Here is a 128,523-nt window from a genome sequence, read left to right as displayed (position 1 = left end):
TTAATGTTAAGAATCAGATATTTGAAGTTTTCTATCTCACTTCTCAAGAAACAATAACTCGGATACAATTTGATTTTACTATCGTAGCGTTTTCTGACGCGTGGAAAAACACTCGAAATTAAAGTGCTTCTTAAGCATAAATTGATTAAAACATTGAGATATCTATTATTTTGTATTATGACAATAAGCTTTGTTTTGACTTGAAGTGTGTATTTTCACATTTTAAAGTTATACACTGCTGCTGCACTAGTCCACGGTCTGGTTTCACGAAAATGTTTAACTCCTTTATTCATTGAAGGTCGACCGAAAAAATAAAGATTTCAAACTTAAAAGAGGTTAAACTTTTTTTACGTGAAATAGGACTGTACAGTGTGAATGAGTCTCCCTGAGTGAGTGAGCTTAATATTGTATCTATTTTGTTTATTGGTTATGTTGTTATTTATGCTAGTATTTGATTGAGAATGTATCAATTTGATTGAGAATGTATCAATTTGATAATGTACTGGTATCAATTCAATTGAGTATGTAGCAATTTGAGTATATATTAATTTGATTGAGTACGGATTGGTATTAATTCAATTTACTATGTATTAATTGAATTGGGTATGTATTAATTGAATTGAGTATGCATTAATTAGATTGAGTATGTATTAATTTGATTTAGTATGTATCAATTGGATTGAGTATGTATTAATTTGATTGAGTATGTATCAATTTGATTGATTTTGATTTACTCAAGAAGTTTGTGCTAAAACCTGTAACATCAATGAATGTGCCATCTTCACTATATTCGATGATTCAATGATTTATGTTTACGAAAAAAAATGATTCTATTTATAATTAGAATGAATAAACGAGTTGCCAAGCAACGTAATTAATAATGTGATAAACTGAGGGTGCGCAGGGAGAAGAATATGTAAGTTTTGTGCTTTGTTGTTTTTGAAAAGAAAAGATTTCTTATTTCTGGTTTTTTTTTTTAGAGAGAGAGTTTGGTGACTTGTGCGAGTAAGCGATAAAACAATTTAACGAATCGTTAAAATTTGTATGAAAAACAACAAACGAAATCTTCAAATTCTCATCTTCATGTTGCGCTCATGTATTTGTTTTAACTGTACGATCTCGTAAAAATTTTACGGTGGATTTTTTTTTTTTTAAGAATGATATTATTGGTAGGAAGGAATGGTTTGCTTGCTGTTTTGAGTGATTGTGTCAGTAGCTGCCATCAATTCACAGATTATCTTTTAGTTCATTTGTTTATTGTAGATACTGTATGTACCGTAGACTCTGCCATACTCCGTTAACTCTAAAGTCTTTGGTAAATCTTACTCACATTTACCGGTATTTGGATAAATCTTTTTTCTGAAACTCAACGCGGCGAAATATTGACGACAGCAGTCCCGATACTACAGAGTTCCCTGATTCTCAACTCGGTGAAATATTTTTTACAGCAGTCCCGACGCTACCGAGATTTTTGAAATGTTTTACTGAAATCTAATCTGAAGTCTGAAGTTTGTCTCGTTCGGTTTCGTTTGGAAAATGAGTAGAAAATATTCTCATAAATTTTCTGAGCTACAATGATTGACATTATTCGGTTGAAACAAAACAAGCAAAATTTCCTCCCCACAGATAAAATATTTTGTAAATATAATTGATATATATATATATATATATATATATATATATATATATATATATATATATATATATATATATATATATATATATTATATATGTATATGAAAATTAAACATCTGTAAAGAAGAGGTGATGATTTTTATTCACATGAATAAAACTTAGAATTGACAAAAATCAGTGCTGTTTTTATTATTGAGGTAACTTGTATGGATGTAAGATCAACCTCTCGGAGAGTGGAGTCCTTCTTCACAGAACGTAACCTTCCCAGTTGTGATAGGAGTAAGGGAAGGTGGGCCTGATCCCGGTGAGAGGAGGGCAGGGCTGCCCTAGCGTTGGTATGACCCTGGAGAGCAAATGAGCGTCGGTGTGACCCAGGAGAGGAGGGGACTTCCTAGTAATGTGTTGGTGTGACCCACAGGCAAGGAGAGAAGGGACTCCTAGTGTGTAGGTGTGACCTAGACGAGGCGGGCAGGGCTGCCCTAGCGTTGGTATGACCCTGGAGAGCAAATGAGCGTCGGTGTGACCCAGGAGAGGAGGGGACTTCCTAGTAATGTGTTGGTGTGACCCACAGGCAAGGAGAGAGGGGACTCCTAGTGTGTAGGTGTGACCTAGACGAGGCGGGCAGGGCTGCCCTAGCGTTGGTATGACCCTGGAGAGCAAATGAGTGTCGGTGTGACCCAGGAGAGGAGGGGACTTCCTAGTAATGTGTTGGTGTGACCCACAGGCAAGGAGAGAGGGGACTCCTAGTGTGTAGGTGTGACCAAGACGAGGCGGGCAGGGCTGCCCTAGCGTTGGTATGACCCTGGAGAGCAAAGGAGTGTCGGTGTGACCCAGGAGAGGAGGGGACTTCCTAGTTACGTGTTGGTGTGACCCACAGGCAAGGAGAGAGGGGACTCCTAGTGTGTAGGTGTGACCTAGACGAGGAGGGCAGGGCTGCCCTAGCGTTGGTATGACCCTGGAGAGCAAAGGAGTGTCGGTGTGACCCAGGAGAGGAGGGGACTTCCTAGTTACGTGTTGGTGTGACCCACAGGCAAGGAGAGGGGACTCCTAGTGTGTAGGTGTGACCTAGACGAGGAGGGCAGGGCTGCCCTAGCGTTGGTGTGACCCTTGAGAACAAAGGAGTGTAGGTGTGACCCAATGAGAGGAGAGGGGACTTCCTAGTATGTTGGTGTGACCCAGGACGAGGGGACCTAATCTGACAATTCAGTTTTATTGATACACAAGCCATCTATTATATTTTATGTCTTAGAAATATTATCATATCTGATAAAAGAATCTAGAATTTTGTAATACAGCGCCCTCAACGGGATAGTCATACACTAATATTTATGATAAAAGTGTTGCCCCAACATACCGTAAGGTGCTGCCGCTATGCTCATCGTTAGCGGATTTTTCATACACTAATACGTGCCGTCTCTGGCAATCAACGTGCCTCTCATTCTACTCGATTGCCAGAGCAGGCTCATGTTAGTTCACGAAAATTCCGCTAACACTGAGCATAGCGGCAGCACCTAGTAGTATGATAATATTGCGTTAATCATTTTAAATTCATCGTCAGTCACTTTCTGGTTTTTTTTTTGGTATTTAATTGTGATTAAAGTAGAATCCATTTAATTCGGATCATTTGGGACTAACAAAATTCATCCGGTTTACGGGAAATTCGGATTGAAATGAACAAATGGACTGCAAATATTGTCCAGATTAGACCAAAATCTGGATTAAGCCGATCCGATTAAGCGGGTTTGGCTGCACTCCTCCTGTTTTCCCCATCCATATACGATGGCAACGGTTGTAGAATAGGAGATATTCGTATTCTCGGTGAGGTTAAGGTACGAGGTTATGATTGGTAAATCACGACTCGTCGGTCGGGGTCAGTGCATTGAAGAGCCTGACTCCCATGTCGAAAAGACAAAACAAAAACAAACATTCTCTACCAATCGATTAAACCTTTTATTTTATACAGATCTTTTTATACAGATTGATTAGTAAGAAATTTCACAAAAAAATGAACATATATTCATAATAAAAATCAAATTAATTAAAAATTAGGGTTAAGTATCATACAGGAAGTTATTAGTTTGCATACAATTATCTATACGAATTAAACGGATACAGCATTGAATAAATTAGGAGCCATGAAAGATAAAGCGTTAATAAATGGAACATGGAAAAAAGTGTCGGTAATTTCAAATTTGAGTTCAAACAACGGGCGACGATAGTTTCACCGCTAATTGCAGTGAATACATCCGGGTCTTCTTCTGCGATCACGTAATACGCTTTCATCTGTAATAGGAAAAAAAACAAATATCCAATTACCCTGAGTTACAGAAAAAAAATTAACTTTATGTACGGACAACGTGGTGGGTCAGGCCCGATAGTTTAAGGCAGGCTTAAATTACGGTCCTCAGAAATCGAGGGAGAAGTTTAATCACGGGGGTCCCTTTGATTTTGGCGAGGCTTGTAATACATTGTGCGCCCTCAAAAAAAAATCACGTACCTTCATCCATCAGTAAACTCAACAGTTCCTTAGCAACTGCGTCATCAGCTGAAAAATAGAATTGAATATTATATACATGTGCTTTAACGCAGTCTTAATAGACCAAAAATTCGGATATAGAATTCCTTATTGATGTCATTTTTCACTTTTGGGATCTAGTTTTTGAGTCTATAGTTGGAATTAGTTCATTTAGAGAACTGTAGAACTGGATGCGTGTGTGGAAATGTGGATATTGATGTGTTAGACTTTTCAGGACATACCAGGTTCTTCATCTTCTCTGGCCGCTTCAACTTCGGCTGCTTTGCGTTTCATCACTTTCTCAGCGGCGTCGTCGACCAGATTTTGTAGCAATTCGTTTTCTTCCTCACTGCCGCGTTTCTCGAGCGGGTCCGAGGCTCGTTTTTGTAATTCCCAAGCGGCGTCTAAAGCCATCTGTAACGATCTCAAACTCGGCTCTAAGCCGTCCTCTAATCTATCTGAAAATAGAACAACCACGGGACAAGATTCAAGGATCAGTTTCACAAAACAGATACTCGAAGAAGATCTCGTAGACTACCTAGACTATCGCCATGATATTCTGCCATCACCACGGATAGCGCGTATGTCGCGATCAATGCAACGGCTAAAAGTTTCCTGAAAAATGAAATATCAGAAACATAAATGAATTGTTTATAAGAAATATATGATACACATGAAACTCGATAGAAACATATTTTCAATGAAATAAAATCTATGGAGCAGGTTTGATTAGACTTTCGTATGATTTATGGCTACTCAACCTATTTAGGGCCCTTGTCGAAAAAACTTTTGCCAAAAAATAAATGTAGAAAACGTCCATTAGAAACAATGACAAATTTTCGTCGAATTTTTCGAGAAGAAAGAGCCTGATTTTTGCCCCTGGACCCAGTCCTGGGCGATCATAAAGCCTGCAACCAACACCCACAATGATTATGAACTGATCAACAAAAGAGAGGTTTCTACGCGATTCTATATAATATGAGCATTTTCATAAAGAAATTCAGAATAAAATTGAGTCGAAATGTCACTAAAACTTTTTGAGTTTTATTGCGTTATTGCGTTCTTTCTTCATTTGAATTGAATACATCCTACAGTTTATGGAAACTGAAATAATACACGAATCTTTTTTTCTCATTAAAACTAATTTTCACTTACATGTTTGCGATGGATGTTTTACTCTTGTCCTGTACGTCCAGTAAATAACGATCTTTTATTCGATGGTAACTGATTTATATAGGGAAACAAAATGCGTGCGCACGCACTTAACGACGACTTAAAGCAAGTCCGTGCGCGCACAGTTCAACTGGTCAATCGTCACAGACTGAAGGAAATATACAAAACTGAATTCACGTCTTATGACCGGGCGGAATTTCTTTTTCTTCTATGTCGGATTACTTCGCATTTATATATTGCAAAATGTATGAATGTTTTCTAGAGTTTAAATTAGTTCATTTTCAATTAGTTGAATTATATATTGCACAAAATGGATTTCGCTCATTTCAGACCCGCGTCAAAGAGCTTTATTAGAATACATAATGTTATTAGGTTACAGATTATAAAGCGTGACTAATGATTTTACATGTTGATATCTTGATAGAAAAAACAAAAAAGCAAAATCACTTTAGGTTGAAAGGTGAGACGTAACTACCGGATTTGCCGCGCCTCGAACCCGGGTCTACTGTTTGTCCACGCAACGCCCTACCGACCGATCACCGGTCACTCGCTGACACTAATAGTCATCTGTTAATGTTATATATTTCAATTTATCTAATATCAAGAGATGAGTCTATTACTCCTTAAACGGAATCTCGACTCTATCCTGCTAAAACTATGGGTCTGTTCTTGATCTTAAAATATGGAATTGTCTTTTATCAATTGGATTTCATGTTTAATGCTATTATTTTTCACATGTCCGGTCGCGTATCAACCGACCATAGATAGACTGACTCAGTTGGATTTCCTTTTTCGAAGATACGAAAATCTTATTCCTATTTACGACGAATTTCGTTTTAATAATTTATTACTAACACCCGTAGTCTTCATATCACAGCAGGCTGCTACGGAGCCACTCGCGATAATTCGTAGGCAACTTATTTTCGCAATCAGATACCGCGTAATAAAATATGAATTAATTTGATCTAAAAAAACTGAATCAGATTCTATAATTTATAGAAAATATTCACAGAATAATTGAATCACTCATAAAAATAACGCTTGAAAAGCGTTAAAATAAAATGCTAGTGAAAATTTTGAGTTAAGGGTTATTTGGATCTGGTGCTAGGTAACGAGGCGCTGGTAGTAAAGAGTGTATAGCTACACAAGAAATCTGTGTCTTTGTAAAGCGCGATAGCTTGCCTGCCCGGGCAAGTTTTATGCACTCTTGTATGTGGAATACAATATGGCGGAATAGTACACCTCGATTCAACGTCAGAATGCGGGTTTTAACTGTGATTTCGCTGCTATTTTGCGGCTGTTTTATCGGAATAACTAACTCTAAATACGTGAGCGGGCATTTAAAATCAGCTGAGGTAAATTTCAATGTTTCATTAACCGTAATTTCATCTATGAATCGATCGAAATGGCGAGATAACGAAGAAAAGAAGAAAAGTCCTTTCGCTTTCCTGCAAATCCAGACACTACTACAGACTACAGTACACATGGAAAGCGCCTGCCCTTGGTCCTACTCTGCAGAGATGGATGGGGCCTTTTTAGTGTGGGCAAGAGTTGTGTATGAATGATTTCAGGGGTAGGACTTAAACACACAGAGAACTCGCTTAATTCTGATTTTTCAATCCAGATTTTCACGTCATATAGATAGTACCAACAAAGTAGGGCCTAAATGCGGATGAAATATGGTCCATTCAACCTGGGACCATGTTGTACACTATTGTTCATAATTTGGATTTTACTCAATTTGGAGAGATCTGGGTGCAATCCCTAGTCATCAGAATTAAGTGAGTTCTATTAGGCCGGCTACTCACTGTACAGTTGCTACAATGATCCATGGATCCGTGTCTCTGTTGTTGCCCCCTCCACCTGCCAGCCCTCCTCCATCAGTCAGTATAGGCGCTTGATCCTGAATAAAACAATTCATCTCTATCTCACGCTAATTGTATTTTTTGTTATTTTTACAGAACTGGGTTTTCCTAACTAGATTTTGCTTCCTTTCTGAAATTGGTAAAATTCGTTTCAAGTTGTCCTATCCACAGGTAGGCCTAACTAAATATCTATTATTGAGACATCCTGGAGTTTGGTCTTAAAATTCCGTGACAAACATTTCAAATGCCAATTATAGTATGATTTCAGGTTTGAACTGAATGATATTAAAAAGAGTTAAAAACCTTTTTGTGAAACTAGTCGCTGGATCAGACTCAGTTATAACTTTAATTGTGTTGATTTTTAGACTTATGAAGTTCAGAATATACTGATGTATTTTGATTCACCTGGACAGTGGGAGGCCGTCTACAAAAATGATTCAAAGGTTCGTATTCTCAATTCATTTTATCCTTTAAACAACTTAAGATGGGTCGTATTGATAGGGACACATCAAGGGAATAGTTGAAAATATACAATATGTCTTGTTTTCTAAAAATATCATTTTCCAGACATTGAATCATCTTTCTAATTTGAGAAATTATTCTTAAACTCCTTGAAAGTCTTGGAAAATATTTTGAAAATTTCAATCAGTGACAATATACCCTATCAAAACTTCATAAAACACGGTTAGCGCCGCTGAGCTGAAAAACCTGGAAATTCAGGGAATCAGAAAAATCTTTAAAAAATCGGGAAAAACTTTAGGCAAATTTTGCAAAAAAACAGGATTTGGAAAAAACGGGCAAAACTCGGGGTAGGCCCCAATTTGTTAATTGGTAGAAAGTGACCACCTTGTAAAAGGGACCAGTGTGCTATAAAAGATCAAAGATTTACCACACTCCTCCCCCTCCCCCCCCCCCAAGATTCAACTGATGATATTTTCTAAATGTATAAATTTTACGTGCTGCGACGACACAGAACTGCTACCAAAAACTGAGCGTTTTAAACCCGGACGGTGATAACTATCAGATCATACAGTTAACACAACGCGGTAGCTGGTCGGCTGGCTGTATCAGATCTAACCAATCAGGAGTCCCGACACATCACTGCGAGGCCGAACGATCATTCATATCTCAAAGAGATCGATGGTGGTTTATTTGTATTAGTAACTGTGCGAGCACGAAGGTACCAGCAGCGCCCCCTAGTGCCACGATTCATCACCACGCTTGTTGTTATTATTTTATGGCAGCGTTCTGTGTTTTTCCTGCTTTTCGTGTAAAAACATCGTCAAATTTCGATATATTTTCGAAGATCTCAAATTTAAATCGGTTCTCGCAAATTCAGTTTGAAATTTCTAGCGAAATATCAAAATTGACGATGATTTTATGTTACGAATATCTCGGAGTAGAATTGTAGAGTATTGCTTTAAGATACACAAAAATCTGTCACATTTTTGCCCAGTCCAAAAATGGTTTTTAAACAGTTATTCATTTCTACAGCTACCGAAACTACTCGAATACTATCAAGATTCTCACAAAATCAGAATAACATATTTTGAGTTATTGTATTTTAAAGCGATATGTCGAATATTTTTTTATATCAGCATTATGCAGTAATATATAGAATTCCTGCACGCTAAGAATAAAAAGAGTCTGTAATGTCTCCTTGAGCTAGTGCAGTTTATTCAACGTTTCGACTTTATCCTAATAGTCATCTTCGGGAATACTGTATTCCTTGAGCTAGTGTAGTTTGATCAACGTTTCAACTATATCCAAATAGTCATCTTCAGGAATACTGTATTCCTTGAGCTAGGGAGGGTAGTTCATTCAACGTTAGCCATCTTCAGGTATTCATAATTTTGTTAGGCCTTTAACACCCAGGTGCAGATTCAGAAGCACATTTTGACCTGTTAAGTCCGAAAAGGGCATTTTGATATTCAAAAAAGGCAATATAAAGTATACTCCAAAAAGTGTTCTCTCAGCTCAAGGAGACTTTTTGGACTCATTTTATTCTTTAGTGTGGAGGGAGTTTATATAATTGTTAGAACACGAACTCGGAGAGCGTTTCATCGATGGTTTTATATTGTACCGTATTTTGCTTGTTTTTATTTTATTGTCGCTGTCGTCTGCTCAGTCCTGTTGGCAGAAATACACAACGTTAGGCGAATATGATTTAGACGTAACCGATCAAATTTATCGACTCGATAAATTCAATTTTCGCGGTTGTAATTTATACAACACTACGACCGATCAGCTGATACCGTCCGAGGTCGATACGTTACTGACGTCGACCGGCGCCGAGGTGAAATGTGAATTTCGTAGGTCGTTGACTAGTAACCGCGCCCGCTGGTGGTACGTTGTATTAGAGAATTGTCGCTCGTTGAAGGTACAAATGAACCTCGTTTATTGTGTGTTTATTTTTTCGTGCGGCACACTCTCTGTTAACTCATAATTATCATTAATTCCACACAGAATCTCCTTAACTTCTGAATTGTGATCGGTTTTTTATTTAACAAACGGTTTTTTTTTGAGGCAGGAATTTTGTTAATAATGTAAGACTTCATACAGATGTCAATTTCTACAGCCTTGAACCTCTCAGACATTCTTGTTAGTGGTTTCCAGACTGAGAGGGGTGTAAGGTCCAGGCTGAGAGGGGTTCAGGGTCCGGGCTGAGAGGGGTACAGGGTCCGGGCTGAGAGGGGTACAGGGTCTAGGCTGAGAGGGATACAGGGTCCGGGCTGAGAGGGGTACAGTGTCCAGGCTGAGAGGGGTACAGTGTCCAGGCTGAGAGGGGTACAGTGTCCAGGCTGAGAGGGGTACAGTGTCCAGGCTGAGAGGGGTACAGTGTCCAGGCTGAGAGGGGTACAGTGTCCAGGCTGAGAGGGGTACAGTGTCCAGGCTGAGAGGGGTACAGTGTCCAGGCTGAGAGGGGTACAGTGTCCAGGCTGAGAGGGGTACAGTGTCCAGGCTGAGAGTGGTACAGGCTTCTAATTGATATCTAAATTAAGAGTAAAGATGGTTGAAAGTGTAACGTTAACGTTTTAACCTTGTTTTTTTGTGTGAATTTTAATTGTATTTTGAATCCGGAAACAGTTTTTCTTCCTTTTTTTAATTTTGATAATTTATTTTCAAGTTTCAGTTTAACCTCCGACGACAAACTCTAACTGTCATTCTAAACCCTGTCCTGAAGTCACGATTGAGTTTTCAGTAATTTTTTTTCTAAACTTTTTAAATTTTTTTTATTTTCACCCGGCCCCGTGTACGACCTGTGTGTTTGTGTTGTATAGACGTGTGAACAAAAGCGCGCGGCACTCGGAGAGTTCGATGATGACGCCAGCGATCAGATCTACAGTTTAACCCAACGGTCGCATTTTACGAATTGCATCGCCAGTAATTTAACGATATACACGGCCGCAACGCAAAATATACAAATAACGAAAACTAGAAATGTCTGGTGTAACTTTAGTATGGCAGTGATCGGTAGGCGGCCGAGATGGTGGTATGTCGTTATAGAGAACTGTCAATCTATTAAGGTATCACTGCGCTAAAGGGGAACTATCCGAGGGACCAGTTGTACAGTCTAAACAGTGCTCTTAGAATGCATTTAAGCTGCTTGATAAGCTGAATAACCAAAATGAGCTTCGACTGGTCTTAACTTGTTAGATTGGTTATGGAACCACAATGAGTTTAGACTGGTCTTAAGTAGTGGTAGATTGGTTATAGAACCAAAATGAGCTTTGACTGGTCTTAAGTTGTTAGATTGGTTATAAAACTAAAATGAGTTTAGACTGGTCTAAAGTTGTTAGATTGACTATAGAACCAAAATGAGTTTAGACTGGTCTAAAGTTGTTAGATAGGTTATATAGAACCAAAATGAACTTAAACTGGTCTCAAGTTGCTTGATTGGCTGAATAACCAAAATGAGCTTCGACTGATCTGAAGTTGTAAGATTGGTTATAGAACTGAAATGTGCTTAGACTGGTCTTAATTTGGTAGATTAGCTATAAAACTAAAAGGAGAATAGACTGGTCTAAAGTTGTTAGATTAGGTTATATAGAACCAAAATGAGCTTAGACTGGTCTTAAGTTGTTAGATTGGTTATAGAACCAAAATGTGTTTAGACTGGTCTTAAGTTGTTAGATTGACTATAGAACCAAAGTGAGTTTAGACTGGTCCGAAGTTGTTAGATTGGCTGAATAACCAAATGAGCTTCGACTGGTCTTAACTTGTTAGATTGGTTATGGAATCAAAATGAGCTTAGACTGGTCTTAAGTTGTTAGATTGGTTATGGAATCAAAATGAGCTTAGACTGGTCTTAAGTTGTTAGATTGGTTATAGAACTGAAATGTACTTGGTCTTAAGAGTAAATGTCATCAATGAGCTTAAACTCATCTATAAGTTATGAGATTTGCTATAGAACCAAAATGAGTATAAACTGGTGAGTTGACTATACAACTGGCCCCAAGAGTTTATATCGCTCCTATTTTTTATCCATCATTCACTTCACAGCTGAGCTTGCTTAGATGATTGGGCGTCATTTTAGCTTTAATACGACAATATTCAACCGTTGCTTGCCTTCTGCCATTGCATGCCAATATTTCAAATATATATTTTCACTAGTCCTTTTAATAAATTAATTTGTGATATTTTCTAAGCTGTTTAGAATTATGAAAAAAGTCTTTGTTCCATGACTGGAACTAGATATAATTCTACGATAGGTTTTAACTGGTTAAACAGTTTAGGGCTGTTCTTAGAAATATTTGATGTTTGATCCCATTTGGGCTACTGGTTGCTGGATTCTATAATTCTAAATTCCAAGAGATTTACCCTAATCTTAAACTTGAGAAAATATGGTCTTGAAAAACTTGTTACTAAAATGGTATTAGATCAGTCTTAAATGTGCAACTGGCTCCTGTGGAACTGTCTATGAGAGTAGCTATGATCGTAATCAAACTAAGTAATCTAATTCACTACCTAACCGATATGTGCTATTTACTAACAGGACTGTCTATTTGTCTGACTGTCTATTTGTCTGACTGTCTATCTGTCTGTTGCTGTTTTTTGCATGTTCACTCTTTTGTTTTGCATGTTTTACTATTTTCATATTTTTTTTTTAATTGAAGATCTAAAAAGATGATTTCTTGATTAATATCTATAATAAGATCCCAATGTTTAAAATGCTGAAATTAATCTGCTTAATTCATAGAAAATAATTTATTCACGAAAATTGAAATATCTTTGGAATGATTAAATATTTTGTGTAGTTGAACTGTATGGAATATTTATACGATTCTGAAATATTTATGTACATTTTCTAGGGTTTAAATTTAAAATATGAAATATGGATGACAAACGGAGAACCGGGCGATCTGTTTTTCGAACATTTTTCAGCCGACGAATTCTGTAAGTTATTTAAAACTGACATCTATTAAAGTTTGAATCGAAATTTGTTTCCTTTTTAGGAATTTTTCAAATGATTATGTTTACCGGTATTTAAGGTTTCTCATACAGATCTTGGAAATGAGGGAATTCAGGGTATATTTTTCTCCAAGGAATTCGGACCATTTCCTTGAGAAAATCAACGAAATCGTGGAATTCTGACTCTTTTCTTTGAAAATCAGCATACTTTTAGTCAATTTGAATTCCCTGATTTACAAGTCTGATCTGTCTTGAAATCATGTACTGAATACCTTTTTTATTCTACCAAAATTAGTTTTCTTTCTAGGAATTTTTATTATTTCTATACTAAATTGTGAATACGGTATATTCATATTGTTTATCATTACAGATATTCTACAAGTTGATATGGCTTTCTTATTCGCGCATTTATTTCTATTGGGACTCTCTTTATATTTCTCGTGTAAGTATAAAAATGGACACGCATTCTCACCTTGTCACGCACCATCGTGCCGTCATATGCGTTATATACATGTTTGCGTACGTGCCCTTAACAAACTCCATGGAAACGATGAATTAATTTTGATAAATCTAAATATATTCGTTATTCATGAAGGTGTATTTTTGTTAAGCGAGTCATTAGACCGATGGGGGTCATAACAACTGTACAGTGTCCGGTCAACTGGGACAAAACACTGGTCACAAAACATTGTGCCGCATTAATTAAAACTATTGAAATAGTCTAAAACACGGTTCTAAGCCGTGTCGAGTCGTATGTTTATATATATATATATATATATATATATATATATATATATATATATATATAGAATAGAAGATTCATTTTCCTGAGGAAAAGTCTTCTTCAATACAAACCTTAATAATGCGTCGTTCAAATATTGTGCGCTTTATTTAAGAAAACTCATATATCATAATGTTAAATCAAACAAAGTCGTCTATTGTGTCTGGCATCAAATCTGAACTATTTCGAAATTCAGAACCTTTGAAATCGAAAAAAAAAAATCTCGACTTTTCATGATCCAGAACGGTAAATACCGGTCTGTGCAAGTTGGTTTTCTAGTTTTGATCTTGAAATATGTTTTTTTTTCAATCTTGAGATAAGGATTAACCCTCTTATTTATTAGATTGGTGAATTTGGTTTGACACATTATGGTTTTGATTTGTTGTCCCTTACAAATCCACCACACCTGCAGTGAGCAAGCAAAACAGGTGGTTTCATTTCGAAATCAGAAATCATAGTTCAGATTGAAGAATTATTTATTTAAATCGAAGTACATAATTGTGAATATCAGTTGCGATTGGTTTCAACAATCTTCTAACCAGTCTGAACCGGACAGCGTCTGACTATGTAAGCTGTAGAGTCACAAATCCTGTGTATATTTGTGATGAATGAGTGAACGCGATATCGTTCTGTATTCATCTCTATTCAGTTGTTGTCGTGGTTACATTCATTCATTGTCTCAAGCTCCGGGGCCTGCGTCATCGTCATCGTCTATGATTTAATGAATTTATTCGTAAACCAGAACAAAGAATTCCCCGCAGTTTATATAATATATTTATAAACGTATTGACTACTGAGATCACTGTTACTCACTACTCCATTGGTTCCCTTAAAGTGAAATTCAATAATTTCCACGGTAACCGTGTACCTACGACTCCTTGATTCCTTAGAACCTCCTTGAAAATCGAAAATGCTTTTAAATGTGCAGCTTGAAACTCCATTGCCCTTTCAGTGCGTCTACACCGCAGTGCGGTGTATAAATCGTTGATGGATTTTGCTAGTACACCGCGCTGCGGTTTATTGATTTAATTAGTTTTTATCTCTATTGAAAGATGGCAGCACCTGTCAAACATAGTGAGATATTAGTAACTAACGATACACCGCGGTGTAGACGCATTATAGTGCTATTCCCGTTATTCAACACACTAGGATGGAATTTTCCCAAATTTTCACATTTTCTCAAGCACTATAGGGTATTAATAAGTCAGCACGGAAAGGGTTAAACGTGAACAAAATGCCTAAAAACTTTCAATTTTGAGAAATAGGCAATTTTGAATTTACAGTACATTACGCCTAAATCGATACAGTTGGAACCAGGATTCTTTTTATCCAATTATGCGGTTACTGAATTAGGAACTGAGTTTTAGTAGTGTATCGGATAAAAAATCTTTAAAGGCAACATTAAGTGTATTCGAACGCAGTAACTCTCTGTTGACAAAATTAGTTTGGGCACTAAAAAGTCTTACCAGTCCTGCTGGATGCACCCCTGAAATTTATAAAGACTAAATGCATTTTTGATTTGATTGATGAACATGTATATATTGTCAAAGTAGATGATAATGAAAAATTCACACACAGGAACAGTAATCATAGTAATTGCTTAATGTAGTTCACAAGTTTCACATAAAAGATAAACTCAACTTTTTGGTTTTATTGCTATTGGCAACTTCAATGACGACAACAATTCAAACTAAACCGTTTTAAGTTTACACTTTTTCATGAAACTGAGCCCTGAACTGGATTTGAGCTTTTGAATCTGTAAACTGATTGTCTATTATCTGTATTTCCCTAATGAACATATATATACTTGTCCCTGGCAAGTGGACAAGTGTTTAGATCACACCCTGCTTGTACAAGAGTCACAAGTCCTCCTGGATCCAACTCTGAACTGAATTGGAGCTTTTAAATCTGTTTGTCCTGTCCAGTTAGCTCAGTTGGTTGAGTGGAGGACTGGGAACCGAGAGGTCCCTAGTTCGAAACCACCTCTGGGCTCAGTTCCATGGTCATGGCTTAGACTTAAGACCAATCTAAGACCATCTTAGTTCTATAACCAATCTAACAACTTAAGACCGGTCTTAAAATTTAAGACCATTTTTGGACTTAAGTCTCAACTGAGGAACCAGCCCCAGGTGTTGGCTGTCAAGGCACATACATGGACTAAGCTCTGCTAACTTAGTCCGGTTATGAGCCATATAAAAAGGCCCTGGCCGTCTCTTAAGACCCACTAGGGTTACACTGAAACTAATTGCAGTTGGGACGTAAAACACTTCTAAACTTGTAAACTGATTGTATATTTGTTTGTATTTATAGACGTTCTGGCTGACAGACAGTTATTCCACACAACGTATAAGATGTATCTGGCCGCGTTATCTTGTGAAGTGTTCAGTTTGATTATAATGTGTTGCGCTTACGGAGTTTACGCTCAATCAGGGGTCGAAAATAGAGCCGCAAAATATATCGGTAAATATTCATATCAACCCTTACCCGCGGTCCGTAGCTGCCCAGCAGAATAGAAAGGAACTGATTTCAAATCATTTCAAAGCTTAGCGGGTTGATGGAAAAAACCTGCTTGATAATGCCCTCAGTGGTGCTTAGAGGGTGAAGGGGAACCTGCTTATACCGCCCTAAGTGGAGTTCAGAGGGTTGAGGGTACCCTGTAGTAATACTGCCCTGAGTGGTGCTCGTTGGTTGAGGGGAACCTGCTGATACTGCCCTGAGTGGCGTTCAGCAGGTTGAGGGTACCCTGTAGTAATACTGCCCTGAGTGGTGCTCGTTGGTTGAGGGGAACCTGCTGATACTGCCTGAGTGGTGTTCAGCAGGTTGAGGGTACCCTGTAGTAATACTGCCCTGAGTGGCGTTCAGCAGGTTGAGGGTACCCTGTAGTAAATCTGCCCTGTTTGTGGAGAAACCTGTTAACCCGAAGTCTGGCGTTGATCAGAATGTGTTGTTTATTAGCTAGTTTAGACACTGTATCTCATTAACATCAGCTCTTTCACTCTATTAATCTTTCGTCCCTACGTGCGTGCATGCGTACTGCGGTCATTGTTAAACGGTGTTGCTAAGCTACTAAAGCGTCTGTCGTCTGCAGAGAGATCGGTTTAAAAAACTGGCGCAGTCGGACGTCGTTGCTCACTCCGTTCTTATCAGTATACACATTGCACATATTTACCTAGTGTATACCCTTGTGTATACCCTAATGATTACCCTTGTGTATACCCCTATGAAGACCTTTCTGTATATTTTTGTGTATGATATTGTGTATACCCTTGTGTATACCCCTATGAAGACCCTTGCGTATACCCTAATGAATACTTATAGTTTTGTGTATGATATTGTGTATACCCTTGTGTATACCCTAATGAATACTGTCGTGTATACTACGACGTGTATACCCTTGTGTATGATTTTGTGTATACCCTTGTGTATGATTTTGTGTATACCCTTGTGTATGATATTGTGTATACCCTTGTGTATGATATTGTGTATACCCTTGTGTATGATATTGTGTATACCCTTGTGTATACCCTTGTGTATGATATTGTGTATACCCTTGTGTATACCCTAATGAATACTGTCGTGTATACTACGACGTGTATACCCATGCAAACTGCGTTAAACGTATCGTCTGAGAGATTTACCTTACGTCAATAAATCGTGAAATGATGAAGCACGACTCGGCTGGTGATATGTGCAAATATCAATCTGAAGCGTTTTCGCTGAAGGTTTGTTATTTCACCTGAGAAATTTACGAATACGATATATATCATCATTCCTTGTATTACATAACGTGGAATTCCTCGTTATTGAAATGTGATAATTCGAAAATTGAAGTGATTATTAGCGCCGTAAATGTTTGCGTTGTTACCTAGCAGCCATCGCCGCCCGAGGCTCTTTGATTTTGGGGTTAAAAAGATGATGTATTGTTTCTCCTAATCGACCCGGTCTGTGTATGTAAGCTGCAATAAAATTTGTAATCAGTTTCATGTTTATTTTATCATTGTCAAAATATCATCTACGTTTTTGTCGACAAATAAATTATAATTTGTATTTAATTATTTTCAAGGTCGCGTGTTTGAATCCGGCGGCGTACTCACGTTCGAGTTGATGTTGATTCTTCTCGCGAAAGGTTACACCGTCACCAGGGGGCGTTTATCGCAGTCAGGAACAATCAAAGTTACCGTATTTATGACGGCCTATATCATCATCTACGTCGTTCTTTTCATCTACGAAGCATTCGTAAGTTGACAGTTAAAACCGTCATTTTGACGTTTATTCAAATTTTTGAAATATGAACCGATATAGAGGAAAATCTCCCAGTTTCACTAAAAAAAGTTAAAACTCTTAAAATTGTTTTAATTTCTTCATTAATTCGGTTTATCTTGAATCAATTTCATCCAAACAGTGAAATTGGGTCCTGAGCTACCGAATCTGTTAACGCTGCTTTGCAGCTATCTTTAATTTCGTAAATCTATTTCTACGAACAGTTTTCGATCCTTGTATCGTGTTCACAAAAACGTTTAACTCTTCAAATCAATTTAATTTCTTCGTTAATTCAGTTGATCTTAGCGGTAAAACTTGGGCTACAGAAAAAAACCTGTTATCACTGCTTTGCAGCTATATTTAATTGTATTAATATTTATTTCTATGAACAGTTCTTCGATCCTGGTTTAGTGTTATACACGTATGAAAGCGTTCCCGGCTACGGTTTAATCGTTCTACGAATTCTCGCCTGGATCTGGTTCACTGTATCAGTTTTCTTCACGTTGAAACATTACCAGGAAAAAGGAAAATTCTATTTCCCGTTTTACATATTTTATACAATCTGGTAAGTCGTCACTTTGCTCAAGTCTCAATTTGTATTTCTAGTTCAATTTACTAAGCGTAAGTCGTCACTTTACAGAAGTCTAGTCCGAGTCATAATTTCTTGTTTTTTTCCCCAGGTTTTGGGCTGGCCCGATTATTATATTGGTTGCTATGACACAGATGAAACCGTGGGTGCGTGAAAAGGTTGTCAACGGTGTTGAAAACTGCGTCATTTTCTGCGGTTATCTGTTTTTCATCGTAAGTGTCCGAAATTCTGTTATCCAATCACCGAGATAATTCAAAATACCGTCAGTTAATTATTTCCATGGTGACTTTGTTACAGATTTTAACCCGTCCGTCTGCTGCCAACAATAACTTTCCATTCCACGTACGGACAGCTCAGGTACGTCATTCGCCTTACTGGTATTCACACTGTTTTCTCTAGAAATTGATGGACAATGTGACCATTCAGCTGGAAATCAGGGAAAAGTCAGGGATTTTTCTTTTCTTTACAAAGTCAGGAAATATTTAGGTTATATCGTAAAAAAAAGCCAAAAATCAGAAAAAAGCCAGGGCAATATGTTGAGATTGCTAGATGTGTTAAATCAATCAGTTTCCATCTATGTCTTACATATTTGACTATGTTAATTGATCTGATTCTTAGCAGATCAGATCAGAGAAAACAACATGTCAGGGAATAGTCAGGGATAAAAGCAAATCGAATAAAAGTGGCCATCCTGCTTTTGTATAATCACTTAGATAAATCCTAGAATAGATCGACCCGGGCTGAAATAAATATAAAGCATGATTACTTTATTGGCTGGAAATGTCATCAAGGCGCTCTAGAACGATGCAGGCATGGGTTCTACTGTAGGAGAGTCTAACTATGTAACAAATAACATATTGATTTTGTTTTCTTGAATTGTTTTTATAGATAGCTATAGTGAACGATCAAGCGTTAGCAGATTTTCCGTCGAACCCTTATTCCGACGCTCCGTCGCGACCGAACTTCACTGATCTATTTGTGGTGTCTGATAACGGTGGAAACCCGATACCTCAACGGGTAAGAACTGTTTAACTCTTCATCTCTTTCTCTCTTGTCTCTTCGAACTTAACCGTAACTGTTTTATAGACTTGCGAACCTGGATCCAGTTTCGCAAAACCCGTTATTATAACAGTGTATGCTGGTATTTTTAAGGGGCTGACCTCATTGTTAAGTGTATCACATGGTGGTCGCTGAAATAGCAAGGCTTTCTTTCGATCTTCCAAAAAAAAAACAGAAACTTAAGCTTAATTTTGGTTTAATCTTCTTCTGGTAGGGTGGCTGATTTTCAGATCGAGGAATGGATATAAAAATGAAAGTGGTGGCCGCCCCCTAAAACCGGTTTATGGAGAACACTGATTAAGTCAATTCAAATTTCTATTTTTAGGCCTATCTTAAATCAGTTTTGGAATTAATCCTTTTCGTGAAACTGGGTGCGGTGTCACAAAAAATAGACTCAAATTGTTGGTTTTATCGCATTTGGCAACTTCATGTTTTCGATGAGGGCAAAACAAATCTTAAGCTTTTTCATGAAATCGAACCCTATGGGTATAGTTTAATGAACCAAAAAATTCTGAATAGATTAATAATTAGATACGGCTCGGGGGCCTCATAATTTCCCTCAACTTTGATACACGTATTTAGTGTAAACCTGTGATTGGCTCGTGGGTGAGTCATATAGAACTGGTTCAGAAGCTATTAACATTTCTACCAGGAATATATAACCATTAAATTCATACACCGCATACAACATAAACCATGTATTACACGTATATAACTATTGAATTAGTTTTAGTTATGTTTCACTGATTGTGACCTATCCATAAACGTTAAGACAGATAGTACTTTGAATATTGACTAGATTTATTTTGAGTACAAGCTTTCGCTACAAGTGCGCATTGTAGCAACATCACGTAAATGAGTACCAGTCAATGCTGAAACAACAGTATTTATAGGTAGTTTCAGATATTGTTTCTACATTGACTGGTACTCATTCACCTGATGAAGCTGCTATGTGCACTAGTAGTGAACGCTCGAACTTCACATAAATCTAGTTAACCTGCAAAGTACTATTTGTCTCTACATTTATTGAACTCTAGGTGTTTACGAAGAGTGTACTTTATTACAGTGTCTATGTCTATAGTGAAGTTTGTCACTCTCTGAGACACCTCACATGTTATATATTAACTATAGAATATAGATTAGATGAATAGTTTTATACGCAGGTGATTCAGATTCCTCATGTATTCTACTAACAGAGGGTAGGCCTATCACTTTCCTTCAGGAAAAAATCTGTCCATTTTAAAACTTCTTAAAAATATGTGGTTACGTTATTGAACATTGTAACAAAGTCTGTCCGTTGGTCTAAAATGTACTGACATGTGCATGTAGCGTGTAACGTGTACATGTAGCTGGTGACATGTGCATGTAGCGTGTAACATGTACATGTAGCTGGTGACATGTGCATGTAGCGTGTAACGTGTACATGTAGCTGGTGACATGTGCATGTAGCGTGTAACGTGTACATGTAGCTGGTGACATGTGCATGTAGCGTGTAACATGTACATGTAGCTGGTGACATGTGCATGTAGCGTGTAACGTGTACATGTAGCGTGTAACGAGTACATGTAGCTGGTGACATGTGCATGTAGCGTGTTACATGTACATGTAGCTGGTGACATGTGCATGTAGCGTGTAACGTGTACATGTAGCTGGTGACATGTGCATGTAGTGTGTAACATGTACATGTAGCTGGTGACATGTGCATGTAACGTGTACATGAAGCTGGTGACATGTGCATGTAGCGTGTAACATGTACATGTAGCTGGTGACATGTGCATGTACCCTGTGTAACATGCATATAATGTCACATGTATACAGTGTTTGTTAGTGATGATGACTGTGTATTTATATTGTATTGTTTATATATACGTCTCTAAGCGTCCCGAGGAAGACAGTGGGGGGAGTATGTGTTATCGTACCCTGTTAGAGGTAGATGATGATTAACTATAGAGAGATGAGGAGAAGGAGGAAGAGGAGGTAAGATGACAAACCTCTTCTATACGTCAATTATAATTCGTGTCAGGTTCTTTACGGTTTATATTGTTTCCATCATCCAATTACCCTGTGGATTAGTTCCTACTATAAACTCCTCCCTCTCCTTCCCTTCAGTGGCTCCGGCCTCAGTTCCTAAATACCACTCTGAGTACCACTCTGAGTACTACTCCGGTCTCACTCTTGAGTACCACTCTGAGTACTACTCCGGTCTCACTCTTGAGTACCACTCTGAGTACCACTCTGAGTACCACTCTGAGTACCACTCTGAGTACTACTCTGGTCTCACTCGTGAGTACCACTCTGAGTACAACTCTGAGTACCACCCTGAGTACAACTCTAAGTACCACTCTGAGTACTAAACTGCTCTCACTCTGAGTACTACTCTGGTCTCACAGCACCACCGATGCTGGGAAGAGTGGGGTTGAAATTGTACTGCCCTCAGAGACACTATCTGAGCGTTTGTGGTGATGTGAAATTTAATCTTCCATGTTTCATCTAAAAATAACTGGATCCTGGTAACAGCGGTAAGCTGTATAATTCACCCACGGTGATTGGATGATTGATGTTTTAATTTTGGATTTTGGATCAGTCCTCGCTTGCCAGGGTCTCTTTCTATCTAATTCTACATTGAACATGAAACTGGACCCTGGCATGCGAGGATTTTTTATAATAATTTTGGTGTTAGAATCAATATTTATCCGAATTTTAAGAAAATTAGTTCATACGGATTTTGGGTGATTTTTAACATCTTGGAAAAAAGGTCGTGTAGTCGATATTATAAAGACATAAATTTTACTAGAAAAATTTTTTAAAATTCATTCTCGATTAAAGAGAAAAATATTTGATAACCTTTTCTTCGTCTCATCACTTTCACTCTTTAGTTCCACCCAACTTTCTACCAGATATAAAATCTTAATAATCTCTTTAATTTCGCCCTTTGTATCTCCAGTAGTCTATCATAGAATTCTCTCTTCATCATCAAAACCACCTGCGGCATGCGCATTACTAAATGTTGTTGCTATAGAAATCTGTTTTTAGCGCTTAATAAGAACGCACGAAAAAGATACAATATTGAATAAATAGCCTAACGAACAATTTAATCGAAATATTGAGTTTAATTTAGAGTTTGAGTTTGTTAAGTGTTATTAATTTTTTTGCTCTACTAATACAGGGTATTGATAACTCATAAACCTTCCTACGTCTCATCGGACTGATTTCAACAGTCTCTCCCAACATCCTGTGAGTCGATTCGATATCGAAATATCGCAGGAATGATTTTTGTTTTACGCACTGCTTTAAATGTGCTTCCTCTCTCTCTCTCAATTCTCTCTCTCAGATATCTCAGTTTTAAGATGTATTTTCTATTTGCAGACGGCAGCCGTCAACATCGATGCATTCCCGCACGAGAAAGAAAGCGATATATTCGACCATTTTACAGTAGCGCCACCTGCCAGCTGAATATTAATTATATCGATTATTCACATATACTTGTACATAAGATTTCTCATGAATATTTTGAAGCACGTAATCGACAATCCTAAGTTGAGAGTTGAAATTAGTTTTCGAAATGAATCAAGAGTATGGTATGGGTATAGTACCGACAGATTATACTGCGGTAAACTTTGCCTAACACTGAAAAACTGGAACTGGCAAAAATTAACCAGAGGTAAATGGAGTCTGAGTTAAAGAAAGGAAAATAACGTTAGGAAGTCAGAAAAATGATTTTGCTTTTGTCCCAAGTTAGTAAAAGCTTTCAGTGCTGACTAGTTGATACCCCAAACAGCTGGAGATGGATTTGAAATAATTCCACCTCAGTTTGTTGAATAACAGACATACGGCTTTAGTGCGTCTACTCCGCACTGCGGTGTATTGTTGGTTCCTGATATTTCACTTAGTCCTCTACAGTCTGATTTGGGCGAGGTTTACTGTATTTATTTTTGAAAATTTCTGTTATTTGTCGACAACATTTCATTTGAAATATAAAAATCCACGCCCCCTAATTGTACATAGACTTTGAAATATCGGTATTTCAAAAATATCGCTCAAAATAAGTATTTAGTATGAATTTATTTTATATTACGTATTTATGTGTAAATTCTTTATAATACTCTTGAGTTAGTGTTTGAACGGTGCTGGGAATTGCATTGATACTAATAACCCTCCCCTCATCCCTGGAATACGGATGGGGATCCCTCCCCTCATCCCGGGGGTTACTGGAATACGGATGGGGGATCCCTCCCTCATCCCGGGGGTTACTGGAATATGGATGGGGATCCCTCCCCTTATCCCTGGGGGTCACAGGAATATGGAGGGGATAGCAATGTGTGTGGCACAACTAGTCCTTTAAATGATTGTGCTTTTTGTTGTAAAGTACCTCGAAGAATCTGAATAGTTTTTATCTCTTCCTCTGCTGCACCTCTCGCCTATAAGGGTTCAACTTGCACCTTTCACCGATTTTAATTTTTCGGGTTTATGATTGCGGGGACTTTGGTTTAAGAATATCATCCGACATCCTTGATGTGAATTGTATGTTTATAATAGTGGGGATCGTTTAAAAGTGGGTAAAGCTTCTCCCTGTATATGTACATAATGCTTTGTGTAAGTAAATATATCTGGCCTGCAACCCGTGTTTACTGTAAAACCGGTTTCTGAGATTATTTATATTTCCGTCCAATATTATAATATTAATATTAATGATAATATATTGATATTATTCTTCATTGACAATGCATTCATAATTTCATTTTTGCGCTCCGCGTTATTTGAACTTAATAATAGATCAATTAATTTTAATACTGAATTTTCAATAAGAAAACTCTCTTTTCTTCTATAAAGTTAAGTATCGTTGTTTTTTTTTCGATTTATTATTCTTTTTACGAAAAATGACCCAAATTTCTTCTGCGTTTTTATTACATTGTTATTTCAGTATTCTAATATTATATATTCATGTTTGTTGATGCTATGAGGCTGCGTGCCTGTGTTTTCTCCTTTTTTAAAACCTATAGAAAATGGTTTTTAATTCAGAATTTTCGTTCTCCACAAAAACATACTGTTCGACATTTCATTTTTTTCTACAAGGCAGGATATGACATTTGATTTAATATCGTATACATGTATTGAAAGGCTTCAAACGACTGATACCTTGTTTCTCTCATTTCTGATGTTATAGAAATGAGCTGATTACAAATTTTATTGCATCGTAAAAAAAGACCGGGCCGATCGGGAGAAACAAGGTATCATTTCCTTTTAGTCTAAAATGTGTTTCACCGATTGAAATAAACTTTATCATATTATATGAAGCACAAATAAAGTGAGGTTTCTTGAATTTATTTTTGTTCCATTAAGAACATTAGGACTCATGTTTTCAGCACCAGGGCCACCGACAATCAATAGCAATGATGGTGTGGACCGCACTGTATATATCCAGACCTAACTGATGATGACTGTACTGATAGTATAAGGAGGATGTACAGGGTTGTCCCAGGTTCGAACCCAGTAATTACTGATACTGATTCAGAGTAGTAGTCCTAATTCCGAGTAATTACTGATAGTGATGCAGAGTTGTCCTAATTCTGAATAGAGGATGTACAGTGGAGTCAAGGTTCGAACCCAGTAATTACTGATAGTGATGCAGAGTGCCGGTCCTCATGATGCTGATTAGAGGATGTACAGGGGCCACACTACACCGTCCAGTGCTGCAGCTATGCTCAACATTAGCGAATTTTTCACACACTAACGGGAATCGACTCTGGCAATCTAGGAGAGTCTCTGGCAATCTAGGAGAGTCTATTGCCAGAGTAAGTTCGTGTTAGTTTATGCAAAATCCGCAAATCTCGATCATAGCGGCAGCACCGTACAGCGTGACAATCTATGGTAAACTCTAGGACTTCTCCAAAACAATTACACCGTATACTCCGTGATCAGCATGTGCAAGAGACAGAATTTAGGCTAAATAATAACCCGTTATACATTAATTTTAGACAATTTTAGACAATATAAGAAGGATATTAAATTTGAAAACTATATAAATCGGTTTGATGACGATTTAGTGACCAGTTTATTCCAGTTCAGGATTGGGTCTTATCTCTTACCTGTAAATAAATTGTCAAATCTCCATCTACCGAGAACCGATAGATTATGTCCCACCTGTAACGTTTTAGGCGATGAGCTACATTTCATTTTGACTGTAAATTACTTACCGTATTCCGTGAAAGCTACCTAAATTCAAATACCTTTCGGAATCTTGATGTTTTAAAAAATCCAACTTTTAAACTTGCTAAATTTATCAAATTAGGTCTAGATGTATATAGATCCCTCCGGTAGTGTTTAAATAGTATGTTGTAAATAACGTTTGTTATGTTTCAAAGTGTTTTATCTACTGTTTTTGTAAATAATTGTAAATACTGTTTTTCCTCCATATATCATGGAAATGGTTGGAGTGTAATAAATATTCGTATTTACTGACACTAAATCAGTGGCCTGATGCTAAATGATAGTCGTGATTCAGAGTGGCCCTGACGCTCATTACAAGATGAACAGGGGTGTCCCGGGTTCGAACCCAGTAATTACTGATCAGATTCATAGTGGTCCTGATGCTGAATAGAGAGAGGATGTACAGGGGTGTCCCGAGTTCGAACCCAGTAATAACTGATACTTACTCAGAGTGGTCCTGATGCTGAATACAAGATGTACAGGGGTGTCCCGGGTTCGAACCTAGTAATCACTGATACTGATTCAAAGTGGTACTGATGCTGAATAGAGGATGTGGGGTGTCCCGGGTTCGAACCCAGTAATTACTGACACCGACTCGGAGTTGTCCTGATGCACTCAATATTCGGCTGCAGGTATAGCCTTGGGATACCCCTTATTTATAAAAGTGTGATAATTTCAAAAGTTTGGTCGGGTATGTTGAATCATCAACTGAAGCGCTTCCATGATGTATTGAAGAACAAAATGAATATGAAAAGTAGGAGTGTTTTTGTTTTTGATCATCGATCAAAGTTATAATTTATTAATTTTCATATATTACATGATGTGGAATCAGTAGTTTATCCACCGTGGAATCAGTTTATCCACTGTAATCGCGATTTCTGTATTTCTTATATCCTTCGGAATACCCGCGACGAGCGAGATCACGAGCGATTTCTTCTTCAGTAGAATCATCAACTGCAGCTTTAGCGTTCACCATCGACCACAAACAGATCACTAACAACATGATTGGAAGTAAACTTCTCAACATTTTCATCACCATTGACGCTAAAAATGAGATTAAAGTGAACGTTTCATTATCATCGATATAATTGCTTAATTCTAGAGCCGGAAAATTATTTGTACTTTTTAAACGTCACAAGATTGATTAATGTATAACGTGAAATTACAATCATAACTTACCGATCATTTTAACAGTTGTTTTTTTGACAAATCACAGATTTATACGAGCAATTTACGAACCTAAAATAAAGATAAATACATCGGTGATGTTTGGACTGATTTTCAGCAGTCGTCACAAATATCCACACACATCTCTAAACCAACATCTGGTTCTAGGTAAAATTAGCAGAATTAAACAGATACAATTTTCTACAATATTCGTCAGAAATTTGAAATAATTTCTCGTAGATTATATCTCCAGAAACAACAACTAAATCATCAGATCAATCTTGACTCAATGATTCATACAGCATCAAAATCAACTTACCTTCGAAACGATTCCGAGTCGATGAAATGTTGATGAAACTGGTCGGTTTATATTGAAACCCGGGTTCATTGTTGCGATTCAAACTCTGCTGGAAATTTCGAATGCGTGCGAAAAATTCACTCGACCAAAGATAGAAATAATAGATGGTTATTTACTACTAACTGTCCCCCGCGCCTCGCTCCGCGGACCCCGTGCGTCATAGTTAGATCTGTCTATTATTTCTGTCTCTGGTTCAGTTACCTTTTCGCGTGCGTTCGATGTTTATCGCATTTTTCCGACAATAAACCACAGATTCGACGAATATTGAATTCAGGTTTGTGAATTCACGCTTTGATAATTCGGGACAATGAATGACAGTGTGAGATAGAGACAGGTTGCATCGATACTCACTCGTGATCTCGCTCGAAGTTTTAGGAGTTAAGTGGGGTTAACTGCATTTTGACCCGACAAAATTGATTGTTTCATTTGTTGTAAGAAATTGAGCATTATTTTGTCGAATGGGGTATTTTTCCTTTTAATTTGTTGTAAACGATTTCGTAGGTCCTTCAGATCTTCACTGGACCAGCAGTAAACGATACTAATTATTACTTAAAAGTGATTTACATTATAAAACTGTCGAGATTTTCAAATTGAATCGATACCAATATTGCCATCTTCAGAAATACTCAAGCACCTGTTTCAGCATTCCTGGATATGACCAAGAGGATAAAGTTATAATTTTGAATGAAATACAATAGCTCAAAGGAAACATTTCAGACTCTTTTTATACTTAGTGTGCAGGGATTTTATATTAACTTTACAACACGGACTCAGAATGTTTTATCCATGGTTATAATGAGGACAACATTAGTATTCCTGAAGTTAAGGATAAAGTCTAAACGTTGAATAAACTACACTTCTTCAAGGAGATCATTTCAAACTATTTTTATTCTTGTGCATGGATTTTATATCATCTTAACAACTCAACACTGAGAAGAGTGTTTCATTATTGGATGTTCAGAATCTTTTTCTCAGACAAAATTAGCGGCAGCTCCGCACAGTTTACTGAAGCCAGTGATCCTGGTGCTGTCTGGAGAATGAACAGGAAATGTCTCGGGTTCGAACCCTGTTATTACTGACAGTATTCAGAGAATTTCTAATGCTGAATAGAGGATGCACAGGGATGTCCCGAGTTCGAACCCAGTAATTACTGATACTAATTCAGAGTGGTCCTGATACTGAATAGAGGATGCACAGGGGTGTCCCGAGTTCGAACCCAGTAATTACTGATACTAATTCAGAGTGGTCCTGATGCTGAATAGAGGATGTACAGGGGTGTCCCGAGTTCGAACCCAGTAATAACTGATACTTATTCAGAGTGGCCCTGATGCTGAATAGAGGATGTACAGGGGTGTCCCGAGTTCGAACCCAGTAATTACTGATACTGATTCAGAGTGGTCCTGATACTGAATAGAGGATGTACAGGGGTGTCCCGAGTTCGAACCCAGTAATTACTGATACTGATTCAGAGTGGTCCTGATACTGAGTAGAGGATGTACAGGGGTGTCCCGAGTTCGAACCCAGTAATTACTGACACTGCGGATTCAGAGGTGTCCTAATTCCGAATAGAGGATGTACAGGGGTGTCCCGAGTTCGAACAAAGTAATTACTGGCACTGATTCAGAGTGGTACTGATACTGAATAGAGGATGCACAGGGGTGTCCCGAGTTCGAACCCAGTAATTACTGATACTGATTCAGAGTGGTCCTGATGCTGAATAGAGGATGTACAGGGGTGTCCCGAGTTCGAAACCAGTAATTACTGATACTGATTCAGAGTGGTCCTGATACTGAATAGAGGATGCACAGGGGTGTCCCGAGTTCAAACCCAGTAATTACTAATACTGATTCAGAGTGGTCCTGATACTGAATAGAGGATGTACAGGGGTGCCCGAGTTCGAAACCAGTAATTACTGACACGCGTGAAATAGACGTGATGCCACACTACACCGTCTGGTGCTGCCGCTATGCTCAAAATAAGCGTATTTTTCATACACTAACGTGAATCGACTCTGGCAACCAAGGAGAGTCTACTGCCAGAGTCAGTTCGTATTAGTTCATGCAAAATCCGCTAATGTCGTTCATAGCGGCAGCACCGTACAGTACAGTTTACTATCAATTTTAGTCAGGAGAATAAAGTTATATTTACTAAATCAGTGTATTCGTAGACACTAAATCAATCGTCCTGGTGCTTTGTGGAGGATGAAGGATGTTCGAACCCAGTAATTACTGATACTGAGTCAGAGTGGTACTGAGATGTACAGAGGATGAGACTGAGGATGTACACAGCAGGTGTCCTGGGTTCGAACACTGATTCAGAGTGGTCCTGATGCTGCTGAATAGAGGATGTACAGGGGTGTCCCGGGTTTGAACCCAGTAATTACCCATTAGTTACATTTTGCAAAATGAATTCTCCAAATCTAGACCGGCCCAGCAAGAGTGACGAATACCTTTCTCAAAAAGTCAAAAAACAACATCTAAATGAAGAAAATATATACAATGTTTATTTTCATCATTGAAAACAGTTCAATTTCAACAAACATTTGGTAACATTTTATAAAATTACAATATATTTGCAAATCGAACTATTTCATTTTTATGCGGGAAGGGAAATGCTGAATAAAAACCCAGATGGTCCAGGTCAGTATCTGTAAGCCATCAGTCAGTGTCTACGTAAAACAATACAATTCACTGGTGGTTAACTCATTTCAACCGATACCTTGTTACAACAACTAAGAAAGATATAATCATTTATCATTTTTCTACGAAGCTAGAATTTCAACTCAAATACGAAGATTTCAATTGTTTCACACTGGATATAATGAACAGATTTTCTGAAAGTTCCACCGTAATATTTCTACGATTTCTAGACCAATTTTAGCACTTTTTACGTTATTTATCATTATTTTTACCAAATACAACACAATAGAAAAAACAGCACAAGGCACTCAGTGAATCTCACAGTACGTAACACTATTTAGAATGAAGGTATTTCCTCTTTTACGGACCATTCACCACTTAACATAAAACAATATATAAACACCACACTCCAAAATACATATTAATAGCAAGCAAAAAATGAAAATCAGCTTTAAAAGCACCGTTTAAATACAATCAGTAGGTTATCTATATACAAACAAACAAACAGTCTCTTCATACAGAACACTGACTGTTAACATCATTCAAGTGTTTCTATATACATGATAGTATATGCTGCCTTAATCCGTTATAAAATAGTAGTATCTCTCTTAATCCAGTTATCCACTAATAATACTGTTTGCATTAATTGGTTTCAGGCTAATTAATAACTTAATTAACAGGTTCATTCTCTCGAGGATGCTTTATATTCAAGGTCATTCACGGCCACTAAGATGGATGACCAATCTAGCCACAAATGGTGACTGACATTAAAACTCATACATTGCTGAAATGTCAACAAAATTTTATCGATTGGGCCACACATCATCGGTAAGAACGTCTGGCAAAGATTGGTAGATAAAAAGTCGTCAGAAATTGATCAAAACTTCTATAGAAATAGATTACAAACATTGATGAAAATATCAATATTTCAGGGATCAACCCAAAACCTACGAGATTACTGTCGTATCAACAATAGGAAACAGTGAAAGTATACGAAAAACGATTTTGAGATGTTCCCTGCTGTTATCTAACAGGTATAAGAAACCGAGAAAATTCAAAATGTTAAGAGCAAACAAAAGAATAAGAAAGAGATTCAAAAGTCTAAAAACGTAGTTAATATTCGCAGATCTAATCATTCAACCGATTCAGAATATATATACACACAATTTTAAGGTTATATCTAAACAACACTCTATAATAAAATACACCATACATTACCCTAAGGCCAAAAAAAATTGATACCTTGTTTCTCCGCTCTGCTGAGCTTAAATGTTTACCCGGCCGGCCGCCTATCTACCCTATACATTACTTTTTTTAAAATCGTGATCAATTTCACCATAACAGACCCGGCCGCTATAGAAATGAACTGTTCATAAATTTTATCATATTTTACAAAAATGACCCGGCCGCTGCGGAGAAACAAGGTATCATTTTTGTTTAGCCTAATTTACCCTTTGAAAAAAACAGTGACACGTGAACATATTTATAATATTCAGCTGCAGCAAAAACGTTATGTTACATTTACAGATCTTCCAGGTGTCGAGTACGAAGAGTTTCAACGAAATAAAGTATTAAAGTTTTCAGAATTGGTGAAAAACCGGAAACTAGTTTCCTTTTACAGATCTCGAAATATTTAGAAGACGAAAATATCGAAATATCGAAGGAATAGGCGACTAACTTTTACATTAGTTCGAATTGAGAAAATAACAATGTTAACCAAAGAAATTAGATCTAAATAGATGAAAGCGTAGTTAAACTAAGCTCTTAACTGGAAATAAAAATATATTTCGACTCAATATTTATATTCAAAATGTTCAACAAATTTGCTTCTACAACAATGGTTACCATAGCGACAGTTACTGTATTGATGGTTACTATAGCGACAGTTACAGTATTGATGGTTTCTATAGCGATGTGGGCGCCGATTCCTCGACGTCTGTCGTCGGAACGGCTCTAAATTCAGCGTGAATCAAACCTTTCACTTTCGAACCCCAGCACCTACGATACGTCACGATCAATAATCCAATCGTCGTGACGACCAGCAACAATACGATGAATATATAAAGCGGCGTGAAATCGATTTTGCCTCCGTGTTTGATGGCGAGTGAGGATTTATACGGACACGGGCGTGTTTTAACGTTCATAGACGTTAGATTCTGATTGGCTGACGGGGAATCAATCGTACCACGAATTTCTAACTGCCACTCATGGACAAGTCCTGAAATAATCACAAACATAAACAATATCAGATTGAAATCACAGGATCCTCAAAACTATCAATTCACATTTGACTCTTTAGTTAAATTCAGTTCATTTCTGGCGCAATCCGAGTCTTATTTTGATTGAGAACTGCACAACTGGCTCCAGAACTCTTAAGTTCCATAGTTGTGAGTTTACGACTTGAGTCACAATTTTAAATGAGAACTCAGTTTCCATTTCACTCAGAGTTCATTATTTGAATATTAATCAATTTACAGGATGGTTACTTTAATTAGACTTGATTTTTCCAAAAATTTTCCTTGACTATTTATTGTGCCTCTCATGCTTGTATCTGCTAAGAATTCAATCGATTTCCACAGTCAAAGACAAAAGCTGTTTGATTTTACGCAAAATCTAGCAATCTCTACATATTTCCCTGACTATTTTTAAAGATAAGAAACATCCCCGATTTCCAGGTACCGGGTAAGTGGCGCCACCCTGATATTTTAACTGTTTAAATCAAGAACCGCATGAGCCAGTTATTTACGGTGGGTTCATTTCTAACGAATAAAATATCACTGACCTTCGCAACCATTAGCAAATTCCAGTTTCCACGATCCGATCGGATTTTCAGCCCAGAATCCGACCGATAAAATGGATTCGTCGACAGTCGCTCTCGTCGCACCTTTAATTCCACCGCTGAACAGAGCAGATTTAGTTCCTGCGGGTGACACCAGGTGGAGATGTAAACTACCTTCGTCGCATCGCGTAAGAGTTGTTTTAATATGAACGAGAACGTGTTCGAGATAATGAATCTCTCCGTCTCCCGGACACGACGTCTCGTTTACGGAGATCGTTCTGAAAATATTAATTCTAAATTTCAAACCTTTTTCACGGAGTCTTAGCAGCAGAATTATCGTATTTTCATCGTAATCATGCACGGTACGAGATCAAAATTAAAATCAAATAAACAATTGCTGCGATTGGATTTCTATCAGATCATCGCGGAGTAGTCTCGGTATCTCAGTGAGATAAGGCTTGATGGTGTTGTATACACTATCAGTGCTGAGTGGGTTCGAGTCCTGCTGGCTGCTTACAGTGTGCCGGTCACTGGTTTCGTCAATCCAGGGTTTATGGGTTCAAACCCTGGCGGCGACAGAGTTTCTTGGTCTAAGGTTCTTCTCTGGTCTCTCCCCCATTGGGAAAAAGAAACATCAAACCTGCTTATGCCCTGTGTGGTGCTTAGCGGGTTGAGGGTGTTAAAGGAAAAAAGACTGTGGTCCCGTCGTGAGGTTAAATGATTAATCCAATAGTGTTGTTAGTCTTGGGAAACCAAGATCCAAGCGATGTAAAGCCAAACAAATAAACAGTCACGGATATTCTGAGTGTTCAGATGAAATACGTACTGTGTCCTTGATTTCAGCACGCAGACATTCGCAGTCGGAACAGGTTTCCAAACTTCAGCTAGTTTAACCATTTTACCCGCGTCCATTAAACCAAATCCATAGCTCGGACTCACTGGAATCAGATAAACCAACATTCAGCTCCCCTGTAGTCAATTATAGTTTGAGCCATAGATTCAAATTAATCAATTGTTATGATTTAAGTCTTCTTCAGTTGAATCTAAAGTAAGCATCGCTGAATTAAGCATTCTGACACCAGGATGAAAAATCATGAGCAAAACCAACAGTTGATGAAGTTTTGACCGAACTTCATTATCAAACTGTCAAAAATCAAACTGTCAGAATAAACTGTTATATTATCAACTATATGGGTTTTGCTCATTAACTCTGACACACTGAGATCATTATCAGTCTCTACCAGTCATAAACTCTGAAATATTGAGATGAATACCAGTCTCTAACAGTCATTAACTGATCGTTTTAATCACCAGCGCGCTTACCCGAAATTCCTTGTTGATTTTTGACGAAATCATTCGGGTTAAAACGAACATTTTTCGAAGTTGAAGTTTGTACGATCAAATGCTGTACGTCTCTCCACGATAGATCAGGACTAAAATATACAGAAATTATAAACCATGAGTTGAACAAACAAACAACACCACTAGAAACTGGGGCCGGTTGCATAGTGAGGGCTTAGACTTAAGACCAGTCTAAGACCAACTTAGGTCTAGAGCCAACTTAAGACCAGTGTCAAGACTTCAGACCACTTTTTGTCTTTAGTCTTGACTATGGAATTGGCCCCAGGGGCGAATTGGGCCTACTGCCACAACTGCTTAAACGGTACTTATGGACGAATAAAGCGTGGAAAATATATCTTGATGTCCTCACAAACGCATCAAGAGGCCGAATGAAACATCTAATCCGTGTACACTGTAGATAATCATCATTCCTCCTGATGATGGCTGTCAACAGCCGAAACGTTGTGGTTTCGTTTTAATAAATTATATCATATAAAATTTGAATTGTGCGACTTTTTCGCTTAGCATCAAAAGATGGTGAAATTATCCGGCCGAGAACCCCTCCATCTCCCCGCCCATGGTACTCCGTGATATCCTGTAGAAAACCACGTTGTTCGTTATAACATTCCCATCTTATCATAGACGATAAGATTATTCTCTGACAAAGAAACCAAATCTAATTTACATCTCTATGAATTTGTTTTACTGCCACGACGTATCCTCAGTCCCGGCCGAGGCGTGGACTCCGAGTGTAAATGATCAATGCTTACTTGGCTTCCAAAGCGAGTGCAATAATTCCAGCTGCGAATGATGCAGCAGGTGCCGAACCAGCTACGTCTTCGGTGCATCCTTCATTTCCTGTTACTGTAACCTTTGCACGAAACAAAATAATTTCATTATTCACAACCTACATTAGAATAAATACGTGTATTGGATTCAACCGATCCAAAACCTACAATTGGATCCGTATCTTGTTGATTTTTACTATAAGCCGTTGCCATGACGGCGGAGCAGTGATTGCCGTCCGTTAGTTTAAAGCCGTTACGTCTGATAGCGGAAACGGCGATCGATTCGGGACGATTTATAAATCCGTTAAACGAGCAACTAGTACCGAGATCGCCAACAGGGGTCACTAGTATCGTACCCTTACTCTTTCGACCCTAGAAATATACGGAATAGCATATATAATTAGAGGCAATGGCAAACAGAGTCAGGGTCACGTGATAATTAGAGGTAAACGGCTCGGCGACAAACACAGTCCGAGGCACGTCATCAGCTCCCTGGTAATCATGCAGTCCACTGAAACTCTGTCTTTGATAAAGATAATTGATGATACACTGAAGAGGATAATTGATTAATGTTTCGATACCTGTTTGATATCAGTTTCAATTGCCTGCATTGTTTTCTGCCCAATCGGTGAAATAGCCGTGTGTTCGAGTATATTCAATATAACATCTACTTTATTACTGTGCTCGGTTAATGCTTCAGCTAGTTTTACATCACTCGGTTTATCGTTCATCTGTTCGCCTAAAGAAATATAAAACATTTAACATCTCAATTCTTTTCATTTCATTAAACAACCATTAAATTCTCTTCATAGAAAATCAACTTTCAATTTCATGACTTTTTTCCTGTAAGGGCGAGATCCAAGAATGAAGATTTTATTCCGGGAGGCCACTTTTAATTGACTGGCTTTTCCCGTGACTATTCCCTGACAAGCACTTTGTTTTCCCTGACTTGATCTGCCAAGAATCCGATCAATTAACACGGTCAAATATGTAAAACACAGCCAGAAACTGTTTGATTTTATGCGCAATCTCGAAAAATTTCTCTGATTTTTAGCTTTCTATTACGAAATTCCCCGACACCCCGGGTTAAAGATAACACCAGTCTGTAAAACCAGCCCCAGGTGAGCTACCCTGATATCAAGTTTTCATACCGACAATTTTAGCATCAAAAGCTACTCCGACTCCGCAGAAGTGATTCGCTCCAGCTGCGATGATTCCAGCGCATTGCGTAGCCTTATCAGCTGGATTTATATTGAGTGATGAAGATCCTGTTTTATTGAACGGACCATAAGAAATTTTGGCTTCCTGAAAAACCATTCGAAACACGAATTATTACTCAATTATTACTCAATTCTTACTCAATTATTACTCAATTCTTCATTGTTCTATTTCATTGTTCGCAATCATTTTGTTTAATCTTAACTTACGTAATTATTATGAAGGTCAGGGTTATTTTGAATAATCGAATTAGCTACTATAGCCACGTTTACGCCTTTTCCCGTAACGCATTGTTCCCAGGCAACGCGCGCGTTTAAAGTTTGAAACGTGTGCGATTTGGTTTTTTCCTGGAAACGAACAAAAAGATTGAAAGAATGAGACCTACTTCACACTAGCTCCATCTAATGGATACTTGCCACACTAACACCACCTATAGTTTAGCACCAAAATTTTAAATAATCACATACAAGATGATAAGAAGCTACAAACATTGTCCCATAAGGTTACATTGCTCAATACCCAATAGCCCAAAATTTCCTAGACCTCGCACTAGCTCCACCTAGTGGCTATAATACGTACCAGGTACCACTGTTTCCCAGAAATCCATTCCGTATCGTTTAACTGAATCCCGATCGTTTCATCTTCCGTTTTATCGTTCGATTCATCGCCACCAGACGGCGCTCCTCCACCCGAGCGTTTTACTCGAACATGCTAAAATAGAAATCAACGTTTTTGAGATGATCGGATTCTATTTGAGGATTAGGTAATATACTGATATATATATATATATAATAAATATACCTCAGCTGCATCTAATTGACTAGTAGCAAAAACAACACTGAAAATAACAATAAACAACAATCATACAACATTCAACTAAACTGACATAAAACCTGGTCTTTTTGACGCCTACAATTTCAACTTTGCTTGATTTGAAAGGTGTGGGTGTGACCTAGCTCAGGGACTAAGGGAGGGGACTAAAAAATATTTGACTTTGCATCAGAACAACAATTACCGGTACTGGCAAATAATATCAGATATCAATTGTCTTAATCTAATCTTTCACTATCTATTTATCTATAACAGACAGTTCGTATTTAGGCTATGTAGTACATTCGGCGCCACTTTTCATCCGAGACCGACATGCTGTTAGAACTTATTAGTAATACTAGTATACTAGAACAATAACCACACTCAAATGTGATGTGGTGAACGGATAATAAGGTGTAAGTAACTTGACGATGATCTCTAGGATGAGATGGAAACGTCGTGTATTTTATATATTTTAGATTGTTCGAATTGATAAATTTCTTGTTTTTAAATTCTTTTTTTGTGGATAGTAGTAAGTAGTGGGTTTTTATCTTGGTACTCTATTGGTAGTCTTTTCAGCAGAACAAACATGGCTTGGACTTTGTTTGTTGGACTTTGGACTTGGTTGGAGATTGTGTTGTCGTGAGTGAACTACTACTACTATACGGGATGTGTGAGATCAAAGAAATGAAATAACGAAATACTTACGATAAAATTGCTACAAGTGAAACAAATGCGAGGAAATAAACACGAACGCTATTCATTATCTACTTCAATAATCCTCAATTCAATTCAATCGCATTATACTATTCAACATACTATATTGAATTGAATTCTGACATTCAACACTCACTTGCCACTATTCGCTTTCAAAGCGGGCATCGGAATCTATGTCCGGTGCGATGCCGTGTAGATTTTTCGGGATATAATTTTCATGGACATTTTTTGATCAATTCAAATTATATATATATATATATCCCAGAAATCCACATGTTTCCTATGTTCTAAAGGTGTACCGCAGAAGTTAAAGTTATTCCATGCATCAATAAAGTAATTTATTATTGTATTGGAAATGTAACCACCGCTATTCTCAAATTTGCGGTCGGTAACTTTCTAGTGGCGGTAATAAATAAAATAGTGCGTTTCGATATTGTGCATATTTGCGTGAAATAAGCGGCTTCTTCTGCAAGATATTCGATATTTCGGGTAAACAAAATAAAAACAAGTCTAAGATTTATTCTGGCGATTGAAATTTCCGCCGAAATCAATCTAAAAACATGAGAAATAAACAGAAAATCGCTTCAATCTAATACAAATCAAATGGATCCAATGACAATGTATTTTATTTGCAGATTAACTTGGTAAAAATGTCGTTATTAAAAGATAAATTGGAACAATACAAATGTGACTCAAACGATGCATTAGTTTTTAAATTGGGTAAGAGTCATCTGTTTCTAAAATGGCTAATTCTTTTCCTTCGGCTTCAGAAATTTTTTTGTTTCCAAATGTTTTTTTTTCTGATTTTACAGTTCGCGAACAAGCAGATTTAGAAAATGATGATATATCGTTTAGTCCAGTGATGAGTCATCAGGTATTCGGTGAAAAGTAAGTTAAATATCGAAACAGAAACATAATTTATATCAAGATATCAAAATTGATTAAGCATTAATCGATATTGGACTGCCTGCCTTATTCCTGAAGATGACTATTAGGATAAAGTCGAAACGTTGAATAAACTACACTTGCTTAAGGAATACAGTATTCCTGAAGATGACTATTAGGATATAGTCGAAACGTTGAATAAACTACACTAGCTCAAGTAATACAGTATTCCTGAAGATGACTATTAGGATATAGTCGAAACGTTGAATAAACTACACTAGCTCAAGGAATACATTATTCCTGAAGATGACTATTAGGATATAGTCGAAACGTTGAATAAACTACACTAGCTCAAGGAATACAGTATTCCTGAAGATGACTATTAGGGTATAGTCGAAACGCTGAATAAACAACACTAGCTCAAGGAATACAGTATTCCTGAAGATGACTATTAGGATATAGTCGAAACGTTGAATAAACTACACTAGCTCAAGGAATACAGTATTCCTGAAGATGACTATTAGGATATAGTCGAAACGTTGAATAAACTACACTAGCTCAAGGAATACAGTATTCCTGAAGATGACTATTAGGATATAGTCGAAACGTTGAATAAACTACACTAGCTCAAGGAATACAGTATTCCTGAAGATGACTATTAGGATATAGTCGAAACGTTGAACAAACTACACTAGCTCAAGGAATACAGTATTCCTGAAGATGACTATTAGGATAAAGTCGAAACGTTGAATAAACTACACTAGCTCAAGGAATACAGTATTCCTGAAGATGACTATTAGGATATAGTCGAAACGTTGAATAAACTACACTAGCTCAAGGAATACAGTATTCCTGAAGATGACTATTAGGATATAGTCGAAACGTTGAAATAAACTACTATCTCGAAGTTTCATTTTCGGACTTTTTCGTTATAATTGTGGGATTCCCCCTTACATCGAGTCAACACGGATATAGTGTTCTATCAATCGTAATATTGAACTGCATTCTATGTCGTCAGACTTTATGAGTCATGTTGATAAAACTTCATTTAATATCTTTTGTTTATTTGTGTTACAGTGAAAGTATATTCGGATATCGAGATTTACAGATAGAAATGTTTTGTACGGCGGGAAGTTTGAAAACTTTTCTAAATATCAAATATCTCGATAAAATATCGCCGAAAAAATTCGACGGAGTTCACGTAAGTAAATCAATAAAATTTTTATTCATATTGTTGACACGTTTTAACCAGAGTAGTGAATCAAGGGATTCCAAATTCGTTAAAAGAATCAACTCTGAAATCAACTGATCTGAATTAATGAAGAAATCAAATAGATTTGAACTCAAACTCAAATAGAGTTGAAATCTTTTCATGAAACTTTTGAATTGATTTGCGATAAACTGAATTAACGCGGAAATCATAAAAAAATGTACGATTTCATCAAACTGGATGAAAAGCTGGTATGATATCAAGAAACTGAATCTAAAGTCTGTAAAAGCTGGTAAAAGCTAATCTTAAGTCCTTGAAAGCTGGTTGAATTGACGATATTTTGAATGGTTTATATTTTGTTATAAAGGCTGATGATGTAATGCCGCTTTTGACAGAGAAGTTACCGCCGGGTTATCACACAAACATCGACGAGTTTGTGAAAGAATTCGAGAAAGAGAAAAAATTCCGACCATTCGGAGAATTGATACATTCTTATACAGTTAATGAAGGTTTGGAGGCTTAGGGCTTATTACATAGTCAATCAATACTTAAATAGACTGGTCTTATAGAACCAAAAAGTCCTGTGCAGTTAGCTACATCGAAACGATTTCTATATTTTTCAGATGAAATTGACACTCGTAAATTCGAGATTTATAAAACGGATGTGGATGAACGTGGATTCAGAGAGTTCCACAGTCATCTGGAACCCTTTATTCTGTTTTATATAGACGCAGCTTCATACATCGATACCGATGATCCTCGGTGGAATTATTATCTTGTGTAAGTTTAATTTGTATCGACAATTCAGGATCTAGTTCCACAGTTCTGAACCCTGTTCACAGTAGTTCAAGATCCAGTTCTACAGTTCTGGACTCAGTTCCACAGTTCTTTGACCAGTTCCACAGTTACTGGACTCAGTTCCACAGTTCAGGACTCAGTTCAGGACTCAGTTCCACAGTTCAGGACTCAGTTCCACAGTTCTTCAACCAGTTCCTCAGTTCTGGACACAGTTCAGGACTCAGTTCCACAGTTCTTCAACCAGTTCCTCAGTTCTGGACACAGTTCAGGACTCAGTTCCACAGTTCAGGACTCAGTTCCACAGTTCTTCAACCAGTTCCTCAGTTCTGGACACAGTTCAGGACTCAGTTCCACAGTTCTTCAACCAGTTCCTCAGTTCTGGACACAGTTCAGGACTCAGTTCCACAGTTCAGGACTCAGTTCCACAGTTCTGAACCCAGTTCCACAGTACTTTGACCAGTTCTACAGTTCTGGACACAGTTCCACAGTTCAGGACTCAGTTCCACAGTTCTTCAACCAGTTCCTCAGTTCTGGACACAGTTCAGGACTCAGTTCCACAGTTCAGGACTCAGTTCCACAGTTCTGAACCCAGTTCCACAGTACTTTGACCAGTTCTACAGTTCTGGACACAGTTCCACAGTTCAGGACTCAGTTCCACAGTTCTTCAACCGGTTCCTCAGTTCTGGACACAGTTCAGGACTCAGTTCCACAGTTCAGGACTCAGTTCCACAGTTCTGAACCCAGTTCCACAGTACTTTGACCAGTTCTACAGTTCTGGACACAGTTCCACAGTTCAGGACTCAGTTCCACAGTTCTTCAACCAGTTCCTCAGCTGTGAGTTTGATTAAGAGAAGATTCTAAGATGGTGCTTATTTTAACTTTAACCAATAGTCTGAAAGGGGAAGACCGTAGAACTGTTCCTATTGTTCTCATTTAGTCATCTGTGATTTTAAATAATGAACTGAGCTCAAATTTGATGGATTATAACTGTTGTAATTGTTGTTATTGTTGCTAGGTTTGAGAAGTATAAACGCGATGGTGAAACGATGTACGCAACAGTCGGATACATGACGACGTATCGTTACTACGCGTATCCGGAGAAATTCCGACCTCGAATCAGCCAAGTGTTGATCTTACCGCCGTTTCAAAAACAAGGTCACGGCTGCCAACTGCTGCAGACGTTTTATAACGAGATGAAAACTAGAGATGAAATACTGGATATTACTGGTAAGAACTACTACATTCCTTTCTCCTGCAAGGAAAATCAGGGCATTTTGTTCTTTTGTTGATCTGCGTAAAGTTCTGGGCTTGGTTTCATAGATGTGCAAGCAAAATAGTCCCTGGAAACCTCTTTGAAATTTGTCAGTTATAACCATGGTTTCTCATTGTTACTATGGTGGTTGTTAACCAGATTTAGGAGTTATCCCTAGGGATAACTTTGATACCAGTCTATGAAACCGGGCCCTGGGAATTTGAATTTTTTGGGTCTTGTTCTTGCTTGTGATGAGTGGCACAAGGAACCTCTTGATAAGAAGCAGCATCCACTGAGGATATCTTATAATTTTATTAGGGATTTTTCGGTCAAGGGTCAGGGAAATTTCCCTAATCTGTCAGAGCCCTGTGAATAATATTTCATATTCAGTTAATAAGTTTCATATTTCTATCGATAACTTAATTTCGCTGATCGTTATTTTCAGTTGAAGATCCGTCGGAAGATTTTCAGCGTTTACGAGATTTCGTCGACGCACGAAATTGTCGTAAACTGTCGAGTTTCCAGGAGAATCGTTTACACGAAGGGTTCACAGCGGAGATGGCGAAACAAGCTCAAACTGAATTAAAAATCAACAAGGTTAGGAGAAAACTCTATTTAATCGTTTCAGTGCTGACTTATCAATATATGAATTTGAACATTCTGCTTACTGATGCAATGTACTCGTCGCACTGCAGTGCAGACACACTGAAAGTGTTAAGATCAATTCAGATACTGCACTATGGTGTAGGTGTATTGCAATTTGAATCTGCACATCTGATGGAAATCAATCGAGTAAATTTTTTCTGGCATTTTATTTGTTTTAGAAACAAGCTCGAAGAGTTTATGAAATTTTGCGTCTGCAAGCGACCGACGAACACAATGAGAAGAAGTTTAAACTGTACAGATTAGACGTTAAAAAACGTATCAATCAACCATTTCAGGTGAGGATGATAAATATATACTCTTTCTGATCTGATGAGCTCCATGAATGTAGGAATTGTTGTGTAAAATTTACTCTGTGACCCAAGAGTTGTTACTCAGCAAATATTTTAAGCTTCCTGTAATCAGGTTTTGATGCAATAAAAGCGAACCTCGCATATTATTTGGTATTTGCAATGACTATCTTTTCTTCCTTTCACCCTCCCTCTTACCCTTCTCTCCCTTTTCTCCTTTGCTCGTTCTCCTCTCCCTCTTGCTGTCTTGTTCTCTTTCCCTTTCAACCTCCTCTCACTCCCTCTTTTTCCTTCGTCCCCCTCGCCCTCCTCTCACTCTCTCTGCCCTCTCCCTCACTCTCTCCCTTCGTCCCTCTCACCCTCCTCTCACTCTCTCCCTTCGTCCCTCTCGCCCTCCTCTCACTCTCTCCCCTCTCCCTCACTCTCTCCCTTCATCCCTCTCGCCCTCCTCTCACTCTCCCCTCTCCCTCACTCTCTCCCTTCGTCCCTCTCACCCTCCTCTCACTCTCTCCTCTCCCTCTTCTCCCTCACTCTCTCCCTTCCTTCGTCACTCTCACCCTCCTATCACTCTCCTCTCCCTCCTCTCACTCCCTCTCCCTCTTGCTCTCTCTCCACTGATCTCTCTCTTATATCTAATCTATGATATGTTTATTTCAGAAATCTCGTAATGATATGAGTAAATACAATAAGGTTTTACAAGAGAATGAACTGATGGCTGCGATGAATAATCTCACCACTGAACAACGTATGAATTATTTACAGAAAGAGTTCGAGGAATCAGTCGCTAACTATCAGAAAGTTATACAGCGATTATCGCGTGAATCTTGATCTTACTTCACAACGAGTGATTGTTTGTAAAAATCTGTGCTCTCACTTCACGGAGGAGGCTCTTTATAAAGTATTCTGCTGCAAGTGGTGTGGGTGGGTGGGAGTTTGTCTATATGTGGTGTGGGGGTGGGAGGTTGTTGGAGATGGTTAGAAATTTTTCCACCATTTCTGTGCTTAGAAATACTTTATAAAATGCTCTCTCTCTCTTTTCACACTATCATCACCTCAATGGTCTGGACTTATTTGCTCTGTTTTTTTCTGTTAATGATATTTGTAAAATGCGTATTTTTGTAACTGATTTTGAAGCTCTACCAGAATATGGTGGTAACGTTTGTTAATTGTATTAAATCCAGTAGAGTCGTCATCACCTGAGGTGATGCTGAATCATGAGCACCATGAAAACCGATATTCTTTCTGTGCTTCCATCGACTACATGTAGTTTGACTCATCAAATGAGTATCTTATATTATCTTCCTCTTCGCTGGGCAGGGGTGGATTGGTGGATTTAGGGGGTGTTCTCGGGAAGGTCCCATTGTGATGGCCCTTTTCGTCAAGACTGATATTGTTAACCTGTAAATTTGATGCTCATCCTCTCGGCGATTGCAACGTTTCAGATGTATTTCTCCAAAAATATCCAATACCGCGGGTGGAACCAAGAGGAATACCCAATAGAGGTTTTTGACTTCGTTACTTTATCCGAGAAATACCTTCCAAATATCCTAGATCTGCCCTTGCTGGGGCACAATCGTTTTAGTGCTTCGTTAAATTGCTTGAAGTAAAATACAGTCAACTGACTCCTCTTAACTTGAACTCTTTCTGCAACAGAATGAGATCTAAATTCCATTATCTATAAGACGTATCACGCCCAACTACTCGAGAACAAACATTAATACGTCCTCATTGTTTCGAATTAAGAGGAGTCTTTAATGGTCATTCAACCTCAGATAAGGCAAAACAAAATTGATGCCTTGTTTCTCCGCTCTGCTGAGCTTAAATGTTGACCCGGCCGGCCGCCTATCTACCCTATACATTACTTTTTTTAAAATCGTGATAAATTTTACCATTACAGACCTGGCCGCTATAGAAATGAACTGTTTATAAATTTTATCATATTTTACAAAAATGACCCGGCCGCTGCGGAGAAACAAGGTATCATTTTTGTTTAGCCTAACTCATTATTTTGGGGACTGCTGTGGAAAAAGTGATGATTTATCGCACACTTGGCAAATTGATTTGGATATATAAGTTGGTACCCAAAGATAGAGATGACTTCAGTAATTTGACGATTTATCTGACGATGATTTAACTTGAGTTAGTAATTAAGTGAAACTGTAATTACGGTACCGTCATGTGTTCAATATTTCACTCATTATTACTGTGCGTGATGATGCCTTGTTTTTCTACGTTTAATGTCATCGTATATTAAAAAAAATTCTTTTCGTGAATTTTTGTCGAATTCAAAGCGTGAAATAAAGATATGTTTGATAAAGAATGAATAAAAAAGTTGAGTATGAATTCAATATTTGAAATTTTGGTTTTTCATGATGTGGATTTCGTCAGTTTAACTTATTTCATTCTATACTAGAGAGGGTTGTGGATAAAGGACCTCCCTTGAAGACAGCTCATCTTTATCAGAGTCCTTTGAGGATTGTGGATACGCTTCGTTGTCAAATATTCAGGGTTTGAATCAATATCTGTAGAAATCGCTGGTCGCCGCTTGCTGGTCGGAGGTCAAGAGTTCGAATCCATTGTCCTAAAACTCTTCTAGAAAAAGTTAAAAATACGCACGAAAAAATCCGTAAAGTAATAAATTTTATTTTGTAACCAGATTTAAAATTTTGTACAAAGTATTTCGCGTGTCATGACAATGCACTGAAATAACATTTATATCTCTACAAAAAACAAATAAATCTTAATAAACGAGAGGCTCTACACTCTAAACTATCGTTAAAACAGCACAGTACTAATTAATTATACCTAACTTTTATTTATTACATATTTTCTTTTTAAGTAATTCATTAGTAAAGAGCTCTCTAATATACGTAGTAGATATAATAATTTATAATCTTATTTTCCACTAAAACAACGCGACCCAGTTCCACAGTAGTTGTAACTTAAGTCCAATCTTAAGATAGGTCTCTAAAGTTTTTCATGAATCATCGTTGGTAAGCTCTTATATTCGGATTGTGAAAATATCCGATTGTGAGGCTAAATGACGGACAGGTTACTGACTGACTTTAAAGTTGTTAAATGGGATACCGGCAACGCTACTGAGGGAAGCGAAGATTCAGCAAAAATCCACCAGGTGGCACTGGGTTACCGCGCTTCAATCACCTAAATTTTCATTAAATTTGAGACAAAATACACTATTCGGAAATTTTGTCTCAAATGAGATAATCCAGGACCCAGTAAGGCTCTGGGTCTCATGAGGGTTTTTTAGAGGAGATCCTAAATTCACAGCTGCTTGCAATTAATTCTTTTTGGCACAAACACGTGAACTCCCAGTTCAGAGAGAGTGAGAGAGAGAGCAGAGAGTTCCCATTGAGAGAACTCTTTAATAAATTACCCGCTGTATTATCTACACACACAAAACAATATCTATTCACTCTTTGCGTAGAATATTCTGTGATGATGTTACAAGTTTTTATGATTGAGTCGATTAAAAAGAAAAATCATCAATAGAAATTTCAAATATTTCATTTACAAATTTTCTACGGTATCTTTACTTATTCAAATATTGCGTAGCAAAATAATTCTTTAACAGTAGACTGCGCCGGTGCCATGGATCTCGCGGTACCAGTCAGGCAAGTGAACTGCGGGGCAGTTGGAGCGACGATGGGTCATTATCGCATGAATTGGGGTAGGGTAGTTGTAAAGATTTTTGTCAGGACGCATGATAGTCCAAGGCAATTGACTCCAAGGCAAGCTGAGTCCAGGGCACCTGACAATCCTAGAAACACGCAGTCTGCTGTAGTTAGATACAGCAATCAAACTTGCTTACCGGTAATCCAAATCATGTGTAAAATAAGTTTGTTCAAGTTGAAATCCAGTTTAAGCTCGTTTGAAAGATCGTCTCTACTTTTACACGTTAAGCTAGGAAGGTTACAAGAGAAAATAATATGGAGTGGAACTCGAGAAATTCAGAAAATCTTCCTAAACTTATTATCAAATTACCGTAATCCCCTAAACTCTGATACATTTTATCGTGTTATATTATTACTACTGTAATATTCTAATTTTGTATGCGAACAATCCCCTGTCCCCTAATCAAGCTCAATCCATTCAATTCTAACTAAACAATCATTTCTACTCGAAGAATTCTTTATAAATAAATGTAACAAATCTAAGCAGGGAATAGGATCACACAGATGGTAAAGAAGGGCGGGGGTTCTATACCGAATATATCTACCTGATTCTTGAGTCAGGTCTTCTCCGAGTCTGACTCTTAAGTCAGGTAAGAGACTCTGGTCATAGAGTCTTCTCCAAGTTTGACTTGTGAATCAGGACACAGAGTCCAACTCTGAGTCTGACTCTTAAGTCAGGTAAGAGCCTCTGGTCACAGAGTCTTCTCCAAGTTTGACTTGTGAATCAGGACACAGAGTCTAACTCTGAGTCTGACTCTTAAGTCAGGTAAGAGACTCTGGTCATAGAGTCTTCTCCAAGTCTGACTTGTGAATCAGGACACAGAGTCTAACTCTGAGTCTGACTGTTAAGTCAGGTAAGAGACTCTGGTCACAGAGTCTTCTCCAAGTCTGACTTGTGAATCAGGACACAGAGTCTAACTCTGAGTCTGACTCTTAAGTCAGGTAAGAGACTCTGGTCACAGAGTCTTCTCCAAGTTTGACTTGTGAATCAGGACACAGAGTCTAACCCTGAGTCTGACTCTTAAGTCAGGTAAGAGACTCTGGTCACAGAGTCTTCTCCAAGTTTGACTTGTGAATCAGGACACAGAGTCTAACTCTGAGTCTGACTGTTAAGTCAGATAAGAGACTCTGGTCACAGAGTCTTCTCCAAGTCTGACTTGTGAATCAGGACACAGAGTCTAACTCTGAGTCTGACTGTTAAGTCAGATAAGAGACTCTGGTCACAGAGTCTTCTCCAAGTCTGACTTGTGAATCAGGACACAGAGTCTAACTCTGAGTCTCTATATTATCATTGTAAAGTTGTCTTATATCATACTGTACATAATTCTAGTGAATATCTACATCATATTAAATATCTCTAATAGAATGCATTGAATGTTTGCCTACAGTAGTTACACTGTTCACACCATACAGTGTGAGGGAGGGAGGGGGAGAGGGAGGAGAGAGGGAGGGGAGAGGGAGGGGGAGTGATTGATAATCCGGGGAGGAGAATTCAGCCGCCTCGCTCTTTCATTCATACTAAACATCGTTGAACAGATCTTCATTGTGTTTCACACCGCTGACAACAATGACAACCGTTATCGTCGGGCGCAACGCGTTGCTACTGAGATGACACGAACAGTTGTTACTGATGTAGCTGGATGGATGACAATACGCGGTATAGTTCCTCCGGATACACTGGTAACCACGGTAACTACAATAATCACAGTCGGTAAGCTCTCTACGTGAAGCGGTCGGGCGCGGGCGGGCAGGCGGGCCGGGTGAGATCTACTACTCACAATGTTTTTATTAATAATAGTCATTGTCGTCGCGGTGACGAATTCAAGAAGCGTTCTCGGCGGGAGATGCGAATTTCGGGAGACAGACGCCGAACTTGGATTCGATACCGTTGAACGTAGCGACAGCGAGTTTATATCCTCCGATGTGATCGGGATGTTTCGGTAATTGTTCCTCTAACGGTTTCACTTGAGAACCAGTCGGACGTCTACAAATACATTATATACAATATAAGTCTCTTTTGATCTGTTTTCGTCAAACCAGAAAAACGTCGAATGGCATTATCTGAATTCCCGTATAGAACATTTGAATAACTGAATAACTGGTATGTGTGAAAAACTTAATTAACCCTTCAGTGCATCTACACCGCAGTGCAGCGTCATAAATCGGTTTGCGATGACTAGGACACACTGCATCAGTGTATTGATGTAATTAGTATTTATCTCTATTGAAAGATGGCAAAATAGTTTTTTTCTAGTCAAAGAAATTGTCAGAATAAACTGTTAAATCATCAACCATGGGTTTTGCTCCTTAAAGTTAACCCTTTCAGTGCGTCTACACCGCAGTGCGGTGTATAAATCAGTGATAGATTTTGCTAGTACACCGCACTGCGGTTTATTGATGTAATTAGTAGGCCTATTTATCTCTATTGAAAGATGGCAATACTTGTCAAACAAAGTGAGATATTAGAAACTAACAATACACCGCGCTGCGTATTCCCGTTATTCAATACACTAGGGTGGAATTCTTAAAAATTTCCAAATTATCTCCAGCATTTTCGGGTATCAATTAGAAACTAAAAACTGAAAGTATTTTGATAATACTGGTTTGAGAACTTACCTTCCTCCGAAATCGATATTAATAAATCGTTGTAACAACTCGTACGTCAGTAACGTAACACCGAACTGTGGAGATGATCGAAATACACGAGCTACAAAAACAAAATCAATTACGTGAAAAGTTAAATCGGAAAAACGTGACATGAAATTCCAGGATGGCGCCACCTTCCGCTCATTTACAAATTCCCGGAGTTATCGATAAGATCACACAAAATTCCACGAATGAATCTGAGGAATTTCTCGGTTTAAAATGTTACAATTCATTCATTTTTCATTGACTCATTTAGAAACATGTGGTCTAAATAACAATCGTAATTCCCTGAGTTTTCCAGGTTTTTTTTTGGAAAAATTTGTCAAATACCCGAGTTTTCCCCGACTTTTTTCTTGATTTTTCTGATTCCGGAAATTCCCCAAATTTCCAGGTCAGTGGCTCCACCCTGAATATAGTTTGCGTCTAATACAAACCGACGGATCCTTTCCAGAACGCTTTCTGTCCTTCTTCGCGTAGGATTTTACGAGCGCAATCTAGGACGCCGCTGTACGTCGTTTGTCCAGCTCGTGCTGACACCTGTAGTCGAGTTTTAATAACGTCCGCAGGTGTCGACAGAGACGCGGCAGGAACACCTACGAATATATAACATCGACATTGACACTGTGTGTGAAAATATTGACACCGTCATCATATAGTAAACCTCACCCAGACTAGAATACCTGAGATATTTCTATAATTATACAAGTTTCCACAAAAAATATGAGTAATTTGACATCGTCAAAATAGTGGTTTACTCGAAAATAAACTAGAAATTATTCTATTTTGAAAATATTTCGATATTTCTGGGAGATTTTCAGTAGAAACTACCCTCAAATAGTAGTTGTAGTAAGGTCTGCCTTAAACCCTATCTCAGATACGGCCAACTCTGTGAGGCAATGTTTATACTGTATTAGAAATCTCACATTCGCACTGATAAGAAAAGAACATCGAATCTGAAGGGCAGCATTTTAGTGGAGGAAATAAATTGTCGGAACTTACCAGCCATAGCACCAGCCACGAGTAGAGATAGAGGACTGTTGTTACCATTATCATCAGCTAGTAGTTTTTTACTGTGAGCGTAAGCCGGGAAATATATAGCAGAAAACGGGATATCTCTCAGAAAACACGCTCTAGCACCCTGAAAATATCATACATTCATCGCTGTTTATTCCACTGATTCATCCGTTTCATCTCTCGCCGGTGTGACTGGTCGGGTTGTAACGGACACCACGAAATAAGAGGGACGATCATCCTTATTTCAAGCTCAGAAATATTTTCTCAACTATAAATTTCTCAACTTGTAAATATTCGAACTGGATAAGAATTTGAGTTCACCAACAGATCATTACAGCCCTGGGGCCGATTGAATAGTCATGGCTTAGACTAAAGATCAGTCTAAGACCAACTTAGTTCTATAGCCTATCTGACAACTTAAGACCAGTCTTAAGATTTAAGACCACTTTTGGATTTAAGTCACGACGGTACAACTGGCCCCAGGGCTTAGTTTTATAGACTTGGTCTAAGAAACTCTGCCCAAACAAAATTGGATAAAATCTAAAATTTCAATGTTTACCTTGTACAATCCAAAAAATCCTAGATCTTTGACGACTTGTATAGCGCTGACCCTCGGCGCGTTAGCTATCTCACCAGCCACTTGTAAACGTATCTTAACTATTTCTAGAGGATTGGTGAACATCACCTGAGAACCACCAGCCTGAAAAATAAATATATCATTTTAACTCTCTTCCATTCTTTAAACAACATGAACCACCATTAAAATTCAACTCAAAACATTGACACTGTGAAACCAGGGCCCAGTTTCACAAAAAGGATTAAGGCCTAAATCGATTTAAGATAAACTGAATTAATGAAGAAATTAAATCGATTTAAGAGTTAAACCTTTTTCTGAAGCCGGGCCCAGGTCCGGTCGATGTAAAGAGTTTTATGAGCAAACTTACACATCCTCCAGACAGGCATTCAGCCCACAGAGGTATCGTACCGTCCTTGTTGGAGAGGTGATCCCTCAAAAAGTCATTCACCTAGAAAACATGAAACATCTCGACTGTTGGAGAGACTGAGGTTAATCTCAATATTTCAGAGTTAATCATCAAAACCTATAGTTGATAATTTAACAGTTTATTTTGACGGTTCATTTTCTTTTCTTTGAGGATGTAGTTTTACACTCAAAACTGTCGGAATAAACTGTTAAATCATCAACAGTGAGTTTTGCTCGTTAATTATGAAACATCTAAATAAAATCGATTAGAGCCTGGGGCCAGTTGCACAGTCGTGACTTAAGTCCAAAAGTGGTCTTAAATCTTAAGACCAATCTTAAATTGTTAGATTTGCTATAGAACTAAGTTGGTTTTAGACTGGTCTTAAATCTAAGCCTTGACTATGCAACCGGCCCCTGGATTAGAGACTCTGGATGAGATCGAAGAACTTACAGTCAGTTTAATAGCTTTCTCCGGAGCGACTCCGACGAGCTGCGGAGGTAAACCGCGATATAATCCGAACACGCCCTCGTAACGTATGACCTTCTTAAAACAATCGAAACTGTTTTTATACATTAATTCACCGACGAACGAACGAGACGTTCTTTGATTCTGCATTCGCGTTTTAACAAGATCGATCGGATAAACAGCGGTAGCACCGGTGGCTGAAATAATAGAAAGATACATCATTAGTCTATTGACTCTGGGTGGTTCTCTTTTGGTCCCCTGGGCCGAGTTCCACAGCTGTGAGTTAAGATTTGACTCTAAGTTAACTCTAATTCACAACTGTGGAACTGGATCCTGAAGTTTGTTTTAACAAGGTTCCACTGTATATAGAACTATCGGTTATAATGAAAAGATCTTCTGGTGCCCTGAAGTTTGTTGTAATGAGGTTCCACTGTATATAGAACTATCGGTTATAACGAACAGATTTTCTGTTCTCCTGAAGTTCGTTGTAACGAGGTTCCACTGTATATAGAACTATCAGTTATAACAAACAGATTTTCTGTTCTCCTGAAGTTTGTTGTAACTAAGTTCCGCTGTATATAGAACTATCAGTTATAACTAACAGATTTTCTGGTGCCCTGAAGTTCGTTGTAACGAGGTTCCACTGTATATAGAACTATCAGTTATAACGAACAGATTTTCTGTTCTCCTGAAGTTCGTTGTAACGAGGTTCCACTGTATATAGAACTATCAGTTATAACGAACAGATTTTCTGTTCTCCTGAAGTTTGTTGTAACGAGGTTCCACTGTATATAGAACTATCGGTTATAATGAAAAGATCTTCTGGTGCCCTGAAGTTTGTTGTAATGAGGTTCCACTGTATATAGAACTATCGGTTATAATGAAAAGATCTTCTGGTGCCCTGAAGTTTGTTGTAATGAGGTTCCACTGTATATAGAACTATCGGTTATAACGAACAGATTTTCTGGTGCCCTGAAGTTCGTTGTAACGAGGTTCCACTGTATATAGAACTATCAGTTATAACGAACAGATTTTCTGTTCTCCTGAAGTTCGTTGTAACGAGGTTCCACTGTATATAGAACTATCAGTTATAACAAACAGATTTTCTGTTCTCCTGAAGTTTGTTGTAACGAAGTTCCGCTGTATATAGAACTATCAGTTATAACTAACAGATTTTCTGGTGCCCTGAAGTTCGTTGTAACGAGGTTCCACTGTATATAGAACTATCAGTTATAACGAACAGATTTTCTGTTCTCCTGAAGTTCGTTGTAACGAGGTTCCACTGTATATAGAACTATCAGTTATAACGAACAGATTTTCTGTTCTCCTGAAGTTTGTTGTAACCAGGTTCCACTGTATATAGAACAATCAGTTATAACGAACAGATTTTCTGTTCTCCTGAAGTTTGTTGTAACGAAGTTCCGCTGTATATAGAACTATCGGTTATAACGAACAGATTTTCTGGTTTCCTGAAGTTCGTTGTAATGAGGTTCCACTGTATATAGAACTATCGGTTATAATGAAAAGATCTTCTGGTGCCCTGAAGTTTGTTGTAATGAGGTTCCACTGTATATAGAACTATCGGTTATAACGAACAGATTTTCTGGTTTCCTGAAGTTCGTTGTAACGAGGTTCCGCTGTATATAGAACTATCGGTTATAACGAGCAGATTTTCTGGTTTCCTGAAGTTCGTTGTAACGAGGTTCCACTGTATATAGAACTATCGGTTATAATGAAAAGATCTTCTGGTGCCCTGAAGTTTGTTGTAATGAGGTTCCACTGTATATAGAACTATCGGTTATAATGAAAAGATCTTCTGGTGCCCTGAAGTTTGTTGTAATGAGGTTCCACTGTATATAGAACTATCGGTTATAATGAAAAGATCTTCTGGTGCCCTGAAGTTCGTTGTAACGAGGTTCCACTGTATATAGAACTATCAGTTATAACGAACAGATTTTCTGTTCTCCTGAAGTTCGTTGTAACGAGGTTCCACTGTATATAGAACTATCAGTTATAACGAACAGATTTTCTGTTCTCCTGAAGTTTGTTGTAACGAAGTTCCGCTGTATATAGAACTATCAGTTATAACTAACAGATTTTCTGGTGCCCTGAAGTTCGTTGTAACGAGGTTCCACTGTATATAGAACTATCAGTTATAACGAACAGATTTTCTGTTCTCCTGAAGTTCGTTGTAACGAGGTTCCACTGTATATAGAACTATCAGTTATAACGAACAGATTTTCTGTTCTCCTGAAGTTTGTTGTAACGAGGTTCCACTGTATATAGAACAATCAGTTATAACGAACAGATTTTCTGTTCTCCTGAAGTTTGTTGTAACGAAGTTCCGCTGTATATAGAACTATCGGTTATAACGAACAGATTTTCTGGTTTCCTGAAGTTCGTTGTAACGAGGTTCCACTGTATATAGAACTATCGGTTATAACGAACAGATTTTCTGGTTTCCTGAAGTTCGTTGTAACGAGGTTCCGCTGTATATAGAACTATCGGTTATAACGAGCAGATTTTTTGGTCCCGTGAAGTTCGTTGTAACGAGGTTCTGCTGTATATAGAACTATCGGTTATAACGAACAGATTTTCTGTTCTCCTGAAGTTCGTTGTAACGAAGTTCCGCTGTATATAGAACTATCGGTTATAACGAACAGATTTTCTGTTCTCCTGAAGTTCGTTGTAACGAGGTTCCGCTGTATATAGAACTATCGGTTATAACGAACAGATTTTCTGTTCTCCTGAAGTTCGTTGTAACGAGGTTCCACTGTATATAGAACTATCAGTTATAACAAACAGATTTTCTGGTGCCCTGAAGTTCGTTGTAACGAGGTTCCACTGTATATAGAACTATGGGTTATAACGAACAGATCTTCTGGTGTCCTGATGTTCGCTGTAACGAGGTTCCACTGTATATAACACTATGGGTTATAATGAACAGATCTTCTGGTCTTTTGAACATCGTTGTAACGAGGTTCCGCTGCATATAGAACTATTGATTATAACGAACAGACTTTCTGAAGATTTTGTAGTAAAGAGACTCACCTCCGGCCAAAGCACCGAGTGCAAATCTGTATGCGCTTTCAAGTGTAGCCATAAAAGCACTTCTACCCTGTCCTGCGTGAACATCTTCTAAAGCATCCTTTATAACAAAATATTAGCGACAAAATTAGTAACCTTTATACGTTCATGAATTCAAGCCCTTTTTGATTGCTCTCTTCGGAAGACAGAATATTCCTAGATTTCTGCAGAAACTTTTATAAACAGCGATTGCAAGATAATTACAGATGGAACATTCTTCTTAGTACGAGATTTCTGCCGTCACAGGGACGGAGAAAACTTTCAAACATGGCAATCGATAAAATAGGTAATTACTCTTGCGGAGAAGCACAATCGCAAAGGGCTCGCGACGCTGAGCTCTATTTTATACCTGTATAGCTTTAGCCTGAAGTCTATATGGCATCTGTACCTCCTCTAACGGTGAAATGATCTCTAAATCACCATAAGTTACTCTCCTGTTGAAATAAAACGAAATAATAATTGAGACAATAATCAACATTTATGAATATCTTACTCCACAACAGAAATAAGTCATCAGCTGATAAGTCGTCCCTTTACTGAAGTCATCTCTTTATTTTTGAGTCCTAATTTGTATTTCCAATTCGATTTACTAAGTGTAAGTCATCAATATTAATCATTGTCCGAACTACGATGACTTTATAACTCGACTTAACTTAAACAAGCGACTTATCTCTGAATGTTAATAAAATCTATCTACGAGAATAGTGCAAGTTGTATTCAATCATGTATAAATATAGGACACCAGATAAGAGGATAGAGAGGGAGATATGTAGGATTAGAAAGGGTTTTAAACCTTTCGCTGCGAACATGGTTGAATTGAGGTGTTTAGGGGTCCCCACGTCAAAAAATCAAAGCCACTGATAAAACTATCTATTTTAGATCGGGCCTTATTTATCGGGATGTTATCTGATGTTTCCTTGAGGAAATAGCTAGAAATATCATTAAATCATTAAACAAATTCCCGACCACCTTCAAAATGGACAGCATAGCACATGCAATGAGCCAATCACGTGGTGCTGCCAGCCACCCGATTCATTCGGCAAAAGTTTCGCCATCTTTGAGGAAAAATCAGAACTATTAAGTTGTCTGGTATGCGTACATGGAGTTATAATGATGTGTGTTAACTACTGCACTATATTGACAAGTTGAACTACGCACATCAAATATCAATTTATGACAAACCCAGCCCATCATACGCAGCAAAAGGGTTAAGGAATTGGGGGGGGGGGGGTTGTGATTTAAATATCTGTTCCGTCGTAATGAGTGTTAGCCTTGTCTAATTCTACACTGCTTACTTTAATCATTTCTCACTCGAAATAAAGAACTCAGTTTATTTACTTGAACCCAATTCATCACGAGGCAGAATAAAGCAGAGTTAAGCATAATATATATGACACTGAGCAATAGGGATAGTAAGTAGGAATTGAGCCCAGTGATGATGTATCTATCTTAACGAATCCGTTAGACATTAATTTGGTACTAAAGCAATAAATCAATCGTAATCAAATCACTATTTATAATAAATACATAATTCAATCAAATTCATACAAATCCATTAGAAAGTGGTACAGTAATTATACATGGTTTTTTAGACTGGCTAACATAGTTATCCCTAGGGGTAAATCCTAAATCTGAGCCCAGTTTTATAAACTGGGTATCAAAGTTATCCCTAGGGGTAAATCTTAAAACTGGACCAGGTTTTATAGACTGGGTATCAAAATTATCCCTAGGGGTAAATCTTAAATCTGAGCCCAGTTTTATAGAGTGGGTATCAAAGTTATCCCTAGGGGTAGATATAACGTCAGGTCCAATCATTACAGCTAATAATCTCTATCAAAGATCAATCAATCAATCAAATCTCTATACAAACTAATCAATCGATCAATATATCAATCAATTAAATCTCTATACGAACTAATTGATCCATGCAGTGATAGTTATACACAGTTACCCGAAGGATGATGGAAGCACAGTGAAAGATTTACCACTGATTCTGAAAGTTAGTTTTAGATAGTATTTAACTCTATGTGTGTGTATGGTGTGTTTATACGTCTTACCGTCGAGCGGAATTATCTCTCTCTCTGAAAATGTCAGCATTCATTTCAAACACATTTAAAAAAACTATTTCTACTTCATATTTTGAAATATTGAGGTAGCTGAATAACCATAAAAGTGCTGACACAATAAATCTCATTTTCAAATTCAAGTAAATGAATTCAGGAACATTCCCCCTCATCAGGTACATAGTTTACATCTTACTACATGTTGCTGTACTTTGTGTTATTGTACTTGTCAAGTACAATAATTCATTTACTGATTTGAAAATGAGATTTATCGCGTTAATGCTTTTGCGGTTATTCAACTACCTCAATTCTCTAGGCAGTTCATTATATTAACAGAGGAATGTGTTTTGTTAACAGTGTTTATGAGTATACATATCAATACATACCCAGTTTGATGGATGACGTCTGCTAAATGGAAGAGTATATCAATCTCTAATGGTGTAATTTGAGTGAATTTCTGCGCTTCGTGTAAAAATTCCTCTACAAAATACAAATCATTGAGTGAGATATCAATATCAATTACTATAGATAGTTAATTACATATTTGAGATATCAATAAATGAGATATCAATATCAAATACTCAGAATTTTGCTGCATATTTAAAATATCAACTGCTTCAATATGCATTTGAGATACCGGGTACTGGTATCAATTATGAACTATGTTCTGAGATATCAACTCAAAATATCTTGATATTTCACTGTGTTATTTGAGATATCGAGGACGTACGTACCTTTAGTCAGTTCAGCCGAAGTGCTGCCTTTCGTGATACTTTTGAATATTTTCTTGATTAATTCCATGTTGTTTAATAAAGTGATGAACGCGACAAAAAATGAGTAACTGACATTTCTTGCTTTCTCACCTCCAGCGACCTGTTTTAAAACGACAACAGTAACCGATATTCAACATCAATAACTGAATCTCAATCTACCGAATCTGATTCAGAGTCACTTCTTCCTGAGTATAAGCAGTTTTCAAGGGGGTTTAAAGGAAAAAATTTCAAGGAAGCAGAAGAAATGAGGTGGTTTTATAAGTCGATATCTATCCTTGACAACTCACTACTAAACTCATTTTCTAATTTGATAACTGCCTAATAGGGTAACATAAACATCCTGCTTCCAAATCTACCAATTTAGGCGTAGTCTAAATGTACAACTTCTGAAATATCTATTCACCTATTTCTAATTACGAATGGAGTTTTTAAGGAATTTTGCTTAGATTAAAGGAGTTTCAAGCAACTTCAATCCATTTAGAAGGAGTTAAGGCCTAGAGTTAAGAATCAAGGCCTAGATCCAGTTGGCTGTTGGATTGCAAACTTTCAAATAATTCCATGGTGTTTGAATCCAGTCTGAAAAGGAGTAGTTATTATTTCTATAATACATAAAACATACGAGAACTAGGTTATCTTTGACGAACGGCGTTAACAAGTGGCTTTTGCATAGAATCATAATCTTCTCGAAGTCCATAGCCGCGATGTAACCGCTTTTATTGCGATCAAACTTCTTAAACGCTTGCAACGCGTGCTCCTCGTGAAAATCCTACAATTAAATAATAATTATGTGTACGAACATTCATAGAGAGACACTAGTTATTCACTGGGTTTCAATCAATGATAGTTATTTGAGCTTCGCAGCTAGCAATTTGCTGCCTGAACCAGGTACCCCCTAAGATATTAGAATACAACCTTCACATGTGTTCAGGATTTCACCCGAGACGTTTTTGATTAAAAATAAACAAACAAAACAAACCAGACATTCAAGAAATTTTTTTCAGCACACTTTCAAAAGCTGATTATCCACACTTCACGTGTGTTCAGTTCTTCACCCGAGACATTTTCAATATAAAATGAACTACAGACACCAGATATTAGACATTTTATCAGCTCATTTTAAAAAACTGATCGTCCACACTTCACATGTGTTCAGTGCTTCATCATTTCTAATTGAAAATGAACTACAATGAACTCCTGGGTGAAGGGGGAGGGGTCTCCTGGCTGAAGGGGGAGGGGTCTCCTGGGTGAAGAGGGAGGGGTCTCCTGGCTGAAGGGGGAGGGGTCTCCTGGCTGAAGGGGGAGGGGTCTCCTGGCTGAAGGGGGAGGGGTCTCCTGGGTGAAGGGGGAGGGGTCTCCTGGGTGAAGAGGGAGAGCTTGAATAGGACGATACTTACGTGTAATATTTGCGTAAATTCAGCGTATCCAATCGAGCGGTCTTTCTTCGATCCAAAATGAAGTTTAATAAAATCGCTGTTATAATCAAACGGTACGTGCATGTGTAAATTAGTGTGGCTTAAAATCTTCGCAAATTCATCTGAAACGCAACGAGAAAAAAAAAAACCACGCAAATGAATCCGAATTGCTATTGTATTAATCACTGACATTACACAGTTCAGTTGTAAGTAAAACAGTTATATTGACACACACGCCATCTGGTGGACCACGACGATCAGATTTCCCTCACTTACCGCAGCTGACGTAGCCATTGCCGTTGTAATCGAACATTTGAAACGCCGTACTATAGATGGCGTCGGGGGAGCAGAGAATCGCTTCGAATGCCTGAAACTCTTGAAACGAGATCATCCTAAAAATTCAAAAATAACCGACAAAATCAGCAATCATCAGACGTCAGATGCTACTGTGGCAATAGAGGATTCCTCTTGTGGCAAGTGAGGATCTACCAGGTATCAATCCGTGATCAATTCATTCTATATTACAGATAAATCAAATGAACTTCTATTTCAATAAAACCGATACCAACCACTGAGTAGAAAACTAATTTAATGTATGTTTGGCCGGTTATATGAATTAAGAGGGGGACGTAAATATTCAGTTCAAAGTTGATAGAAAATGAACTGATTTTGACAATGTAAGACGTTTAACGCCCTCTGGTGGGAAACCGATATCACCGTTCTCAATCCTGCGCGCGTAGTTATTGTTATCGACAGACTCTTACCCATCTTTCGACGTGTCGATGACATTTCCGAGAATAACGATAGTTTTCTCGTTGTAATCGTGATCGGGGATTAAACCGAGGAATTGTCGAACGAAATCATCGTAACTCATGTAATGTTGACCATCTTCGAATATGCTAGCATACTACAAATAATAATAACATCATTAAACAGTGACTGATTCATACCGTTACAGGATTCTAACAGATCAGGGGCTCGTTGCATAGTCATGGCTTAGACTTAAGATCAGTCTAAGACCAAGTTAGTTCTATAGCCAATCTAACAACTTAAGACCAACTTAGTTCTGTAGCTAATCTAACAACTTAAGACCAGTCTTAAGATTTAAGACCACTTTTGGACTTAAGTCTCAACTATGGAACCGGCCCCAGGGAAGCCAGAATTTCCTGATTATAACATATCCTCTGACAGTGAGGGCTGTTTCTTTCTCAAAGGGTTTCTTGCGCCACTCGTCACCAGCAAAAACAACAAGTCACTGAAATATCCAAATTCTCCAAACTTATTCCTGATTTTCAAGGAGTTCTCTGATTTTCATGCAGGGAAAAATAAATGCAGAATTCCCGTGAATTACCCCCTGACCTGTTAGAACTCTTGATACAGGAATAGAGCGGAATAAGTTCATTGTTTGATCAATGATGAAATTTTACCTTATTGAAAATCTCGCGTAGTTTATCAGTATCAGCTCGTTTGATAAATGAGACATTTTTCTAAAAGATAAAAAACATTAAATTAAACACACAATTTAAATAATTTCATACTCGATATAGCGAAACTTTCACTCATTTGATATCGATTGAACTATCAGTCCCTTGATATTTATTGTAACGAGATTCCCCTGAATATAGAACTATTGGTTATAGATTTTCAGGTCTCCTGAAGTTCGTCGTAAGAAGGCTCCACTGTAGATTATCTTGATATTAAGATACCACGGTTAGGAAAACTTTTTAAATCAACTTATTCAAAATATTTCTAACTGGATTAAATTAATTTACCTAAAATATAGAATATAGGACCCAGTTCAACAGTTGTCAGTTAATGGTTTTACTTAAAGCAAATGAAAACATTTAACCGAAGAAATGGAACTGAGCCCAGGCTGCTTATATACATTTATCTATTGTGAGTAGTAAAATCATCTAAGGAAAATGAATCACGATTTAAGTTAAACAGTTTTCATTACAGAGTCAGGATCCAGTTTCATTTCAATTATCGGTATATACATATTTATCCTAAGGTTCTTACGGGTTGGCCAATTTCGTTTTCCATACCTTGACCATACCCCATTACGAACCTTCCATCCTTAAGTTACAAGTCAACTCAGAACGGGCTATAGGCCTACAGGCTGTTCCAAAGTAAATAAACGCCTATTTACAATACCATTGACAATTTTTTCATAATTATATTCATAAAGATATCTAGATTTAGTGGCTATGAATATGTATTATCTGGTAAGTGACAACTGTCTTAATGTTATCAAAATTCTCAGTAAGACAATTCCTATAGTCTAAAGTTCAGATGGAAAATTTCATCTGATTTTCCATACCTTTGCCGGACCCTCAAAAAATTCCCCTTTTTCAAAACTGGTAAGAACCCTGTTTTTTTTTTACCAAAAAAAATAATGAAATTGATTTTGAGAATTAACATTTTTCTTGAGAAACTGGACCCCGAACCGAAGAGGATAGCGAAGATTCTATAATATCGATCATTGAAACTATATTGGAAAATTAGTTTCAGTTTCTCCGAGAACAGTGTCGCCAAACATACATACATACATACATACCACAGGGCTATAACAGTCACTCATATAATTACTCTATCAATGACAAAAAAAACTAGATCATCTACACACAATATTTGATTCACACCTGTACAATAAAATATTGAATAGACCGATAGATATAAAGGTTCCTGGAGCAGTATACAGAAATACTATTACTTCAAATACAACTAAACATTCTTTCGATTTAACGCACAATTAAACCAACAGTTTCAAACACCCTTAAACAGTTCTTATCTTAATGAATTTAAAATATCAATTATAATCTAATCTTATTTGAGAATACTTGACAAATCAGTCACACATGTGCAGTCTATATATTAAGTGTACATAAATGTTTAGACAAATCTTCAGACCCGTTTTAAGGTGAAGTATTTATTTGTAAGTGTTTTTTTAACATTAAGAAAAAAAAATAAAGAAAACTTTACTGTTAAAATTAGGTCGTGTGACCATAAAGGTCTTTGAGGACCAAAGTTCCCTTTTTTGTTAAATAATGTTAAATATATCTTAACCCTTTCAGTGCTGGCTAATTAATACCCTATAGTGCTGAAGATAATTTGAAAATTCTGGAAAATTCCACCCTAGTGTGTTGAATAACGGGAATACCACTATAGTGCATCTACACCGCGGCGCGGTGTATCGTTAGTTATTAATATTTCACTATGTTTGACAGGTGCTGCCATCTTTCAAGAGAGATAATAAGTAATTACTTATTAAGTCAATACACCGCAATGCGGTGTACTAGCAAAATCCATCACTGATTTATACACTGCACTGCGGTGTAGACGCACTGAAAGGATTAATCAATGTGAAACATGCAATAGACACTAAACTCCGTTCCATAAAAAGCTACAAATGCCAAGCGAATCAAGCCTCGATCCGAAATTCCCGGTTATTGAAGATAATTCTTTAAATAATTTCTTTTACCATAAAATAACCGTTTCAAAAACATGTATATTTTCTACTAGAAATAACGCATAATTTCTCTCTAAAAACGGTTAAAAAAATCTTTAGAAGACTAAACGAATTTAACAATGGACTCTTGAGATAGCTACGTAGCACAGAAATAAAAGCTCCTTAAAAACGCAGTAGCTCTTGTAGCAAGCAGCAAAACATCCTTGAAAACACGTGAAGCTTAAAACAACTACAGACAATTATAAAAACGTGATTGACATTAAAAAAACAGCAACAGCAACACACCGAAAAATTCATACATTCAGCATTTTCAATTAAAAAAAAACTAAAGCGCTCCTCAATTTCTAGTGTGCTAGTGAAACTTGGGAGGAAATTACTAAATTTCAATTCTAGGCAAAATTGTGCAGAGAATGTCAATAAAACAGAACAAATCATCTAAAAGCATGCTCTTCAGGCGATCAATACATACTCCAGTATAAAAAAAACACCGTTTATTAATTCTAAAGCATGTACAACAATAACGACATTGCCACGGCGACCACAACGACACTGTTTATTGGCAGAAAATTTTGAAATTCTAAATCTACGACGATAAGAAAAAGAAGAGGGATGGGGCGACATTCCAAAAACACGCTCGCAAAAATAATAATTATAATAACATATATATATTAATAATTTTAAATATATATATATATATATATATAATATTATGAATACTCACAGGATCTTCTGCCTACAAAATGTTATGTATTGTTGATGGAGCCAATAAAAATAAAATTCAATAGATAAATATATTTTGAAAAATCATTTTTGCTGTAAACGCTATTGATTCAATCATGCACTGTTGTTATTAGCTAGATCTAGACCGGTTCATAAAGTAAAGTACACAAGATATTATACCTGAAATACTTCCCTGTACAGGTCTACAAAGCGATATCTTACAAAGACTTCTGTTAAGACCCTCCAAATTTAAGTTGTCGATTTCATTATCTAAAGGGCAGTTTTTTTTTCGACAAAAAAAGTCAAATAAGGACAAAATTGTGCAATCTTCGTACAAAAAGGTACAATTTTGTCCTGGGATATTCAGTTACCAGAATGCATTTTTCTTGTATCCAGATTCACATTGATTTTCAACATTAAATTTTGGCCGATTTCGAACTCTCTCGATCAATGTGTACGTACTTTAAGAATGACCTTTCATAATACTAAGTCTGCAAGTCCCAAAACAAATCAACTTGAGATTATCACCAGCCGGCAGTGTCTAAGTGTAAGGCTGCAAGCTTCAATCAATCAATTAATCTATAACATAGGCCTCTTCTAATCTAAATTCAGCTACTCGAGACTAACTGGGCCTGGTTAGCCTAGCCTGGTCTAAAGATTTTTTTTTTAAATTTTTTAGGCCGAAAAAGATACTCAAAAATTATCAAAATTATTGCAATCACAATTTGATAACTGAAAAAGTACCCATTGTTATCATAAACGATGATCTACAACTATCAGACTAAAGTCACAACAAAGTTTCGCTACAAAAAACATGCAAAATCAACAAAATGTCAATTCAATGTCAAACTCAATTTACACTGCTTACCGAAACAGATTCGCATTGAGCGCTCGATATTGGCCATAATTTGGAAACGATCCCCAATTCTTTACCCTAGAATGAAATTAATGATAACTGAAGTTAAATTCCAGCGAACGCGGGCAACGAAAAAGTAGTTTTTCTCACAGAAATCAAGCAAAAAGCAGTTAAAAAATTGAAAATCGTACATCATCCCTGGAGGCTGCCATCTTGAATTACGGTGTTCATGAGAGAATCGAGCGCTGATTGGCTAATAGTTTGAATGTTCACGTGCAATCTGTGACCTCAGCTGGGGTCATAGCAGACAGGCGCCCAGGTCATAGTAAACATTAGATAGGTCGCAGTCGTATAATCTCATTTGCTCGTTCGTTCGGGTTTTTCGTTTTTATCTTTTTTTTTAAGCTCGCTCCGTTAATCGGGATTCGAACCACGATTTCAGCGCGCGCTTCACTTGACAGATCGGGTTCGAATCCCTAACCCTAGCTACTCACTTCCCTGTGCTTACTACATACTAATACAATTCAATTCAATACAATTCAATTTGATACCTTCGATATCTTCCAAAACCGTACGAATTTCCTTTTAACGCAGAATTAGGTATTGTGAAACAACAAACCAGCATAAAAGGGTTATTATACATTTATTTGACTTTAACCAATATAATATACCACTACCCGACATTCCAGTGACTCTTAGCAATCGATTTTCACTTTTAAAGGATTACACGTGGCATGACGAGTCCCGGGAAGGTGTCGATGGCAGGCGCCAGGTCCTGTGACGCCCAGTGAAGAACGTCGTCTTATCAGTGATTTATCAGTGGATTCAGTGGATTCTTATTTCATCATCATCAGTTTGATTGACAGTTGAGATTTAAACAAACCGACCCGGTCCGGTAGAGATCATCCCCCGGTATCTGTATGGTGTGACGACTGAGTGAGGCGAGAGTGAGTCAGTCAGTGATAACTGATAGCCCCATCACTATAAACTATGGCAACTGCTGCCGGTAAGTTTCATCCATTGAATTCCAGATTTCACTTTGATTTTTCAACTTCAACTAACCACAGCTTTATTGATGAAACTGACATTTGACACTAAAAATAGCAAGCTTTTTTCACTCTTCTTTGACTTAAGTTTCATTCTTTCTTCAGCATCCTCTTCTTGTCTTTTAAATTGGCTAAACTTTAAACTTTGAAACCAGGCAAACCGAAGTCATTTTGAGTTTTGCGGGTATACATTCCTCCATTTATTTGCCTCTTTTCACACACACAGCCACCACAGTGTCTACCCTTTTCTTCAGAGGAGTTTGAACCAGAATTTTTAATAACCCAAGTAGCTGGTTATTGAATTATAAACCAAAAGTGTAAAGATAAGTCTGCTTGCAAAACCACCAGATTACTGCTTTACCAAGATAATCAGTACTGATTGGGAGGAGTCTACAGTAATATGAAAATGATGCAGACACTTTCTTTAAAACACCTTGATAACTCCTTATATCCAGGAATGATTGATCTGTAGGTATGGTATCCTGCGGGATGACTAGGTAACCCCTAATCCCTCTCATCCATACAGGGAGGAATACCTTAACCGCCTACCTTATCCTTATACTATCAAACATCTTAAGTATAAGAGTCTACATTATAAAGGCTACACTGGAAACAATTGATCACAAAACATTGCGTTCAAGGATCCACTGCAGTTTTACGGGGTGGTTTTTAATCCCTGAACCCACTCCAATGATTAAATTATCAGTCGGGTTTTTAAACGCATTATTTTATTATCGAGTTGAAGTTTGGGTTTTTATGATGTGTGTTCAGTGTTATTCACTGATTGGCCGTCACAATTCTATTGATGTCATTACGTTCTACTTTTGATAAGATTATACTGCGTTTCGTTAATATAAATACTATTGAACAGATGCCGACGACGAAATTTAGTCGAAAATGTCCGTCGTTAGTTCAGATACTACAGCAGCGCCACCTGCCTTGCCTCCTCGAGGCTGGTACAGTCGTAACTCGAAACGACTCTCCGCACCTCCGGGTTGTTTCGACAGCTCGCGATCGCAACAACGGAAAAGAAGCTCCGTACCGGATTTTAATCCGGCGCGTCGATCCGGTTTTTACCCGCGAAGTCACTCTGCGCCTGAAAATCATTACGATCTGGAGAAAGCAGTGGCGCCCCCTAGTGGCAGGGAATATGACTACGCGACGAGAGGATGTCACACAGCTGTATGGAACCGACCACAGAATTTGACAGAACCTGTTTATTTTGAAGTTACCGAAACTGGACCGGTTTGCGCTGACGAGGATGAACTGTACGATCATGTGTACGAGGAAAGCGAAAAGGAATATTTAGAACTGATCGAAAATGATGATGATGATGATGAAAATGATACGTATGTCGATCCAGCACCCTCTGGTGGCGGCGTTGGTCAACACTACAGCGTACACAAATCATGGAGTTTTCCACGAATGACATCTGAGAAAATTGAAAAACTGAAACCATCGAAATCATGGCCAAAATCGGCACAGAATTCACCACAGTCTGAGGTAGATTCACGTCCTCGTAGACCGCAGTCTGAGGTAGATTCCCAAGCTTGCAGACCGGAATCTGAGGTAGATCCCCGCGCTCGCAGGTCGCAGTCTGAGGTAGATTCCCGCGCTCGCAGGCCGCAGTCTGAGGTAGATTCCCGCGCTCGCAGGCCGCAGTCTGAGGTAGATTCCTGTCCTCGTAGACCGGAACCTGAGGTAGAGTCCCGCGCTCGCAGGCCGCAGTCTGAGGTAGATTCCTGTCCTCGTAGACCGGAACCTGAGGTAGAGTCCCGTCCTCGTAGACCTGAACCACAATGCAAGTTCGATTGTACATGTTGCTATGGAGATATGTTAGATTGTTACGGAAATACGAAACAATTAAAGAAGACTGATGAAGTTGGTTGTGATTCGAGCGATCAATTAGATTTATACGAACAATTCAAAACATTCTCCATCGAAAATATGCAATATCAGGGTGAGTATTCCAGAAAACGTTGTTCATATTAGGGCTGGGCAAGGGCCAGGTGGTGGCAGGCTGCTGGGCGCCCGATGTTTGCAGGTTGGGCTCCGTGGGTTGCAGATTTGGCCTGTGAGCGCATTCTCAATCTAAACGCAAGCCAAGCTGTAAACCACTCTGCCCAATTAACATCAGAAGCAATTGGGCCCATCAGTAATGGTGGATTGGAGCTGATAGTTGCAGGCCGGGCCCGGGTTGCAGTGAGCCTGCTTTGACAGGTTCGACCTGTTCTATTATAGATTGACCTCAGCGGGTCTATTGTCATTCGGGTTCCGTAGATTTATCTCTCATATGAATAACGACAACCTATATAGATAATTAATCTGTACTAGAATTTAAGATAACGACACGTCTTATTTTAGTTTAAAGTGGAAATCATTTCATGACTGCGTTTTATCAATGATTCAGTATTTCTCGAATGTAGAATTCAACAAAATACGGATTTCGAATTTGACGTCATGGATTTAGATCAAATCATGAATATTTGACGTTTATCTTCACGAAGCTACGTCACTACGTGGTGATATAGTTCATCGATTCTCGGAGCTGGTTTTTATAAGTTAATTATAAACTGATTGTTAGATAATGACGAACAGATTGTAAACTGAACTGACTCTGTGTCTCACAGGAGGAAGAGAGAGAGAAGAAGAGAGAAGAAGAGAGGAAGTCTGTGCTGCATAACTTTATCTAATTATTCAATTATACTACAATGTATTCAGTTCACATTAAACAATAGAACTGTCCGGACTCTTATAAACAGCAGTACTGTCTGTACACTGTCTGTCAAATAGGACAGTCTGTCGGTGATGGACAGCAGTAGAAGTGATAGTAAAAATAGACAGCAGTAGAAGTGAATTGACAGCAGAAGGACAGTCTGTCAGTGATGGACAGCAGTAGAAGTGACAGTAAGAATAGACAGCAGTAGGACAGTCTGTCAGTGATGGACAGCAGTAGAAGTGAATAGACAGCAGTAGGACAGTCTGTCAGTGATGGACAGCAGTAGAAGTGAATAGAGAGCAGTAGGACAGTCTGTCAGTGATGGACAGCAGTAGAAGTGAATTGACAGCAGAAGGACAGTCTGTCAGTGATAGTAAGAATGGATTCACCGGTAATATCGAGGAGACGTATTAAACTACATCGTCGATCGTCTGATCACGGAGGTGAGAGATTAAATAGAAATAGTGCCGCACGTATTCCTGTACGTTACAAACGTAGGGCATCATGCGATAGTATCCTAGCAACAACAACAGATTCACGTACCATAGCAACTACAATAGAATCATCAACAACCATGGTTAATGCTACCATAGAAACTGCAATATTGTCACCATCGGTTACAGGAAGATCGTCTCCAGTAGCAACAAGGAGATCACCCGTAACATACGGGAGATCATCACCTGTAGCGACAGGGAGATCATCACTCATGGCAACAGGGAGATCATCACCCGTAGGAACAGGGAGATCATCACCCATGGCAACAGGGAGATCATCACCTGTAGCAACAGGCAGAACATCACCCGTGGCAACAGGGAGATCATCACCCGTAGCAACAGGGAGATTATCACCTTTGGTAACAGGAAGATTATCGCCGTTAGTTACACGTGCCAAAGCAACTGGTAGATCGTCACCTATAATGGGTGTAAAATCATTAGTTACACATCACGGTGAAACTAGTGGTTCACATCTGTCTACATTACCTACTACAAAATCACCGATATTAAACCTTCGAATACGAGACACAACACATCACATCGGTTATAATCGTAGTCATAGCGATAACGAAATACTCACTTCAATTGTTGAGGACGAATCGAATCCGGTTTACGATAAATGTTGGAGCGCGGACATCGAAAAAACGTGGGAGCAAAAAATGGAACGATTACCGGGAAATATCATCAGAATGATGCGTCAACATTCACAGCGCCTTCTACAGTGTATCTGCAAAGTTAAAGATTGTCCGGTACATCGTTGTCGTGACGATCATTATCGTCGGTTATCCTCTTACTCCGATTGTCCTCTTCATTCTCCTCTATCAACATCATCATCTTCATCTTCAGTTTTCACATCTGAGACAAGTCTCGATCAACTAGGTAAAAATCTCAGTCGTTAAAGTAGGTTGTGTTGAGGCTTAAGTCGAGGCAGGTTGAGGTTGAGGCTGGGTCAGGTTAAGGTTGAGGCTGGGTTTAGTTTAGTTTGAGGCTGGGTCAGGTTGAGGTTGAGTCTGGCTCAGGTTAAGGTTGAGGCTGGGTCAGGTTAGGTTGAGGCTGGGTTTAGTTTAGTTTCAGGCTGGGTTAGGTTAAGTTGAGGCTTGGTCACATATTCACAATGTAGTCAGGTAAATGAACATTGTTTAAATATACACATTGTTTATATTTTACAGGGATGGATGATGACTGTGTTATGCCGATATGGAAGTCTTATCGTAAGTAAAAAGTCGTCACATTACTGATATCATCTTTATTAGTATCTCAATTCATATATTTCATATTCAATTTACTAAGTGTAAGTCATCATTTGGATAAGTCGTCACATTACTGAAGTCATCTCTATTTTTGAGTCTCAATTTGTATTTCTAATTCAATTTACTAAGTGTAAGTCATCATTTGGATAAGTCGTTACATTACTGAAGTCATCTCTATTTTTGAGTCTCAATTTGTATTTCTAATTCAATTTACTCAGTGTCATCATTTGGATAAGTCGTCACATTACTGAAGTCATCTCTATTTTTGAGTCTCAATTTGTATTTCTAATTAGTTTAAGTCATTATTTGGATAATTCCTCAACATAATATTCATCACAACTTGATTCATTCAAATCAAAAATGCAGTTATTAATTATGTCAATCATGTCAGTTAATATAGAATCGTAATGAAATGAATTTGAACTGATGAATGCTTTGTATAATGTTTTTTGCAGTGTACCATTTACAGATGCAGGCTCCCAAACCGAAAAGAGTCGTTTGCAGAAGAGATGTAAGTTAATTTTTAAAATCAGATATCATCATCATCATCATCAGCACACGTCTGTCGTTCTTATTTCGCTCGTCCTAATTCAACGCGAGGTCAAATAAACATAGAATCAGATACAAAACAATGAACGCGAACAATTAGAATTCTTAACATGACTGAATAGAAAAAAAATACCATCAAACGCGAAACTAATTAGCAGTCGATTTTAAAAAGTATTAGCGGAGTCCATTGATAAATACCGGTATAAAATTACTTACGTTCATATTCCACTCGCCTTATTTACGCTGTTTTAATTTGCTTTGTTTTATGGAAAGAAGTGAACAATTATTCGACCTCGCTTGGATGTGTACGTACCTAATATATGGCCCCTGAACGCAAGATATATTATGGTTAAAAACCTGGACCCAGTTCCATAGTCGTGAGTTAGAGTTAACTCTGAGTTAAAACTAGTTCATTTTCAATGAGTTAAATCTGAGTCAAATCTTAACTCAGAACTGTGGAACTGGACCCTGGGACTGATATCACCTTTAACCCGGGGGCTAACTCAATTCATTATCGATTAAGTTAGCCCCCGGGTTAAAGGTAATACCAGTCTATAAAACCGGGCCCTGCAATACAAAAAGAAAAATGAATCCAAAATTTATTGTTCAATGTTAATAGTATTCCTGAAGATGACTGTTAGGATATAGTCGAAACATTGATATCTACCAGCTACAAGTAAACCTTTCACACACTTTTCTGTATTGTGGAACTTGTTTTATCATTTCAACACAGACTCAACTGGAGATTATATCTACCTCGATGAGATCTCTTGCCGTAACGTGTGAACTATTTTTTCCTTATAAATGAAGAATTATTTTTATATCTGTAATATTTTCAGCTCGGTTCAAGAGTTCCATTTCAATACGGCAGAGAGTAAGTATTCATTTCACTATTCATGATGAAGTTTCACTGCCTCAATTTCCTCAATTTGATCGGGGTTGATTAGTAGATATAGAAGTGAGTGATATTTTCAGATTTCATGGTGCTATTTCTCGTGAAGAAACCGATAGTTTATTAAGTGAATGCGATGGGTGTTATCTAGTCAGGGAGAGTCAACGCGCGCCCGGTACTTATACACTTGCTATCAGGTACGTAAATATCCCTACATAGATATTTCTAAAGAGGATGGCCACTGACCTGGAAAACGTGGAACACTCGGGGAATTTGGATAATCCTATTTACCGCATGTTTCTTACGTAATTTGAAAAACGCTAATTTCTATTTTTTTGAATGAATTAACGAACGATTTATTTTCAAAAATAGTTTAAAGCATAACGTACAAAAGCATAATACAAAATACAGTAAATTAGACTTGGAGGGGTCTGTAGAAACTAAGAAATAGTTTATATAAAACAGGTTCCTCAAAGAAGAAAAGTGAAGAAAAGAAAAAAGGGAAATGTAATAAAAAAAACAACCTCACAGTCAACTCTCAACGCACAAAAATACACACATAATAAACTATGATAGCAGTTTGATTAAGAAATATGTAATCATTTTTGTTTTCTGTAATACTTCAATGATCAAATGCATACTTTTAATATAACTATAATTTCATTATTACATTTACAGCTGTGAGTCATGAAGGAGACTCATTTCCGATCTCGACGATTCTTGTCAAACGATAACGAGTTAATATAATATTCTCATCGTACGGTTGTTTGTTTCATTTCGTAGGTTCGAAGCGATAACAAAGAATTTCAAACTGTTCTACGACGGTCAACATTACGTCGGCGAAAAACGATTCGATACGATTCACGACCTCGTAGCAGACGGATTGATCACGTTCTATTTAGAATCGAAAGCGTCCGATTACATCGAAGCGTTGTCGAAAGAATCGAATTACGAGGAATCGCCGTATTATCGAAATAAATATCGCAAACAACGAGAATTGTTGATTCGTTCGCCGCAGATTTACGAAGGAATCGGCGTGAAAGGAAGTTATGAACGAGACGCGGCCGTTCTCAGGGTAACGACAATAATCACATTATTATTCTTTATTTAGCGAAAAAACCAGAATTATATTTAAACCAGGAACATACGTAATTATTAAACATCTTTATTAGCAGGGTGAACCTGTTTAGAAGTTTTCACTTGTAGCAACAAGTACCCAAATACACATTTCACTCTCACCCTCACATTCATACATTCTCCTCACACTCACTTTTCTACTGCTGCAGTTCATATAAAAGTTTGGGCATAAAAAAAAATACTATAAATTTATAACCGCATTTTAACTCGAGCGTTTAGATATTGAATATCAGGAGCTGATGTAAGGGATGGTTTTAGGGATCAGGCCCCCTACATTCCTTTTAACGTTGCCCCCTTTATGTCAAGACAGAGATCTTTAAAAACTGCGAATTCGCCGGGCTCTGGGGCCCCGCTTTAGGTTTTGCAGCTTTATTTGAGAAGATATCCATCAAATTTCCTGTCAGTCCCTCGATCTGGCATCTATTCGATTTGTCCCTGAATTTATCTGTTTATTATGTACGTACAGGGCGACACAACTGACAGTTCTCCTAAAGAGGATAAAATGCCGATAGATGTAACGAAATATAAAAAACCTCACAATTTCAAGGTAAAAATTCTACGAAATCTCTGATATAACATTCTATCACTCGGTATTTCAGTTGATCCAGCTAAATCCTAACTCACGATAGTGGAACTGGGTCGTGAAACTCTTGACCATTTATTCTGTTTGTCTGTTTTTAGGTACACACGTTTAAGGGACCACATTGGTGTGAATTCTGTGCTAATTTCATGTGGGGTTTAATAGCTCAAGGAGTCAAGTGCCAAGGTAAACAAAAACGCAGGACCAGTTTCCATCTTCATGTCTTACATATTTTAGTGTGTTAATTGATTTAATTCTTTGTCTGGGATGTGTGTCAAGCAATGCTCCGGGAATTTTCAGGGTAAATGACACACATGTCCGGCAATAGTCAGCACATCAAATAAAAGTGGTCACCTTGCTGAACCGGAGCCTCAAGCTATATCTAACAGAGAGTTGTATATATTTACAGATTGTGGATTCAACGCTCATAAGAAATGTTCGGAGAAAGTACCGAATGATTGTATCCCGGCGATGAAATACGTTAAACGTGTTTTCTGCGTCGATTTGACGACGTTAGTGAAAGCGGAGAATTCACCGATTCCGGTCGTCGTGGAGAAATGCGTTAAAGAGATCGAAGCTCGCGGAGTCGAAGCCGAGGGATTGTATCGCGTCGCCGGCTTCCATGACGACGTCGAAACGCTGAAACTTGCATTTGATAAAGGTACGGAAATATCACAATTCAATAATTTACTACTCTGCAGTTTCTCATGGTTCCCACAGAACAGGGAAATTGGGAAAAACTTGGGTATTTTGAGATAATAATTCCCGCTTTGGAAATATTTGGGAATTTGAAAAATTGTCCCCAAATCAGGGAAATATTTGGGAAATTCATTACATTTCACATATTGCATTTGCCAAGGGCAACTTTCTTCAGCGATTTCCCTTGAAAATCACATTTATCAAACAGTCACCGCTAAAATGTTGACTGTAGCATGACGATATGACATGTTCATTTGCATTTGGGAAAATTGTAAAAATCACCCATGAAATACTTGGGAAAAACTTGGGAATTTTGAATTCATTAAACTGTGGGAACCATGGTTTCTTACTAGTCAAATTTATCGTCAATTATCATCAATTGACCAATGAGCATTGAGAATGAAGCGGGTTCCTAACTGTTTCATATTCCTATTTGCTCTCCATATGCCCTGAAAAATAGAAGAAATGATCGAATGAACCCTGAATATAGAATCGGTGTTAGAGTAGTCTTATTTGGAGAAGGGGAAGTTCAGTTAATAGGTTTCAGCGACACCGGTGTGTAATAATCTGACTTTACACATTTTGCCTGAAGACTCGCTGGACGACGAATCCGTATTGTAGCTGGATGGGCCCTCACCTTTCCCTGCTGGTGTTGATTCTTACGATTCGATTCTTTTGGCAAATTTATTATCGTCCGCGATGAAGTCATTTCCTCCCAATACTCTACAGTGGAGGAGTATACAGAGGAGTTTATATCTCACGAGGGAAATGAATATTTTCTGCAGTATGTTGAATGAAACGATGTTATTTAATTCAGATGGTGAGAATGCTGATATAAGTGAGTCGAAATACGAGGATATTAATACAATAACTAGTCTACTTAAATCATTCTTCCGTGAACTTCCAATTCCGTTAATCACATTCGATGCATATCCGTATTTTATGGAAGCAGTTCGTAAGTATTATTTCAGCATCTCGCACAATTCTATTCTATTTTAACCACTTTGAATTTGTTTAGGTTTCAAAATGTGGTTTTGAATCATATGACTTGTCTTAGAATGTTGGATTGATTATGGAATGAACTAAAATGACCTTAGACTGGTCTTAAGTTGTTAGATTGATTATGGAATGAACAAAATTGAGCTGAGACTGGTCTCAGGTGGTTAGATTGTTTATAGAATGAACTAGAATGAGCTTAGACTGGTCTCAGGTGGTTAGATTGGTTATAGAATCAAAATGAGTTTAGACTGGTCTCAAGTTGTTAGATTAGTTATAGAACCAAAATGAGTTTAGACTGGTCTTAAGTTATTAGATTAGTTATAGAACTAGAATGACCTTAGACTGGTCTTAAGTTGTTAGATTGATTATGGAATCAAAATGAGCTGAGACTGGCCTTAAGTTGTTAGATTAGTTATAGAACCAAAATGAGTTTAGACTGGTCTTAAGTTGTTAGATTGGTTATAGAACCAAAATGAGCTTAGACTGGTCTTAAGTTGTTAGATTGGTTATAGAACTAAAATGAGCTTAGACTGGTCTTAAGTTGTTAGATTGGTTATAGAACTAAAATGAGTTTAGACTGGTCTTAAGTTGTTAGATTAGTTATAGAACTAGAATGAGCTTAGACTGGTCTTAAGTTGTTAGATTAGTTATAGAACTAGAATGACCTTAGACTGGTCTCAAGTTGTTAGATTGGTTATAGAACCAAAATGTGTTTAGACTGGTCTTAAGTTGTTAGATTAGTTATAGAACTAGAATGACCTTAGACTGGTCTCAAGTTGTTAGATTGGTTATAGAACTGCATAAGATGTCTTTGTGCTAATAACTATAAAACAGGGCCTTGAATTGTAAATGAATTGTCGAATATTGTAGAGAAAGATTATATGGATCAGGATGAAAGATTACAGAAGATCTATCACGCTATGAGTTTACTGCCACCAGCTCATCTAAATACATTACGTTATTTCCTTTCACATTTACAACGGTTAGTAACAAATATTCATTTCAAATCATCCACTGTCCACTTTCATGTCGGTTTAATTTGACTCCATCTATTTCAACAGTTGTGTGGGTCTAATTTGACCCAGTTCCACAGTTGTGTGGGTTTAAGTTTGACTCTGGATCCAGTTCCACAGTTGTTTGGGTTTAAGTTTGACTCTGAATCCAGTTCCACAGTTGTTTGGGTTTAAGTTTGACTCTGAATCCAGTTCCACAGTTGTTTGGGTTTAAGTTTGACTCTGGATCCAGTTCTACAGTTGTGTGGTTTAAGTTTGACTGTGGATCCAATTCCACGGTTGTGTGGTTTAAGTTTGACTCTGGATCCAGTTCCACAGTTGTGTGGGTTTTATTACGACTCTGGATCCAGTTTGTTCCACAGTTGTGTGGTTTAAGTTTGACTCTGGATCCAGTTCAACAGTTGTGTGGATTTAATGCGACTCTGGATCCAGTTCCACAGTTGTGTGGGTTTTAATACGACTCTGGATCCAGTTCAACAGTTCTGTGTATTTGATGCAACTCTGGATCCAGTTCCACAGTTGTGTGGGTTTTAATACGACTCTGGATCCAGTTCAACAGTTCTGTGTATTTGATGCAACTCTGGATCCAGTTCTACAGTTGTGTGGGTGTAAGTTGTTGTTTAAGTTGAGTAATTTATCTATTCTTTTGTTTGATTGTATTTCCAGAGTTGCTGCTAAACATCGAATCAACATGATGAGTTTTGAGAATTTAGCTATTGTATTTGCGCCGACTCTACTGCGTTCCCCGTCGACCGACCCGCTCGCCGGTTTAACTTACGCAAAATTCGAACGCAGTTTAATCGAATTAATGATAGCTCATCAGGACATTCTGTTTCAATAAAACGTGTAATTACAAACGACAAAAATCATTTGCTGAATTTTGGGAAAAAAAAGACAAGAAACTGCTTGAACCGGTTACCTCTTGTAGCAGCAGCTACTCCACATCAGACTGGAGGCTTCAGTCGGTCTCTAGTTATCTCTCCAGCAGTGACTCGGACGAACAGAACTCTGGAGTCAGGGGATTGGTGATATATCGCGCTCCAGTTATAAACTTGGATTATCAGAATTGTGGAATATCGGAGAACTCCGAAGTCAGGGGACTGGTGATATATCACGCTCCAGTTATAAACGTGGATTATCAGAATTGTGGAATATCGGAGAACTCCGAAGTCAGGGGACTGGTGATATATACTGATGCTCCAGTTGAACTGCATTCACTGCTTCAGCAGTCCGTTGGATATGATAATGAAATTGGAGGACGTGACATAAACTGAGATAAATGTGTTACTCTGAAGTTGGAGTATTTCTCCAAGGATTAACTAACAACTAATGTGCTCCAGTTGTGCTCTCTGACCAGTACTGCCCCCTAGTGTTTATATAACTAGTCAAGTCGACTGTTTGAATTCAATTTCTGCTGCTTCTCTATTATACGTATGTACAACTTATATAACAATGAATGTCTTTTCCATCCATGGTGAGACCAGTGCAGTGACCAATCACAGCACTGCTGACAGTGCAGCGACCAATCACAGCACTGCTGACAGTGCAGCGACCAATCACAGCACTGCTGACAGTGCAGTGACCAATCACAGCAGTGCTACCAGTGCAGTGACCAATCACAGCACTGCTGACAGTGCAGCAACCAATCACAGCACTGCTGACAATGCAGTGACCAATCACAGCAGTGCTACCAGTGCAGCGACCAATCACCACTGCTACCAGTGCAGTGACCAATCACAGCAGTGCTACCTGCCCAGTGCAGTGACCAATCACAGCAATATTACCAGTGCAGTGACCAATCACAGCCATGCTACCTGCCCAGTGCAGTGACCAATCACAGCACTGCTGACAGTGCAGTGCCCAATCACAGCACTGCTACCAGTGCAGTGACCAATCACAGAAGTGCTACCAGTGCAGTGACCAATCACAGCCATGCTACCTGCTCAGTGCAGTGACCACTGACAGCACTGCTGACAGTGCATTGACCAATCACAGCAGTGCTACCTGCCCATTGCAGTGACCAATCATAGCACTGCTACCTTTCTAGTGCAGTGACCAATCACAGCAGTGCTACCAGTGCAGTGACCAATCACAGCAGTGCTACCATGTTCTACTACTTACTATTATTCAGTTTTTTTTTATAAGTAGATGATAATTCTATTATGCAATGAATGACGATGATTAAATGATAATACTCTTATGATGTAAATTGTATGCAAATTATAGATAAGATTGCTTGTAGCGCTCTGCAGAAAAAGCTTCGCCCTTCTTCCCATCTCTCCCCCTCTCTACCTATCTCTGTCTCATGTTGAATTTTCATTGATTATTTTGATTTATATTGAGATTCTCGAATGATATGTAACTAGAACTATGTACACGAGTGTGTACGCCTAGTAACAACGCTAGCAGCCTCTATCGCGCGATCAGTCTTTTAAATGAGGCAAGTCAACCTCATAATAACGTGTACATATTTAGTCACTATTTCAGGATTTATGACATTTTAATGAAGACAAGATTTGAAGCATAAAGATGACAATAAATTCAGAATTTATAGGATTCTATAAGATGGGGAGGGATACATTTGAGAAGGGTTAATGCGGTTGGGCTGTTTGTAAGATGGCTGGTTCCAAATCGGGGGTAGTTTAAATGAATATAAGACATAATAAACATGTATGAAATGAGGGCTTAAAAACTGTATGTTTTAATCAATGATTGCTCAAGGATTAGTAGGAACCAGCCGTGGGGGGGGGGGGAGCCGGGGGGGGGGGTGATATAGAGGTGTAGGGAGGCAGGGGAAATTGTCAATCTTGCTCAAATATATAAACTATGATAACTGGTTTATTATAGAAATCAATAATGATCTCTCATTGAATATCATGCTGTCAGTAGCCTGTCGCTGTCAGCCTGTAGTCTACAGGCAGTCAGCATGTCTGTCTGTAATTACAGGCAGGTCAGCATGTCAGCCTGTAATAACAGGCAGTCAAGCATGTCAGCCTGTAATAACAGGCAGGTCAGCATGTCAGCCTGTAATAACAGGCAGGTCAGCATGTCAGCCTGTAATAACAGGCAGGTCAGCATGTCAGCCTGTAATAACAGGCAGGTCAGCATGTCAGCCTGTAATAACAGGCAGGTCAGCATGTCATCTGTAATTACAGGGCAGGTTTAGTCTGGATATTTTAGACTCTGGTGAATTTGATTCTGTCTCTCAAGTTTCTATTGATCATGTCTTTTTGTAAGTTAAACAAACACAAGCGATTTATGGCTTTACTTAGTTATATTTAAAATCAAAAAACGAAGAATTGAGTAAAAATCAAAAACTGTTTAATTTCTTTTCATTTCATTCAAGGAATGAAAGATCAATGATTATTATTATTATGGTGTATAGATTTTTGTTACAAAATATTGTTCTCTTTCTCTCATTTTTGTTACGATGTAATCGTATGACCCCATCCTCTCCCTCGCGCAACCCCCCCTCCAAGTGCGACATTATTCATGTCATTCTGAATTGTTTTTTTCATATTTTACTTGGATGAAATTATGAAATATTGAATAAAGAAATATAAATATCTACCAATGAAATAAATCTTGATTTGGATGTTTATAAGTTATTTCTTAGGAGAGTTTTCTATTTGAGGAGATGGAATTCTGTATCAAAGGAAAAGAAACTCATGGTCCTTGGACTGAATGCATCTAAGGCGGTTATGCGCAGGTCAGCTTTGCGATGCGAAGCGATTCTTTACAACTGCCAGAATCAAGCGATTCGAGCAACCCGAAACTTAACGAGCTAAGGATCGATGTATTGTATCACTATACCGTACGGTGCTGCCGCTATGCGCAACGTTAGCGGAGTTTCCATACACTAACGCAAGTCTACTCTGGCAATCGACGAGCTGTCCTACACTCTAGATTGCCAGAGTCGACTTGCGTTAGTGTATGAAAATCCCGGTAACGTTTAGCATAGCGGCAGCACCGCACGGTCTAGGGAGACCACTCTAATTAGTGTCTGCCTTCGGCATTGACCGTTACTCATTCACTTGGAACGGGTGGCCCTGATGATGGGTAATTACACAAAATCAAAGATATCATCGGACGCAAAACAGATGCTGCAACTTCAAAGGGGGCCAACATTTCCTGTGAATATTTCATATTTTTAGGCCCTCCAGCACTGCCGGGGCGGCCGGGTACAATGCAGTCAATAAGTTATTTTCACTAGCGAAAACTCGTGCGTCTAATAGATTAGTTCAACCTATTAATTACTACTCATCTCGTTATTTAGTGAGACAGTTATTTTTTCCATTCCAAAAGAAGATAAGATTAGATAACTTTATTTCACGCAGGAAATGTTTGCCTTGAACCGGCATTGGCCACCCTCATCAGTTAATTACGTTTTTTATACCTCAACTGATCATACCAGGGTTGGTCATCGAAACTGGTTTTATTCATTCACTCTAAATTGTGAAAAGTCTCTGTGCTTGATACAAATCACGCAAAATAGAAAACAGAATGTAGATAAAAATAAACTTTATTACTTTTATTGAAACAATCGTGTAACAGAGTTTGAGCAGCTGTAAGTTAGGATCAGTAACAGTTCAATCAGTTGTTTATATCAGTTATTTCAGTTATTTCATATTCTAAACTGGATCCGAAAATATTTCTTAATTCTAGTTCTATGTATGAATATTATCAGGAATTGTTTTCCTCGATAGTTTTTCTACGCGGGATCGGTAAAACCATGAAATCATCTGCAGCGATAACTTCTTCGCCATTAAACGCGAGTTGAGCTTCATCGACCAGTGTTTGTACGCTATCATCGCCATCCTGAAACACAGTGCGGACAACATATAACAAATCATTACAATATAAATACAGATGAATTCTTCAATTCTGATTTCTATGACTCGGGCTCGGGTTTTAAGGTTCTATAGCCAATCTATGAATTTAAGACCATTTTGGTTCTATAACCAATCTATGAATTTAAGACCATTTTGGTTCTATAGCCAATCTATGAATTTAAGACCATTTTGGTTCTATAGCCAATCTAGAAACGTAAGACCAGTCTTAAGATTTAACACCACTCCGTATTTATGATAACAAATTGTGTGAAATGAAACCTAGGATTTAAGCGTATAAAAAACGTACTCGAATTATTTCAGAGATTGATCTGTAACGTTGACTGAAATGTGTGAGTACCAACTTTCGAGCGCCAATCGCATTCGCAAATTCAGCGGCCATCCCTGAGAAAATACCAAAAAAAAAAACAAACAACAGTTTTAACAATAGCTCGGGGTGAAGAAGTCTCCCAGTTTGTTTAATACAGTTATGAATCCAAATTTGTCCTGGTGGATAAATCATTAGAAATGAATTAATTTCACTTTAGAGTTTCAGCGTGTCTCCTGTTACTGTTCTTTTGGTAATTGGACACTTCTCGGTTAGGGCCCAATATCACAAAGATTATTATCCCCCGAATCGATTTAAGCTGTCCGGACTCGACTGGATCCTTCTGAATCGGGATCCTGAGTTCTAAGAAAGCTGAAGTCATCTCTATTCTTGAGTCACAATGTGAATTTCTAATTCGCCATCATTTGGATATTAAGTCATCAACATAACATATCCTCACAACTACGACAACTACGACAATTCAAGCAACGATTTTTGACTTTAGTTTTCGATTTATCACCTGGTGTTGAATGTCCTTTCTCCATTGCGTCTGATAATTTATCATTTTCTAACGTGGCTTCGTGAATTAAAACATCGACATCTTTGGTAAACGTAACCAGACGATTGGAATCACAGGTATCACCGAGTATCAGGATCTTCCTGCCGGGTTTATCTGCACCTATCACATCACTAGGGTTTATCTATTCAACACGGAACGGGAGTGAAGGAATTGAACAGGTCGAATTTAACCGCTACATTTTTCTTGTATGTGAAAACTAAAGAAAATGTGTCAAATATAATCTCACTTTGACCAAAAATTTTCGAATAAAAATTTTTAAACCAGATGGTTATGTCACTTAGAATTCAGCTAAAATGGGTAGATACATATTAATGCTAACCAGTGTATCCGACACCTCAACGGGACTTGAACCATGGACCTTCGGCATGCCAGTCGAGCATGCTTACCACTAGACCATACACCAGGAGTGACTGTCGAAGTTTGTAAGTTTGTCAGGTCAGTGCGGGTGACCAGGTCAATGTGGAGACCAGTCAGGTGTGGTAAAATCTCTATTCATTAAACAGTACAGTGCCCGCAGTACCTGGCTATCATTTTCCGATTAATGTATAAGGGTAGTTTCTTGGCTAAGGGGTTCGTCCAAAAGAATTAAAACCTTGGCAAGGGGCAAATCCCAATCGGAACATTCTTTTTGATTTATTAAGGATACAATAGAACCATCAGTTGGACTGATAATTGATTGGCCACTCTTGACTTTAGAATAAAGCGGACCAGGTGGAATTCCTAGTGCTTTTAGTTTCACAGCGTTTAGACTTCCGGGTTGAGTTGATTCAGTAATCAGATAACCGAACGTAGGAACTCTGTGCTGTAGATACCCTGCCTTTACTGACATCATCGAATCTGAAAATCTGAAAGAAAAATCAAAATATACCGGAGAAAATATGAACTCGCGCTAGAACAGAAAGAGTCCGAAAAGTTTCCTTGAGCTAACGATTGTTCAGCTATGTTTCAGCTATATTACAATAATCATCTTTAGAAATACTAGTGTTCTTATAGTAGGATTTTGTATTATTGTTACAACACGGATTCAGAATGTTTCATCAATGGTTATAATGAGGACAACATCAGTTTTCCTGACGATGACTATTAGGATATAGTGGAAAAGGTGAAATAAACTATCCCATATTGCGATTCAAGGACTTAAATTGTTCCATTAACGGTTAAGACGTAACAAGAAAATAAAACATTTATAAAGATTCAACGACGACTCTTATTTTCATTCTTACATGTTCCAAGCTCCGTTTTCATCAGGTTTAAAAGTTTCCCCTTCAATTTCGTTCGGATGAAGAGCATCATTAGTCGTATGGTCGACGGAAATATCCTAGAAATGATGGTACGTAATAAGAAAGATAATCAAAAATCTAAATGCTCATGATAAAATACTTCATTATTACTACGATAAGGCTTCATCAAACCTCCATTATTCAAATCAACCATCCATAAATCGGTATTCCTAAAGATCACTTTTTCATTTTAGTGTGCAGGGATTTCACATTATCTTTACAACACGGACTCAGGATGTTTCATCGACGGAAATTTTGATTCGACATACCTCCAAATTCATTTCAACACCGGTATAATCGAGCTCGTGAACTTTGTAATTAAATCCTAGTTGTGATCTGGATAAAGTCAACGCGACTCGAATGAACTTTCTCAAACCGAGAGGTCCATAAATCTCAACTGCGTCGTCTCTGAGGTTATTCTGACTGATCGTACACAGCAATCCCGGTAAACCAAATAACTAAAAAAACATCCGGTCAAAATTATAATAAAACATGCAGAGTAGATTGCACATGACAAAAACCCTTTGCTAAAATATTTGCTTGTCACGCGTAAGCACGATTATATGAACAATAATCGAGAAAGCCTTGCTCATCAGATCAGCTGTAAGACTTGATATTATGGATACCTTGTTTCTAATTTATGGAGAGCTTACAAGTTGAATTTGCCGCTGCCTTAGCCTGTTGCTGAGAAGGGATCGTTTAAGATACTGTTTCGAGGATAAGTCGAAAAGATATCGTGGGATTGTTTATTGCATTTTCGCATATCTATGAAATCGTTTTAAAAGACCTCTGCTTGTGACTGAAGAGAGTCTTTCCGAAGCTGAAGATAGTGAAGATATTCCCCTGTATTTACTAACATGGTCACCGTGAAGATGTGTGATGAAGATCTTGCTTATTTTTCCTGGTTTTAGTTGACTTCGTTGAATTTGAATCCGGGATCCTTCACCACAGTCAAACAACCAAATCTGTCCATCTTCTACACAAACAAAATAGTTTGAAATAAGTATTTTAATCTGCTACAAAATTAGTTTGAACTCATGATATTTTAGTACACGAAATTGTGGTAGAATATATAAATTTGCGAAGATGGGTGATTCTTAAATATTACCAGGGGTGGATCCAGGGGATAATTTTCATGAATTTGTCATTTCCAAAATGGTATTTTGATGCATAAATGCACTGAACTGCGTCATCCGATTTTTGTTTGTTGACAAAATGAAAAATGGCGCTCAAAAATTAGGAGGACTTGTACAAGTCACCCTAGATCCGTCTCTCAATTACCAACTCAAAAAATACTTACCTTGTTTTAAAGCTGTACAAGATACACCGCGTTTAGGGCTGGGATAAGCAGAACCAGTTCCAAGAAATGTGATTTCCATCTTTCAAATACAATTGACTATAAATAAAAGTTTGAAGCATTAAGGAATTGGCTTTGAATTCAACTAATTTTACTTCAGATACAATTGGCATCAATTGCTACGAATTTAAACATTTTACGTAATTACCGGCGTCGGCGGCCCGAATCAAATAATAATATATCGGTACCTTTCGATACTTAGTATGACCAATTCTATCCAGCGAAGCGACACTTGGAGGAATTTTTCAGGAACTATTGAGACTTTCGATCTGAAACTTCACTGATCGATAGAAAATATCCGTAAAAATCCTCTACAAGAAAAACAAGACAAACATCCAACTAGGAATAGTTTAATTGTTGGTTAATTAATAAAATATTGGTATTTTCATATTGTAGAGGGCGCTAAACAGACTCCACATTTACTCCATTTAATCGCGCGCCTTGGATAACGACTTGATTTAACTTTAACCAAACAGTGAACAGCCTGCAATCTGTGTTTTGTTTATTTAATATTATTTTGCGCAAATATTTGATTTCTAATTTTTTGAAACTGGTTGTATCAGTTTTACTACTAAATAATGTCTCATTTCACTGAAATGTATTGAATTTAATTGCTCACACTAGGTGGCAGCACGTTAGAATTCATTTAAATTCAATATATATTCATCGATGACAACAGGATGACAATTTTCAGCGTATTTGTAGTGAATCGTGCCGGAGGTTTAATCTATGATTATGACAGTAATAACGGTCGCCGTGTTGAAACAGAGAAAACGTTCAGTTTCCCGTTGGAACCGCTATTGAAAATATTCGACGAGAGAGTGGTGGTTTCATTCGGGCAAAGAGACGGAGTCAAGGGTAAGAAGGGTTCATTCTTTCTCTGCTGTGACAGTTCTGTATTTGAATCACAGATATTATCTGTATATGGTACGTTGCTGCATGTACGTGGCATATATGCAATGGGAGAGAAAGATGAATGACCAAGGCTAGGAAAACAGCCTCCTCAAACACTAACAGCCTCCTCCTCCCCTTGGCCTAGTTAGTTACCTAATCGTTGGTAGTAAGCTTTTTATAATCGGATGGGCTTATACCAACGTTAGGGATGACAAGGACCAAAACACGGTTGAAAAAAGTAACACTTCAAAAATATACTTTCTATTCACTTCAGTCCACAATTAATGGCTTTATTCACAAACTAACACAGGTACCTTTCGAAATAATCCAATTTTATGTACGTTTCGAGTGATTAATCAGCATTATTTTGAGAAATTAATTAATTTCTCCACAAATTTCGCCATTGGCCGCCATTTCTCTGTATTGCACATGTGGCATGATAAGACAAGGGGACCTACAAGGATTTATATAAAACTTTCAAGACGAAACGACAATTTTTATTTTTGATGGTTTTCCAACTTGTATTTCAAATCTTCGTGTTTTCCATAACAAATAATGAAACAATAAATTTCTGGTAAAAGAAAAATATGAATAAGTGTTGATTTCTTAATTTTTTTTTAATTTCGTCGTTTCGCTTTGTTAGTTTGTGCTGTTGTCCTGGCCTCAGTCCACAGGTGCCAGCACCTCCAGTAATTTTCAAAATGGCAGCTGTTGACTGGACGGAAATTTACTCTCACTTTACGGCCGATTTGCACATGGATTAAGAACGTCAGGTGAGGTGTTATAGGTATCAGACAAACTACGAATCTGTTGTGTGTCGATTAGAACAAAAATTAGACGGATATCATAAGAGACAATGAAATGCCAGGCAAATTACTCGTCAGTCAAATTGGCTGACGAAGATTTCATACAAAAATGACCTTCCCATTCCTGACTGTGGTTTGTGATAATATCCGATCGTGAAACTAAACCACAGACAGGTTACTGACTACCCTTGGCTTTGCTCCTGTCTCCGTCTGTCTATAAATAAACTCTAAGATTGATGTTTCTGTAATTGTTGTATTTGTAGTTGGACACACGGTGCTAGGTATAAACGGAGTTCCCGCTGCCGGGCGACAGTTAGAAGATGGTCGTGAAATCCTGGAAGTGATCGCTAATGAAGAGAATTATCCGATAGCGATAAAATTTGGACGGCCGCGACTTTCAACAAACGAGAAAATTGTATTAGCGAGTATGTTTCATTCGTAAGTATCAAACCCTAAAATCAGGAGTAGCAGTACCCGGACTTTGGTTATGATCTGGGGCCAGCACCAGGGGCCAGTTCCATAGACAAGACTTTTAAGACCAAAAGTCGTCTTAAATCTAATGACTTGTCTAAGTTGTTAGATTGGCAATAGAACTAAGTTGGTCTTCGAGCAGTCTTTAAGTCTAAGCCCTGACTATGCAACCAGCCCCAAGTCATAAATGACCTTTAGACAGGCGTTTCTAAACAATACAGAATCGGTAGTTTGTAATCAAGAATTGATATTCCTTAATAAAAAATACGTAGAGATTTTGAAATGAACTACTAACTCAAGGAACCATTTTCTGACTCTATTTATTGTTATTGTGGGGTTTTATATTAGCATGTTCTGGTTGCGTGAGCACATCTCACATTATGATATCCTCAATTCAAATATGATTAATGTTATTATTATCGATGGTTTTTCAGATTATTCGCGATCGGTTCTCAATTATCTCCCGAACACAAATCATCTGGAATCGAAGTTTTAGAAACGGATGTGTTTAAATTGTGCTGTTCACAAACATTAACAGGTCAGTGTTATAAACCCCCTGCTGTATTAACCCTCTCACCTCCTCTATTCACCCCCTTATGATGTTACATTTTGTTATTGTCTAGGTGTAATGTACTTGTAGTTCATGTACTTGACAGTTTCATTAGAGCAGTCAATCGATCATAGATTCCAGTCAGTCCTTATGCAACATGGAGCTCTCTTTAATCAACAAACCTCACTCTCCTCTTTACTGATTTCCAATGTAACCTTCCTCTCCCCTCTCTCTCTCTCCTTCCCTCTCCCCTCTCTCTCTCTCCCCTCTCCCTCTCTCTCCCTCTCCCCTCTCTCTCTCTCTCCCCTCTCTATCTCTCCCTCTCCTCTCTCTCTCTCTCTTCTTCACTCTCCCCTCTTCTGCCACACTCTCCACTCATCTCTCTACTCATATCCAGTGTTTGGTTATTGAAGTTGTTTCTCGGTTTCTGTCTTGTTTCTAGGAGTGAAGTTTATTGTTTTAGCCGACCCTAAACAATCCGGTATTGATTTATTACTGCGAAAATTGTATGAAATTTACGGTGATTTCGCTCTGAAGAATCCATTCTACTCAATAGATATGCCTATCAGGTAAGACTACCCTGGAAGCTACCCTGAAATCACTTCACCTATGCTATAACTCCTGTTTTACTCATTTACCCGATAAAGCTACTCCATACACTAGTAGCGAAAATTACCCGGTATGATGCTAATAGTATTTAGCTGAACTGATTATTAATAATTTTTTGTGGGATTTCTCTCGTTGGAAAACTTAATTTATTTCTGATAAAATCAGTTAACCCTACACCACCTGTGACCACCTGTTTACTCATTTACCCGATAAAGCTACTCCATACACTAGTAACGAAAGATCGTACTTCAAATAAAACTAGTTCACCGACACAGTAGTCTATCCTGTTTTCATGTTTATTGATTTCACACACGGTTCCTCTAGGGTCCGATCTAAGCACTTGTCCGATTGCCTGGGACAAGTATATTATTTTTAGGGCAAAGTTAGTAGGTTATTGTTATCACTTGTCTGCCAGGCTATTGCATTTTTACGTGTCAAAGCTCTTTCCCAATTGATACAACAGTATGGCTAGCAGATTTCTGCGCCCGGGCACGTGGCTTTTATTCTTTAGATTAGTCAGTCCCTGCTCCTCTATAACTCGACATTCTTTCTATTTTCAGATGTGAATTATTTGATAGTAATCTACAATTGGCTATTGAACAGGTGGATAAACTAGGATTCGCAGGAATGTAGAACATTACGTCACATCAACGCGTCACTAGTCAATTATTAATGTATATTATATCATATTATATCAATGTTTGTAAATAAAATCGTTTTTCAAGAAAGTATTGAATAGTTTATGATATTAATGGAAAATCGAAATAGAAAAGTCTTTTAACCATCAGAGGATGACGGTAGCTTTTGATCAACAATCAGAGGTGACTTAGGGATCATTCATTTATTACGTACGCATAAAATTTGAATTTTTCACCCCCCTCCCCCTCTGTACACAAAATCGGCCATTTTTTCATATACATAAAGCATTACAGTACACCTCCCGTCTCCCTTGATGTGTACGTAATAAATGAATGACCCCTTACCGGTACTATCAGTTGACCGACCATCTAAGGACAGAGAAGTGACTTCTTTTGTAATGTTGGCAATCCTTATCAATGTCTAAAAGGGTGGTTCATCAATGTAGGGGTACAGGGTCCAGTCTGATAGAGGAGCAGGGTCCAGGCTGCTGACTGTCTGAAGGGGTGCAGGGTCCAGGCTGCTGACTGTCTGAAGGGGTGCAGGTTACAGGCTACAGATAAAATTGTGTTGTTGAGTAAGATCAATGCGCCAGGTTCGTTCCAGACTCACCAACAAAATACAATCTATAGATGACGATTTCAGATAGATTTTATTTTATGGAGTTTGACAAGAGACCGCAACAACACTAACTAACAACATATAATATATCAACAACATTCACCTGCCGCAGACTCCTTCTCGATCTACTTTAGAAGCAACTATCACTAGGAGGCGGAGTAATGATTACATGATTGACACACTGGTTTACTATGGCACTGAAGGCAAATGTTCGTGCCTATCATTTATATAATACAAGTATATTACAGTGAAACGTTATGTTACAACGAACTCAGAAACAAAACAATTGCGTATAAAAACATGAGACAAATTAATTTGACACTGGAAACTACCATACTAGATGTAACGAACAATCAGTTATAATGAACAGATTTTCTGGTCTCCTGGGCCCAGTTTCACATAAAGGATTAAGGCCTAAATCGATTTAAGATAAACTGAATTAATGAAGAAACTAAATCAATTTAAGAGTTAAAGCTTTTTGCCCGAATTTTGTTGTAACGAGGTTCCACTGTATCAGTTATAACAAACAGATTTAAAGGTCCCCTGGGCGCGGTTTCATAGACTGGGTATCAAAGTTATCCCAAGGGGTAAATCCTCAATTTGGGTAACAACCACCATAGTAACAATGAGAAACCATGGTTATAACTGACGAATTTCAAAATGTTCCCAGTAACTATTTTTCTTCCACATCTATGAAACCCAGCCCTGATGTTCGTTATAACAAGGTTTCACCGTATAATCAAAACCAAGTCGAATTTTACGTTAAGCGTAAATTAAAGAAAATCTTCTTAAATTGACCGCGCCTAAATGAATATTTCATGAACATGGAAACCATGATGGATTCTAAATATAACAAACGGAAGACATGGAAAATACAGGAAGAATCTTGAGCGTAAATCACATCTAAAAGCAAAATCATCACATCTATTTTCACTCATTCAAGGATTTTACGATTAAAGGAATCCTGCCTTATTTATACTTAAATAATCTTAAAACACGAGGAATGTTTGGCAAAAGCCGTTAGCGTTATTAACAGAGCAAAGCGCTTTATAAAAACAAAACAGAACATTCAAAATCATTAGATTACAGCAATCTAAACAATCTAAGCACCAAGTTTCACAGTTGGTGAGTTAGTTAACTGACAACACTGGAAATGACTGGAGGCTTGGAGTACTCCAAGCTGGAGGTAAGCACATTATAGCACAATGAATAAATCAATGATTCTTACAGGTCAAGGATTCAAAATACACTGACATTCTGAGTGAGGGCAGTTTCGAGAAGCTATTCATGCCACTCATCACCAGCAAGAACATCACAAACTAAAATTTCCTGACTTTTTTCAAGAAAAGGCTCAGGACCCAGTTCCACAGTTCTGCGTTAAGATTTGACTCATTGAAAATGAACTAATTTTAACTCAGAGTTAACTCTAACTCACAACTGTGGGACTGGATCATGTAGAGAACTTTACTTTCATTAATTTCACTTAAATAAATCCGTAATTCCTGATTTTCACTGATCTGTTATAACCTTCGACCCGGTTCCACGGTTGCGAGTTTAGAATTTCCTGGGAATGAACTCATCGAAACTCGTTTCAAAACTTACAACTGGGGAACTGGCTCCAGTTACGCTGTTGTGAGTAAACATCAGGGCTACAGTCGCTAGAAAGCTAGTTAGAATAAACCAGGGGATAAATGCCATAGTGACAATTAAAAGTCCATTGATACATCAGTATTTATCTGCCATTTATCGGTAAGCAGCGACTGCAACCCCGGATTCATGGATAATGAACTGCTTTTATCTCACAGCATTATAAAACTGAGTCCAGTTTCACAAAAAAGTTAAAGCTTAAAACGGATGAGTTTGTATTGATGCCTTCAATAAACACATAAGTAACCAATATAGCGATTCAAACCAAACATTTGAGTTAAACTTTCTCATGAAACTGGGACTGTGGGTTATTAACAGGTGGTAAAACAGATCGATCAGACATGTGATACTTGCGAAACTTGTTGATTAACGTGTGACGTTTGATGTTGTAAAGCTAACATATATTCATGAACTAATTGAGCCTCGGGACGTTCCCATTGAGTCGATAGTCCGCTCACCGGACCCGACGGCGCCATCTGTACCGACGACGACGAACTACTCGATTGAACCGACGATACCGGCGCAGACGTCGATGTAGAGGGCGCTTTATGCATTTTAACGTGAGCTTTTAACGAATTCGAATGTCTGAATTTCTTATCGCAGATCGTGCAGGGGTAGGGGAACGCGTTCTCGTGGATCAGACGATGTCGTCGCAAATTGCGATGATCGGTGAATTTCGCGTCGCACTCGGGACACTGGTGAGGCTTCTCGCCGGTGTGAATGTAACGATGCGATTTCAAACTGCCTAAAAAGTTGAATTTCGCGCCGCAAAAATCGCACAAATATTGACGTTTCTCGTAGCAACTACGTTGATGACTTCGTAAGCCGTTTATCTGCGCGAAATCGCGACCGCACTTCTCGCAGCGGTATTGTTTCTGATCGCTATGGATCTCGCTGTGTTTCTCGACCTGCGACGGAGTTTGAGCGCGGAATGTGCAGCCCGCAATGTGACAGATGAACGGTCGACGTTCGGCGTGGTATTTCGCCATGTGATCGCGGAACGGTCTCTGTTGTCTGAACGTTGAATGGCAGACGTCGCAGCAGTATAACTCACCGGAATGAACGCGTAGATGTCTCGTTAAATGTTCCTGTCTCTCGTATTTCCCGCCGCACACGTGACACCCGTATAGTAGTTTAGTATCGTGTAACAATAGGTGGCGCTGATACGTATCGTTACGCTCAAACTTCCGGTTACATTTCTCGCATATTTTTGTACCTCTAACGGAACGACGTTTACCCTTACGTTTCCCTCCGCCACCTGTCGCCGACGACGACGATTTATTGTTTTTGGTCGCCATAGCGACTTCTTCAGCCTCTATTTCATCCTCGTCATCATCGTCGTCGTCATCGGTTACGTGAATTTGTTCGATGTTTTGAATCGAACGTTTCGGACGTCCTCGTTTACGTCTGTTTATTCTCTCCTCTCTTTCATCCTCGTCGTCGACCTCGTCTATAATTGCCGATAGATTACGTTTTTTTCTCGGAGGAAGGAACCTCGTCGGTTTACCGGCGCTCGCCGATATCACGCATTCCGTCGTCGTCGCGGCAACCGGAGACGAACTCGTCGTAACCGCGGTAACCGGTTGTAACGTTTCTAATTCGGACTCAGATTTATCCGATTGTAGCTCTCGCTCTATTTTAACGATAACGACCGACGATTCCGCAGCGGTGTCGCCACCTACAGCCGCGGTAGTATCCTCCGACTCGTCTGCGGAACTATCGCCCGATCCAGCGGAACTATCTCTGTGATCCGATAACGGAGTAGTTATAATACCGGAACTAGTTCCGTGTGGTTGGTTTAAAAACGCTCTCGCGTACATATTATTGAACGTCTGCGCTACACGACTCGGGGTCAAATTATCCGTGTTCGATTCATTTCTCGTTTCACCACCAGGGGGCGATGTACCGACGATCTGGGGTACGTAATAACCCGAACTACTAACTCCCCCTGGTGGCGCGTTGTTGTAGTTTTGTCCGCCGCCGCTACCTTGGAACGATTCGATGACCTTGAAATAATCCTCGAGATATTTAGCGGAATCGTAAGAGCAGGCGGTTGTAGGTGGCGCTGCGGTCGAGGGGAGGTGATGAGATACGGAGGGAGGTAAACAGATTTGCGGAGGAGGTTGTGAGGATTCTAACGAGGGGTAAACGGACGTCACTGCCGGGTCTATCGGTAATGGAGGATAGTAAACCCCGGTAGTATCCGACGATGAAGATGGATTATTGCCGGTATCCGGTGTAGGGAAGTAGATCGACGCTGGATTATCAGGCACGGAGCCAGCAACAGTCGTCTGATGTCTGTTCGTTTCTAATGACAACGCTTCCACTTGACCACCGCTCGGACCTGCAGCAGACCGCGTCGTCCCGTTGTGACGATTCATCATTCTCGAATCTCTTCCTCCTTTTACTATTTTCTCCGCTCTCTATTTATTCTGAAATTAAAGTGAAGATCGTCACATTGAGATTATAATTTCAAATCAAGATTCACAAAAAAGAAAATCAGTATTCAGGCCCTAAATTCTTTTTTTTATCAAAATAAGCTGAAGAAAAGCCAAATGCACTACAAGTAATGCATGTTATCAGGTTATTTCTTAAATTTAAATGCTCAGGAATTTTTTTGATTTTAAAACTAAAAGCAAACATAACATACATAGTGCAGTTAATTACTTTTCTCGTTTATGGGTTTTTTTTAGTTGGACTTTTTTTGGAGCCTGACTCAGTTAGTTGAACCGGCGCCACAAGTTTTGCCGTGCGTCAGTTGAACCTACCCGATCCAGTGGTAAAGGGTGCATAGATTGCTTCAGAGTGGTAAAGGGTGTATGGTTCAGTATTTTCACCCTTCCTCATCCATTCCCTGTAGCTGCAGCAGCAGCAGCACCAGCACCAGGTTCTGATTGGATGGAAACGTCACTTAATGTAGACAATATCCGCACGATGGCAGCACCGCTAGATATTTTCTTACTTTCGAATAGAAAAAAGATTACGTCATGATTAAGATTATAATAATCGTTGATTTTTATTAGTATCGAATTGATTAATTACAATTAACAGTTAATCAATTGCTTCAAACAAGTGTTTGTTGTAGAGAAAATCTTCACGATGGTCACACCTGTAAATATTTCCTAAAACAAAACATTTCTCAATTTTCATAGATCTTCTGATTCACTTTTCAGAAATATTCTCAAATTGTTTTAGTTAAATGGATTAATTACGTTAACTCAATACATCATCGGTTCATATGCGAGTTTGTGTTTTATCATCTATCCAGTGACGTCACGTGTAGAGCCTCTTTTTCACAGTAATTGAACTCGCAGCATGGTAGGTCGAAATTAACACGTTCATTAGTGCTTTATTCCTAAAATAACTGTTTAATTATCGCTAAATGAAGTTTAGACAATACTTCTGTATATATTCTATTAACTATCCGTGATGTAAACCCGATACAGCCCTGATTTCCTGGTGAATTTAAGGGTTTAATCGAGGTGTTTTTCGACTGAGACGGTGGCGCCACCTGCTATCGCTTTATTGAACTTTTAGTTATTTCTCGTGTCTGTTTTTTAGCCACCGAAAGGCAAGGACCCGAAAGGGGGTAAGACCTCGAAAGTACCGGCCAAGAAGAAGGAAGGGTCCGGCGGAAAGGCTAAGAAGAAGGTTAGTTCGATCATTGCAACTGATAAGGTTTTTGCCTTGTTCTAACTATAGCTTGTTCCTAAAACATTGTCTCCCTTTTTGATTTTGTAGAAGTGGTCTAAGGGAAAAGTTCGCGATAAGTTGAACAACTTGGTTCTCTTCGATAAGGGTACCTACGATAAACTGTACAAGGAAGTTCCCAGTTATAAATTGATAACTCCGTCTGTCGTCTCTGAAAGATTGAAGATTCGCGGATCATTAGCGAGAGCTGCTCTGAAAGAACTACAATCTAAAGGTTATTATAAGTATATCAAGTCGTACTTGCTCCCAGCCTCAAAAAACTTGTGAATCCTTAGATTGCTTCCGGTCTCATCTCAAAATCCTGTATACTAATCTTTGAGAATTGTTGAGAATTTTCTGGAAGAAATTGCGAATTTTGAGCCCCTCTTCAGTTCTAGTTCTAGTTCTACCTATTACTGGCCAACTTCAACATGCTGAAGATTTTTGCCAGGTACGGACTTGTTGTTAAATCAGTGAGTCGACAAGTACTGATATGTGTCCTGCCTGAATGCATGGTTTCACTAGGATTCGAACCCTCAACCTCTCAGTTGTGAGTCAAACACCTTATCCGCCATGCCACAGCTAGTTTCCCTAGAGGCTAGTTTCCCTAGGATCAGCGTGGACTTACCATAACTGGGATCAACTGGCACCAGTGATGATCCTAAAAATAGTCGCTCATTATCAAAGACAAATAAGTGAAAATGAATTAAGGGGAAATTTTGGGCTACGAGTGTATAGCGAATGGGTATTGAGGACGATTAGTTAGGTCTGAAATATTTCCTTCAACTTGTTATGATGATGCATTTAGTACTTATTTTCTTTCTTATGCAGATTTCATTTTACCAAATGAATCAAAAGCAGTTGTTTGAAAATTAAATATTTCTCGCTGTTTCACCCAGATTGTTTGTGTTTTTGTAGGTTTAATCCGATTGGTCGATAAACACCGAGCTCAGATCATCTACACAAGAACGACTAAAACTGAAGCTACATAAAAAATGTGTTACATTCTATTTCTATGTACAAAATAAAATAATAAGAAAAACACAAGTGTAAAAAAACTATTTTATTATTTTTGTCGTTATTTAAATTCTTTGAGTGACAGTTTTGCTGTAGTCGGTCTCCAGTCTCAATGCGAGGATCAAGATGACCCTAGACTAATGTTTGACGCTTGGAGAGCGCAATCTTTCTCTTTGCAAGAGGAATTCTTTTGATATGTAACTTGAAGAGTGATGGTTATTCTGGTGATGAGGATATTGTGTTTTTGGTGTCTTGGAAATATCTATTTTTTGTGAAGGTATCAATTTTTGCAAGGAGACTGTTGCTTGAGAAGTGATTAGCGCATGAACTATAATGTTTAAGTGTATAATTTTCACTGTAGGTGGTGCCCCGGTAGATTACTATGGTCAATATATAGGTTCATGTATTATAGCTTGAACTATGTCTAAAGCAATCGTTCTCGGCGGTGGAATCGCTGGACTTTCAGCCGCTCATTATCTCAGCAAGTTTTCTGGCTCACTATTTAGTCAGGTCAGTGCCTCAGATATTTATAAATTAACATTTTATTCACGTTTTCATTTTGCCGATTAAAAAAGTCGCATGCCACTGGCTGTGCGCAGATAGCAGCACCTGACGTGGTCGTGCGTGCATGCCGCAGGTTGCGTGTAGGTGGCAGCACGTATCGGTGTCCGAAGCTTGCGGCTACTAATTAACCCGGCGTTCTTATCTATTTCAGATAGTATTAATAGAAGGTAGTGATCGTCTAGGAGGTTGGATGGAGTCAGTTAAAACTGATAATGGAGCGATATTTGAACGAGGGCCAAGAAGTCTTCGGGCTTACGGAAAACCAGGGGTCAACACTATAGAACTGGTGACTAATTCAACCAGTCATTAATTATACCCCTCAATTATTGATCATTTTCCAACTCTAATTGTTCTTTTTTGTTTCAGGCTGATGAATTGGGTTTAGAATCGTCAATTCTCGCCATATCTAACAGACATGAAGCTGCTCAAAACAGATATGTTTACGCCAAGGGTCAAATTAATAAAATGCCCAATGGTACGTGCCACAAATCCATTCCTAGTGTCATTCTGATGAAAATATGAAATCCGACAATTGTTGAAAGACTATAATGTTTATTTAAAATACTAGAGTTAGAAACATTTCAGTCTGGATGAATAGATGATACAATTATTACTATTATTTAAAAGATTGAAAACAACATTGATATATGTATGGATTTCATTTTCTAGGATTCTTTAATCTATTCCGAACGAATGCACCGTTCAGTCAGGCTTTAATCTGGAATATACTGAAGGAACGAAACATCCCAGCTCCTGATCCACCATTGAGCGATGATTCTGTGTATAATTTCATTTCTCGTAGAGTTGGTTCTGAGGTGAGAAACAAAGAAAATCGTTTCACTTGAATCTGGTCAGTAACCGGACTTTTTCACAATTTACCACCAATGATTAGGATGCAGGAACCAGTTGCACATTCCAAAAGGGTGTCAAAAATCATTAGACTTGTTCTCAAGCAACTGAACCAAGATGATGTTAGGGTAGTCCCAATGTGACTGAGTTAGAAGTGGCCTTAATTCCTGAGTCTAAAGTTGTTACGTACGCTTTGGAACTAAGATGGTCTTAGAAAGGGACATAGCCATTATGTAGTCAAATCCGTGCTATCTGTTGGACTGGTCTTAAAGTCTTGACAGTGTAATTCATTGCGGAGCCCACAGTTTTGAGTTACTGGGTCCAGAGTAATTAACTAAACCTGAATCCATTACCAGAGTTCATCGCAGGTTTGTTATTTCTATTTATTTCAGTTGGCTGAGTTTGCGGCTGATGCAGTGTTTAGAGGAATTTATGCCGGTGATATTCGTAATTTAAGTATTAAATCTGTAGCTCCGACTCTATTTGAACACGAGCAACTTCACGGTTCCGTGTTCAGAGGGATGATCAAATCGAGAAAAGCAGGTGACAATTTGAGTGAAAAGGTTTCATACATCTCTACACAATTCATTATCAATTGAGAGTTAGCTCCGCGTTAAGGGCAATACCAGTCTATAAAACCGGCCCCAGGATCCAGTTCCACAGTTGTGAGTTAACATTTAACTCTGAGTTAACTAATTCTAACTCAGAGTTAACTATAACTCAGAACTGTGGAACTTAACTCTGAGTTAACTAATTTTAACTCAGAGTTAACTATAACTCACAACTGTGGAACTGAGTCCATATGATTAGAATTCAGTAGTAAATGGTTCTAGGGGACCAATAGTCTAGTACCTAGCCGTTGTTCCCAAACCCGTGTCTGGTATGAGATATGTGATGAATTATGATGAAATCTACTACTTCTTTAAATAAATCCAACAATTCCAATTAAATTATACGAAAGAATTTATCATTTTGAAACCACAAAATCTACAACTTCTGTTTGTAGGTCCGCAATGTTCCAGTCGTAGTGAATTGGTGATTCGATCCAGGAAGGAAATGTGGTCCGTTTGGTCATTAAAGAATGGAATTCAACAATTAAGCGAAACGATCGCGGAAAGTTTACGCGATTCTAACGTTGAGATTGTTACTGAAGCTCCGTGTAGAAATATCACCTTCAACGACGACACTAAAACTGTCAAAGTAAGATCGATTGAAAACTTATCTTTCGAAGTGATCAGAGTTCGTTAAGATCACCGTAAATCAGGGAATTCTAGATTTATTCCCAGTTTTGACTCTTCTTAATAAAAACCAGGGGAAAAGTCAGGGAACTTGGATTTTTCATAGAACTCTAATCAAATTTGATTGAGTTCTATCTATTTTTGATGACTTGTTGTTCTTGCTGGTGATGAGTGACACAAGGAACCTCTGGACTCAGTTCCACAGTTCTGAGTTACAGTTAACTCTGAGTTAGAATTAGTTCATTTTCAATGAGTAAACTCAGAGTTAAATCTTAACTCACAACTGTGGAACTGGATCCTGGACAAGAAAAAACCCTCGCTGAGGATATCTTATAATTTAATCAGGGAATTTGACTGTTTTGGTGTCTTGTTGTTCTTGCTGGTGACGAGTGGCACAAGGAACCTCTTGATCAGAAGCAGCCCTCACTGAGGATATCTTATAATTCAATCAGGGAATTTGAATTTTTGGTGTCTTGTTGTTCTTGTTGGTGATTAGTGGCACAAGGAATTCAATCAAAGAAATTTTCCTCATGTGAAAATCCGAGGGATATATCAGGGAATGCTTGATTTAATGATCTCTTAAAACCCTGGGGGCCGGTTGCATAGTCATGGCTTAGACTTAAGACCAGTCTAAGACCAACTTAGTTCTATAGCCAATCCAATAATTTAAGAGAAGTCTTAAGATTTAAGACCACTTTTGGACTTAAGTCACGACTGTGCAACTGGCCCCTGGAGAAAAACATTTGTTGTAAATTTGTGGAATTGAATTGTATTTTTAGTTGATGACGTCGAAAGGTGAATTCGAAGGCGCGCATCTATTTTCAACAGTCCCTTCGAATATATTGTCGAAGATTTTACCGGAAAGTGATTTGAGTCGAACTCTGAGTAAAATACCGTTCGTTACCGTGGCGACATTGAATATCGAATATGATGGAGAGGTTTTACCGTTCAAGGTATTGTTTTACCGATGTTTCATACTTTCCCCAGTTCAATAAGAAACATCACATAATCTTTTTTGATTATTACATGCCCTGGACTGTGCTTGACATGGAAGAGCTGATTGCCTATGGTTATTACATGCCCTGGACTGTGCTTGACATGGAAGAGCTGATTGCCTATGGTTATTACATGCCCTGGACTGTGCTTGACATGGAAGAGCTGATTGCCTATGGTTATTACATGCCCTGGACTGTGCTTGACATGGAAGAGCTGATTGCCTATGGTTATTACATGCCCTGGACTGTGCTTGCCATGGAAGAGCTGATTGCCTATGGTTATTACATGCCCTGGACTGTGCTTGACATGGAAGAGCTGATTGCCTATGGTTATTACATGCCCTGGACTGTGCTTGCCATGGAAGAGCTGATTGCCTATGGTTATTACATGTCCTGGACTGTGCTTGACATGGAGGATTGCCACTCATTATCACATAAAAATATCTAAAGATTTTCCTACTCAAACTTATTCATATAATGACCTATTGTGGCTCGGACTGCACTGGAATTCTCTAGAGATAATTTATTGATCCTGTGAGATGGCAAACAAGTGGGCACTCTCCCTCTCCCGTCATTACTATTCAGTTGAGTTATGTTTAACGCTGAATGTGTGTTTGATGTATTTCAGGGTTTTGGACATCTCGTTCCCTCGATTGAACCTTCAAATATTCTAGGTGTTATCTATGATTCTTGTTTGTTTCCTGAACACGATCGAACTGACCGTCCGTCAACAAGGCTTACTGTAAGTATCCACAGTAACAGATAGACTGTGGGCTGCGCTGCCACTTATTTGGACCAGGTCCGTAAGATAAGATTAGTAAAACCGGCGGGGAACACGTCTTTACTGAATCAACATCATAAGACAACTGACTTTATTTTCCCATAATATAAACTACGTTATGTATAGTCAAGTAATTACATAGATCCATCATCTTGACAGCTGCGGGTTCAAAGACTACTTCGACTGTTGCCGACATAGACGTATCGAGGGTGGCCCTTGGAAAATTGGAATGCCAAGGTTCAGAAGAAGAAAGAAAATACATTTCTCAGATATAAATCCCACCGTCGGTGTTAAGATATTTTTTAGGAAATCCACCGTAAAAGATGCAAATTCCGCGTGGATCAGATTCAATGGTTTTAACTATATCTGTCTTGACAAAAAGAAGGGCAACCTCAGTGGGAAGGTCCCTAGATCCACTTTGATCATATTCACTACTAAATTGTGTCCTCGATCAAACTTGAGACTTGTTTTAATTTTCAGGTAATGATGGGAGGTTCGTGGTTTGAAGAATTTTTCGGCGATCCCGATCAAGTTTCTAGTCAACATTTAGAACAATTAGCTCTACAGGAATTGAATAATCAACTGGGAATTGATAAAGATCCACTCAATGTTCAAGTCACCATCAACAAGGTATAAATTCATCAAAACCATTCTCTTTTTTCATCAGTTCGAAAATATATTTTCCATTTTGAAATTCCATTCAGATTTAGATTTCCATTCAGAAAAATATTCTGTACAGCGAATATTGAAACGCTCTTCACAGTCTTGAGTTGTAAAGATAATATAAAATCCATGCACAAGAATAAAAATAGTTTGAAATGATCTCCTTGAAGAAGTGTATTTTATTCAACGTTTAGACTTTATCCTTAATGGTCAACTTCAGGAATACTGATGTTGTCCTCATTATAACCATGGATAAAACATTCTGAGTCCGGGTTGTAAAGTTGATATAAAATCCCTGCACACTAACAATAAAAAGAGTTTGAAATGTTTCCTTTGAGCTATTGTAGTTGATTCAACGTTGTACCTTTATCCTAATAGTCATCTTCAGGAATACTGAAACAGGTGCTTGAGTATTTCTGAAGATGGCAATATTGGTATTGATTGAATTTCAAAATCTTTAGTAGCTTTAGAGTTTTTCAAAATCTTTAGAGTTTTGACGGATTTATAATATAAAGCGCTTTTAAGTAATAATTTATCATATAATTACGTTGTAGGATTGTATAGCTCAGTATAATGTTGGACATTCTGTGATACTGGACGATGCGTTTAGTTACGTGAAGGATAATGATTTACCGTTGAGTTTGTTGGGCTCGTCGTACACAGGAGTCGGAGTTAACGACTGTATCCTATCGAGTAGAGACGAGGTTGAGAAATATATTGAAACCAATAGCGGCGATTCACAATAAATCGGAGATCAACGTAAATTGATGAAAGAACCGTGGATCCCTCTGAACCATAGTTCTACATAAAATCTTGGTTCTAGAGGATCAACTGAACCATAGTTCTACATAGAACAGTGATAAGATAATAAACCCACACAGATTAAAAGAATTTAAAAACAAGAATTTATTTATTCAATCTAAAATATATAAAATACATGACGTTTCGATCTCAGACTAGAGATCATCGTCGGGTGTGATCGCAACGTCGTGTATTCTATATATTTTAGATTGAATTAATAAATTCTTGTTTTTAAATTCTTTTAATCTGTAGATAGTGGGTTTTTATCTTATTATCCGTTCACCACGTTTGAGTGTGTTTATCGTTCTACAGAACAGTGGTTCTTGAGAAATTAATATTGCCTTATGCTCAATTTATTGTATCGAATGAAGTGATGTTTTATCAAAGAAATAAATGTAACCAATGAAATCTTTTTTAGAATGACGTCTTATTTGCTTTTCATTACATGGATTTATAGACCTTCCCTTCGACGAGGTGTGTGATGAGAGGACGAGAGTTCATGAGTGTTTCAATGTATACATCGAAATGTTATCTTGACCTGTTTTAAGTGTTTTTGTTTAAGATTCTAACGAATTCTATGACAATAAACTGCTCAAAGGAAGAAATATCAATCCGATTTGGGCACTTTATTTTGGCAAGGATTCTGATGAAGACTGGGACTTACGTAAATTGTTAGCGGAGGATTGTTGATTGAGTTATCCTTTACTGCTGGGCCGTTCCAGCGCAGGATCCATGGGGAGCGCTCCCTCTCTTAAAAAGTCAAGTTACCCTGGAATTTTACAGGAAAATGAAAAATAATCAACTGACAGCAAAACATTTAAATTCATAAGCTCGTTCTCTTGTATTTCCAAAAGGTAATATTTTCAAATAAGTTTTCTTTCTGGGTGCCATTTATCGAATGGAGAATCGGAATAAAAGAATTATAAACACGTCATTTCTATCTTTCGTTGACTGGTGACCATCGCGTCATCTCGATGTCGTCCGTTTTCAGATTGATAACGGGTCTGAAAAAGAAACGGCGGCATTCATTTCATAGTGGTGAAAATAGTTACCACAGTTCAGTCATGGTATTTCTTTCGTTCATTCATATTTTATTGCCCACAAAAAAACAATTTGCGCAGAGCATAGGGAATATCCTGCTTGAATGTATAGATTCAGTAATTATGTATACTAATTATTTATGTAACTATGTATTATACATTTGAGGAAATTTATTCATTCATTCAAAAAGTACACATTTACAAACATTGTTCTTAACAAAAGATGGCAAATATAACAATAGTTCAAAAGTATTCTAAGCTTTGAATCGTGATTTGTATTTCCCATTCAAGAAGTGTTAATATTTATCAATCGTAGAATCCTACGAAGGGTTGTCACTTCTCAGCGTCCAGGAACAATGGGGACGACCACCCGGTGGCAGGGGCGGATCCAGGGACACTGTCGAGGGTTAGCACGAAAAGGCAAAAAGGGCATTCTGAAATTTTGAAAATCTGCTTTTTTTGCTGTAATTTTCAAAAGAAAAACATCTTGAAGAATTATGTGCTCTTTGTTTAAAATCATCTTGTAAAAATGTGCCTTGTTCTACCTGACTATTTTCTCAATTTAGAGATGAATCGACTACGCAAAATATAGATTCAAAATCATACTGAATCAACCCTTGACCGAAAAGAGCTCGAAAAACGAAAGAACTTCAACATCCGAGTGAAAAAATGCGATAGACAACGTATTAAAATCAGCAGGACTTAACGAACCAGATGTTAACAGTAGAATATTGATCGATTAGGTGTCAACAACCTAGAAACAAGTCAGGCATTTTTTCGATTACTTATAGTGCGTAGCGACCATCTGGAATTCCGATAAAGGAAAGAGGATCTAGTCTAGTTCAATCTCAATCTCAATCTCAATCTCAATCCCTAGTGAAGCCCATACTCAGAAAGAAAAAAATCAATTTATTCTCAAACGAAATAACTTGGACTCATGGGGAAAATGATTTCAGAATACCCTTTTTATTTCAAAATGTAACCACAAACTCAGTCCTAAATCTAACCTATATTTATCACATATGAACTACTAATTTACCTCGTTTTGCATTCCATATTCCACATAATTAATAATATACGTAATTTTAATAATAAACGAAATAGTGCTTTTTAGTCGTCAACATATCGTGTGGTTACACTATTTCTCCCAAGCAGGATCGTAGACAATAGGGTAAAGCTGTCCTCACATCAGTTCACAGAAATTACTGGGTTCGAACCCGACACCCCTGTACATCCTCTATTCAGCATCAGGACCACTCGGAATCAGTATCAGTTATTACTTGGTTCGAACCCGGGACACCCCTGTACATCCTCTATTCAGCATCAGTACCACTCTGAATAAGTATCAGTAATTACTGGGTTCGAACCCGGGACACCCCTGTTCATCTTCTATTCAGCATCAGGACCACACTCTGAATAAGTATCAGTAATTACTGGGTTCGAACCCGGGACACCCCTGTACATCCTCTATTCAGCATCAGGACCACTCTGAATCAGTGTCAGTAATTACTGGGTTCGAACTCGGGACACCCCTGTGCATCCTCTATTCAGTATCAGGACCACTCTGAATCAGTGCCAGTAATTCCTTGCTTCGAACTCGGGACACCCCTGTACATCCTCTATTCAGCATCAGGACCACTCTGAGTAAGTATCAGTAATTACTGGGTTCAAACTCGGGACACCCCTGTCCATCCTCTATCCAGCATTAGGAATTCTCTGAATCAGTGTCAGTAATAACAGGGTTCGAACCCGGGACATTTCCTGTTCATTCTCCAGACAGCACCAGGACCACTGGCTTCAGTAAACTGTGCGGAGCTGCCGCTAATTTTGTCTGAGAAAAAGATTCTGAACATCCAATAATGAAACACTCTTCACAGTGTTGAGTTGTTAAGATGATATAAAATCCATGCAAAAGAATAAAAATAGTTTGAAATGATCTCCTTGAAGAAGTGTAGTTTATTCAACGTTTAGACTTTATCCTTAATAGTCAACTTCAGGAATACTGATGTTGTCCTCATTATAACCATGGATAAAACATTCTGAGTCCGTGTTGTAAAGTTAATATAAAATCCCTGCACACTAAGTATAAAAAGAGTCTGAAATGTTTCCTTTGAGCTATTGTATTTCATTCAAAATTATAACTTTATCCTCGTAGTCAGATCCAGGAATGCTGAAACAGGTGCTTGAGTATTTCTGAAGATGGCAATATTGGTATTGATTCAATTTGAAAATCTCGACAGTTTTATAATGTAAATCACTTTTAAGTAATAATTAGTATCGTTTACTGCTGGTCCAGTGAAGATCTGAAGGACCTACGAAATCGTTTACAACAAATTAAAAGGAAAAATATCCCATTCGACAAAATAATGCTCAATTTCTTACAACAAATGAAACAATCAATTTTGTCGGGTCAAAATGCAGTTAACCCCACTTAACTCATAAAACTTCGAGCGAGATCACGAGTGAGTATCGATGCAACCTGTCTCTATCTCACACTGTCATTCATTGTCCCGAATTATCAAAGCGTGAATTCACAAACCTGAATTCAATAGTCGTCGAATCTGTGGTTTATTGTCGGAAAAACGCGATAAACATCGAACGCACGCGAAAAGGTAACTGAACCAGAGACAGAAATAATAGACGGATCTAACTATGACGCACGGGGCCCGCGGAGCGAGGCGCGGGGGACAGTTAGTAGTAAATAACCATCTATTATTTCTATCTTTGGTCGAGTGAATTTTTCGCACGCATTCGAAATTTCCAGCAGAGCTTGAATCGCAACAATGAACCCGGGTTTCAATATAAACCGACCAGTTTCATCAACATTTCATCGACTCGGAATCGTTTCGAAGGTAAGTTGATTTTGATGCTGTATGAATCATTGAGTCAAGATTGATCTGATGATTTAGTTGTTGTTTCTGGAGATATAATCTACGAGAAATTATTTCAAATTTCTGACGAATATTGTAGAAAATTGTATCTGTTTAATTCTGCTAATTTTACCTAGAACCAGATGTTGGTTTAGAGATGTGTGTGGATATTTGTGACGACTGCTGAAAATCAGTCCAAACATCACCGATGTATTTATCTTTATTTTAGGTTCGTAAATTGCTCGTATAAATCTGTGATTTGTCGAAAAAAAACAACTGTTAAAATGATCGGTAAGTTATGATTGTAATTTCACGTTATACATTAATCAATCTTGTGACGTTTAAAAAGTACAAATAATTTTCCGGCTCTAGAATTAAGCAATTATATCGATGATAATGAAACGTTCACTTTAATCTCATTTTTAGCGTCAATGGTGATGAAAATGTTGAGAAGTTTACTTCCAATCATGTTGTTAGTGATCTGTTTGTGGTCGATGGTGAACGCTAAAGCTGCAGTTGATGATTCTACTGAAGAAGAAATCGCTCGTGATCTCGCTCGTCGCGGGTATTCCGAAGGATATAAGAAATACAGAAATCGCGATTACAGTGGATAAACTGATTCCACGGTGGATAAACTACTGATTCCACATCATGTAATATATGAAAATTAATAAATTATAACTTTGATCGATGATCAAAAACAAAAACACTCCTACTTTTTATATTCATTTTGTTCTTCAATACATCATGGAAGCGCTTCAGTTGATGATTCAACATACCCGAGACCAAACTTTGGAAATAATCACACTTCTATAAATAAGGGGTATCCCAAGGCTATACCTGCAGCCGAATATTGAGTGCATCAGGACAACTCTGAGTCGGTGTCAGTAATTACTGGGTTCGAACCCGGGACACCCCTGTTCATCTTCTATTCAGCATCAGGACCACACTCTGAATAAGTATCAGTAATTACTGGGTTCGAACCCGGGACACCCCTGTACATCCTCTATTCAGCATCAGGACCACTCTGAATCAGTGTCAGTAATTACTGGGTTCAAACTCAGGACACCCCTGTATATCCTCTATTCAGCATCAGGACCACTCTGAATAAGTACAAGTTATTAGTGGGTTCGAACTCGGGACACCCCTGTACATCCTTTATTCAGCATCAGGACCACTCCGAGTCAGTGTCAGTAATTACTGGATTCGAAACCCGGGACCACCCTGTACATCCTCTATCCAGCATTAGGAATTCTCTGAATACTGTCAGGAATAACAGGGTTCGAACCCGGGACATTTCCTGTTCATTCTCCAGACAGCACCAGGACCACTGGCTTCAGTAAACTGTGCGGAGCTGCCGCTAATTTTGTCTGAGAAAAAGATTCTGAACATCCAATAATGAAACACTCTTCACAGTGTTGAGTTGTTAAGATGATATAAAATCCATGCACAAGAATAAGAATAGTTTGAAATGATCTCCTTGAAGAAGTGTATTTTATTCAACGTTTAGACTTTATCCTTAATGGTCAACTTCAGGAATACTGATGTTGTCCTCATTATAACCATGGATAAAACATTCTGAGTCCGTGTTGTAAAGTTAATATAAAATCCCTGCACACTAAGTATAAAAAGAGTCTGAAATGTTTCCTTTGAGCTATTGTATTTCATTCAAAATTATAACTTTATCCTCTTGGTCATATCCAGGAATGCTGAAACAGGTGCTTGAGTATTTCTGAAGATGGCAATATTGGTATCGATTCAATTTGAAAATCTCGACAGTTTTATAATATAAATCACTTTTAAGTAATAATTAGTATCGTTTACTGCTGGTCCAGTGAAGATCTGAAGGACCTACGAAATCGTTCACAACAAATTAAAAGGAAAAATATCCCATTCGACAAAATAATGCTCAATTTCTTACAACAAATGAAACAATCAATTTCGTCGGGTCAAAATGCAGTTAACCCCACTTAACTCATAAAACTTCGAGCGAGATCACGAGTGAGTATCGATGCAACCTGTCTCTATCTCACACTGTCATTCATTGTCCCGAATTATCAAAGCGTGAATTCACAAACCTGAATTCAATAGTCGTCGAATCTGTGGCTTATTGTCGGAAAAACGCGATAAACATCGAACGCACGCGAAAAGGTTACTGAACCAGAGACAGAAATAATAGACAGATCTAACTATGACGCACGGGGCCCGCGGAGCGAGGCGCGGGGGACAGTTAGTGGTAAATAACCATCTATTATTTCTATCTTTGGTCGAGTGAATTTTTCGCACGCATTCGAAATTTCCAGCAGAGTTTGAATCGCAACAATGAACCCGGGTTTCAATATAAACCGACCAGTTTCATCAACATTTCATCGACTCGGAATCGTTTCGAAGGTAAGTTGATTTTGATGCTGTATGAATCATTGAGTCAAGATTGATCTGATGATTTAGTTGTTGTTTCTAGAGATATAATCTACGAGAAATTATTTCAAATTTCTGACGAATATTGTAGAAACTTGTATCTGTTTAATTCTGCTAATTTTACCTAGAACCAGATGTTGGTTTAGAGATGTGAGTGGATATTTGTGACGACTGCTGAAAATCAGTCCAAACATCACCGATGTATTTATCTTTATTTTAGGTTCGTAAATTGCTCGTATAAATCTGTGATTTGTCGAAAAAAAACAACTGTTAAAATGATCGGTAAGTTATGATTGTAATTTCACGTTATACATTAATCAATCTTGTGACGTTTAAAAAGTACAAATAATTTTCCGGCTCTAGAATTAAGCAATTATATCGATGATAATGAAACGTTCACTTTAATCTCATTTTTAGCGTCAATGGTGATGAAAATGTTGAGAAGTTTACTTCCAATCATGTTGTTAGTGATCTGTTTGTGGTCGATGGTGAACGCTAAAGCTGCAGTTGATGATTCTACTGAAGAAGAAATCGCTCGTGATCTCGCTCGTCGCGGGTATTCCGAAGGATATAAGAAATACAGAAATCGCGATTACAGTGGATAAACTGATTCCACGGTGGATAAACTACTGATTCCACATCATGTAATATATGAAAATTAATAAATTATAACTTTGATTGATGATCAAAAACAAAAACACTCCTACTTTTTATATTTATTTTGTTCTTCAATACATCATGGAAGCGCTTCAGTTGATGATTCAACATACCCGACCAAACTTTTGAAATAATCACACTTTTATAAATAAGGGTATCCCAAGGCTATACCTGCAGCCGAATATTGAGTGCATCAGGACAACTCCGAGTCGGTGTCAGTAATTACTGGGTTCGAACCCGGGACACCCCTGTTCATCCTCTATTCAGCATCAGGACCACACTCTGAATCAGTTCACAGAAATTACTGGGTTGAACCCGGGACACCCCTGTACATCCTCTATTCAGCGTCAGGACCACACTCTGAATCAGTATCAGTAATTACTTGGTTCGAACTCGGGACACCCCTGTACATCCTCTATTCAGCGTCAGGATCACACTCTGAATCTGTGTCAGTAATTACTAGGTTCGAACCCGGGACACCCCTGTACATCCTCTATTCAGCATCAGGACCACACTCTGAATCCAGTGTCAGTAATTACTGGGTTCGAACCCGGGACACCCCTGTACATCCTCTATTCAGCGTCAGGATCACACTCTGAATCTGTGTCAGTAATTACTAGGTTCGAACCCGGGACACCCCTGTACATCCTCTATTCAGCATCAGGACCACACTCTGAATCCAGTATCAGTAATTACTTGGTTCGAACTCGGGACACCCCTGTACATCCTCTATTCAGCGTCAGGATCACACTCTGAATCTGTGTCAGTAATTACTGGGTTTCAAACCCGGGACACCCCTGTATATCCTCTATTCAGCATCAGGACCACTCCGAATAAGCATCAGTAGTGTAGTTTGGTTACCATTTTGATCTTTAAACTGGTTGCCTAGTCTGACAGTTGATATTAGATTGGTCACCGGAAACTATTCTGAACATCATCGACTCATCTTCACCCGTCAAGGCATTCGAACCCACTGCGCTAAAGCTGGTTGAAGCGAGTTCGGGGTGATACTTGACCCCTGGCAAATGAGGATGAATGACGTTAGAGGCGCTTTTACGAAATTGAATCTGATTCGGTTTAGCTAATTCCGATTCGATGTTGGAAAACGTAAGGATTAGTAAATCGAATCGTTTTTCGTAAATGAGTCGAATCAATTTATCAATTTAAAGGTCGCGATTCAAAAGAAAATGGGCGTCAATGGTGACCGAATTATTGATAGATGATGGTCTGCGATAGATGTCTTAAGCCCGCGGTCGAAGAGGACGCCATGTTGGATTTCACTGACTAAATCGCCGCTAACTCGCTCGCCGAGCAAGTTAGTCGATTTAATAAATCAGTTTACTAAACCACGTCCATAAACGAGTTGATTTACCAAATCCGATTCACTAAACCGCGTGCCGTAAATGTGAAACTTAAATCGATTTACAAAGATTCAGTTTCGTAAAAGCGCCTTAGGCAACAAGTCAAACTTGAAAATGTAGACTGGTCGCCTGTCTAATTTTGCGCCACCTGCATTAGACAGTCGACCAGTCTACACCTGCCGGAAGGTAGACTGAGGCGTTTTTACGAGCATTCGATTTTTGCGATCGATCGTAGGAACGCATTTACGAGCACCGATTTTTGCGATCGATTTCACGATCGGCGTTTTTACGAACACGATTTTCCGATCGATTTTTGAAATCGACCAACTCGCTCGGCGAGCGATTTGGTTTCCAAGATGGCGGCACCGGGTAGTTCAAAACCATACATTTTTTTCCTCAACGTCGCCATATTTATGTCATGTGATTAGCCAAATCCATCGTCATTTTTACGAACGTTCGATTCGATCGTACGATCGGAGCAAATCGTTCACGAAATCGGATGCTCGTAAAAACGCCTCCGATTACTGGTCTCTATCTTCAATTTGATATTGAATGGGTCAGGCAACCAGTCTAGCAGGAAAGTAGAGACTGGCAACCAGTGTACTACCAGAGGCGTGTTCGAACAAAAACCAACCACACTCTTATTACCACGTGCCAAGAAAACGTGTAGATTTCGGATGTAGAAACGGAAAATGTTGGTCGCGCAGTCCAGACATGCAGCTTGCCACCACCATTTCAGACCCAGTCTAACTGACAATGGCACAGTACTGGAGCAAACGGTGGCAAATAAATCCTCGCTTGCCGGGGTTTAAATTGGCGCCCATTTATTGGTACAAAAACAACGCATCCAATTAAACGCGGCAAGCGAGGATAGCTAAATGCGCGGCATGGAAGGGGAGGACTACGAGTGATGCGTCGCCGGTACTGAGGTGGTAAAGTTGCGAGACCAAGATAACTACAGGGCTGCCAACCTTTGAAAAGTCCTATCAGTAGCAAATTGAATTTTTTTCAGTAAGGTTTCATTGAAATATGAAAGGAATGTTCAATCAATCAGTAATCAACGGCAAGACCTTCACAAATCAGATCAGTATTTCTCGTTATAAAATACTAACTAATACTGGAAATCAGTAACAGTTGGCAGCTCTGTAATTACTGAGAGTGGAACAAGCATCACAAGCATAGATACAGTGATGATCGTTATTTAACTCTTACTGCAACTGTTTAGCAGTTTCAAATTAAACGCAATTGTATTCCTCTTAGACATCGATCATATCTCTAATTCCATCTATGACAGCCACCTTTCGACGCATGCGATTAGAAGTTATTAAAAGTTATTAAGGATTAGTACAATAGATTTTTGTCGAGAGGTGGCCGCAACTGAAAGAATTTAAGACCTGTCTAAATTTTAGAACCAATACAAATTTAAAGATCACTTCAGTAAAAACGGCGCAAACGGATTCAAAAATTTGGATGGGGAAAAAACTTGAGAGGACCAAGTGGTTGAATCACCACAGATCGCTCAAAATAAACAACACAACACGATAATAAATATATTTATTTATACACAATAGATTCCGCAAGGTTTCTTTCTGTTTTCAGTTTCTGTGAACTTGATCTACATCACCAGGCATTCCTACAATTAATACATAAACACTTATTACATTGGATGGTATTCCTGCTGTGGCAAGCGAACATTTCGATAAGTCACGCAACCATCCTCGCTTGCCTCAATGGTCAAGCGGCCACCAGTCTATATATCTAGCCAATCAGATGCGTAGCGAATCAGCGAGTGACAGACAACGTGTGATTGGGTTAATATTATAGACTGGTGGCCGCTTAGCGGCAACCTGGCTAGCGAGAAGCACTTAACTCGGTTGCCAGTTGCGAATCCAGAGTTAGACAGGCTGGGCCAAATTCGGTAATCGGTAGCTAGTCGACTAGTGGTTGGAACTAATAACCGAATGCGCTTGATTTTCGAACTATTTCCGGAATATACTTCCGACATTTGACATGAGTTACTCGGGACTATTATAAGTCGACTGACTCCGATAACCGAAGGTGGCCCTGTGTGTAAGGTGCAATCGTAATGCAGCCTTCGTGGTTTTCTGGGTCTACATAGTATCCACATTCAATACAATAGAATTATAAGTGAGCGCTTCAATGCCAATACATACGTCACCGTGCGAATAAAATTCATTGTATTGTACTTATTATACAGGTAACCAGTCTAGTAGTAGCAACGACCGTATAGTGGTGCCATCTGTTATGTAGCGGTACCGCATTGTTATTTATGAATAGGTTTTAAGTACTTTAAATAATGCAATTTTTACGAATTTCTTTTTTCTTCTTAATATCGCCAATTTTAATTATTGAAATGTTTAATAAAAATGAAAGTACAACTACCTTATGTGGGTATGAATCAGTCGAGTCTTCATGGGTGAATAATCTCATTTGGTAGAACTCGGATAATTTTGAAGCTGAAACACGTAAAATAACAGATATCAATTAAAACGTGTCTTCCAATTTTCTAGATGTGCCCCTTATATATAAAAATGTTACAATTCCTACCACTGTCAGATCTAAAAGAAATTATTGTCTCCAATTGAGTGTACTTGTCTTCACCAACGACTTTTATAGCCACTCAAGCAGTGGATTCATTTCTACCTGCAGCAGGTAAAAATGATTGACGCTGACATGAAAAAAAATATAAAAAGTTGGTGAAATTGAATCAATTAAAATTCAAGTGGAGGGTCACAGAGTATGCAGTGAACACAAAAAGGGTTTAGATTATGACAATTAGCCAGCTGTATAGCGTCCCTAATTCTATCAATGACAACCATCTTTTGACAATTTATTAGAATAGAAGAGAGTTAAAATGAAGGATTAGTATTTATTATATTATAATTGAGATATAGATGATCATGCAAGAGGTTTAGACAGAGATTTTATCAGAAGGTGGCTGTAACTGATAGCATTAAGGAGTAGCGACTGTTCACAAGTTCATTCACAAACAGTGAATCATTATTATACAAGTTGTTTTAATTGTCTGTCAGTGGTAAATATCACTAATACGTAACTTATATATGTGTTAGGGCTCCTCAACTGTTGAATGACTGCAGAGTTCACTTCAAATCAGATATTTGTTTCAACTCATGATGACGGACACTGAAATAAGAATAACAGATTCTATAACATTTATCTCTTATAGATTCCTCAAAACAACAGAAAATTGTCTCGATACATACATGTAGACTGTTCCCTGGTCATCTACTGATAATCGGTCATCCCATGGACAATTTGTCATTGCCTAACAAATAATGAAAATAATGAAATTGTCTCCATACACACAAACCACAACACGTACATTGTGGGTTTACTTACAACAAATTGTCTTAACAGAACAGCACTTGAGGGAATTATTGCTGACTATTTGTATGTATGTCTGTAACTGACTAAACCATTGACTGTGGAGTAACTACTGGTTCTACTCATTACAGTTCAACTAACATTGATCAACACTGAAAATAACAGATTCTATAACATCTATCTCTCAAAGATTCCTCTACAGAATATAAAATACAAATCAGTTGTTGAAAATGAATTTGTGTCCATACACACATACCACTCGTATCTGTAGCCATCTGCAACCATTGACTGCGGAGATCAGTTCAATTCAGCTATTGGTTTCTGTACAGTTCAACTTATAATGATGGACACTGAAATGAGAATAACATAATATCATGACATCTATTCATCAGATTCTATTGCAGGAAATTCTGTTTCCATACAAACCACTTATTGATAGAAGAGTTGAAACATGTTCAGGACCAGAGTTCAGTTCTCCTAACAGATTAAAACAATATGGAAAATCATTGATAACTAAGGGATAAGTGTTTAAAATTAATATAATTTGTCTCTCTGTGCACGTATCACATGTATGTAGCAGACTCTGAAATGAGAACAATATAGATTCAATCACACATCTACCGTATTTCATAGATTTCGAAAAATGAAAATCATTGATAACGAAAGTTGTCGTGATACATATATATCAACATTGGAATTATAACATCCCTGGTTCAGGTCTCTTCAGTTATAGTTAAACTAATGATGATGGACAGTAAAATGAAAAACACATTCAGTCCATAACATTATATTCATCAGATTCTTCTGCAGGAAAATCATACGGTAAGATATCGATAATCAGAAAGTTGTCCTGATACATACACATTGACTAAAGAGTTAGGATATTCGTGGTTCATGTCTCTCAGTTACAGTTTAACTAATAATGATGGAGGCTCAGTCAATTGATAATAACAAAGTTTCTTCTGAAGGAAAACAAACTGAATAAAATCATAAGAAATTAGTTGTTGAAATCAAATAGAAATTGGCTCCATATACGATACATACCACTCATCAGTAGCTAGCACAACCATGAGTGTAATTAACAGATCATCTCCTTAAACAGATTCTTTAAACTGAAGGAAAAAATTAATAAAATTGTTAATGATGAAATAAGCTAATGATGATAGACGCTCAAAAGAAAAACACAAAGTCCATAACATTATATTTATCAGATTCTTCTGCGGAAAACTAAAACAGAAAGACATTGATAATGAAAATTGTCCAGATACATACATGACATCTGTGTGGAGTTGTCACATCCACGGTTCACTTCTCTGAGTTACAGTTCAACTAACATTAACGGACACTCAGACAAATCATAATAACACAGTTCCTTCTAATGGAAAATGAAATGGAGAATCATAAGAAATTAGTTGTTGGAATCAAAGTGAAATTGGCTCCAGATACGATACATACCTCCCATATCAGTAGCCAGCACAACCATGAGTGTAATTAACAGATCATCTCCTTGGATGTTGAGTTCACCAGACAGTGTCTCACTGGGGGTAGATTCTGCAGCACTTGGATGTTGAGTTCACCAGACAGTGTCTCACTGGGGGTAGATTCTGTAGCACTTGGATGTTGAGTTCACCAGACAGTGTCTCACTGGAGGTAGATTCTGCAGCACTTGGATGTTGAGTTCACCAGACAGTGTCTCACTGGGGGTAGATTCTGTAGCACTTGGATGTTGAGTTCACCAGACAGTGTCTCACTGGAGGTAGATTCTGCAGCACTTGAATGTTGAGTTCACCAGACAGTGTCTCACTGGGGGTAGATTCTGTAGCACTTGGATGTTGAGTTCACCAGACAGTGTCTCACTGGGCAGCACTTGGATCAAGGGCTATAGAGATAAAATTCCACTAATAAGAGCTCTTGGAAAATGTCATGATTTTATCCAATTTCACTGCAAATATGCTCACCTGATCTGGAGTCAGCTCAGAACTGCATGTTCAGGTAACATCAACCTCTGAAATGCAAAAACAGACATTGCTTAAATTAATTTTTCAATTAAACTAATTTCTCAAAATTTGATGAGTCTCATGATGTCTATCATCCACTCAGCACGTGGGGCTAAATGAAAAAATGTTTTCTGACACAGTCTGATTTGTGTCAGATTGTAACTGTAGAAGTTTCACTCATTGTTTCAGTCTAATTGAGATGTGACTGATGTACATGTAACATTGAGTGTGTAACACCGCTGTAGTTTGTTCACTTATTCCTCCTCAGTTAGAAGAATGTTTGTTCTCTCATCTTCATTAGCAAAGAAAATCAATCCCATCCGTCTAACTACAACATTGTAACATTTCTATCTTATTCAATCATAGAGGGAATGAGTGTTATGGCGCTTGGGTATGGAATGGGGCAGGGCATGGTGTGATTGACATGTTAGGGGAGGATAGGGTATTGTGGTAAGGTAAGGTCAGGTTGGATGATGCAGGGTTGTTTGATATGGCTGGATTAGATGATCAGCTTGTTATAGAACCGGTCGAGGTGGGTGTATGTGGTAGTGTACGATGTATAGTTAGAGAGGTGTCTGACAATGAAGAAAGGTTGGTGCTGGAGGACGGTACAGTTGTGATGTTGGTATGGTTTGTGTAGAGTAGAGTGTGGTTTGCAGGGTTAGGAATAAGGTAGCTGGCATGGTAAAAATAATGGTAGAGGAGAAGTGAAAGGGATTTTGATGTTGTTGAGGTGAGGGTGATTTGGTAGAATTGGTTGGGGCGACGTGGTGACTGCCTGGGGAGGGGCTAGGACAGTACAGGTGTAATCAGTCTCCCTTTACACATCTCAATGTCTCATATCCTTTCAAGACATTCTCTTATTCCACACAGCTATTCGCATTTTGAATTTTTCCATCATTACCGCGCAAGATAATAATCAATGGCTTTCGATTCAAATTAGCCAGATTTTTTCACGATTTACCAAAAGATGAAAACACATAGACATCTACTTTAACACATTCCATCATAAATAGCATCATCGGATAGGAATGAATTGTAAATTCACGAGCAGTGGAAGGAGCTATGGATGTGATGTCAAAAACCTACGATGAACTACTAGTTGAAAAGTAGTCGAGGATGTATACACTTAAGCTGATTAGATGATCTCAAACTAAACCTAAACGAATGAGTGAGATATCTTGAGCCGAATCTCTCCATGCCTCCCATTCGCTAAAACTACTCCTCAATTCTATGTGAAATGCAAGGAGATGATACCTGCAAGATATTGAACATTAAGACACCATCAAAACAATGATAAATCAGTAACAGTATTTTACATGTGTGTCACATCATTCATTTTAACAAGTGAATGATTCATGAAGCAAATGATGGCAAAACTTCTGATTCAAAAATCTCTGAATACCGGTAGTTTTTACCCTACTACCAGCTTGTTAACAGCAAACTGTTGAGAAATAGACTCTGAACCCAAAATACATTGTTAGTAAACTCTAGGTTTACCGTAAATGATTTCCATTATTGATCACTTTACACCCAGTCAAGTACAGGAAACTTAGCACCTCCTCTCTCTCACTCTCTCTCTTAATAGCCATTTTTGTGAACATTTTTAAGCACGTGAGGTAAGAATAGACCACTGCCCACCCTCTAAGCCAGCAGAGGACTACCCTTCGGACCCCACTTTTGTGCTTGGTGGCTTTAAGCTCACCTTTTTTTTTGAGTCGAGGTAGGTATAGACCACTACCTACCCGCTAGGCGGACAGGGGACTAAACCTTCGAATTGCTCTCGGACCCCACTCTTCATATCTTTTTTCTTTTTTTGAGTCGAGGTAGGAATAGACCACTGCCTACCCGCTAGGCAGACAGTGGACTAAACCCCCCACTCTTCATGTTCCTCATATTCTTTCTTTTTCTTATGGCTGTCTCTCCTGGCTATGTACCAGTACCAACCGGCAGTAAGTGTCTATATGGGAAATATAGTAATTGAACTGGACTGGAATCTATCTCAATAATTGCTTTTAAAGCCAGTAGTAGGGCAGCAGTTCACTATAGTCAATCAGAATCATTGTTTGATGATATTGTTTATTTGCAGTGACATTTGTTCCATGAAACAAGTTTCAATTCCAAAATGAATCGATGAATTCAATCTTCAATAGCATCGTTCTCGATGTATCTCATATAGAGATTTTGGAATAGCTAGCGCGGGAAGAAGGTCGGGAAGGTAAGGCTTGGTACGATACCCTAAAACCTGGCAGTAACCTAAAGAATGTTTTCATTTACCCTTGTGTCCTATCCATCTAAGGACATGTAATGATTAAGAGGTGACCTCGAAGTTATGGCCACCACCTGCGCCGTCACATCCAGACAAATCAGAAATAGATTCACTGTCCACAGTGACAGCTTCGACGTCTGTTCTTACTTTCGTATTCAATATTTTAAGCACAGAATTCCAATAAAGAGTGATGCCCATTTAACCAATCATTAGAATTCTACAGAATTCACCCTAATTTCAAAATTGGGGAGTCCAGGGACACCAATGCACACTTGGTGAAATTCCTGACAATCTGAAAATTCTATACTCAACACCCCCTGGAGAACATGTGCAGTGGCGTTGGAAAACTTAAAAACCTCCAAAAATAACTGTATTCCGTCTGCGGATACACAAACGGACAACGGATGAAAAGAAAATGCAACGGCCCGCTGAGACTTAAGTCTCAAGTGGGCTGAAAACAAAAACACCCTTCCCCACATAACTTTTCCTCTACGGTAACATTACTCTGACCATGCCTTACCCTATACTTAACCCGGTACACCGACGCCTACCTTACACAAACTATACCAGCATCACTACTGCACTGACCTCTAACAGCAACCTTTCAATCAGTTATCATACACCCTCCGAACATACACACCGTACACTACCACATACACCCACCTCGACCAGTTCCATATCAAACTCATCATCCAATCCAACCACATCAAATAACCCTGCATCATCCGACCGACCTTACCTCATCACATTACCCTATCCTACCCTAACTGTCAACTACACCATACCCTGTCCCACTCCATACCCAAACCTCATACTACTCATTCCCTCTAGGATTAGATAAGTGGAAATTTGACGATGTTGTTGGTAGACGGATGGGATTGATTCTTATCGCTAATGAAGATGAGAGAACAAACATTCTTCCAACTGAGGAGGAATAATTGAAGAAATGACTGCAGTGTTACACAGTCAATGTTACATGTACATCAGTTATAACTCTATTAGACTGAAACAATGAGTGAAACTTCTACAGTTACAATCTGGCACAAATCAGACTGAATTTGAAAATATTTTTACAATAGAAAACATTCTACAGCTTTTCTATTTTCTATATTTCAAATGCTACTTATCTTGTTTCATTTCTTCAGCTACTGTTCCTATCTATGATGCTGGTCTTGCTGCTCCTATGAAGCTCTCACTGCTCCTGCACTACTCATATGATGCTGCTCCTGTGCAACTCCTATATGATGCTGCTCCTGAACTCCTCCTTCCTGCTGCGCCTATAAATGCTCCTACATTGCTTGAATAGTGTTTTATGCCAGAAGTAATGCCTGAAATAGAGAAGATTTGATTTCAATGCGGTATTTGTTCAATTGTAGACTCTTCACGTCACATCATCAGTTATAGACAATTGAACTTATAAGAGGAACCTTTTCGACTGGAGACTGATTCAGTTGAAGGGCCTTTCAGAGAAATGAGGGCAATGAAAAAGAATCAGGGAGTGTGACATAGGGGATATATTTTCCAACATTGTACTTTCATGCAAAATTCATGAACTTTCATGAAAACCTCAATGTTTCTCATAATAAGCCATGTCCCTCTGGGTCGTATACACTGTACATAGTAAGCTCAGTCATTTTCATGATAACAACTTAAACAATTTTCATCTCTTTCTATCGACTTCCTCAATCTTCACAACAGTTCATAAAACTCTCACACTCAAAAAGGTGGAGAACAGATGATAAGATCAAAAATGACTATGACTATATACAGATTTAAAACCAACAGAGCAACTGCAGTTTGGGGGCCCTTGTGTTTATATGTACATACTATTGTTAAATAAGGGCCACACAGTTAGTGACCTCAACTGGTGCAGTTGGATCAAAACGTTTAGGACTGTTCATAGTGGCCAGTGGCTAGGGCATGTTTCAATCTACCCCAGTCTTTCAACGTTTCTATCTGTCATTGGAACTTCACTTTAACTTTGCAAATAAATTTAATTATCAAAAATATAACTAACCAACAGGATTATTTTCTTTTTAAGTTACATTTGCGCTCGGGAAATCTCATATTGAGCTTGAGAAAGCGTTGATTTGGCCCAAAATAGTTGTTATTTAATATATCATGGTCGCCGCCATCTTGGAATTCGGGGAATTTCCACTTGCTGAAAATATATGCAAATGAGCAGAATCGGAATGAGGCATATAAAGGCGGATCCGGACGTATATTCGGACATTCTGTCTTTCCTTTGAAAACTTACCTTTAAAAACCCATAGAAAGTAAAATGCTATAATCCTGATGAGAAAGGCGTTGTGGCGAACAAAATCAATTACGATATGTCAAATAATTAATTTTAAACCTTATTGATTGTTAGATTATTTCCAATTAATCCATTAATTCTCTGATAAACCATTAAACCCAGAAGTTAGACTTGGAGAACTGGGTTCAGCAATTGGGGCCAGGGCCCATCAGGGAAAGGGTTGAATAGTTAAAGAGCTATGAAATCGTGGATGAATATAAAATAAGTAGACTGTGATTTAGAAAAAACTCAATACTGGTGGTAATAAGTCGATCTCAAAAATTACTTAATGTAATTCACATTTGTTGAACATTACAAGAAATTCTTGGTTTAATGCCTCTGAGATGGTGCTGCAGATGACAAGATAATAAGGGTCAATTTTATGAATCTGTAAGTGAGCATCTTACTTAAAGGTTTGAAGGGCCCAGGGTTTTTTGGGATGGAGTCCAGTTGAACTTGTAACTGGGTCTTGAGCTGTGTCTCCAGGTCTCGGTCCCAAAACTGTGTCCACAGAACTGTGCTGAATCCACCGATGTGTTTAAAGTCAAATTCCTCAAATCCAGAAAATGAAAAAACTTCATCGAAAACAAAACATTTATGAAATTGAACAACTCTTTATTTAAGATTTTAATTAAATCTTCACAATAAACCATTCTTTGGTATATCAAACATTAAATTAATTCAACCTCTGCATAAATTACTGTTCTAATCTATTTGACCTGTCACCTAAAAATAGAATTTCTACCAATTCATTAAACAATAGGAACAACTTACAACTTATCAAAACCTAACAGTGATTCAGAAGTAAAGCCTATTGATTTAATCTCTGAAACCCAGAGATTAAAACATCAGATTTATACTTCTGAATCACCTTAAAACAGTTCATTTAATTGTGAATTGAGTTCAACAGTTATGAATTATAACTGCCGAACTTGATCGCGGATTATCATTGGAAAACTTGATTCAGATTATTAATTTGAATCAAGTTTTTCCACCCTTTAATCAGTTTAACAGATTACAATAGGAAACACTTTAACTTACCAAAACCCGAAGTGATTCAGAAGTTAAAACCTATTGATTTAATCTCTGAAACCCAGGGATTAAAACATCAGATTCACACTTCTGAATCACCTTAAAAACAGTTCTCGAAAATCTCCAATCAAGTTCAACAATTATGGATTATAACTGCCGATCTTGATCAGAGATCATCTTGGAAAAACTCGACTCAATTTGAATTTGGGTCAAGTTTTTCCACCCTTTCTTAACAGCACACTAGGAACAAATGTAGCTTATCTGAACACGAAGGTCATTCAGCAGTAAAAATCTATTGATTTAATATCTGGAACCCAGAGATTAAAACATCAGATTTAATCTTGTGAATCACCTTAAAACAGACCTTGAAAATCACCAATCAAGTTCAACAATTGTGGATTATACCAGTAACTGCCGATCTTGATCAGAGATTATCTTGGAAAAACTCGACTCAATTTGAATTTGAGTCAAGTTTTTCCACCCTTTAATCAGTCTTAACAGAACACACTAAGAACAATTGTAGCTCATCTGTACATGAAGATCATTCAGCAGTAAAAATCTATTGATTTAATATCTGAGTCCCAGAGATTAAAACATCAGATTTAAACTTCTGAATCACCTTAAAATCGATCTTGAAAATCTCTGATCAAGTTCAACAATTATGGATTATAACTGTCAATCTTGATCAGTGATTATCTTGATCATCAAACCCAAATTCAATGCATTTTCATTCAATCATTTTTTGTCGTTTTTTGTAATGTCTTTGTTGATTCTGTTGGATGCGAACGAATTAAAGTCACCAAATACACTTAAAATCCTTCCACTTGATCCACTACGCAAATACACAACACTATTACAACTCCAGATTATCGTTTTATTGCGGTTATTGCGAAACTGAATTACACTGGTCCGGTTCATCGTTTAATTGCGGTTCTCGACACTGAATTACACTGGTCCAGTTCATCGTTTAATTGCGGTTCTCGACACTTAATTACACTGGTCCAGTTCATCGTTTAATTGCGGTTCTCGACACTGAATTACACTGGTCCAGTTCATCGTTTAATTGCGGTTCTCGACACTTAATTACACTGGTCCGGTTCATCGTTTAATTACGGTTCTCGACACTGAATTACACTGGTCCGGTTTATCGTTTAATTGTGGTTCTCGACACTTAATTACACTGGTCCGGTTCATCGTTTAATTGTGGTTCTCGACACTTAATTACACTGGTCCGGTTCATCGTTTAATTGCAGTTCTCGACACTGAATTATACTGGTCCGGTTCATTGTTTAACTGCGGCTCTGAACACTGAATTACACTGGTCCGGTTCATCGTTTAATTGTGGTTCTCGACACTGAATCACACTGGTCGGGTTCATCGTTTAATTGTGGTTCTCAATACTGAATTACACTGGTCGGGTTCATCGTTTAACTGCGGTTCTCGACACTGAATTACACTGGTCGGGTTCATCGTTTAACTGCGGTTCTCGACACTGAATTACACTGGTCGGGTTTATCCTTTATTTTTGGTCCTCAGCACTATATTAAGTTGATCCGGTTTATTGTTAAGTTGCGGTTCTCAATACTTAATTCCATTATATCTGCTACATGTGAATCTCGGCAAAATTCAAAACTGATAAGACAAAATAAACAAGAAATAAATAAAGATTTCAAAGTCAACTTATTAGTAAAAAAATAACGAGTAAAATTTAGCATTTCATACAAAATCATAAGATAATTACCTAATTTGCTTGTGAGATGAACTCCATGTTGACAGTTGTATGAACAATTCTTGAATAAGCTTTTCGCAGGATTTCTTCAATCTTTGCCAAATCAAGTCTTTGTTATCTTAGTTTCCGTTGTAACAGTTTTTGACGACTGACCTCGGCAAATTGAAAACTGAAAAGACAAAATAAACAACAAATGAAACGTGATTTTAAACTCATTTAAACTTAAATGTAAAAATTAGCATTTCATACAAATCATAAGATAATCACCTAATTTGCTCGTGAGATGAACTCCATGTTGACAGTTATATGATTCATGAATAATCTCTTCTCAGGATTTCTTCAATCTTTGCCAAATCAAGTCTTTGTTATCTTAGTTTCCGTTGTAACAGTTTTTTGATGACTGATCTCGGCAAATTGAAAACTGAAAAGACAAAATAACCAGCAAATGAAACGTGATTTTAAACTCATTTAAACTTAAATGCAAAAATGTAAAATTAGCATTTCATACAAAATCATAAGATAATTACCTAATTTGCTTGTGAGATGAACTCCATGTTGACAGTTGTATGAACAATTCTTGAATAATCTCTTCGCAGGATTTCTTCAATCTTTGCCAAATCAAGTCTTCGTTATCTCAGTTTCCGTTGTAACAGTTTTTTTATGACTGATCTCGGCAAATTGAAAACTGAAAAAACAAAATAAACAAGAAATTAATAAAGATTTCAAAGTCAACTTATTTGTAAAAAATTAACGAGTAAAAATTAGCATTTCATACAAAATCATAAGATAACTACCTAATTTGCTTGTGAGATGAACTCCATGTTGACAGTTGTATGAACAATTCATGAATAAGATTTTCGCAGGATTTCTTCAATCTTTGCCAAATCAAGTCTTTGTTATCTTAATTCCGTTGTAACAGTTTTTGATGACTGATCTCGGCAAATTGAAAACTGAAAAAACAAAATAAACAAGAAATTAATAAAGATTTCAAAGTCAACTTATTTGTAAAAAATTAACGAGTAAAAATTAGCATTTCATACAAAATCATAAGATAATTACCTAATTTGCTTGTGAGATGAACTCCATGTTGACAGTTGTATGAACAATTCATGAATAATCTTTTCGCAGGATTTCTTCAATCTTTGCCAAATCAAGTCTTTGTTATCTTAGTTTCCGTTGTAACAGTTTTTGACGACTGATCTCGGCAAATTGAAAACTGAAAAGACAAAATAAACAACAAATGAAACGTGATTTTAAACTCACTTAAACTTAAATGCAAAAATGTAAAATTGGCATTCCATACTAATTTATCAGATAATTATAGCTGCAAAGCAGCGATAACGGGTTTTCTGCACAGTCTTAGAATCCTGTTCAACGGTTAACACAGTTTTATAAGAGTAAGGTTGACAAACATTCAATTACACCTACTTGAAATGCAAAAATGTTAAATTGGCAATTCATACAATTTCATAAGATAATTACCTAATTTGCTTGTGAGATGAACTCCATGTTGACAGTTGTATGAACAATTCTAGAGTTGAGTGTGGTTGGTATCCGAGTTGTGGATTTCGTTTCAGTAATTTATGGAGCTGATAAATAACTGGTTACTGCTTCCTCTGATGTTGTTGTTGCTGATGCTGGTTCTGTCGTCTCGTCGATTTACAATATACTTTTTTTTTCTTACATCAATATTTTTTTACATCTATATTTTTTTCTAACATGATTTTCTTTTTTCTTACAAACAATTATTCACTTGTTTTTTAACCAATATCTAATTTCTTTAATAGAAAAAAGGTTTTAATTCTGAAAATCAAAATGTCAAGTCAGAACTTCTACATCAGACACTGGCAAATGGCAGTAACTGCAGTTGAATGAAGACTCGGAGTTGATGAGGACCTCAAATGTCCGAAACTATTTGAATTTAAGATGGCTACTTTACTGTGGGTACGACACAGTCAACATCTGCAGCAGAAGAACAAGGCGGTTTCCAACAATCGTTCAAAATTGTGCCAAAGCATGACAGTAACCGACGCAGCAACGGCTCTTCGAGCAGCGAGGTCTAAAACGAAAGTTACGGAAGTTTCAGTTGACAAAATTTCCAACAAGATGCCTAGTCGAACAAGCGGGTCCAGAGCCAAACCTGGACAAGCGCTAACTAGGGATCCCTTCAAACCTTTTCATGGTCCTCCTGTACGGAGGATATATTTATGACAATTCATCGCGGCAAGCACGAACATAAACAAAGCTTCAATCACGCGCGTCGCGTATCAAATATTCAAATTCAGCGGAGAAATACGATTACAAATTTCACGCTGCGATCGCCGTTCTACAGAGTGATAAGATGGTGTCGTTGAAAAGCACGAGTAAAACGGTTACTATGTCTGAATGTTTCTCATTGATAAGCCCAAGGGGGCTGCGCGTATGATGGATTGATAAGCCCACTGGGGCTGCGAGTATGATGGACTGGTAAGCCCACGGGGGCTGCACGTATGATGGATTGATAAGCCCACTGGGGCCGCGAGTATGATAGACTGGTAAGCGCAAGGTGGCTGCACGTATGATGGATTGGAAAGCCCACTGGGGCTGCGAGTATGATAGACTGGTAAGCGCAAGGTGGCTGCACGTATGATGGATTGGTAAGCCCACGGGGGGCTGCGAATATGATGGATCAACAGTATTTACTACCAAAAATTGTGAATTAGCGAGTTTGATTCTTAATCTTCAAATAAAGATCAAATCTTATCAATGAACAGGGTCGATTCCTGATTTTTAGTCAAGTTTTTTCACTGTTAAGAAGTTCTTCTGAACGCACCTAGAGTCGAATTAGAACTGTGATAAGTCCTTTCAATTGTAGTTTGAGACAAATTTTTACTAAGATTTTTCACTATATTTGGCTTCAGTTAAATGATCCAATAACTGATTCATCTTATATCAAATTATCCTCAGGTGGAATAACTGTTGCAAGGTTCCTAACTTCACATCTACATAAGATATTTTTCATTTCCATGACTCTTCCACGAGATATATTTTCCACCGGGGAATTTATCTGACCATCTTAAATGGCCCGCATATGCCAGAAAACACTAAACAATCTATGATGAATAATACAACATCAAATATGGCTTCCAGTAAACATTTGAGATCGAGATTCGATAGCTCGATATTTCAGTTTGAAATTCAATACCTCAATGTTTCAGTTTGAGATCTGATGTTTAAAGTAATTTTCAAATAGATGCCAGAATTAATTGATAAAGATGCAGAAGTGGTGAAGTGTGAATGGTGTAGTGCAGGTGCAAGTCGGCGCCTTGTGCAATAAATACGTGAAGTGAAGATGTGCACGAATCAACTTTCTTCTGGCATCTTTCCAACAGCAGCATTTACCAAATTATAGATCACCTAAACAATAGTAAGAGGACAATAAATCTTTAAGATGAAAATCTCTAGTGAGACCGAGCGTCTTTCAAGATTTTTAAATCAGTTTTTAAACCCTTGAAATTCATAATTAGCAATAATCTCTTTGTATCAAGTTTAGGTTAATGAATCTTAACTTCCCTTGCAACAGTTATATTCCTAGAATAATAGCTTGATCATGTTTAACCCCGATGGGGGGTAGGTTTTCACCAGCTAAAAGCTGTTTTGGTATCAAGCTGCTGGTGTGTATCGACGACGAGCTGCTGGTGTGTATCGAGCTGCTGGTGAGTATCGAGCTGCTGGTGTGTATCGACGAGCTGCTGGTGTGTATCGACGACGAGCTGCTGGTGTGTATCGAGCTTCTGGTGTGTATCGACGACGAACTGCTGGTGTGTATCGACGAGCTGCTGGTGTGTATCAAACTGCTGCTGAGTATCGAGCTGCTGGTGTGTATCCAACTGCTGGTGTGTATCGACGACGAACTGCTGGTGTGTATCGACGACAAACTGCTGGTGTGTATAGATGACGAACTGCTGGTGTGTATCGACGACGAACTGCTGGTGTGTATCGACGACGAACTGCTGGTGTGTATCAACGACGAACTGCTGGTGTGAATCGAGCTGCTGGTGTGTATCGAGCTGCTGGTGTGTATCGACGACAAGCTGCTGGTGTGTATCGAGCTGCGAGTATCGACGATGAGCTGCCGATGTTTGACGACGAGTAAAAAATGCATAACGGGGAAACATTGCGAGACCAAAGTTCAATTTTTATTAATGATTATTTATCAATTATTTTATCTTTTTAATTTTCATGTGAGTTATAATCTTTTCAATTGCATTTTACGGCAGATTGAGAACTTTAAGAAGTTCTTTTTTTCTAACGTTTTTTAAGACAAATTAAGAACTTTACAACGTTCTTTCAATAGAATCTAACAACAAACTTAGAACTTTAATTTCTAGTTTTTAAATTTTTTTTGGATGAATGACATGAATGGGTGCGATAGGAATCGCACCCGCAAATAAATAAATTGGATGAAATGAGATGAGATTTTTTAAATTTTTATATTTTTTTTCGTTTTTAGTTTTAATTTTTTTTTGATGAATGACATGAATGGGTGCGATAGGGATCGCACCCGCAAATAAATAAATTGGATGAAATGAGATGAGATTTTTTAATTTTAATATTTTTTTTTTGTTTTTAGTTTTTTATTTTTTTTTGGATGAATGACATGAATGGGTGCGATAGGAATCGCACCCGCAAATAAATAAATTGGATGAAATGAGATGAGATTTTTTTAATTTTTATATTTTTTTTTCGTTTTTAGTTTTTTATTTTTTTTGGATGAATGACATGAATGGGTGCGATAGGAATCGCACCCGCAAATAAATAAATTGGATGAAATGAGATGAGATTTTTTAAATTTTTAAATTTTTTTTCGTTTTTAGTTTTAATTTTTTTTTTGATGGATGACATGAATGGGTGCGATAGGCATCGCACCCGCAAATAAATAAATTGGATGAAATGAGATGAGATTTTTAAAGATTTTATTATTTTTTTTTAATTTTTGATTTTTTAAATTTAAAATGTTTACCCCAGGGAACACCGGCTAGAAGAGCAAGCGCCACCTGCACGGATGATGAGCTAAAGAAGGTAATCAGAGAGGAACCCTAAACTAACCCAACCCCACCACCATCCCCCCGACTTCGAACGGCTTCAATTCCGGATTTTCGAAAATGGAAATCAACCATAACATGTACCAGAAAAACATGGAAAAAGAATGGCCTGAAAGAAATTAAATTGATTTTGGAAAATTGGTATTATAGTGAATTCAACCCGTTAAAGCCCGTGACACTCTAGGAAACTTATCAAAGGAGAGTGTGTGATGGCACCTTTCCCATCACCTGCCTTTGATAAGCTCCCAGAGCGAGCACCTTTTCGAGTCAACAACCAGTATGCTGGGCGGGATACAAAAATGGAAGAAAACAGGCCCGATTCCCGGCCACCTTCATACTGGATGTTGAGTCAAAAAGGTGCTTTGGGCTTCAAAGAATTGAAGACACTATTGTAAGCCGAAATAATTGTGGAATTGGACTAAAATTAAATCAAAAAATATGTGGTACATGTTATAGTTGATTTTTTTCAGTGAAGGCATATTAGGCGCGCATGAACGACTCATGCGTTCAAGGCACCTAATATCCCTTCACTGAAAGAATATTTTTTAAATCAGTTAACAAATCCGGAATTGTCCCCGAACGAAGCCGCTCCTCCCACATTCCATCCGTATGTCGGGCCACCACCTCTACCTCTCGGGCCACTCGTTCACTCGCCAGCTTTTTGGCGAGTGAACGAGTGACCGCCCGAGATACGGATGGAGGAGCAGGAGGAGCAGGACCCGCACCATCCCCAGCCCCACCACCATCCCTCCTCGGCCGCTTCCTATTTATCCCCTCCCCTTCCTCCCGATTACCTTCGTCAGCCGCACCATCCGCCGGGACCAATCTTGCTCCTCCTCCCTGCGGAGCCACGACGACCGCAACTTTTCTTTTCCTTTTTGTTCTAGTTTTTTTTGGCGGTGGTCGTGTCTGTAAAGAGAAAAAGTGAAAAATTTGTTTAGTATAAAATTAAACACAAGTATAAAAAATGAGAATGAGAAACCAGCGATTCAGCAAATAAAACACCTATACGTAGTTAGGATATCGTGTCACAAGGTGGCGTTTCGGTAAATCTACGAGTGACGCTCATAGAAATAGTTAGTTTTTACCGATACGGAAAGCCATCGGAGTTCTCGTTACTTTTTTTGAAAAAGTACCCATTATAACAGGGACTTCTGGGACCGTTTCAATATAAAAGGACTTCTGATATTGATTTCGTAGTTCTGTTTGAACGTGTCATCCGTTAAACCCAGACTCAGATGAATCGTGTTATTCGAACAAAACATGATATTTTTGGTGAATAACAACATTGCTGGAAGACACGAGCACGTCAGCATCCAATACAGCGGAATAAGCATCTGGGGCCGATTCCATGGTCAAGACTTAAGTCCAAAAGTGGTCTTAAATCTAAAGACTGGTCTTAAGTTATTAGATTGGCTATAGAACTAAGTTGGTCTTAAAACGGTCTTAATTCTAAGCTCTGACTATGCAACTGGTCTCAGGTGTACGTGGGTCGGCATATTACCGGGACGAGGGGTCACACGATACAAATATCAGCCGCCTTCTTGACGTACGCAGCCAATTTTCTGCCGAACAAAATTTCGACAAAAAATCGACTCATAAACATATTTTTCCCGATGAGTTACAACAATCAAATGTTAGATATTCAGAGACGTGTCTGCTGCACGTGTAACACCGAATAATCGTCACCACGGTAGACGAGCATTTCAGCCAATCACCAGTCAGTCCGTTATGACCGCCGCAGATGGCGCTCATGGTCAAAAACAGTATTGTATTCCAGTGATAGGAAACGGTAAGTCACGCATAGTATACTGTACGCGTTACCATGGATACAATCAAAGTTTGAGCGATAAGTTTTCGCACTCGTGTGTACAACCATTGGTCTTAAGCAGATATAGATCAATAACCGAAGGTTTTCGACTATGGGGTTTTACCCGCAAATGGAAATTCATGACTACTCTTCTGTTTACAGGTCTGGTAATTTATTTGCTGAACTTCAACTGATATCCTGAATAAAATATGAAAACAAATAAAGATTCTTACCTCCGTCAGATCTCCTTCAAACAGCCGTCCCCGGACTCTGTCTGACGAACGAGTGGCGGCCGGGGGCGGCTGTCTGACAGGCCGCTGCTGAGGCGAATTTAATGGACGTGGGGGAGGGGCAGCAGCGGGCGACATAGGATTAACCGGTGGTGGTATCCTATCGGGAACCAAGTTTCTTTTGAATTC

General features: G+C 38.1%; 11 protein-coding genes and 1 long non-coding RNA gene across 22 annotated transcripts; 6 read left to right on the top strand and 6 right to left on the bottom strand.

The window, feature by feature from the left end:
- Nucleotides 1–3,693: 3,693 nt before the first annotated feature.
- LOC141907639 (uncharacterized) lies at nucleotides 3,694–5,345 on the bottom strand. The gene is made up of 5 exons (XM_074797352.1): nucleotides 5,306–5,345; nucleotides 4,689–4,765; nucleotides 4,393–4,608; nucleotides 4,133–4,180; nucleotides 3,694–3,918 (listed from the first exon to the last, which is right to left on the bottom strand). Coding segments are annotated over exons 1-5 (399 nt in total). The 5' UTR covers nucleotides 5,308–5,345; the 3' UTR covers nucleotides 3,694–3,862.
- Nucleotides 5,346–6,544: 1,199 nt separating this feature from the next.
- Nucleotides 6,545–24,584, top strand: LOC141907255 (transmembrane protein 145-like). 4 transcript variants are annotated; one of them, XM_074796846.1, is made up of 14 exons: nucleotides 6,545–6,678; nucleotides 7,285–7,359; nucleotides 7,554–7,631; nucleotides 9,317–9,568; nucleotides 12,501–12,585; nucleotides 12,971–13,042; nucleotides 15,692–15,841; nucleotides 17,445–17,617; nucleotides 18,034–18,206; nucleotides 18,322–18,442; nucleotides 18,528–18,587; nucleotides 19,119–19,247; nucleotides 21,168–21,266; nucleotides 22,656–22,732. In XM_074796846.1, exons 1-13 carry the CDS (start codon nucleotides 6,583–6,585, stop codon nucleotides 21,231–21,233), a joined length of 1,530 nt encoding a protein of 509 aa, XP_074652947.1. In that variant the 5' UTR covers nucleotides 6,545–6,582; the 3' UTR covers nucleotides 21,234–21,266; nucleotides 22,656–22,732. The 4 variants fall into 4 exon arrangements, with proteins under 4 accessions (XP_074652947.1, XP_074652946.1, XP_074652945.1 ...); XM_074796845.1 differs by lacking the exons at nucleotides 9,317–9,568; nucleotides 21,168–21,266 and adding an exon at nucleotides 10,470–10,715 and having other exon boundaries at nucleotides 22,656–24,584; XM_074796844.1 differs by lacking the exon at nucleotides 21,168–21,266 and having other exon boundaries at nucleotides 22,656–24,584.
- Nucleotides 24,585–29,531: 4,947 nt separating this feature from the next.
- LOC141906899 (proprotein convertase subtilisin/kexin type 6-like) lies at nucleotides 29,532–37,397 on the bottom strand. Its single transcript, XM_074796365.1, has 12 exons — nucleotides 37,305–37,397; nucleotides 36,588–36,624; nucleotides 36,366–36,497; nucleotides 35,996–36,133; nucleotides 35,720–35,873; nucleotides 35,150–35,307; nucleotides 34,737–34,940; nucleotides 34,551–34,651; nucleotides 33,763–33,872; nucleotides 33,266–33,377; nucleotides 32,443–32,717; nucleotides 29,532–31,878 (listed from the first exon to the last, which is right to left on the bottom strand). Exons 1-12 carry the CDS (start codon nucleotides 37,358–37,360, stop codon nucleotides 31,565–31,567), a joined length of 1,791 nt encoding a protein of 596 aa, XP_074652466.1. The 5' UTR covers nucleotides 37,361–37,397; the 3' UTR covers nucleotides 29,532–31,564.
- A 304-nt stretch (nucleotides 37,398–37,701) lies between these two features.
- Nucleotides 37,702–44,742, top strand: LOC141906836 (histone acetyltransferase type B catalytic subunit-like). Its single transcript, XM_074796264.1, has 10 exons — nucleotides 37,702–37,802; nucleotides 37,949–38,033; nucleotides 38,126–38,201; nucleotides 39,276–39,399; nucleotides 39,776–39,917; nucleotides 40,032–40,188; nucleotides 41,222–41,433; nucleotides 41,904–42,055; nucleotides 42,283–42,399; nucleotides 43,069–44,742. Exons 2-10 carry the CDS (start codon nucleotides 37,964–37,966, stop codon nucleotides 43,237–43,239), a joined length of 1,221 nt encoding a protein of 406 aa, XP_074652365.1. The 5' UTR covers nucleotides 37,702–37,802; nucleotides 37,949–37,963; the 3' UTR covers nucleotides 43,240–44,742.
- A 327-nt stretch (nucleotides 44,743–45,069) lies between these two features.
- On the bottom strand, nucleotides 45,070–63,807 carry LOC141906746 (electrogenic aspartate/glutamate antiporter SLC25A12, mitochondrial-like). 3 transcript variants are annotated; one of them, XM_074796061.1, is made up of 19 exons: nucleotides 63,783–63,807; nucleotides 63,604–63,669; nucleotides 59,974–60,033; nucleotides 59,311–59,453; nucleotides 58,823–58,938; nucleotides 58,529–58,668; nucleotides 57,754–57,900; nucleotides 57,096–57,234; nucleotides 56,748–56,841; nucleotides 56,356–56,379; nucleotides 54,648–54,732; nucleotides 54,263–54,359; nucleotides 51,197–51,408; nucleotides 50,708–50,788; nucleotides 50,323–50,463; nucleotides 49,749–49,887; nucleotides 49,184–49,342; nucleotides 48,720–48,810; nucleotides 45,070–48,087 (listed from the first exon to the last, which is right to left on the bottom strand). In XM_074796061.1, exons 1-19 carry the CDS (start codon nucleotides 63,801–63,803, stop codon nucleotides 47,925–47,927), a joined length of 2,118 nt encoding a protein of 705 aa, XP_074652162.1. In that variant the 5' UTR covers nucleotides 63,804–63,807; the 3' UTR covers nucleotides 45,070–47,924. The 3 variants fall into 3 exon arrangements, with proteins under 3 accessions (XP_074652162.1, XP_074652163.1, XP_074652164.1); XM_074796062.1 differs by lacking the exon at nucleotides 56,356–56,379; XM_074796063.1 differs by lacking the exons at nucleotides 63,604–63,669; nucleotides 63,783–63,807 and adding an exon at nucleotides 60,615–60,698.
- A 582-nt stretch (nucleotides 63,808–64,389) lies between these two features.
- LOC141906822 (N-chimaerin-like) lies at nucleotides 64,390–77,710 on the top strand. 4 transcript variants are annotated; one of them, XM_074796224.1, is made up of 12 exons: nucleotides 64,390–64,597; nucleotides 69,020–69,061; nucleotides 69,556–69,611; nucleotides 70,489–70,523; nucleotides 70,625–70,738; nucleotides 71,325–71,616; nucleotides 72,145–72,225; nucleotides 72,360–72,444; nucleotides 72,668–72,919; nucleotides 73,775–73,912; nucleotides 74,827–74,938; nucleotides 75,636–77,710. In XM_074796224.1, exons 1-12 carry the CDS (start codon nucleotides 64,582–64,584, stop codon nucleotides 75,808–75,810), a joined length of 1,398 nt encoding a protein of 465 aa, XP_074652325.1. In that variant the 5' UTR covers nucleotides 64,390–64,581; the 3' UTR covers nucleotides 75,811–77,710. The 4 variants fall into 4 exon arrangements, with proteins under 4 accessions (XP_074652325.1, XP_074652323.1, XP_074652324.1 ...); XM_074796222.1 differs by lacking the exon at nucleotides 64,390–64,597 and adding an exon at nucleotides 65,520–66,597; XM_074796223.1 differs by lacking the exon at nucleotides 64,390–64,597 and adding an exon at nucleotides 68,049–68,729.
- A 1,824-nt stretch (nucleotides 77,711–79,534) lies between these two features.
- On the bottom strand, nucleotides 79,535–84,662 carry LOC141906843 (zinc phosphodiesterase ELAC protein 1-like). 2 transcript variants are annotated; one of them, XM_074796275.1, is made up of 10 exons: nucleotides 84,552–84,662; nucleotides 83,532–83,654; nucleotides 83,287–83,382; nucleotides 82,844–82,962; nucleotides 82,256–82,444; nucleotides 81,930–82,024; nucleotides 81,353–81,551; nucleotides 80,647–80,827; nucleotides 80,109–80,203; nucleotides 79,535–79,787 (listed from the first exon to the last, which is right to left on the bottom strand). In XM_074796275.1, the coding sequence occupies exons 3-10, from the start codon at nucleotides 83,363–83,365 to the stop codon at nucleotides 79,653–79,655; spliced, it is 1,092 nt and encodes a 363-aa protein (XP_074652376.1). In that variant the 5' UTR covers nucleotides 83,366–83,382; nucleotides 83,532–83,654; nucleotides 84,552–84,662; the 3' UTR covers nucleotides 79,535–79,652. The 2 variants fall into 2 exon arrangements, with proteins under 2 accessions (XP_074652376.1, XP_074652377.1); XM_074796276.1 differs by lacking the exon at nucleotides 84,552–84,662 and having other exon boundaries at nucleotides 83,532–83,724.
- Nucleotides 83,811–87,355, top strand: LOC141906844 (trafficking protein particle complex subunit 4-like). Of its 2 annotated transcripts, none has more exons than XM_074796278.1 (5): nucleotides 83,811–84,084; nucleotides 85,307–85,481; nucleotides 85,949–86,052; nucleotides 86,507–86,633; nucleotides 87,234–87,355. In XM_074796278.1, the coding sequence occupies exons 1-5, from the start codon at nucleotides 84,024–84,026 to the stop codon at nucleotides 87,304–87,306; spliced, it is 540 nt and encodes a 179-aa protein (XP_074652379.1). In that variant the 5' UTR covers nucleotides 83,811–84,023; the 3' UTR covers nucleotides 87,307–87,355. The 2 variants fall into 2 exon arrangements, with proteins under 2 accessions (XP_074652379.1, XP_074652378.1); XM_074796277.1 differs by having other exon boundaries at nucleotides 83,822–84,201.
- Nucleotides 87,356–87,949: 594 nt separating this feature from the next.
- LOC141906901 (uncharacterized) lies at nucleotides 87,950–92,493 on the bottom strand. Its single transcript, XM_074796370.1, has 2 exons — nucleotides 92,346–92,493; nucleotides 87,950–92,009 (listed from the first exon to the last, which is right to left on the bottom strand). Exon 2 carries the CDS (start codon nucleotides 91,959–91,961, stop codon nucleotides 89,913–89,915), a length of 2,049 nt encoding a protein of 682 aa, XP_074652471.1. The 5' UTR covers nucleotides 91,962–92,009; nucleotides 92,346–92,493; the 3' UTR covers nucleotides 87,950–89,912.
- A 313-nt stretch (nucleotides 92,494–92,806) lies between these two features.
- On the top strand, nucleotides 92,807–94,325 carry LOC141907171 (small ribosomal subunit protein eS25-like). The gene is made up of 4 exons (XM_074796744.1): nucleotides 92,807–92,895; nucleotides 93,139–93,228; nucleotides 93,319–93,502; nucleotides 94,186–94,325. The coding sequence occupies exons 1-4, from the start codon at nucleotides 92,893–92,895 to the stop codon at nucleotides 94,257–94,259; spliced, it is 351 nt and encodes a 116-aa protein (XP_074652845.1). The 5' UTR covers nucleotides 92,807–92,892; the 3' UTR covers nucleotides 94,260–94,325.
- Nucleotides 94,326–94,656: 331 nt separating this feature from the next.
- Nucleotides 94,657–100,271, top strand: LOC141907030 (protoporphyrinogen oxidase-like). Its single transcript, XM_074796573.1, has 10 exons — nucleotides 94,657–94,794; nucleotides 95,000–95,134; nucleotides 95,215–95,323; nucleotides 95,518–95,663; nucleotides 96,090–96,240; nucleotides 96,704–96,897; nucleotides 97,715–97,888; nucleotides 98,559–98,672; nucleotides 99,192–99,341; nucleotides 99,929–100,271. The coding sequence occupies exons 1-10, from the start codon at nucleotides 94,705–94,707 to the stop codon at nucleotides 100,118–100,120; spliced, it is 1,455 nt and encodes a 484-aa protein (XP_074652674.1). The 5' UTR covers nucleotides 94,657–94,704; the 3' UTR covers nucleotides 100,121–100,271.
- An 11,336-nt stretch (nucleotides 100,272–111,607) lies between these two features.
- Nucleotides 111,608–111,962, bottom strand: LOC141906810 (uncharacterized). The gene is made up of 3 exons (XR_012619420.1): nucleotides 111,903–111,962; nucleotides 111,767–111,828; nucleotides 111,608–111,686 (listed from the first exon to the last, which is right to left on the bottom strand). It is a non-coding gene; the product is annotated as an uncharacterized LOC141906810 (long non-coding RNA).
- Between the last annotated feature and the right edge of the window lie 16,561 nt (nucleotides 111,963–128,523).

This window comes from Tubulanus polymorphus, chromosome 6 (assembly GCF_964204645.1).
Source record: "Tubulanus polymorphus chromosome 6, tnTubPoly1.2, whole genome shotgun sequence".
In the NCBI taxonomy this organism is placed as follows: domain Eukaryota; kingdom Metazoa; phylum Nemertea; class Palaeonemertea; order Tubulaniformes; family Tubulanidae; genus Tubulanus; species Tubulanus polymorphus.
The sequence above is the reverse complement of the archived record's forward strand: the minus strand, read 5'-3'. Positions and strand labels throughout refer to the sequence as shown.

Excerpts from the sequence above, each read along its gene's own strand:
- LOC141906746 (XM_074796061.1), bottom strand. The coding sequence starts at position 63,803 with ATGGCAGCCTCCAGGGATGAT. Across the intron at positions 58,939-59,310 it reads ATCGACACGTCGAAAGATGG|GATGATCTCGTTTCAAGAGT; the intron begins GTAAGAGTCTGT and ends TTGAATTTTTAG. Across the intron at positions 57,235-57,753 it reads TCAAAGATAACCTAGTTCTC|GTCGCTGGAGGTGAGAAAGC; the intron begins GTATGTTTTATG and ends GTTTTAAAACAG.
- LOC141906843 (XM_074796275.1), bottom strand. The coding sequence starts at position 83,365 with ATGGAAATCACATTTCTTGGAACTGGTTCTGCTTATCCCAGCCCTAAA. Across the intron at positions 82,963-83,286 it reads TTGTACAGCTTTAAAACAAG|AAGATGGACAGATTTGGTTG; the intron begins GTAAGTATTTTT and ends TTGTTTGTGTAG. Across the intron at positions 82,445-82,843 it reads CACATCTTCACGGTGACCAT|TTATTTGGTTTACCGGGATT; the intron begins GTTAGTAAATAC and ends ATGTTTTTTTAG.
- LOC141906899 (XM_074796365.1), bottom strand. The coding sequence starts at position 37,360 with ATGAATAGCGTTCGTGTTTATTTCCTCGCATTTGTTTCACTTGTAGCA. Across the intron at positions 36,134-36,365 it reads CTGGGAAACAGTGGTACCTG|GAAAAAACCAAATCGCACAC; the intron begins GTACGTATTATA and ends GTTCGTTTCCAG. Across the intron at positions 34,652-34,736 it reads AACAAGATACGGATCCAATT|GTTACAGTAACAGGAAATGA; the intron begins GTAGGTTTTGGA and ends TTTCGTGCAAAG.
- LOC141906836 (XM_074796264.1), top strand. The coding sequence starts at position 37,964 with ATGTCGTTATTAAAAGATAAATTGGAACAATACAAATGTGACTCAAAC. Across the intron at positions 38,202-39,275 it reads CATCAGGTATTCGGTGAAAA|TGAAAGTATATTCGGATATC; the intron begins GTAAGTTAAATA and ends TTTGTGTTACAG. Across the intron at positions 39,918-40,031 it reads TTCTTATACAGTTAATGAAG|ATGAAATTGACACTCGTAAA; the intron begins GTTTGGAGGCTT and ends TATATTTTTCAG.
- LOC141906822 (XM_074796222.1), top strand. The coding sequence starts at position 65,535 with ATGTCCGTCGTTAGTTCAGATACTACAGCAGCGCCACCTGCCTTGCCT. Across the intron at positions 69,062-69,555 it reads GCCGATATGGAAGTCTTATC|TGTACCATTTACAGATGCAG; the intron begins GTAAGTAAAAAG and ends TGTTTTTTGCAG. Across the intron at positions 72,445-72,667 it reads TCAAGGAGTCAAGTGCCAAG|ATTGTGGATTCAACGCTCAT; the intron begins GTAAACAAAAAC and ends ATATATTTACAG.
- LOC141907171 (XM_074796744.1), top strand. Across the intron at positions 93,229-93,318 it reads GCGGAAAGGCTAAGAAGAAG|AAGTGGTCTAAGGGAAAAGT; the intron begins GTTAGTTCGATC and ends TTGATTTTGTAG. Across the intron at positions 93,503-94,185 it reads GAAAGAACTACAATCTAAAG|GTTTAATCCGATTGGTCGAT; the intron begins GTTATTATAAGT and ends GTGTTTTTGTAG.
- LOC141907030 (XM_074796573.1), top strand. The coding sequence starts at position 94,705 with ATGTCTAAAGCAATCGTTCTCGGCGGTGGAATCGCTGGACTTTCAGCC. Across the intron at positions 97,889-98,558 it reads GAGAGGTTTTACCGTTCAAG|GGTTTTGGACATCTCGTTCC; the intron begins GTATTGTTTTAC and ends GATGTATTTCAG. Across the intron at positions 99,342-99,928 it reads TTCAAGTCACCATCAACAAG|GATTGTATAGCTCAGTATAA; the intron begins GTATAAATTCAT and ends ATTACGTTGTAG.
- LOC141907255 (XM_074796844.1), top strand. The coding sequence starts at position 6,583 with ATGCGGGTTTTAACTGTGATTTCGCTGCTATTTTGCGGCTGTTTTATC. Across the intron at positions 13,043-15,691 it reads ACTCTCTTTATATTTCTCGT|ACGTTCTGGCTGACAGACAG; the intron begins GTAAGTATAAAA and ends TTGTATTTATAG. Across the intron at positions 19,248-22,655 it reads GAAACCCGATACCTCAACGG|ACGGCAGCCGTCAACATCGA; the intron begins GTAAGAACTGTT and ends TTCTATTTGCAG.
- LOC141906844 (XM_074796277.1), top strand. The coding sequence starts at position 84,024 with ATGACAATTTTCAGCGTATTTGTAGTGAATCGTGCCGGAGGTTTAATC. Across the intron at positions 86,053-86,506 it reads CTGTTCACAAACATTAACAG|GAGTGAAGTTTATTGTTTTA; the intron begins GTCAGTGTTATA and ends TCTTGTTTCTAG. Across the intron at positions 86,634-87,233 it reads TCAATAGATATGCCTATCAG|ATGTGAATTATTTGATAGTA; the intron begins GTAAGACTACCC and ends TTCTATTTTCAG.
- LOC141906901 (XM_074796370.1), bottom strand. The coding sequence starts at position 91,961 with ATGATGAATCGTCACAACGGGACGACGCGGTCTGCTGCAGGTCCGAGC.
- LOC141907639 (XM_074797352.1), bottom strand. Across the intron at positions 4,181-4,392 it reads CAGAGAAGATGAAGAACCTG|CTGATGACGCAGTTGCTAAG; the intron begins GTATGTCCTGAA and ends TCTATTTTTCAG. Across the intron at positions 3,919-4,132 it reads GAGTTTACTGATGGATGAAG|ATGAAAGCGTATTACGTGAT; the intron begins GTACGTGATTTT and ends TTCCTATTACAG.